The sequence below is a fragment of the Lissotriton helveticus genome, chromosome 12 (assembly GCF_964261635.1).
Source record: "Lissotriton helveticus chromosome 12, aLisHel1.1, whole genome shotgun sequence".
Taxonomy (NCBI): Eukaryota; Metazoa; Chordata; class Amphibia; order Caudata; family Salamandridae; genus Lissotriton; species Lissotriton helveticus.
Genome location: NC_136073.1, coordinates 32286989 through 32418561, shown reverse-complemented (window position 1 = coordinate 32418561; position 131573 = coordinate 32286989). Strand labels below are relative to the sequence as shown.

Below are 131573 nucleotides of genomic sequence, written 5' to 3'. Positions count from 1 at the left end.
AGAAGCATCGTTGATTTTCTGTTCTATTGTTGATCCTCATGTAAAGCGCTCTGATACCTCTGGGTCTAGCCAGTGCTATATAAAACTCTTAAAATAAATAAATAAATAATTCCAGAGAAGCATCACGTTGAGTGTCAGAAGGTTATCACGACACCATTCCAGAGAAGCGCCACGTTGAGTGTTGGAAGGTTATCCCAAAGTCATTCCAGAGAAGCATCACGTTGAGCATCAGAAGGTTATCCCGATATCATTCCAGAGAAGCATCATATTGAGTGTCAGAAGGCTATGCCGACATCATTCCAGAGAAGCGCCACGTTGAGCGTCAGAAGGTTATCACAACACCATTCCAGAGAAGCTCCACGTTGAGCGCTGGAAGGTTATTACGACACCATTCCAGAGAAGCATCATGTTGAGTGTTGGAAGGTTATCCCGACATCATTCCAGAGAAGCGCCACGGTGAGCATCTGAAGGTTATCAGGACATCATTCCAGAGATGCGCCACGTTGAGTGTTGGAAGGTTATCACGACATCATTCCAGAGAAGCGCCACGTTGAATGTTGGAAGGTTATCCCGACATCATTCCAGAGAAGCACCAGGTTGAGCGTCAGAAGCTGATTACGTCATCATTCCAGAGAAGCATCATGTTGAGCGTCAGAAGGTTATCACATCATCATTCGAGAGAAGCATCATGTTGAACATCAGAAGGTTATACCGACATCATTCCAGAGATGCGCCACGTTGAGTATTGGAAGGTTATCACGACACCATTCCAGAGAAGCGCCACGTTGAGTGTTGGAAGGTTATCCCAACACCATTCCAGAGAAGCGCCACGTTGAGTGCTGGAAGGTTATCACGACACCATTCCAGAGAAGCATCATGTTGAGTGTTGGAAGGTTATCCCGACTTCATTCCAGAGAGGCGCCACGTTGAGTGTCTGAAGGTTATCCCGACATCATTCAAGAGAAGCGCCACGTTGAGCATCAGAAGGTTATCACGTCATCATTCCAGAGAAGCATCATGTTGAGTGTCAGAAGGTTATCCCGACATCATTCCAGAGAAGCGCCACGTTGAACGTCAGAAGGTTATGACAACACCATTCCAGAGAAGCACCACGTTGAGTGTTGGAAGGTTATCTCGACACCATTCCAGAGAAGCGCCACGTGGAGTGTTGGAAGGTTATCCCGACACCATTCTAGAGAAGCGCCACGTTGAGTGTTGGAAGGTTATCCCGACACCATTCCAGAAAAGTGCCACGTTGAGCGCTGGAAGGTTATCCCAACACCATTCCAGAGAAGCTCCACGTTGAGCGCTGGAAGGTTATCATGACACCATTTCAGAGAAGCGCCAGATTGAGTGTTGGAAGGTTATAACAACACCATTCCAGAGAAGCGCCACATTGAGTGTTGGAAGGTTATCCCGACACCATTCCAGAGAAGTGCCACGTTGAGCGCTGGAAGGTTATCCTGACACCATTTCAGAGAAGCGCCATGTTGAGCGCTGGAAGGTTATCACGACACCATTCCAGATAAGCACCACGTTTAGTGTTGGAAGGTTATCTTGACACCATTCCAGAGAAGTGCCACGTTGAGTGTTGGAAGGTTTAACAACACCATTGCATGAGAAGCGCCACGTTGAGTGTTGGAAGGTTATCACTACACCATTCCAGAGAGGCGCCACGTTTTGCGGCAGAAGCTTATCGCGACACCATTCCAGAGAAGCGCCACGTTGAGCGCCAGAAGCTTATCGCGACACCATTCCAGAGAAGCACCACGTTGAGCGCTGGAAGGTTATCCCGACACCATTCCAGAGATGCGCCACGTTGAGCGTCAGAAGCTTATCGCGACACCATTCCAGAGAAGCGCTACGTTGAGCGCTGGAAGGTTATCCCGACACCATTCCAGAGAAGCGCCACGTTGAGCACTGGAAGGTTATCACGACACCATTCCAGATAAGCGCCACGTTGAGTGTTGGAAGGTTATCACGACACCATTCCAGATAAGCGCCATGTTGAGGGTTGGAAGGTTATCACGACACCATTCCAGAGAAGCGCCACGTTGAGTGTTGGAAGGTTTAACGACACCATTCCAGAGAAGCGCCACGTTGAGTGTTGGAAGGTTATCACTACACCATTCCAGAGAAGTGCCACGTTGAACATCTGAGAGCTATCATGACATCATCATTCCAGAGAAGCGCCACATTGAGCGTCAGAAGGTTATCACAACATCATTCCAGAGAAGCGCCGCGTTGAGCGTCCGAAGGTTATCACGACATCCTTCCAGAGAAGCGCCACATTGCGCGTTGGAAGGTTATCACGACATCATTCTGGAAAAGCGCCACATAGAGCGTCAGAAGGTTATCGCGACATTATTCCAGAGAAGCGCTGCGTTGAGCGTCCGAAGGTTATCGCAACATCATTCCAGAGAAGCGCCGCGTTGAGCGTCCGAAGGTTATCGCGACATCATTCCAGAGAAGCACCACATTGCGCGTTGGAAGGTTATCCCGACATCATTCCCGAGAAGCGCCACATTGAGTGTCAGAAGGTTATCGCGACATCATTCCAGAGAAGCGCCGCGTTGAGCTTCAGAAGGTTATCGCGACATCATTCTAGAGAAGCGCCTCGTTGAGCGTCCAAATGTTATTGCGACATCATCCCAGAGAAGCGCCACATTGCGCGTCCGAAGGTTATCACAACATCATTCCCGAAAAGCGCCACAATGAGATTCAGAAGTGTATCGCGACATCATTCCAGAGAAGCGCCACGCTGAGTGTTGGAAAGTTCTCGCAACATCATTCCAGAGAAGCGGCACATTGCGCGTTGGAAGGTTATCGCGACACCATTCCAGAGAAGCGCCACGTTGAGTGTTGGAAGGTTATCCCAAAGTCATTCCAGAGAAGCATCACGTTGAGCGTCAGAAGGTTATCCCGATATCATTCCAGAGAAGCATCATATTGAGCGTCAGAAGGTTATCACGTCATCATTCCAGAGAAGCATCATTTTGAACGTCAGAAGGTTATCCCGACATCATTCCAGAGAAGCGCCCTGTTGAGCGTCAGAAGGTTATCACAACACCATTCCAGAGAAGCACCACGTTGAGCGCTGGAAGGTTATCCCGACACCATTCCAGAGAAGCGCCACGTTGAACGCTGGAAGGTTATCACGACACCATTCCAGATAAGCGCCACGTTGAGTGTTGGAAGGTTATCACGACACCATTCCAGAGAAGTGCCACGTTGAACATCTGAGAGTTATCATGACATCATCATTCCAGAGAAGCGCCACATTGAGCGTCAGAAGGTTATCACGACATCATTCCAGAGAAGCGCCACGTTGAGCGTCAGAAGCTTATCGTGACACCATTCCAGAGAAACGCCACGTTGAGCGCTGGAAGGTTATCGCGACACCATTCCAGAGAAGCACCAGTTTGAGCGCTGGAAGGTTAGCGCGACACCATTCCAGAGAAGCGCCACGTTGAGCTTCAGAAGGTTATCGCAACATCGTTCCAGAGAAGCGCCACGTTGAGCTTCAGAAGGTTATGGCGACATCATTCTAGAGAAGCGCCGCGTTGAGCATCCGAAGGTTATCGCAACATCATTCCAGAGAAGCGCCACATTGCGCGTTGGAAGGTTATCACAACATCATTCCCGAGAAGCGCCACATTGAGCGTCAGAAGGTTGTCGCGACATCATTCCAGAGAAGTGCCACGTTGAGCGCTGGAAGGTTATCGCAACATCATTCCAGAGAAGCGCCACGTTGAGCTTCAGAAGGTTATCGCGACATCATTCCAGAGAAGCGCCGCATTGAGCGTCCGAAGGTTATCGCGACATCATTCCAGAGAAGCGCCACATTGCGCGTTGGAAGGTTATCGCGACATCATTCCAGAGAAGCGCCACATTGCGCGTTGGAAGGTTATCCCGACATCATTCCAGAGAAGCGCCACATTGAGCGTCCGAAGGTTATCGCGACATCATTCCAGAGAAGCGCCGCATTGAGCTTCAGAAGGTTATCGCGACATCATTCCAGAGAAGCGCCGCGTTGAGCGTCCGAAGGTTATCATGACATCCTTCCAGAGAAGCGCCACATTGAACGTTGGAAGGTTATCACAACATCGTTCCCGAAAAGCGCCACATTGAGCGTCAGAAGGTTATTGCGACATTATTACAGAGAAGCGCCGCGTTGAGCGTCCGAAGGTTATCGCAACATCATTCCAGAGAAGCGCCGCGTTGAGCGTCCAAAGGTTATCGCGACATCATTCCAGAGAAGCGCCACATTGCGCGTTGGAAGGTTATCCCGACATCATTCCCGAGAAGCGCCACATTGAGCGTCAGAAGGTTATCGCGACATCATTCTAGAGAAGCGCCGCATTGAGCTTCAGAAGGTTATCGCGACATCATTCCAGAGAAGCGCCACATTGAGGGTCAGAAGGTATTCGCGGCATCATTCCAGAGAAGCGCCACATTGCGCGTTGGAAGGTTATCCCAACATCATTTCCGAGAAGCGCCACATTGAGCGTCAGAAGGTTATCGCGACATCATTCTAGAGAAGCGCCGCATTGAGCTTCAGAAGGTTATCGCGACATCATTCCCGAGAAGCGCCACATTGAGCGTCAGAAGGTTATCGCGACATCATTCCAGAGAAGTGCCACGTTGAGCGCTGGAAGGTTATCGCAACACCATTCCAGAGAAGCGCCACGTTGAGCTTCAGAAGGTTATCGCTACATCATTCCAGAGAAGCGCCGCGTTGAGCGTCCGAAGGTTATCGCGACATCATTCCAGAGAAGCGCCACATTGCGCGTTGGAAGGTTATCATGACATCATTCCCGAGAAGCGCCACATTGAGCGTCCGAAGGTTATCGCGACATCATTCCAGAGAAGCGCCGCGTTGAGCTTCAGAAGGTTATCGCGACATCATTCCAGAGAAGCGCCGCGTTGAGCGTCCGAAGGTTATCATGACATCCTTCCAGAGAAGCGCCACATTGCACGTTGGAAGGTTATCACAACATCATTCCCGAAAAGCGCCACATTGAGCGTCAGAAGGTTATTGCGACATTATTACAGAGAAGCGCCGCGTTGAGCGTCCGAAGGTTATCGCAACATCATTCCAGAGAAGCGCCGCGTTGAGCGTCCGAAGGTTATCGCGACATCATTCCAGAGAAGCGCCACATTGCGCGTCAGAAGGTTATCGCGACATCATTCTAGAGAAGCGCCGCATTGAGCTTCAGAAGGTTATCGCGACATCATTCCAGAGAAGCGCTGCGTTAAGCGTCCGAAGGTTATGTAGACATCATTCCAGAGAAGCGACACATTGCGCGTCCGAAGGTTATCACAACATCATTCCCGAAAAGCGCCACATTGTGATTCAGAAGTGTATCGCGACATCATTACAGAGAAGCGCCACGTTGAGTGTTGGAAAGTTATCGCTACATCATTCCAGAGAAGCGGCACATTGCGCGTTGGAAGGTTATTGCGACGTCATTCCAGAGAAGCGCCACATTGAGCGTCCGAGGGTTATCACAACATCATTCCAGAGAAGCGCCACATTGAGCGTATGAGGGTTATCACGACATCATTCCAGAGAAGCACCACGTTGAGTGTTGGAAGGTTATCTCGACATCATTCCAGAGAAGCGCCACATTGAGCGTCCGAGGGTTATCACAACATCATTCCAGAGAAGCGCCATGTTGAGTGTTGGAAGGTTATCCTGACATCATTCCCGAGAAGCGCCACATGGAGCGTCCGAAGGTTATCGAGACATCATTCCAGAGAAGCGCCGCGTTGAGCTTCAGAAGGTTATCGCGACATCATTCCAGAGAAGCGCCGCGTTGAGCGTCCGAAGGTTATCGCGACATCATTCCAGAGAAGCGCCACATTGCGCGTTGGAAGGTTATCCCGACATCATTCCCGAGAAGCGCCACATTGAGCTTCAGAAGGTTATCGCGACATCATTCCAGAGAAGCGCCACGTTAAGCGTCCGAAGGTTATCGAGACATCATTCCAGAGAAGCGCCACATTGCTCGTCCGAAGGTTATCACGACATCATTCCCGAAAAGCGCCACATTGTGATTCAGAAGTGTATCGCGACATCATTACAGAGAAGCGCCACATTGAGCGTCCGAGGGTTATCACGACATCATTCCAGAGAAGCGCCATGTTGAGTGTTGGAAGGTTATCCTGACATCATTCCCGAGAAGCGCCACATTGAGCGTCCAAAGGTTATCGAGACATCATTCCAGAGAAGCGCCGCGTTGAGCTTCAGAAGGTTATCGCAACATTATTCCAGAGAAGCGCCGCGTTGAGCGTCCGAAGGTTATCGCGACATCATTCCAGAGAAGCGCCACATTGCGCGTTGGAAGGTTATCCCGACATCATTCCCGAGAAGCGCCACATTGAGCGTCAGAAGGTTATCGCGACATCATTCTAGAGAAGCGCCGCATTGAGCTTCAGAAGGTTATCGCGACATCATTCCAGAGAAGCGCCGCGTTAAGCGTCCGAAGGTTATCGAGACATCATTCCAGAGAAACGCCACATTGCGCGTCCGAAGGTTATCACGACATCATTCCCGAAAAGCGCCACATTGTGATTCAGAAGTGTATCGCGACATCATTACAGAGAAGCGCCACGTTGAGTGTTGGAAAGTTATCGCTACATCATTCCAGAGAAGCGGCACATTGCGCGTTGGAAGGTTATTGCGACGTCATTCCAGAGAAGCGCCGCGTTGAGCGTCCGAAGGTTATCGCGACATCCTTCCAGAGAAGTGCCATTGCGCGTTGGAAGGTTATCACGACATCATTCCCGAAAAGCACCACATTGAGCGTCAGAAGGTTATCGCGACATCATCCCAGAGAAGCGCAGCTGTGAACGCTCGAGAATGGCTGAGCCTGCTGTGTCTCATGTCGTTTAACACCACGTTGATCATTGAATGTTACCAGCGCCTGTTCCTCGGGCACCTAGTATTACTCTGGCTGTATCCGCGAGCGCATGCGTCACTCAGCCGTGTCCCTGGAGCGCCATGCCCTGCCTGCGAGGCGCTAGATTGCTTAACATCCCGGAGAGGCGCGTTGAGCAGCGCGGGAGGCCGCACTTTTGATTCCCCCTGGGCAGCGAGCAGAGCTGGTGGACAGGGGCGCAGCGGGCACAGTTTACTTAGAAAGTTTTATGGGCCCTTTAAATGTGAGCAGAGCCCTGGGAACAAGGGCTCTCACGGACCCTTCACAGACCCCTGAGCAAACCCGGCCGCCCTCCCTTTGTGAGGGCGGGTGATGGCCCCGCAGACAAAGCTGCGCTCATTAGCACCCGGGTGTCGCCGGGCCCAGGGGGTGCTGTCTGGAGGGGGGGGGGTGCCTGTGGGAGAGGTCTCATTCCTGCAGTGCGCTGGACAGGAACCGGCCCCTCCCTCCCCAGTAGGGCCTGTGTTGCGGGGGTGCGCTCTGCCCCCCCCCCCCCCCCCATCCCTTCTCGCTTCCACAACCTCTCGTCTCTGGTACCTTTATGGAAACGAACCTCTCGGGTGGGTGAGTGTACGGGCACCCCTCCCAGGCGTCACGTGCCAGTCCGCGCCTCCATTTCAAACAGGGAGCCACTGAACTCATGGCACTGGCCGACCACATTATGCGGCACGAATTCAGGGTTTATTTATTTATTTATAGGGTTGGATTGGGATTAAAAATCGGCCCGGGCACGCATAAAAAAATCGCCCCACATTTGCATAATGCCTTCCCTCAAATCACTGCTTCAGCGTAATTTTATATAAAGGGGGGGGGGGGGGGGAAGGTGCACGCATCAGTTTACACTAGTGACACACACCTGAAAACAAGTGAGGCCGCTTCCGCTCAGGCCCCCTGCCCCGCTCAGTATGCCTACATGAATGGGAGGCCCAGCGAGAGAAAAGGGGCGACACCTCTACCTGTTGCTGCTATACGGGAGGTACTGAGCGCCCATCTCCCTCCAGAAAGGCCACTCAGACACCCACTGGGCCGCTGGCGGGATCTGAAAAACACAGACACCGCCCAAACCGGCTCAAAAGCAGCCCTCAGTTGGAACTCGGCCCCCGGCCCCTCGGGCATTGCCCGAATGCCCCCGTTACCAATCCGACGCTGGGCTGGATTACACAATTATGCGGCATATTATACGATTAAAGGCCAAATATGCAAACCGGGCGTTGGTATTATGGTGCACTTGACGTGTATATGACTGTATTTGGCGCATCCGAGTTCTGTTCTTATGCTCGGTTTCTGTTTCACGTTGCGTCACTCTTCAGGGTCCATGGAAACACCTGCCTGGTGCCAGGAGCTGCTCTGGTTCTGACATCAGAAGATGACCTTGCAACCTACCAATGACGTCAGATGATGTGCTGGCCACTGAGGTGTGGCGTAATAGCAGGATATGGGCGCACTCTTATGATAAGAGAGAACTGCCTGGTCATTGGCTGGTGACATCAGAGGATGACTAGTTGCTCAATGATGATGTCATAGGCTGACCTTGAGTGTCATGAGCTCAGAAGATGACCTGTTTGTTGCAAGAGGCGTAAAGTAAGAAGTTGATGTCACAAGGTGCCCTGGTCACGCTCCTACGATGCCAGGAGATGACCTGGTCAGGAACTCGGGGCTTCAGTCCCAGCTCAACCCCTTGCAGTATGTGATCTTGGATTAAGCCACTTTAACTATTCCGCCTCCGGTATGTCTCAGTCCAGCTAAAAAGAACCGCAGGGCGCGCGGATCTCAGGCCTGGATTAGAGAGGGGGTTTCTAAATACGACAATTACTTCTGAAGAGTAGAAGTGCCGGCACTTTCTGTCGCGGCTGCACTCCCCACGGAGAAACATTAACACTGTTAACACTAGAGAAGTGCAGCGCTCCGACTTGAAACCCTCCCGCACGAGGCGCTACACTCGGTGCACGGAATACAGGCAGGCACTTTAAATGCACGCTGCTTTCAACCACAAGAACCTGGGGGTGCTTGGGGGGCGCCCTCGCACCGTCAAAGAGTTCCATGCGTGCTTTTTGTTAAAATCTGCCTCATGAATTTCAAGTCAGATTCGATTAAACACAAATGAATCATGCCGTTGCCAGTATAAACGCAAGATAATTTTATAGTAAGCTATGAAAATAATTCTACACGGTTATTAATATAATTCGGCCCACATGAACAGAATTTTGATCCGTGTTTTAACTAATGCTCCCGATCTAAAGAATTCTGTACTTTTTAAATACTAATGCAATAAAAAAAATTACCATGACATTTAAATACCTACGCGCTTCTAAAATAATTTTGCAGTTTTAAAGACTTGGGTATTTCTAAAAATATGACCGCGTCGTTTGTTAAAACGGTTCTTTTATTTGCAGACCTTCAATAAAATGCTTCCCGCTTCTTCTATAATTATGCTAACTCCTAAAACTAAATTACCTGCTTTTAAGTAGCAATGCACACTTTCAATCATTTGCACGAAATTAAGTAAAGCTTTGTGCTATTATTATTAGTTTATTTATTTTTTATTTTTACATTAGTGAAAATTTCATTTTGTTAAAGGTTCTGTACACGTTCTGCCTGCGTTTTTTTTTACCTCCCTCCTCTCCCGGGTAAAAATACTGCCGCTGGCCACTTTCGTACCACTCCCGCAAGATGCGGCAGAAAGCAACCGAACACCACACGGGGGTGACAACGCGCAACTTTTCCGCCGAAATAAACAGAATTTACAATATATTGTGGCGTTACTTTATCAAGTTGTTGTGAACAAGTTACGCGCTTAGTAATCACAAATAAAACATGGATGTGCAATATATATATATATATATATATATATATATATATATACACACACACACATATATATACATATATATACGCAAAGTATTATTTTTTTTAAACTCTCAAAGCTATTTCACCAGACCTAGAACCCGTGACCAGCAGATTTACACGGATCTCTGCAGCAGTTGGCTTGACCCGTTGAGTTGGCTTGACCCATTGAGTTGTCATAGTAGGGCTGGAATTTCTGACCCACAGGTTACATACCTTCCATTAAGCTTTTTTACAACCAACCAGTTACACACACATCTTTGTGGTAGGTGCATGAACCAGCTAGGCTATCCTGCGTGGAACCCGTAACACGCGGACCCCTGCAGCAGGTGAACGGACCTCTATAAACTGAGACCGCCACTTCTCCTACGAACAGGACTTATCAGCTGCAGGCCTCACCGCGACATCTGCAGCAGGTGTGTTAACCCCCTCAGCTGTTTAACAGAGGATGGACCCCGTGCCCTGTAGATTATAGGCGATGTAACAAGCCCCTGAACTTTCTATCTCATATTGCAGCTAGAGATAAACAGGCTTTTCGCAGATCTCAGCGGCAGACGCACTACCCACTCAACTATCTTACTGAGGTTGAGTCCTGTCTGAGCCCGGCCTGGAGGTCGTGGGAGGCGCGTGAAGCCTTAAAAGGACAGCATGGTAGCTGTAGGCTTCTCATACGTCCCTGTACGAACATAATGACCCCCTGAAATGTAACCCCCTCTGGAATGTAACATTTTGCCAGAGTGGACCCCGAGTTAGTCCACAGATCTTCACAGCAGGTGCACTGACCACCTGAGCTCTGTGTACGAGAATGCGAACTGTGAACTGCGAGTTCTCATAGTTCTATGCTGCAGAGTCCATGCACCCGGCCTTGAGGCCGCACACAAATACATCTCTGCAGCATGCGCATGAACCGTCTGAGCACCTTTACAGGAACCTACCAGCGTACGCCTCACATGGGTGGGTGTCTGTGTAGGGCCCCTCGACACCCAGAACTGTGTATCCGGGACTGGAACCTGCAGATCTAACAGGATCTCTTCGGCAGGTGCATTAACACCATGAGCTATGTACCTTGGACTGCAGCATGGAACCTGCAGGCCTCAGGGGGGTCTCTTCAGCCGCGAGACAGCCTGTCTATGTATCTGGGACTGCAGCATGGAACCTGCAGGCCTCAGGTGGGTCTCTTCAGCGAGACAGCCTGTAGCTGTGCATCTTGGAATGGAACATGTGACTTTCGGACCTCACAGCCATCTCCGAGAGGGGCCCTAACACTCTGAGCTATCTATCCATCAGGGACTGGAACATGTGCCCTGCACACCTCAGCGAAGTCTTTTCAGCAGGCGCCTTAACCTGTTGATCTGTCTAGGCGCCTGTGACCTTTAGACGTCACTGGCATCTCTCCACAGGCGCCTAGACAGCCTGAGCTATCAATCTGGGACTGACAACTGGGATCCCTTCAACAGACGTCTTCAACCCCTAAACTATCGGTCTATGAGTGTGGCTAATAACTTTAATCTGCAAACCCCACCTCAGAGAGCTCTGCAGCAGGCGCTTTAACACCCTGAGCTATCAGGAACGCGAACCTGTGATGTGCCAGTCTCACAGCGATCTCCTCCGGAGGCGCTTTAACACTCTGAGCTATCTGAGAGACAGTGGAACCTGTGCTGTGCCGGTCTCACAACCAGCTCTTCAGCAGGCGCTTAAACACTCCGAGCTATCTGGAACGCGAACCTGTGCTGTGCCAGCCAGCTCTTCAGCAGGCGCTTAAACACTCCGAGCTATCTGGAACGCGAACCTGTGCTGTGCCAGCCAGCTCTTCAGCATGCGCTTAAACATCCGAGCTATCTGGAACGCGAATCTGTGTTGTGCCAGTCTCACAGCCAGCTCTGCAGCAGGCGCTTTCACACTTAGAGCTATCTGAGAGTGAAACCTGCCAGTCTCACAGTCGTAGAGCACTCTTCAGCAGAAAACGTGCCTCGCACAGCCTCCTCGCTGGCTACAGAGGGGGCGGGGTGTTTTAGGCAGACCCACCCTCCCCTGTGGGCCCCGCCCCCCGCTCCCAGCACCTCCCCATCGGGCTGGGAAGCCTGCGCCCACTGTGCACTTTCTCTCCTTCGGACGAGGAACGTCCCCGGCTGCACCGAGACCCATAAAAAGTCTTTAGAAAGTTTCTGCAGCCGGATCGGTGGCTCCTCTCTCGCAGCCGGAACCGAACTTCACCCGGACCAGGTCCGCGAACCCGAGGGAGTCCGAAATTATCCCACCGTGGGGAAGCCTTCCACCCGGGACCAGGTCCGCGCAGCAGAGGGAGTCCAGACTTTCCTGACCCCGGGCACCCGCCGGCAGACGGGACCGGGTCCGCCAACAAGGGATCCGAACTTTCCCTGCGCCCGGAGCGCCGACCGGCAGGAGGACTCTTCGGTATCCGAATACCCGCCTCGAGTTACCGGCTCCGTGTCTTCATTTTTGGGTGGATTCCGGATCAGTTTCTGGTTGTTGGTGTTTTTTTGGGTCTGGAGTGTTTTCTGGGCTCGAACCCACATGTTGCCCGGTTTGTGGTATGGACCCGGCTCGGCGGCTGCGGACCAGCGCGGAGAGATCCTCTTAAGGCGCTGTGTGCAGCCCCCCGCCGTGCTCCGGTGCAGAGAGAGGGCGTCCTGCCCCGAAGCCCCGCACCCGATCCTGGGTCTACGTCGGTGACAGCGATATTTACAGTTTGTTATACTTTATCATTTCGGATATTCGGATTTCTGGCCGCGATGGAGCGCTTTCTTCAGCTGTTCGCTGTGTTCCTGCCCCTCTGCCTGGCTCTGGAAGGTACGTACCCCCTGTGTCTGCTGTTGTTTGTGCCTCTCTTCGCCAAATGTTTGCCAAACGTTTCAGAAAAACAAAAACTTGGGCCTTTTGGGGGTCCGATTTGGAATGGCTGGGCGCTTCCCTTTGTCAATAGGGTTCCAGTGTGAGTGAGGTACCCCCGAGGGCTTGTGTGCCTGACGCAGAGATCAGTCCAACTTGTTAATCAACGGCCTATTACAAGTGAGGTAGATATGTGGGTTAACGAACCTGCTCCTGACATCTGCGCGTCCCGCTGCAAACACAGACACGCCAGCCTCGCCCTCCACCCTCACCTCTCAATTCACAAATTTAAAATCTAGTTTGGATTTCGTACTTGGAAGTTCTGTGAAAAGCAGCGCCAAGAAATCTTAGTGTGTGGTGTGCGCTAGATTCTCAATCAGCGTCCGTGTGTTGCGCTGCCCCCACCCTACAGGAGCGAGCATAGAGCTTACAGTTTGAAAAAATAACTCTTTTGCAGTTACTTATCCATGATAGAGAAGGAGGCGCTTGGGAGTTTCGCAAGGCGCTATATAAATAGGACAGTGCACACAGCTCCAAGTGCAGCCTAAGCACACCGGACTTCCAGGCACTTTATAGCAGCTACTTTTCCAGATTTTGTTTTTTTCTCGTTAGGCACACGCCAGGTGGCCTCTAATTGTGTCCGTGGCAGCTCAGCGAGGCTGCAGTTGTGTAAATAAATATATGTTTTTGGCCCGCACCGCTGCTAATGGGGGACTGTTCACAGACCCGGCTTGAACCCTGGCGGCCGAGACTCGCGCCCGCAGTGCGTCCATCGTCACCCGGCTCGCTCAGCACGGCTGCCCCGGGGGCTTCCCTTCAGTTATACATTATTCCCCCGGCCTCTGTAGTGAAGTCACGTCTTCTAGCTCCCCAAATCCCCGCTTGACTGACTCATCAGGGGGGGGGGGGGTTCTGTTAATTCTGGAATGCGCAGCCCAGCCTGATCGAGAAATGTTTTTGAATTAATGTACTTTTTTCAAATCTTTTAGAACTGTGATTTATATAATTCTGTAGGGCTGTTTTGCATTGCTACTTTAAAAGTGGCTAAAGTTAATTTTAGAAGTGAGCGTAATTCTAAAGGTATTCTACATAACGCCTGTACATAAAAGAACCGCTCTGAACTGATGCTGCGGCCTTGGCCTGGGAGTGCGAGTTAAGAACCTGGCCCGGGTGAGACGCGGGCGCGCGGCACGAGCGCCCTCCCTGCCCACGTCCTCTCCTGCCCAGGCCGTGCCATGGTTCAGGGGTGACCTAACTGCCCTCTTTGAAGCTGCTCGGATTTGTATTCAATATGAACTGTGGATGCAGCCGAGAGGAGAGGGTCGTTTCTCCCCGGGCCCGCTCGCTCTCGGGATAAAAATATGATGTCCCGTCCAAAAGTCCCACCTCGACTATAGTTTATTCCATGCCACGTGCCCCCATGTCATGACACTTTCAGGCTAGTATTCTTTAAAACAAACAAGCAAATAAAAGGTGGGCACATTTCCCAGCTTTAAATGAGGCCTACGTGTCCGAAAAGACCCGAAGAGAAGCAGTCACAGGCCTGAGGGGCCACGGAAGGCATGGGCACCACTAGGTGTCCATGTATTTAATCCTCACTCTTGTTAATTTTTAGGTCTGGCGCCACGGCTGCTGTGTGTCACGTTTTGTTACACTTTCTTTACATACACATATACAAAGGGTGGGATTTTGCTCCACCCAGAAAAGTATAACTCTCCCACCTCTTGACACCTGGCTAATTGTTGTATCATTCCGCCTCTCAGAAAGTGGTCCCTTTACATTGCACGAGGGACTATTTTACACCTCAAACAAACTCAAATGTTCGCGCTCTTTGTCACATTCGATTTTTGTCTCCTATAAGCAGTCTATATTGTTGACAACTGTTTTCACTACTCCCCCCTGCATTGGTAACGCCAAAAGGACAAGCTTTAAAGCAATGAAGAATGTTAGTAAATGAAACTCGTGTAAACAGCATTTGTGCATGCCTCGGTTTTACATGAATTGTCCAACTAAAGTCAGATTTATTGGCTGTGCCAGTGCTTGTTTTTTGACATGAGGTTGTGCATCATTTAGTTTTATTACTAAGATGAAAATGTTTTATATTGCAATAAAATGAACATAACAAGAGATGCATCTGGGCTTGAGGGCGGGAGGTCTGTTGGGGCCTGTTCAGTCAACTGTGAGCAATACCGGCCGCAGCGTGTTCAGTGGGAATCGCTGGGTACGTGATGTGAAGCTCCCAGAGGCAGATCTCGGGGTTTTACAAGTCATTATACTCCCTGTGTAAGTCTATAGAGGCCAGAAACCTCAAGTCTTGTCATGCAAATGTATGGAGATCAGAAAACTCAACACTTGTCATGCTAGTCTATGGAGATCAGAAAACGCAACACTTGTCATGCAAGTCTATGGGGACGGGAAACCAGGATCCTTCCTCCGTAGGTCTATGGAGGTCAGGAACCACAACACTTGTCATCTAAGTGTAGGGGCACTGGGAAACGAACCAGGGCCCTCTCCGTGTAAGTCTATGGAGACCAGGAACCAGAACGCACTACATGCAAGTCTATGGACACAAGTATCCAGGATCCTCTCCATGTAAGTCTATGGGGACCAGGAACCAGAACACACTACATGCAAGTCTATGGACACAAGTATCAAGTATCCAGGATCCTCTCTGTGTAAGTCTATAAGAGTAGGAACCAGAGCACCCTGCTTGCACATCTATGGAGAATAGAAACCAGGGCCTTCTCCGTGTACGTCTATGGAAACCAGGACCTTCTGCATGGAAATCTATAGAGAATAGGAACCAGAATATACCCAGTGTAAGTATATAGAAGAGGAATCAGAACCCTCTCCGTGTAACTCTATGGACATCAGGAACCACGGCGTTCCCCATGTAACTCTATGGCGAGTAGGAGCCGAAACACTCCCCATGTAAGTTTATGGAGACTAGGACCCAGGATCATCTGTTGTAGGGAGACTTGGACCCAGGATCATCTGTTCTAGGGAGACTTGGAACCAGGATCATCTGTTCTAGGGAGACTTGGAACCAGGATCATCTGCGTGCAAGTCTATGGGGATATCTGTGAAGGAACAATAACCAGGGAGCGCTTGTTGTAAGTCAGGGGCAGATGGGCAGAAGCCACAGCGTGCCCCGTGTATGCCCATGAGGAGGACAGAAGCCGGGGGGCTTAAGGTGTACGTCTTGGGGTCAGGAGGGCTGAGGGGCAGAAGCTAGAGGACTCTTGGTGCAGGTATGGGAGTCAGGGGTAAGTCAGGAGGGCTGAGGAGCAGAAGCCAGGGCTTCTTAGTGTACGTCTGGTGGGGGGGGCAGGAGTAAGTCTGGGGGACTGAGGGACATCAGCCACAGGCCTCTTGGTGTAGGTATGGGGGCATGAGTAAGTCAGGAGGGCTGAGGAAAAGAAGCCAGGGTTTCTTAGTGTACGTCTGGTGGTGGGGGTGGGGGGCAGGAGTATGTCTGGAAGACAGAGGGATAAAAGCCACAGAGTGCCTCGTGTAAGCCTATGAGGAGGCCAGGGGGCTCTGGGTTTTCGTATGTGGGGGCGGGGGTAAGTCTGGAGGAAGGACTGAGGAGCAGAAGCAAGATAAGTGTTGGTTTGGGTGGGAAACAAAATCCAGAGGGCTCGTTGTGTAAGTCTGGTGGGTGGCTGTGTGTGGGTGGTGTGGGGGGGGGGTCCAGTGGCACAGAAGAGATGGCTCTTGATGTAAGTCTGGGAGGTTACAAGCCAGAGGGCTCCTGATGTAAGTCTTGGGGCAGAAGCAAGAGGGCTCTTGATTTAAGCCTGGGGGCAGGAGTAAGTCAAGGGAGGAGTAAATAGGGGGGCTGAAGGACAGAAGTCTGGGGGCTCTTGGCGTAACTCTGGTGAGTGGAGGGTGACAGGGGTAAGTCTGGGGGGCTGAGGGGCAGAATGTAAGTCTGTTGGGGGTGGAGGCAGGGGGGGGGGCAGAGCTCAGAGCGCGCCCCATATAAGTCTGCAAGGGAAGAAGCCAGATCTGTCTACAGCATGGGCCACACATGTTTACATTGTAAACAAACACCGTGCTTTGTAGAACCAATCAGCACGCAGTAAAACACACCATTAAAACAACTTGGAAAGAGCAGAATTTAAAACAACAAGTCGAAGGACAGACGGGCCCTTTTAAAGGCTTAGAGCTAATGGCCCCGTGTCTCCAACCCTGCCAGGGGGGGTGCCCGGGGTGGTCGTAAAGGGGGTCTTTCCTTGGCATTACCTGATGCCACTTTCTATCCCCATCTGTAATTGGGCACAGATGCGCGTGGCTTGGAACCCGGTGGGTCTGTGGGACTTGAGGGGTGCTTTGGAGGGGGGGGGGGATGACTCCTAGCTCGGGTGCCCCCCCTCGCAAGTAATACTCAAACACGGGTCTCCCCAACTCAGTCGCCAAAACTGTACCCTCCTCTACCCTTCTGCTATCATTCCAAGTCCAAATAACTGACTAACCTATCCACCACTTAAAATGTACTTGCATGTTTCACTATACTAATTCAACACTAATCCTCTATGGGTCCCGGAGTAGCGCGCTATTTGTCGAAAAAGCGCTTCGACGCCCCGTCAGGGGTAGTAAGCGCTATATAAATGCAATTACAATACAATTGCATTACAGTATAACACAGGTCCCATGACCTCAGTCGAAAGAACCGCCCTCTCCCGCCCCCAAGTCTGAGCCATCCATTTGGAACTTGGCCCCTCCCTCGTGCAGAACCCCTTGGGAGCCCTCTCGGTTGAGGGGGGTGGGCATACTGCAGCCCCTTAATGCCCCTCAAACTGAATGAAGCCGAAAGTAGCCCCCACTGCACCAAACTGGAACTAAAATAAAATAAATAAAGGGCAACTGTAGCACCCACAACAGCAGCGGCCTTCTATCCCCCATATTGGAAGGGTGTCCATCTGTACCCCCCCAATTGTAGGGTCAGCGTTCAACATTAGCCTCTCCATTTGGAAAGGAAGCCTCACTCTAGGGCCTACCCCTGGCCCCTCACCTGCACCCACAAATAGGTAAAGCCCTAGATGCCACCAACTAGAGCAAAGCCAACCTGCACCTCCGACACCCAAGGGAGGTACACGCAGAACCCTCACTTGGAACGAACCATGTGGAGGAATGATAGATCTACCCGCACCCGCCCTCCGTTGGAAAGGAACAGCACCCACTCCTGTTCGAAATGCACCCATCCGTAGCTCTCCCCATTGCAAGGGTACCCAGTCACAGGCCCCCAGTTTTGCCATCTAACGATTGCCTCCACATTCGAAAAGGTTGAACGATAATTCACCCGTGGGGGGGACGCAGATTTTACCCCTCACTGGAAAGACCCCAACTTTAGCCCAAATTGGGGCAATGATTAGTTGTATCCCCAAGTGGACCAAAGGAAAACCTCACCTGTAGCCTCAACTTGACCAAAATCCAACTGTAACCTCAACTGGAACAAAACCCAACTGTAACCTCAACTGGAACAAAGTAGAATTATAACCTCAACTGGAACAAAACCCAACTATAACCTCAACTGGAATAAAGTAGATTTATAACCTCAACTGGAACAAACCCAACAAAAACCTCAACTGGAACAAAATAGGATTATAACATCAACTGGAACAAAACCCAACTCTAACCTCAACTAGAACATACCCAACTACAAACTCAACTGGGACAAAGTAGAGCTATAACCTCAACTGGAGCAAACCTCAACTATATTGTTCAAGTGGAACAAACCCCAATTATAGCCTCAACTGGAACAACATCCGACTAAAACCCACCCTACTTGACGGAGCTGACGGCTGCACTTTTCATCATACCAGATTCATCGTATGCTGGCCCTTATCAAGGAGGCCCATACAGCCATACTGTACATGTTCATTCTTTTCTAGGACCAGACATCACGTTATGACCTGAAGAAGTTCATTGCGTATGAACGAAACGTGTTGGCTGGCAATTTTCTGTATTTGGATTCTCACGAAAATAAAAAAATCCATTAAGACACCCTAACCAAGACTATATGACTTATTGAAAAACTATTTTCACTTAAAGGGTGGTGCACCACTCCATATCTTGGGCTCATCCGACTATAACCACAACTGGAACAACATCTGACTGTATCCTCAACTGGAACAAAACCCAACTGGAACAAAACCCAACTATAACCTCAACTGGAACAAACCATCTATAATCTCAACTGGAGCAAAGCCCATCTATAACCTCAACTGGAACAAAGCCCAACTATAACCTCAACTGGAACAAAGCCCATCTATAATCTCAACTGGAGCTAACCCCAACTGTAGACTCACTTGATATCACTCAAGTGAAACAAAACTCACTGTGGTTTCAAGATAAACAGAACCTGACTATAGCCTCAAGTGGAACAAAATCTACCTTCAGCCTCAAGTAGAACAAAATACAATTAAAGTGTCAACTGGCATGAACTCCCAATTATTTTCTAAAGAAGCACAATGCCCTACTATAGCCCTCAACTGGAACAAAATACAATATTCCTGGAACAAAACTGGACTATGAACTGGACCATGGTCTTAAGTAGACCAAAACCCAACTATTCCCAGAGCTGGATCAAAACCCAACTTTAGCATAGCCTGAGCCCTAAACTGTAACAAAACCCACCAATAGCCTGGAACTGGAACAAAACAGAAGAAAACCAAACTATAGCCTGCAAGTGGAACAAAATCCTACTCTCAAGTGGAACAAATTCCAGTTATAACATAGCCTAAAGTGGAAAACACCCATCTATAGCCAGCAACTGGAACAAAAACCAAATATATCACTCAAGTAGAACAAAACCCAACTATAGCTTGCAACTGAAACAAATTCCAACCTTATCACTCAATTAGAATGAAACACAACTATAGTCCGCAAAAGACACAAAACCCAACTTTATCCTGCAATTGGAACAATAGGCAACTATATCGCTCACGTAGATTAAATCCCAACTATAAAACTCAAGAAGAACAAAACCCAACAATATCACTCAAGTACAACAACACCCAACTATATTGTTCAAGTAGAACAGAACCTAACTCTAGCCTGCAACTAGAACAATATCCAACTGTATCGCTCAAATGGAACAAAATCTAAATATAGCCCACAAAAGGAACAAAACCCAACTATGTTGACCAAGTAGAAGAAAAAAAACAATTGTGAACTACAAATAGCCCGGCCAGCAGAACAGGGGCCATCTGCTGTAACACACATCTGTCCTGTGTAAGGGGGTGAAGTGAGATACCGTGTGAGGGGTAAGGCGAGGCAGTGAGATGGGGTGGTTGGGGAGACAAGAGATATTCTGCCCTCTAATCTTATCTTTCTGTAAAATCAGCATATTCTGAAAAGTGATATCGGGGGCTCTGTTTAAAACGGGGTTTCTTTCTGACTGACTCACTCCCTCATTTCACTGTGTTTGGAAGGAAAACATTTTGAATTTCTGCCTCTAATGTACAGCTCTATTGCTGTCCGGCGGCGAACCCCAACCCACCGAGCTAACACCAGCAAACATTCTGTCTACCTCCCCTCCGGCACCGAACCCCAGGCTAGCACCGGCACAAATTGTGTCTAATTTGCTTCTTTTTAAAAGATGAAAAGGGTAGATACAGCCTGTGCCCGAGGACGCGCCCCCTCCCTTTCTATTATCTGTGCCCCCGCAATCAATCGACCCCTCCCTTAATCTGGGGGCTTTCTGCCTCCCTCGCCCACTGCTGTCAGACCCCCTGGCCGCCTTCTGTTCCCCTTTGCAGCTTTCGGGGGCTGATGAGAAAGACCCAGAGAAAGAAAAGGGAACACGAAAACTCATTGAAATGGGATTAAATAAAGACCCTGGCGGAGGGGGCAGCCTCCAGCCCCCCCGCCCACTTGGGGGCGCAAAGCCCATTTTTAGAAATCACAAACTGTGACATTTTTGTATTCCCGCCTTAAACCCCGTTGGAATCCGTTTTTTTTTTTTACGAAAGAGGAGGCCGGGCGTTGGGAAAGTACCTTCAGTGCGCAGGGAATGTCGAGAAATGTGCAGAATTTGGGGGGACAAAAAAAAAACGTGTTTAAATATTAATGCCCTGTGCAGGCGTCAGTGGATCTGGGGTGTCAGGGGGTACGGAGGGGGCCTGGGTGTCTCTGGCCAGGGGCTCTCTTTCACTCAGGAACGAGCTAGGGGTGACACGTCATTCTCCAGATACATGCCTGCATTAAATAAATACATAAACAGATAAATAACCATAAATAAAGCCTCGAAGGGCTTGGGTTGCAGCTTTTGTCGGTCCCGTAATAACATTTTGGCCTCTCACCCAACAAAGCCAGGGGCCTACATGCCAGAGTCCGTGGCAACAGAAGACATTTGGTCTGTATTTGTGGGAAAGGGCCGGGGAGCACCTGTTTGTTTGTCTCTATCGGTTGGTAAGGGCTCTCTTTCAAGTCCTATTGGTGGATAAGTCCCAGGAAGTGACGTTATGGGTTTTATAAATTGGTCTGGGTTAGGAGGGCGACTTTCTGGCCTACATTCCTTAAGAAGTGCAAAAGCGCCTCCATTTTAGTGTCTGTCGTCATTAAGAGCTAATAAGAGCCATTTCTTTGTGTTTTATTGATTCATATTTTGCAGGACTGTACCATTCTGCAGCGCGAGCGGGTACTACCTCTGTCGGTCAAGCAGACCAGGGGTGCACCCTTACCTTCTAAAAGTTGTAAAGTTCTCCATCGGTTGGAAACATTTGGGCTGTCTCTGTCCGATGTGACCCGGAGGCCTGAATGTCACCCTATTTAGTAACAAGTATTTCATTTACTGCTCAGGTGTACTGGACGGTACATCTCCAGGAGCGGAAATAGCGCCCTGAACGCTGCTTGGTGCACTAGGCACTAGAAAGACACACATTCAGCTACTTTCCAATACTATTCCTCACATGCACTCTTACCAGGGGTCTCAGACCCACAGATGGGCATACTGTAAACTGACCCACAGTAGGGGGTCGGCACTTCCACATCCAAGAGGCGCTGTTTTTCCCCCCTAAAACTTGAAAATGACTACCGAAAACTTCAGAAAATCCGTAAAAACACCTTTTCACCTCGGCTTTTGAAAGATCGCCCTCAGTTTGCACCCAGGCCAGGTGTCCCCTGCATCCCCCCCGGCAGGTGTCTGAGACCCGGATGCCCGCCTCACCCGGACTTTGGCCTTTCTCCTTCGGGGGTTCAGGTTTGTTGGCAGACTTCCTCCTACGCCTGCATCGCCACCGCCCTCGCTGTAGCACTGGGACCCAACTGACATTTCTAGTCCCCTGACCCCTCCTTCATAGCGCTCCGAGGCCGCGTCTTGGAGGATAGTGCTGCCTTAGTCCCTCAGTAAAAGAATCTGCAAAGATTTCTAACAGCAACTGGACCCCAAAAAAAGAAAGTAAAGCTGTACTGCTACCAGGGCACCAAGTGACGCAAGCAGTACGTAAGAGCGGTAAACATGCAGTGAGTTCAACGCTTGCCGCTGACGCGTGCGGTGCTGTCCCCGGGTCACGGGTTGGAATCGCAGCAAGCGTCCACCCTTCTGACGTCAGTACATCGTTTAACAGCAACATCCCTTATTTATAGTGCACTGAAACAACATAACTGCGCTGTAAGGCGCTACTTTAAAAACTGGTGGGTTTTACCATAATGAAAGCAGACAGAATTACAGCTAATATCCATAACATTATACGTATAAAATTTTGCGAATTACTTCGAGAGTTATTTTGAGAATATCCAGAAACAGTGGTAAATTCGGGAGAACGAGGCCCTTTATGAGCGGACACGAATTAAAATTGAGTTCACTCGGCTTTAAGTGTCAAGGAGATTCTTCATTTATTTTAAGGGGCTGTGCCATTTCTGGCGACCAATCAAATCGCGTTTTACATTCCTGAAGGTTTATAACATGGGTAACAATTTCCTAAAATCTCATCACGCCTTAATCCGATTTCCCTTAATCCGCTGGGAAAGTTACTTTTTTTTAATTCAAAAAAGAGGAGGAGACGCCCCCACCTCTACAAGCCGGGCTAAACAGCCTCTGGATAATTAGTCGCGGGTCAGGCCTTAACGGGGCATTGCGGCCCGCCGGAGGGTGTGATATTCGCTTTGAGTCTTCGGCCTGTATTTTGTTGCGGCCGGTTTTGTTTGGGGGGCTGGTTTGAGTTTCCACTAGGACAGGGGTGCACGGCCTGGGAGGGGGAGGGGCCGGGGTGTGTGTTGTTTCCCCCTCTTTCCTGCCTTTGTTTGGGGCGCATTCCTCGGCCCGCGTCTGCCCGGCCGCCTCGGAGCAGCTGTTCCAGCACATGGCGTCGGGGGCCCCCATGGGCCTGTGGCCGCTCCGGAGCCTTTGATGGGCCGGCCAGGCTTGTGTTGGGGTGCTGCGGGCGGAGGAGGGGGAGACGTGGGGGTGCAGATTGTGAGAGGGGCTGTATTTTGGAGGGTACACATGGAATCGAGCACAGGCCTGGTGCACTCAGTTCGGGACCACCACCTCCCCCCAGGCCTTCAAAACTGACCTCAAAGTTCTCCTCCTTCAAAGACACTTCCAAAGTTAATTCACGCCCTCTCTATTATCTGAAGGAAGGCCTTCCATTATAGAGAATCCTATTCTCCATGACTATGGAAGTGCCTTCCCAGTGTGTTCTGCCACCTATTGCAGTATTATCCTTCTACCTGTGTTTGGTGCTCTTTTGTAACATGCACACGTCACTTTTCTCTTGTAACACACTGTTTGCTCCTCTTACATTTTGTTTGCTTTCGATACTTGCACAAGTGCCACCATTGTCTACGTGACGTTTGTTCTTGTGTTTGAGTGTCCTCTATATATTGCAGTATTATACCTCTACTTGTACTTTGTTCGCTTGTGTAACTTACACACATATCACTTTTTCCTCCTATAATGTACGGCTTGCTACCTCTTGTATTTGTTTGCTCACGATTGTCACTTTTGCCTCATGTATCAACGTTTGCTTTTGTAATTTGTTCACTTGTAATTTTCTCCTGATGTATCAGTTCTGTTCCTATCGTGAAGCGCTCTGACACCTTTGGGTAAAGTCCGCGCTATATAAAAACACATAAAACAAATAAAAATAAATACATAAAACCCCCCGCACCTGCCTAGAACCTTGGGCATAGCACCTAGAGACAGTCAGGACTATGCCATCACTCCGAGATGGGCAACAGCAACCCCCCCCCTAAGACGCCCCACCACAAATTCACATCCAAAAATCAGGGAAGGCCTCACATTTAATCGACCCAAAAAAATGGCGCATTCGCTCAAGTTTTGTCCACTATCAGAGTCAAGTCTGGCCCCACACCCACAAATAAAGAGGACCCCGAACACCCCCACAGTGGCCCCTACAGAAGCACTCGGATGCCTCGTTGCTGCGGGATGGGCAGACATGTTGGCGTCAGGGGGGCCTCACAGAGAGGTCACTTGAGTCCAGGTCAGGAAGGGCTGCAAAGGGCCGGCGTCACTTACAAGGGGTCAGCAGTGACGAGAGGCGGTCTCTCCCCTCCCCCACCTCACAACCGCAAGAGACAGCTGCAGTGCTGTCATCGGGGTGTCCCTGCGCACGGTTATAGACTGACAGGAGCTGTGAGGGGTCTCTTCTGAGGTGTGAGGGATGCTGTCTGCATGTCACACTAGGGGCTGTCACTCGCATCTCATGGTACAAGGGATGATGCCTCGCATGGGTCATGTTGGGAGCTATGGGTGACGTCTCACAGATGCCACGTCACACTGGTTATATGCTGACAGGAGCTGTGAGGGGTGGCTGTCTGCTGTGGTGTTAGAAATACTGACACACTCGACTGTCACTGACGTCTCAAAGCCAGGGCCACGGGAATTGTGTAGCAGGCTGTTCAGCGTCATTGCCGAGACTCGAACCCAGTTCCCCAGATTCGAGGTCGACCGCCCTAGCCCTAAGGCCAAGTCCTCTCCTTAGCTCCTCTAGTACAAGAGACGCCTCACACTGGGTGTAGCTGGAGTTGTGAGACATGTCCCCGTCGTACAAGAGTTGCCATCTCACACTGGGTATAACCGGAGCTGTGGGGATCTCTCCCCTGTTATCTCACCCTGCGTTGCTGGCTGGACGCCCGTGCCTCCTGCACGCCCTCCGCAGGCTCGAACAATCGATCGATCACCAATCCGATCGCCTGTGCGTCGGCTGATCGATGGCTCTCCTCCTTTGATGTCTCTCTCTCTCTGTCTGTCTCCATCTGCCTGAAGTCGCTCCAAGGCCCCCTCTGCATCTCTCTGCATCCTGATGTCTGTCAGTACAAAGAACCCGGACCGCCTCCCCTCCCCTAAAACAACTTATTGAACTGTAATCACCCATGCAGAATTCTTTTCAGAGGGTGGTGAAATTGAATAAAAAATATGAATCAATTGCTTACACTTTATGTTTTGAAAAATATATGGTTTATATATTCCACAAAATCATAGCGAATTCCTATTGTTATCGGTATATTTTCTCTAGTTGTCCAGTCTAAGAAACACTTGTGGGCAAAGTGCAGCTTCTTGGTAGTAAATAAGCGATGGCGGGCTCCCCGCGCCTGCCCATTTCCTGACCCACTGCAGTCTCTATCTGGTGCCCTGGTTACCCCTCCACCTGGTAATATCCCCCATGTTGTGGTTAGTAGGCCACGCCCAACTCTGCACTTGTTTGCGTCATTTTGGAGCCCTGTGACCGGACCATGGCACGCGGGAGCATGTTCTTAACCCTCCTACCGTGTGCAAGTGTGGGAGGGGCTTGGGGCACCCCAAGTTGACATGGAAGCGGGCATGGGTGGGGTGTGAGCCTGCTCTCTTCCTGAAGCCTGAGAGTGGCGGCCATCTTTCTGTTTCCCAGTGCCACCGGACCACCAGTTGAAGCATGCAACCATTTTATTTTTGGGGACTGGTGCAGCTGTAGGACCACTGTGCACGTGCTAGAGTTTTATCATGCAACCAGGAGTGCCTTGCATGAGAAGAACGCCTTCAAGGCACTGAGCGCTTCTCATTACAGTGACGGACTGGTCTGTGGGGATATCTGGAGACTTCTAAAAAGAGATGTGCCTCTGAAAGGCTCCCACGCGGGCCGGACGACTGCCCGCCTCACTCTGACTTCTGAGGTATCCATTGCCCTTTGGAGCCGTGGTTATCCTGGGATTCTATTTTTAATTTCCTACAAAATACCGGACAGAGAGATGCTCTCTCCTGTTTTATTTTTCCCAGGGGGCTGCATCTCCCTTGCTCACCTACTATAGCCGGGTTCCCGCCCATGCCACACTTACTACGGATGTACGTTGTTACAACGCATGCTTTTACCACGCATGCTTTTACAACGCAGGTTTTTCAACGCAAGTCGTTACAACGACATGCGTTGGGGGGCGCTGGATAGTGAATAGTTTAATTTACTATTCCAACTCCATTCTCCGTGGATAGTAGGGAAGGTGTTGGATAGTAAATTAAACTATTACCTATCCTAGAGCGCCCCCCAGCGCAATTCGTTGTAATGACTTGCGTTGAAAAACCTGCGTTGTAACGGCACTGCGTGGTAAAAGTTGCGTCGTAAAGGATGTTTCCCCTTACTTCTGACTCGCCTACGCTGGATTACTGGTTTAGGCTGGACCCACAAGATAAATTCTCCTTATCCATTGTTAACGTACTACATATATCGATGCCAATTCGACTAATTCTCTGTAAATTAGCTGTCATTGACACTGCTTTCAAAATAACAGGAATTTCGGTTTCCCTGCGCTCGGAAATAATCCCTTCTTGTCCTGATGATGACCTGCTCATTTGCTTTGTGGCCGAAACACTGTTGAAAGCTAGGCGTCATTGAAGACATTCGTGATATGTATCACCAACAGCATTATATCTCTATGAACGTTACCATTTAAGTGCTCTTCCTATTGAATAATTTATAGATTATTCACTGTTTTCTCTAAAATTCATGAGTAATCACAGTTTCGGTCCACAATTTTTTCACTTTTAGCACCATGTATCCACATTGAACACATATTTTTTCAAATTCATTTACTTTGATGGTATATGCATGCAATAACTTATTTTAATATAAAGTCCTGTGTATATATTTGGTCATGTCCTTAAACTATTTTGGGTACTTCACAATACTCTGAAGGTGTTGTTAACATTTTTCATTCCTTGTTAACAATGATACCTACATGGCCTTTGTCGTTTTCAGTTATCTGAAGGTCTGGCAGGTGTGCGCGCTGCAGCATCCGTCACAGACCAGGCAGCACTGGCTGTCTTTACTGGTTCAAAATGAACAGGAGGCTCCTGGCTAGAGTTTCCTTTTTGAGTGCTTCGTGCTGCTCGTGATCAGCTCTCATACCCATTGCTGGAGTCGGATGAGGGCTTGTGGTGCTGACTGAAGAGGCCGGGTTGGTGGACGAGGGTCTGTGGTGGTGGTTGAAGGCCTCTGTTGGTTGGTGAGACTCCAAGGCGGTTAGTGAGGCTCTTTAGTGGTGGTTGGCGGGTCTGTGGTTGATGGCTGTGCTGTTGGCTGGCGCTTTAGGTTAAATATCTTGTGCAGATGCTAGAGGCCGGTGGCTAGAGATAAGGGTATATGGTTGTAGCTGGAGGCTTGTTGCAGGTGCATCAGGAGTGTGATGGTTGCTGTTAATCTATGGTTGTGGTTGAGGGCCAGTAGCAGACGCTGAAGGTCTGTGGTGGTGTCTACACATCTGGCGGTGCAGAGAGCCCGCAGTAGTGGCCGAGGCCTTGTGGCAGGCACTGAAGGTCTCTGGTGGTGGCTCTGGGCCTGTGGCATGGGCTGATAGTCCTTGGCTGGTGGGGAGAGTATAGTAGTGACTGATGGCCTGCCGTAGATGCTGTTGGCTGTGGTGGTGAGCGGAAACTTCGCCAGGCGCTGAAGGCTTGTCATGGTAGCTATGAGCAAGTAGTGTGGTTGAGGGACAGAGGTGAATGTCAAAGGCCTGAGGCTGTGGCTGACGGGAGACAGTTGCTAGTGGTGAATGGGGAAGGTGTCTGACAGGTGCTGAGCGCCTACAGTTGTGGCTGAGGGTCTCTGACAGGTGCTGAGCGCCTACAGTTGTGGCTGAGGGTCTCTGACAGGTGCTGAGCGCCTACAGTTGTGGCTGAGGGTCTCTGACAGGTGCTGAGCGCCTACAGTGGTGGCTGAGGGTCTCTGACAGGTGCTGAGCGCCTACAGTGGTGGCTGAGGGTCTCCGACAGGTGCTGAGCGCCTACAGTGGTGGCTGAGGGTCTCTGACAGGTGCTGAGCGCCTACAGTTGTGGCTGAGGGTCTCCGACAGGTGCTGAGCGCCTACAGTTGTGGCTGAGGGTCTCTGACAGGTGCTGAGCGCCTACAGTGGTGGCTGAGGGTCTCTGACAGGTGCTGAGCGCCTACAGTTGTGGCTGAGGGTCTCTGACAGGTGCTGAGCGCCTACAGTGGTGGCTGAGGGTCTCCGACAGGTGCTGAGCGCCTACAGTTGTGGCTGAGGGTCTCTGACAGGTGCTGAGCGCCTACAGTTGTGGCTGAGGGTCTCTGACAGGTGCTGAGCGCCTACAGTGGTGGCTGAGGGTCTCTGACAGGTGCTGAGCGCCTACAGTTGTGGCTGAGGGTCTCTGACAGGTGCTGAGCGCCTACAGTGGTGGCTGAGGGTCTCCGACAGGTGCTGAGAGCCTACAGTGGTGGCTGAGGGTCTCCGACAGGTGCTGAGAGCCTTTGTTGGTGGCTGATGAAGTACAGCAGAGGTGGACCTGTAGTAATGATGAGTGAGAGTGTGTAATGAGGGCTGAGGTCTGCGGTGCTGGTCGAGGCCCTGTGTGGGTGGCTGAGGTCTGTGGTACCGGCAGAGGGGCTGTTTCGGTGGTTCAGGGCCATCGCCACATGTCAAGAGCTTTTAGCGGTAGCTGAGGGCCTGGGTTACTAGCTGAGGTCTGTGGTGCTGGTCGAGGGCCTGGGTTGGTGGTTGAGGGCGTGTGTGAGTGGCTGAGGTCTGTGGTGCTGGTCGATGGCCTGGGTTGGTGGTTGAGGGCCTGTGTGAGTGGCTGAGGTCTGTGGTGCTGGTTGAAGGCCTGGGCTGGTGGTTGAGGGCCTGTGTGAGTGGCTGAGGTCTGTGGTGCTGGTCGAGGGCCTGTGTCGGTGGTTGATGGCCTGGGCTGGTGGTTGAGGGCCTGTGTGAGTGGCTGAGGTCTGTGGTGCTGGTCGAGGGCCTGTGTCGGTGGTTGATGGCCTGGGCTGGTGGTTGATGGCCTGTGTCGGTGGTTGGGGGTCTGTGTGAGTGGCTGAGGTCTGTGGTGCTGGTCGAGGGCCTGGGTTGGTGGTTGAGGGCCTGGGCTGGTGGTTGAGGGCGTGTGTGAGTGGCTGAGGTCTGTGGTGCTGGTCGAGGGCCTGGGTTGGTGGTTGAGGGCCTGGGCTGGTGGTTGAGGGCCTGTGTGAGTGGCTGAGGTCTGTGGTGCTGGTCGAGGGCCTGGGCTGGTGGTTGAGGGCCTGTGTGAGTGGCTGAGGTCTGTGGTGCTGGTTGAAGGCCTGGGCTGGTGGTTGAGGGCCTGTGTGAGTGGCTGAGGTCTGTGGTGCTGGTCGAGGGCCTGTGTCGGTGGTTGATGGCCTGGGCTGGTGGTTGATGGCCTGGGCTGGTGGTTGATGGCCTGTGTCGGTGGTTGGGGGTCTGTGTCGGTGGTTGAGGGCCTGGGTTGGTGGTTGAGGGCCTGTGTGAGTTGCTGAGGTCTGTGGTGCTGGTCGAGGGCATGTGTCGGTGGCTGAGGGCCTGTGTCGGTGGTTGAGGGCCTGGGTTGGTGGTTGAGGGCCTGTGTGAGTTGCTGAGGTCTGTGGTGCTGGTCGAGGGCCTGTGTCGGTGGCTGAGGGCCTGTGTCGGTGGTTGAGGGCCTGTGTGAGTTGCTGAGGTCTGTGGTGCTGGTCGAGGGCCTGTGTGGGTGGCTGAGGTCTGTGGTGCTGGTCGAGGGCCTGGGTTGGTGGTTGAAGGCCTGTGTCGGTGGTTGAGGGCCTGTGTGAGTTGCTGAGGTCTGTGGTGCTGGTCGGGGGCCTGGGTTGGTGGTTGAGGGCCTGGGCTGGTGGTTGAGGGCCTGTGTGAGTGGCTGAGGTCTGTGGTGCTGGTCGAGGGCCTGTGTCGGTGAGGGCCTGTGTGAGTGGCTGAGGTCTGTGGTGCTGGTCGAGGGCCTGTGTCGGTGAGGGCCTGTGTGAGTGGCTGAGGTCTGTGGTGCTGGTCGAGGGCCTGTGTCGGTGAGGGCCTGTGTGAGTGGCTGAGGTCTGTGGTGCTGGTCGAGGGCATGTGTCGGTGGTTGAGGGCCTGTGTGAGTGGCTGAGGTCTGTGGTGCTGGTCGAGGGCATGTGTCGGTGGTTGAGGGCCTGTGTGAGTGGCTGAGGTCTGTGGTGCTGGTCGAAGGCCTGGGTTGGTGGTCGAGGGCGTGTATGAGTGGCTGAGGTCTGTGGTGCTGGTCGAGGGCATGTGTCGGTGGTTGAGGGCCTGTGTGAGTGGCTGAGGTCTGTGGTGCTGGTCGAAGGCCTGGGTTGGTGGTTGAGGGCGTGTGTGAGTGGCTGAGGTCTGTGGTGCTGGTCGAGGGCATGTGTCGGTGGTTGAGGGCCTGTGTGAGTGGCTGAGGTCTGTGGTGCTGGTCGAGGGCCTGGGTTGGTGGTCGAGGGCGTGTGTGAGTGGCTGAGGTCTGTGGTGCTGGTCGAGGGTATGTGTCGGTGGTTGAGGGCGTGTGTGAGTGGCTGAGGTCTGTGGTGCTGGTCGAGGGCCTGTGTCGGTGGTTGATGGCCTGGGCTGGTGGTTGATGGCCTGGGCTGGTGGTTGATGGCCTGTGTCGGTGGTTGGGGGTCTGTGTGAGTGGCTGAGGTCTGTGGTGCTGGTCGAGGGCCTGTGTCGGTGGTTGAGGGCGTGTGTGAGTGGCTGAGGTCTGTGGTGCTGGTCGAGGGCCTGTGTCGGTGGTTGATGGCCTGGGCTGGTGGTTGATGGCCTGGGCTGGTGGTTGATGGCCTGGGCTGGTGGTTGATGGCCTGTGTCGGTGGTTGGGGGTCTGTGTGAGTGGCTGAGGTCTGTGGTGCTGGTCGAGGGCCAGGGTTGGTGGCTGAGGCCCTTCGACACAGGTAGGAGCTGTTGGCGGCGGCTGAGGGCCCGTGGCTGGTTTCTGACCCTTCACTAGCAGCGCGGGGCTATCTGTGGGAATCCGAGACATTGAGAGCCGTACACCGGGCCATTCTTTTTAATTTGCTGATTTCCAATGCTCTGCAGCCGGTCAGTCGCCCCCTCCCCTTAACCCCCTTCCTGCCCGCCTCTAATCCCAGGAGAAAGCGCCCTTTAGCGCCGCAGCCCCGCACAAATCACCCCTGCTATCTGTCTATCAGAGATCACTCGGCCGCTGATGCAGCCCCGGCTTTCGGGCTAATCCGACCCTCCCGCGCCCGCCTTTCATCTGCTCAAGACTTGGCAGCGTCTTCCTCCCACCCCCCCTACCACTTTTTCCACCCTGATCCATTCCCTCTCTCCCTACTCAATGTTCCCTTCTCTCCTCTCCCCCTTGCCTACAACCATTCTCCCTCCTATGTCCCCTCTTTCCTTCATCTCTTCCTTCCTTCCTCCTTTTTCAAGCCACTTTCTCTTCCTAACCCCTTTAGCCCATCTCTTGCTTTCATTCTCTTCCTTTCCTTGGGTCCTAATATTTTTCCTGCCTCTGGTTTACCCTTCCCTCTCCCTCCCGTCGACTCCCCCTCTCACTTCGCCTTTCTCTTCCTCCTCATTCTCTTCCTCCCTTCCCTCTGCTTTGCTGCCCCTTCTCTGCTCAGGCCAGAAGCCTCTGCTCCTGTTCATTCATGTTTTCTGAAGCTCAGCTGCACACTGCGCTATGTGCCCTCAGGTAGTCCCGCCCTGTGCTCCTCTGACACCTTCGCTCTTCCCTTATCTTGCTTTCTCCCTTCCTTTCACTCCACTTCCGCCTTTCTTTTCCCGCCTCCTGGGTGTCACCGCCGCGCCCTCTCTAAAGACTTCCTCTGGCATCTCTCGAGCTTTACAAAAACCACAAAATAGAAAGTAAACTCCATTTTCTCCGCCAAGCCCTCATCTGCTCCTCAGTAGCTGATTGCCCCACGTGTGACTCCTCCCCCTGCCTCCACTCTCCTTGTCTGTGCCCCCGGGGGCCGCAGGTTCACATCAATGGATTGTCTCAACCCAAAAAGTGACTGAGTGATTACAGCGCCAAATTCGGCAGTTTAAGGCCTAAAACTTCTTCGAACTCCCACGCAACCACTACTGCAACCTGCGGTACCCTGTCTAAGCAACTTCTACGATTTGAACCCCAAGACACTAAACAAAAATACAAAACAACATACATCAACAAATACACAAATTATGAAATACTTAATTTAATTCAAACAAAAAATATTCAAAAATCAAAACTTTAATGGGAAGGTTTGAGCTTTTCAAAATGTGGATTTATTTCTGAAAGATGAAAGGATAAACTGGGTTACAGCAGATCATTTTGGCTTTTTGCTGCTAGTGCATGCTCCCTTGGTCGGTGCACATCAGTGCTGCTTTGATTGAATCCACCGGATTCTGTTTCCTGTACTTGTGCTGTTCCCACAATTCAAGGTATGGATTCCAACTTAATATTTAGTTTCATTTCCAAAATCCTTCACGTTTATAGTTAAAAAAAAAAATATATATATATAGATAGATAGATAGATAGATAGATATATCGAACAGGAAACTCCTCAAGTTGGTTGAAGAAGTACGAGCCACACCAATCCAGGTTTCGGGAATATATCTTTATTCACGGGCAAAAAAAATAAAATATATATATATATATATATATATATATATATATACACACACACACACACGTCAGCTAATATTGTTTCATTTCTAAACATTTGCGGACCTCCAGGGGTAAACAGACCACAGGTTAAGAACCACTGCCTTTGAATATGCCCTTGCCTGGTGATATAAGGAACTCTTTCTGTCTGTGGGTACCACACTCCCAAGTCCCAGGCAGAAGCTGAAGGTCTGTGGAAATTGTCGGAGATGCTGCAAACCCACTCTCTGCCCCCTGTGTATGCCCAGTGGAAGATTTCTGGTTGTCCTGTGTGTTTGTGTGGGACTAGGGGGAAAGCCCTTTGTGTTCCATCACCCTGCCATCTTTCTCTACTTGGAGTCAGACCTGCTTTCCTAGCTCAGTAATCTCAGTTGTAACTCCTTTGAGTGCAAGAGAAAAGAGCAGGCACAATATGACGTAAGGCCACTCTCCGCCTGCCAGCAGAGGACACTAGTAGAGTCCAGTGGCATTTGTGGGTCTCAACCAAAAAGTTCTGCCACTTTTTAATGTCTTAGACCTGCTCCTGGTATCATAACACAGGAAGAGGCCAAAAGGAATTCCAGTTCATTTCAATTTGTTTTCAGACATCATGGTATATATTTGTATTATTTATTTATTTATATATATGTATGTACCCATAGCAGGAAAGAGTGTTTAGTTTATCATTCAAACTTTGAAAGAGAAATAACAGTGTAGAAAGCACCAACAGCTATAATTAGTGTGTTTCTAGAGTGCATACATTATAGCTTGTGAAACAGGTTAGTTGTGTACAGGTATTGAAAACAAAACAAGAAAAGTTGTATGAATTGCAATATTTAGCTAACAGACACCAGCAGAGAAAGACTGGCACTCCCCTGTAATCTCCCTGTGTTCTGCCTGTTGCAACCCTGACAGCTCCATTGCTTAGTCTCCAACGCTGTCTATCCTCTCGGAACATAAGCACCCTGAGTGTTGAAACCAGTCATTAGAGTCACAATGCCTCTTCCAAAACTAGCAGTTTACAGAACCATAATCTTAAAACAAATTCTTTCGAAACAGTGGATTGTGAATGCTGGATGAACATTATTTCCACGTGTGTGGTCATCTGAGGAATGGTTCTGCATAGGCGGTAACTCTTTCCTTATTGCCACATCTACGTGTTTCACGATTTTGCCCTCTTGATAGGCATGTACAGAGTACAATCTATATCCAGTTTTCAGCTTAGCTATGTAAATGACCTACATTTAAATAGTTTTATGTTGCTTGGATATTCTGGAACTCTGACTCAGAGCTGGTTCTCCTGGAGCTCGGTTAAACACTCTGCTCAAATCCTTCCCCTGCCCACTTGTAGGAATTCCTACAGTTTCTCTAAATGCAGCCGCTGATAGCTCTTCTAGCTGGGAATAACCAGAGTATTTGTGACACTTTACACTGTCCCAAAATGGTGTCGCTGAAGAACGTCAGTTGACTGAAACTCTTCCTGGACTCTCTTAGAGATTGGCTGACTTAGTTTCCCCTTAAGATAAATCTTCCTAAAGCTAAGTTCTCCTACTGTATTCTGGTTCCTGTCGGTCCTTGTTGAAGCAACTTTTTCCACTAGGCATTGCACGTGCCATTTCCTCAGCAGATCTCACAGCTTTAGGGCCAACTTCCATCTCCTGCTGCATGAACAATTCATCAATACACACTCAATCCTCTTTTTACCACCTCTGACAAAAAAATAAGGAACTAATAGTACTTCCGGAGGACTTCAGCCCATTGGTGCAAGCACATCTATAGGGAGGAAATGTGCCATCCATGGATCTTCTCCAATCAGCCATAAGAACTGTCCGTAACTCGACAGACTGACTTCTCATGGAAAGATAGAGGCTCGACGAAATCACTAGTTTACTAATTTATCTCCAATATGGCCTACTAAGGCCTGCACCGTCGGAAAAAAAAGCATACATCCAGCTCAAGGTTCATGAGAAGTTAATTCTTACTTATGAAACACAAACAAGAAGCAAGCCTCCACTGGATACACCCTTAAACGAGACCAAAATTCCACAATAAGCCGTTTCTTTGACGGTACCCAAATTCTGAAGCATTAATGCAGAAGACATTCAGCTTTTACTTACCCTATCTATATGCCTGCCTTAAGATGCCTGAAAAACAACTCTTCCGGGTACTCTGAACCTCTGCCTGAACACTGCTTCAGAAATTTTAAGTTCTACTCTTAATGTTGTGTAAAGCCCTCCACTGCTCCTCATGGCCAATGCCAACGCTATGAAACTGTCTATTTACGTGAAATAAATAATACTCCTCTTCATGCTCAACAGAGCAGAGCTTTTCATTGTAAACATAAAACCCACCTATTGGTATTGTCAGTGGTTATTTTGTGTTGCTCCTTAAATAAGTTTTGGTTTGGCTTAGTGACTATCTTGTTATATGTGATTGATTACCTGTGAATTGAGGGCATAAAAGATCTTGTTTTTCCCTGGATTGTAGGGAGATGTTTCGGAACACAGTGAGTGGGGCGGACCACATCTATTGATCTCCAAAGGGGAGATTTTCCTGGGGCTGATACCTCGGTCGTGTATACTATAGATAATCTGAATTTGTGGCTTGGTTTAGCTCTCACTTTCTCCACATCATTTATCTCTACATATTTTCTATACATTATTGGATGTCACTACGGGTGTAAATCTGACAACAGAAAGTGCAATTTGTGCCTGCATGCATTTTAGACTCATCATCACAATAGTTGTGGGCTTTTTCATATATATTATTCAGAAATTTTTTTCCGCACAGACCAGTACAATGTTAACTAAGTAAACCCGGGAACGTATTCGGAAAACCAGTTACATAAGCATCTGAAGGTCAGGCAGACCAGTATATTCCAGGCAAGTAGCTGGAAGGTCAGGCAGATGGTTGAAGGTCAGGCAACTCCCTGAAGGTCCGGTAGACAGTTGTATGCCAGGTAATTGTTTGGAAGTTAGGCAGATTGTTGTAGGTCGGTCAACGATTTGATGGTCAGAAAGACAGTTGTATGACAGGGATGTGGTTGAAGGTCAAGAAGAGAGTTGTAGGTGGTTGAAGGTCAAGAAGAGAGTTGTAGGCCAAACAAGAGGTCCAACTCTAGGTAGAATAAGCATTCACTGTCCCATTTTACTGACATTTTTATCCCAAGCTTTCATAGTTCATTAGTGTTTTTGTCACCTTGTCTGGAATCTTATGCACCATTGACAGCTCTTAATTTATCGGTTTTCCTGTTCCTTCATGCTCAGGTTCCACTTTCATTTTGTGCCCAGTCATCATTTAATGCATTGGATGGTGCAAAGGGATGTGTTTGCCAGGACTGTGCTGTTTTCTTGCTCCTCTAAACTCAGAAAGGAAGTCTCTCATTTCATGCCTAGTCCTTTCACTTAACGTTTGACTGAGAAGTGTCTTTATTAAAAATAAAAAAAGGTATTTAATCACGTTTTACAAATTAAATTAACACGAGGCTCACCTAATATTCTTCTTAGTTGCAAATTAAAAGTCTACTTAATAGGAGAGGCCTCAACCAAACCACACACATCAGTATCACATGGGCTAAGGCCACTCACTGCGATGTGGGGAGGGGGGCACTTCTCTTTATCGTCCTATACCCACTTTCCCCAGTAGGCCTGGTCCCTTTGCGGACTATCCATCTAGCTGCACTGGAAGCTGTTGATATCTGTGTGCATTGGGATTTGGGCTGCGCCTAAACGTTTTAAAATGAAACTTACTTGATGCTAGTTAATAATTCACCAGTTGTCAGCGACCAGAGGTTTTTATTTGGAGTAGGAGGTGATTCATGTTTGTTTACATCTGGCTCGCGTGGTGTCCCTGTTAATGCTGTGAGCCGGATCAGAGCACACACGTTGACAGCTTTTGATGGAGCACGTTGGTTTAGTGTTGCGTCTCGTGTGGTTAATTTCATTGAGAGTTTGCGGTAACTGGCACACTTAGGATGGCGAGTCTCTTTATACTAGCTGCAGCCAAAGTGCCAATGAAAAGTATGTCAAGGATTTGCAACGAAGTGCAACATTAAAAACGCACACGACGAGCTCGCAGCCTGTGTTTTTTGCAAAGTTGGGCCTTGGCCTCCATTACAAAACCCCCCAAAAAAGTTGCAGTTCGGTTTACCTCAGCTGAACCCAACTTTGAAATACGAGTTGGGTGGAAGCCCAGCCTAAACTGGAACACTTTAGATCAGTATAGTGTGTGTTCCATTACAGTGGGGATCCGAGTCTGTGGGTGGTGAGGATTGACTGAGACTGGGTGATTTGATCAGCATGTGTATACTGGGAGTTATGGGTTTGCATAGTAGACTGTAAACCCTTTGAGTGGGTGTCAGGGTATTCACCACTGACTGCAGGGTTGGAGTTGTCAAGGGTCTCAACTGGATATGATCAGGCCTTTTTGTGGCCCAGCCCCTCCCACATCCCACCAACCTGTTTGGGACTTGGGTAAACAGTTAGGGTTAGGTTAATTTGTGGGGTCAGAGAAGAGAGAACATTTGGCCCCAAGGAGTCTGTGCGAAAGTCAGTGTGGAAACTTCTCAGGTCGGGTCACAAAGGCCTGAACCTCAGGGATAAGCGTGGTAGATCTGTTTACATTGTTAATCGTGTCACAGAAAGCACTTACTTCCAGGGAATCTGAGTTGTGTTCACTTAGCAGAAATATGTGTCAGGCCCAAAATAAAGACGCACAGGTACCCGGTAACTGACATTACCTGTCCACTATAAAAAAAGACGACTTCTAAAAATAAGAGAAAATATCATCATCTACTATCACCGCACACCTACTACGAGCTTCTCGTTCGGCTCATGGCTAACTCTGCAAATATCCAACCACGGTACATTAACGCATACATGCCAATAGACCTGATTCAGGCAGGAGACTACCCATTTTCCAAGCTAAAAATGGCTTTATTTTAGCTGTCTCCAGCCTGAAATTGCATTCTCTTCAATAGAAGTCAGTGGGGAATTTTCATTTAAAAAAAATAATAATAATAATAATGTTTTTATTGGTATTTTTATACATACAACTTAGAACATAAAACATATAGTCAATCATCGCTTTCATTCTCCCGATTTTTTATTTTAAATCTCCCTGTCCTAAAATGTTGGCATGTAGGTTAACGTGAGCCGCCCTGTTTCTACCCGCTTCCCGAGGACAAAAAAACATTCTGGTTTGGAAGGAGTGACCTTGTTTTGTGCCCCAAAAACATAAACAAGCCTGCAGCACCTCTGGAAGGACTGGGCGCACAAGAGGCACGTCATACGCCGCGGCAAGGCAGAGGGTCGCCGCCTGATGACCTCGTCGTTCATGGCGGCGTGACGTCACTACGCTGACGCAGTAAACGCTGGGGCGACCCGGAAGCGAGTGTGCGGGCGCCGAGTTGGTCCATTCGCCGTTACAATGGTTGAATGCTGGTTATCTGCCGGGGGAAGTGGACATTATGTGGCCCACTGGCCTATTTTATACCTGTACGACCGCTATTTTATTATCTTGCAGGTATAAACATTAGGAAAATCACCTACGGCTGTTTAGTACATCAACGATGAAAACATTCGAAAAAGTGTTCTGAGTTTATGACCCCTGACTGGTGATTAAAATGCACAAATATGAAAAAGCTAGTTACTATGAATACAGTCGATTTCTTACAACCACCTATTTAACAATCACTGCCAGGCCTTCACATAATCTTACAACATGCACAGATGCCCTCTGTTTGTCTCTAGGAAAGGTGGCAACCATAGTGGCCTACATCCAACTCTTGTCAGTCCTGACCTATAGTACCCAGTGGTTGTAGTGGGCAGGCTGTGAAGGGGCGCGTCATGCCTACACTTTTTTAAATTTAAGAGAAACAGTTTGTAAAGCGGAGAAGGCAAATTGTTGATACATTTTTATTTATATAAATAGAATAAATGACCCACTGGTGCTCAAGCTAAGGCGTCTTGCCAGATCAGCTCCAACCGCTTCTCTGGCATTCGAACCTCCGCTCCACAGCAACTCCGTTCCACATTACATATTAACATTCTAAGTGATGTATAATAATTCTAACTAAAGTAAAATACACAGTGACCTAAATTATTGTGGAACTCCAATAAACAGAAAAGAAAGACAATTACCACATGTATCTTTTCACAACAAAACCCACACAGTTGCCCTTACTTTTTGTGAAAAAACAACCGCATGGGACTTTTGATTCCTACAGTTGAAATGCTTCAGCTAAAGTGTAAGCAGGGAGTCCCTTGTGCTGTGAAACCAAGGGTGGGGCAGATAGCTAAACAAGCCTTCTTGCCAGGGTAGCGTCTTGCCTGAAAGAAATGTAAATGTGTGCAACTGGTTAATCTGAAAATGTAAAGGGTGCTTGGATACTAGGGTTGCAGCCTTTCCAAAAGAAAAATACTGTCCACTTATTGCAGTTTTAAGAGTGTGCAAAGGCCTGGACATGATACTAAATTGGACTATCAATAAAATCGAATGTGTTCGTTTGACACATGGCTTTTCGGTCTGTAATTACTTTATTAGTCATAGATCGTTAATACAGGTCTAGAGCATATTAAAAGTGTTTTCTATTTACATTTGCTGTTTACGGTTGTGCAGATAAAGGTTAAGACAGGGAAAACTACATTTTTCCTTTCACTTACTTTGAAGCAGGTAATTTGTAGGTCTGGCTTCATATATTCTAAAAAGAAAAACCAGAATAAACATTTAAAAATATGTATGAATGCAGGGAATTTTTGTCAACTCTGTTCATTCATTGGTCTGTAACAGTAATTCACATTTCGCTTCTGCCCACCACGGCACGGAGCAGCGTGTCAGCTCACCTCACTGTGTATGATTGAAATTTCCTTTTGCACGTTTACACATCGACTTAATGTGTCCGCTTGAGTGCCAAGGACCAATCTTTCCTTACCATTTTTAAACATTTATTTTGCAACGGGTTATTATTTACTTTTTTGCACACACTTTCACACCACTTTTATACAACTGCACTTTTACAGTTTATTACTCTAAACTTTTTATGCCAACTGCATATTTCTTTTTTTTTCTTTTATATTTTTTTGTTTTTTTTGTTTTTTTTGTTTTTGTTTTTTTGTTTAAATGTTTTTATTATTTTTAACATATATATTCCCCCCCTCCACCCCCGGACAGGTAAACATTCTGCACATTAACATCACGAGCTTTACATTATGCTTGTCATACTTACATATCCATTATAGAAAATTTACAGAATATATTCAAGGCTTCACAGAAAACAAACCAAAACAATAACATAAATACATTACAGCATTAATAATAAATTAGTTTTGTAAATCTCGCCAGTGTGTGAGAGGAGTCCAGATTTTCATACCCCTTTTGCGTCGCCGTCTGCCTTTCCGCTTATATATAGCTATCTCGATATTATGCACTGCTAGAAGCCTGGCTAGCCACTGTTGGAAAGAGGGTGGTAGCGGGTCAAGCCAAGCTGAGGCGAGGCATAACCGCAAAACGGCCATAGCGAGAAAAATAAAATCGTGGCCGCTCTCAAGGTTATCTGGATCTTCCGCCCCAAGTACCATTGCCTCAGGTGACAAAGCAACCTCTCTTTAAAGAACAGAAGTTAAAAACCTCTCTATATCTTGTATCAAAGGTATTAACACCAGACAAGAGGCAAAGCTATGAATGGAATCTGCTTTAAATAGGTTGCATCTCGGGCAGCAAGTCCCCTTACCGGTTCCCCATTTTGCGATCTTATCGGGTGTATAGTAGAGAAAAAAACAGGTTTTGTAAAATTGTGCCTGGAGTTTGGTAGAAATTAGAATAGTTTGGGCTAGCTGATAGGAATATAAAAATCCTTCCTTTGAGATCTCGAGTTTACTTAGCCACTTCATTGCCGTTTTATCTAAATCATCCGGGAACATGTCCAACAATGACACATAAACCCCACCTATCGAATGTTTCTTAGAGTGTATAATTGTCTCTACTACAGTAGATTCTTCCCCAAGTGTCCTTGCCCCAGGTTTGTAAATTAAGAAATCCCTAATTTGGAGATATTTAAAAAAATCCCGCCAATCTAAGCCAAATTCTTCCTTCAGAGCATCAAAGGATTTAATCCCCTGAGTAGTATAAAAATCCCCTAGTTGTTATACCTAAATTATACCATTTGTTTACACAGTTATCCTTAAAGATTATTGGTGGAAGAATTGGATTGTTCAATACCGGTGTATAATGTGAGATTTGTCAACTGCATATTTCTGTAGAAATGTAAAAAAAAATATGTACAGGCTTGCCAAGACCAGACCTTTTAGCTTTGTTGATGTTTCTAAGGAGGGGCTATGCTAAAACCTATTTTTGGTTTTAAAACAAATCTAGATTTTCCACATGAAAGGCAGTGTTGGCATATATGCTCATTCGCCTGTGCTATTTTACATAGTACACCACTGCAACACCAATGGGAGAAGCGCTATACAATACCGTATACATTACCGATTTAGCTCTTCCGGACACCTCTGCAGAGTTCTCAACTTTTCCAGGGCTATATGCGAGTAACTCACCCCAGCCAGGCTTATGGTTTCTATTCTTGGAGTTGTAGTCCTTATGTTGGGATGAAACAAGTTCATAAGTCAGAATATGCAAATAAACACCTGAACTGGATGAGCTACTCCAGCACAAACCTGGGGCACTTGTGTGCTCTGTGTCACGTGTGACCAGGAGCCAGATTTTCGTCTTTTCACGGACAATTAAACAAGTACCATTGAGCTGAATAACAAGATAATTACAAAACTGGCTAGACATAATTCAGTTTGTTTTGTGTGCTATGTAAGTGAAAACTAGCAGTGTTAATATGATTCACACTTAAACAAAAGCCCTAGTGTGTTCTGGCCAAGGCAGTAACACAACAGGAGACGCGGCAGTCTAAGAGTGGCCTGATGACGACCAGGAACAATGCCAAAGGCAACAGCAAGTCCTTTTCACTCATCCGCCAGAGAATCACACCGCAACAGCTTCAGCCTTGTTATAAGTTTCCCACTGCTTCATGGGCCTCTGGACATTTTCAGTTCTCGCTGGCCTGTTGGTGACTACAAGCCGGTAAGCTGAGAAAGTTAATTCACTCCTACAGCGAGCTGTGTGCAACTTGTGGGTCACAAGTGTGGATCGAAGCAGGGCCTACTTTGCCTTTCAACTTCTTGGATTCAGGGATATAAGAACCACTTCAGTAGTCCCTATCATAAATAGGACTCCCAGTTTTATAGTATTTATTTTTTCAACATTTCTGTCTGTATGTATCCATATTTATTTTTTTCCCACTTTATTGGTAATTATCCATGTTTATTTTATGTTTTGAGAATAAATGGAGTTGTAAAATAGTATATTTCCACCTTTATTTATGGAGAAGTGTGGCTCAATGGTTAGAGCGGCAGACCCTGATGCAGAGGTCAGGCCCGGGACCAGGGTTCAATTCCCTGCCTCGGTGGGTCTTGGGCTCAAAATTCCACGGACCTGATAATTCTCGCCTCGGTGCCTATTCCAATCATGGAGTCCCACTCTGAAACTCTGGGCAATAGCTTGCTTAATCTCCACAACGGCCCCCACAACGCTAAGGATGCCTGGCCTCCACCTTGGGGGTGCCCGGAAGTGGACACTTCACAGGGAAAGCCAGGATGGGTTCCACAGTGGTATTCGTACAAGCGCCTTGAGACCCTTGCTGGTGAGTAGTGCGCTATACAAGTATCAATTTACATTTTATTTAGCAGAGAAACATGCACTAATACTTAGATGCCTGTTGCATTATAGCCTATTAAGCAGCCAAATATAACAAGACACTACACCAACAGGTAAATATTAGCGTTGTACACAAATATATGTTAACATATGCCTGTATTTAAGGGAATAGCATCCTGTTTAAAATCCACATGGTGTCTATCTGCTTAGCAAGGACACAAATGAGTGTCCCAAGAAGCACACTTTTCTGTACTTTTCCGCTTTTAAAAATAAATACAGACAGAAAACAGATTGTATTTTGTCTATTTATCTGTAAAAATCCATAAACACTGAAAACTGGAAGTCTTAATCATAAAGCCACGTGTTATTTTTCAATAAATATATTAAAACAGAGTAGGACCTCTGAGTTGGATAATAGTGGGATTAAATAGTTAAGTATATATGTTTGTATTATGTGCAATTTCAATGTTTAATTGATTCTACTAATTTTCCTCTTGTAGATGGTGAATGTTACAACCAGTATGGAATGTTGTTTGTACAAAGGGAATGTTCCCTGTTGGTGTAGTGTTATGGTGACATGGGGAATGTAACAGAGTACATGTTGCATTCGTGACACAGTGTTGGTGTGAGACAGTTGTGGCACAGAACGAATGTTTCCCTGTTAACGCAGTGTTAAGGAGAGACAGTGAGTGTTACTGAGTAAATGTTGCATTCTTGACAGTGTTGTGAGACAGTAGTGGCACAAAGGGAATGTTTCCCTGTTGGTGTAGTGCTAGGGCGAGACAGTGAGTGATACAGAGTGCATGTTACATTCGTGACACAGTGTTGGTGTGAGACAGTTGTGGCACAGAGGTAATGCTTCTCTGTTTATGCTGTGTTATGGTGACACAGAATGTTACATTCGTGACACAGTGTTGGTGTGAGACCGTTGTGGCACAGAGGTAATGTTTCCCTGTTGGTGCAGTATTAGGGCGAGGCAGTGGGTGTTACAGAGGGAGGGTTCTCATGGCAGTGCTTTGTTACAGTGAGGCATAAGTGGACAATGGGGAATGTTCTCTTGTTGTGTCAGTGTTAGAGTGAGATGGTGTACGTTACACATGTAATGTTTCTCTGTCGGCAAAGTGCCAGGAAGCTGCTGTGAAAGTTACATGTGAAATGGTACACGGTGTTGAGGAGGCTGGGATGGCACATGTATAATGTTTCACTTGGCACTTTCCACTGTTGGCGCATTGCTGGAGTGAGGTAATGGCAGCACCACATGGAATATCACACTGCAAGCGCATTGTTATAGGGAGTGAACGTTCCATTGTTTGTGCAATGTTGTACGGCGTGAACGTTCCATTGTTGTTGCAGTGTTGTAAGGCGTGAACGTTCCATTGTTGTTGCAGTGTTGTAAGGCGTGAACGTTCCATTGTTGTTCCATTGTTGTTGCAGTGTTGTAAGGCGTGAACGTTCCAATGTTGTTGCAGTGTTGTAAGGCGTGAACGTTCCAATGTTGTTGCAGTGTTGTAAGGCGTGAACGTTCCATTGTTGTTGCAGTGTTGTAAGGCGTGAACGTTCCATTGTTGGTGCAGTGTTGTAAGGCGTGAACGTTCCATTGTTGGTGCAGTGTTGTAGCAGTGAATGTTCCACTGTTGGTTCAGTGTTGCAAGCAGTTAATGTACCACTGGTAGTGCAGTGTTGTATGCAGTGAATGTTCCACCGTGGTTGCATTAGTATATGCACTGAGTGTTCCACTCGTGGTGCAATGTTAAGAGCAGTGAATGTTCCAAAGCTGGTGCAGTGTTACAGGCAGTGAATGTTCCACTGATGGTTGAGTGTTGCAGGCATTGAATGTTCCACTGGTGGTGCAGTTACAAGGAGTGAATGTTCCACTGGTGGTGCAGTCACAAGGAGTGAATGTTCCACTGGTGGTGCAGTTACAAGGAGTGAATGTTCCACTGGTGGTGCAGTCACAAGGAGGGAATGTTCCACTGGTGGTGCAGTCACAAGGAGTGAATGTTCCACTGGTGGTGCAGTCACAAGGAGTGAATGTTCCACTGGTGGTGCAGTCACATGGAGTGAATGTTCCACTTGAGGTGCAATGTTTCAGGCAGACAGTTGTCCACTCTTCGCGCAGTGTTGCAGGCAGTGAATGTTCTGGTGGTGCGGGATTGCTGGCAGTGCATGTTACACTGTTGGTGCAGTGAATTTTCCTCTCTTAGCGCAGTGCTGCAGACACTGAATGTTCCACTGTTGGTGCAGTGTTGCAGGCAGGGGAGTTCTGTTGGTGCAGTGTTGCATACAGTGAATGTTCTGGTGGTGCAGTTTTGCAGGCAGTACATTTAGCACTCCTGGTGCAGTGTTGCAGGCATTGTCGTTGGAGCAGTGCTGCAGGCAGGGGTGTTCTGTGGTGCAGGTTTGTAGGCAGGGGTGTTCTGGTGGTGCAGTGGGGGGTTCTGGTGGTGCAGTGGGGTGTTCTGGTGGTGCAGTGTTGCAGGCAGTGAATTTAGCACTCTTGGTGCAGTGTTGCAGTTAGTGTTGGTGGAGCAGTGCTGCAGGAAGGGGTTTTCTGGTGGTGCACTGTTGCAGACAGGGGTGTTCTGGTGGTGCAGTGTTGCAGGCCGGGGTGTTCTGGTGGTGCAGTGCTGCAGGCAGGGGTGTTCTGGTGCTGCAGTGTTGCAGGCAGGGGAGTTCTGGTGCTGCAGTGTTGCAGGCAGGGGAGTTCTGTTGGTGCAGTGTTGCAAGCAGGGGTGTTCTGCTGGTGCAGTGGGGGGTTCTGGTGGTGCAGTGGGGTGTTCTGGTGGTGCAGTGTTGCAGGCAGTAAATTTAGCACTCTTGGTGCAGTGTTGCAGTTAGTGTCGGTGGAGCAGTGCTGCAGGCAGGGGTGTTCTGGTGGTGCAGTGCTGCAGGCAGGGGTGTTCTGGTGGTGCAGTGTTGCAGGCAGGGGAGTTCTGGTGGTGCAGTGTTGCAGGCAGGGGAGTTCTGGTGGTGCAGTTTTGCAGGCAGGGGAGTTCTGGTGGTGCAGTGTTGCAGGCAGGGGAGTTCTGGTGGTGCAGTGTTGCAGACAGGGGAGTTCTGGTGGTGCAGTGTTGCAGGCAGGGGAGTTCTGTTGGTGCAGTGTTGCAAGCAGGGGAGTTCTGGTGGTGCATTGTTGCAGGCAGGGGAGTTCTGGTGGTGCAGTGTTGCAGGCAGGGGAGTTCTGTTGGTGCAGTGTTGCTGGCAGGGAAGTTCTGTTGGTGCAGTGTTGCAGGCAGGAGAGTTCTGGTGGTGCAGTGTTGCAGGCAGGGGAGTTCTGGTGTTGCAGTGTTGCTGGCAGGGAAGTTCTGGTGGTGCAGTGTTGCAGGCAGGGGAGTTCTGGTGGTGCAGTGCTGCAGGCAGGGGGTTCTGGTGGTGCAGTGTTGCAGGCAGGGGAGTTCTGGTGGTGCAGTGTTGCAGGCAGGGGAGTTCTGGTGGTGCAGTGTTGCAGGCAGGGGAGTTCTGTTGGTGCAGTGTTGCAGGCAGGGGAGTTCTGGTGGTGCAGTGTTGCAGGCAGGGGAGTTCTGTTGGTGAAGTGTTGCAAGCAGGGGAGTTATGGTGGTGCATTGTTGCAGGCAGGGGAGTTCTGGTGGTGCAGTGTTGCAGGCAGGGGAGTTCTGTTGGTGAAGTGTTGCAAGCAGGGGAGTTATGGTGGTGCATTGTTGCAGGCAGGGGAGTTCTGGTGGTGCAGTGTTGCAGGCAGGGGGGTTCTGTTGGTGCAGTGTTGCTGGCAGGGAAGTTCTGTTGGTGCAGTGTTGCAGGCAGGAGAGTTCTGGTGGTGCAGTGTTGTAGGCAGGGGAGTTCTGGTGTTGCAGTGTTGCTGGCAGGGAAGTTCTGGTGTTGCAGGCAGGGGAGTTCTGGTGGTGCAGTGTTGCAGGCAGAGATGTTCTGGTGGTCCCGTGTTGCAGGCAGAGATGTTCTGGTGGTCCCGTGTTGCAGGCAGGTGAGTTCTGGTGGTGCAGTGTTTCAGGCAGGGGTGTTCTGGTGGTGCAGTGTTGCAGGCAGGGGTGTTCTGGCGGTACAGTGTTTCAGGCAGGGGTGTTCTGGCGGTGCATTAATGCAGGCAGGGGTGTTCTGGTGGTGCAGTGTTTCAGGCAGGGGTGTTCTGGTGGTGCAGTGTTGTAGGCAGGGGTGTTCTGGTGGTGCAGTGTTTCAGGCAGGGGTGTTCTGGTGGTGCAGTGTTGTAGGCAGGGGTGTTCTGGTGGTGCAGTGTTTCAGGCAGGGGTGTTCTGGTGGTGCAGTGTTGCAGGCAGGGGTGTTCTGGCGGTGCAGTGTTTCAGGCAGGGGTGTTCTCGCGGTGCAGTAATGCAGGCAGGGGAGTTCTGGTGGTGCAGTGTTTCAGGCAGGGGTGTTCTGGTGGTGCAGTGTTGCAGGCAGGGGTGTTCTGGCGGTGCAGTGTTTCAGGCAGGGGTGTTCTGGCGGTGCAGTGTTTCAGGCAGGGGTGTTCTGGCGGTGCAGTGTTGCAGGCAGGGGAGTTCTGGTGGTGCAGTGTTTCAGGCAGGGGAGTTCTGGTGGTGCAGTGTTGTAGGCCGGGGTGTTCTGGTGGTGCAGTGTTTCAGGCAGGGGTGTTCTGGTGGTGCAGTGTTTCAGGCAGGGGTGTTCTGGTGGTGCAGTGTTTCAGGCAGGGGTGTTCTGGTGGTGCAGTGTTTCAGGCAGGGGTGTTCTGGCTGTGCAGTAATGCAGGCAGGGGAGTTCTGGTGGTGCAGTGTTGTAGGCAGGGGTGTTCTGGTGGTGCAGTGTTTCAGGCAGGGGTGTTCTGGCGGTGCAGTGTTTCAGGCAAGGGTGTTCTGGCGGTGCAGTAATGCAGGCAAGGGAGTTCTGGTGGTGCAGTGTTTCAGGCAGGGGTGTTCTGGTGGTGCAGTGTTGTAGGCAGGGGTGTTCTGGTGGTGCAGTGTTTCAGGCAGGGGTGTTCTGGTGGTGCAGTGTTGCAGGCAGAGATGTTCTGGTGGTCCCGTGTTGCAGGCAGAGATGTTCTGGTGGTCCCGTGTTGCAGGCAGGTGAGTTCTGGTGGTGCAGTGTTTCAGGCAGGGGTGTTCTGGTGGTGCAGTGTTGTAGGCAGGGGTGTTCTGGTGGTGCAGTGTTTCAGGCAGGGGTGTTCTGGTGGTGCAGTGTTGTAGGCAGGGGTGTTCTGGTGGTGCAGTGTTTCAGGCAGGGGTGTTCTGGTGGTGCAGTGTTGCAGGCAGGGGTGTTCTGGCGGTGCAGTGTTTCAGGCAGGGGTGTTCTCGCGGTGCAGTAATGCAGGCAGGGGTGTTCTGGTGGTGCAGTGTTGCAGGCAGGGGTGTTCTGGCGGTGCAGTGTTTCAGGCAGGGGTGTTCTGGCGGTGCAGTGTTTCAGGCAGGGGTGTTCTGGCGGTGCAGTGTTGCAGGCAGGGGAGTTCTGGTGGTGCAGTGTTTCAGGCAGAGGAGTTCTGGTGTTGTAGGCAGGGGTGTTCTGGTGGTGCAGTGTTTCAGGCAGGGGTGTTCTGGTGGTGCAGTGTTGCAGGCAGGGGTGTTCTGGCGGTGCAGTGTTTCAGGCAGGGGTGTTCTGGTGGTGCAGTGTTTCAGGCAGGGGTGTTCTGGCTGTGCAGTAATGCAGGCAGGGGAGTTCTGGTGGTGCAGTGTTGTAGGCAGGGGTGTTCTGGTGGTGCAGTGTTTCAGGCAGGGGTGTTCTGGTGGTGCAGTGTTGCAGGCAGGGGTGTTCTGGCGGTGCAGTGTTTCAGGCAGGGGTGTTCTGGCGGTGCAGTGTTGCAGGCAGGGGAGTTCTGGCGGTGCAGTGTTTCAGGCAGGGGAGTTCTGGTGGTGCAGTGTTTTAGGCAGGGGTGTTCTGGTGGTGCAGTGTTTCAGGCAGGGGTGGCAGGGGTGTTCTGGGGTTGCAGTGTTGCAGGCAGTGAATGTTCTGGTGGTGCAGTGTTGCAGGCAGTGAATTTAGCACTCTTGGTGCAGTGGTGCAGTGTTGCAGTTAGTGTCGGTGGTGCAGCGTTGTAGGCAGGGGTGTTCTGGTGGTGCAGTGTTGCAGGCAGGGGTGTTCTGGGGTTGCAGTGTTGCAGACGGGTGTTCTGGGGTCGCAGTGTTGCAGGCAGTGAATGTTCTGGTGGTGCAGTGCTGCAGGCAGGGGTGTTCTGGTGGTCCCGTGTTGCAGGCAGGTGAGTTCTGGTGGTGCAGTGTTTCAGGCAGGGGTGTTCTGGTGGTGCAGTGTTGCAGGCAGAGGTGTTCTGGGGTTGCAGTGTTCCAGGCAGTGAATGTTCTGGTGGTGCAGTGTTGCAGGCAGGGGTGTTCTGGGGTTGCAGTGTTGCAGACGGGTGTTCTGGGGTCGCAGTGTTGCAGGCAGTGAATGTTCTGGTGGTGCAGTGCTGCAGGCAGGGGTGTTCTGGTGGTCCCGTGTTGCAGGCAGGTGAGTTCTGGTGGTGCAGTGTTTCAGGCAGGGGTGTTCTGGTGGTGCAGTGTTGCAGGCAGAGGTGTTCTGGGGTTGCAGTGTTCCAGGCAGTGAATGTTCTGGTGGTGCAGTGTTGCAGGCAGTGAATGTTCTGGTGGTGCAGTGCTGCAGGCAGGGGTGTTCTGGTGGTCCCGTGTTGCAGGCAGGTGAGTTCTGGTGGTGCAGTGTTTCAGGCAGGGGTGTTCTGGTGGTGCAGTGTTGCAGGCAGAGGTGTTCTGGGGTTGCAGTGTTCCAGGCAGTGAATGTTCTGGTGGTGCAGTGTTGCAGGCAGTGAATGTTCCACTTTGCAGGCCGGGAATGTTCGCGGGAGGGACATTGGCTTTCCCTAATTCGGGCGCTCGATGCCTTTGTATTTTTAGAAGATGAAACGCGCCGGAGCTCGCTTTGAAGTCGCGCTGAGACCGGCTTATTGACGCGTCTCCTCACAAGATTCAATTAAGCCTGTTTTCGAGAGAGCGGGCTGCTTTCCATAGTCTGTGCCCCGCGGAGTGTACCCGTCAGCGGTCCCTTGGCACCGAGGTCAGTGCCCGCCTCTGCCAGTGGCAGGTGCGGGGTGAATGTGCCCTCGGACCCGGGGCCGTGACCGGGGGCCCAGGCCTGCCTGTCTGTCTGTCTGTCTGTCCGAAGGCCGAAATCAAGCTGGTTTCACTGCAAATATTGAACGACCTTATCAGGCGGCCCCGGGTCGGTGAAAGTTTGCATTGAGCTGAGGGGGGTAACTCCTGGGGGTGGGTGGGGAAATCTGACCCATGAAAGCACCTTGTTGGCAGGGTCACGGCTGTGGTGACTGGGAAAGTGTCCTAAACTTTGCTTTTACAAATTATATATTGCAACTTAGGCAAACGAGTTTCTAGGTCAGCCAGCCCCGCCCATCAAGTTTCGCTTGGCATGCTGGTACTTGTGGTCTGATAACTGGGTACATAGGATTGCATTTACCAGAATATACAGGAAAAAAGGATGCTTCAGCACACTCAGAAGAATTCCCCCTGAACCCTGAAATCCTTTACTTCCCACACTCGCTAGCTATTACCCTGCTTCCCCCTGCACATTTGTTTTTCATTGTTATGGTCACTGGAATAAAATTGAGTGATGTTATTTGCCCCTTTGTTGGTTATCTGAACCCCGTTACACCCCCCCCCCCTTTCTTAAAGATGGCGCAGAAACAAAAAGCTCTGATGTCATTGGTTTAGGCTGACATCTTTAGGCTAGGGATTAGGTAGGAACATTTGAAAAAAACGTATTTTTCGACAACACTAATAGGACGAAACGGGCGAAAAGTGCATCTTTCTCTGACCAACCTTTTTTGGGGTAGAAAAGCTTCCACTATCTGCTTCTGTTGGCCTCTCTTGATCAATACATGTTTGCAATTTGTGTTTGCTCCAGGTGGCTAGTGGTGCAGATGCATTTAGTGTTTTTTTGCTACCCCCCTGCAGCAAGGCTGACGCAAAGGGTCTTGGCACGTGTTGGCCCAGGCACAAAGTCTGAACGTGACCTATGTTCACAGAATAAGGGGGCTAGTACACAGAGATACATTTTTCGCTGGTCCACGGCTCCTTGTTTACTCAGGAGTAGTGCTAGTCCCAGCTAGCCTTCAGCCTTCAGACTTACCCTGTTAACCTCACTAGTCCGTTGTCTCTGTCGTTGATCCTCATGAATGAATTAGCTCTGTCTGCTGGAGGCTGTTCTGTGCATTCAGTGACCTTCCTGTGGAACTTTACCATCTAATGTTATCCTCGACCCTCTCTCCACTCGAACTCTAGTGATGCTCTGGGCGAAAGACAAAGTAGTGCCTCTTCTGAGCCCTTTGTAGACACCAAACTTTAAGAAACTGCGATTTCCGGATACGTCATTCTCATGCTCTCCTTAGATCTGGAACTTGCCCCCACCTTCCTTCCAGACCAATTATTTTTTCTTACTTTCCAGAAAAAAAGTGGTCCTTCTTCTCTGTCAGGTCCACCTTAAGTGCTACTAACTTTCTGACATGATCTGCCATGCCTTGTGCACCCTCCTGTTTCCCATCAGAACCCTAAAGGACCCCTTTGCCCACATTTAGCAGATTTCTTACAGGATGTTTTACCTCTATACCTGCTTGCCAGAATATGGTACACATAGGTATTTATATGTGCTACATGACATGTTTTCATGTCTGCAGTGCACTATAGAAACGTGGTGTATGCAGAACCACCTCCTAACTCCTCCAGAGATTCCAGACGATACAGAACGCAGCGGCCAGACTCATTCTCAACCTGCCCAAACTGACCCACATCACCCCCACCCACCTCAGGAACCTCCTCTGGCTCCCCATCCAGAAAAGATGTCAATTCAAGTTGCTGACACATTCCACGACCAAGTACCGACATACATAGGGTGACCAGATGGTGCCACCCAAAAACCGGGACATTTCGCAAAATTGGAGGAAGGATTACAAAAGTATATCCATAAAGTGGCAAAGAATGACAGCCTTCATCCTCACAGAAAGAAACACAGAAGAGGCTTGAAGAAAATAAATAAAATGTACGTTTTTAAACCAGCATTATACCTGTTAATTAAATTTCCTGCTCATAACAGCTGCTTACTAGCCCTGCTTTGGAACACCTAAAAAAGTGTCTCTCGCTGTTTTCAGTTTACCCTCTCAAAAAAACGGGACATGAGCCACTTTTACCGAAATCTGCCGGGACAACTGTTGAAAAACCGGGACGGTCCGGGCAAATCCGGGACAACTGGTCACCCTAGACATACATCAACCACCCCCTGAACTTCCACTAACCTGACAGAGGCTAGAACCCCAACTCTCTCGCGGAGACACCTCGCATCCACCTGAGGTACAGCGGAGGCTGTTCCTTCTCCTACCTCACCACCAAGCCCTGGAATGGGTTCACCTTCTAAGTCCGTACATTACCCTCCCTGGTGGAATTCAGGAAGAGAATCCGGACCTGGCTCAATGCCTGGATACCCTTGCGGGTTTGCTATACAAACACAATTTTAATGATTGATTGACGGACATTTTCACCTGTGCACGATCCCCTATACTCTGCGAAGAACTCCTGAGGCGGAAAGCCGGGAGCAGGCATCTTTTTAAACCATTGTGATTTTTTACTGTGTATTCTGTGTTTTTAACTCTGGTGCACTTAAAATAACGCTTAGATCTCCAGACTTGAGCTGAGCAACAGACTGCTTGTTGCTTCGCTCGGGGATCGCGTCTTGCCGCCATTATTTGGTCAAGGGACCCGCCAGACACGCCCACCGCGGCTGGCCACGCCCCCCCCCTCCCCAGTCTCTATAAATCGCGCTCCTAGCGCCAGCGCTTCACCTATACTCTGCGAAGAACTCCTGAGGCGGAAAGCCGGGAGCAGGCATCTTTTTAAACCATTGTGATTTTTTACTGTGTATTCTGTGTTTTTAACTCTGGTGCACTTAAAATAACGCTTAGATCTCCAGACTTGAGCTGAGCAACAGACTGCTTGTTGCTTCGCTCGGGGATCGCGTCTTGCCGCCATTATTTGGTCAAGGGACCCGCCAGACACGCCCACCGCGGCTGGCCACGCCCCCCCCCCTCCCCAGTCTCTATAAATCGCGCTCCTAGCGCCAGCGCTTCACCTATACTCTGCGAAGAACTCCTGAGGCGGAAAGCCGGGAGCAGGCATCTTTTTAAACCATTGTGATTTTTTACTGTGTATTCTGTGTTTTTAACTCTGGTGCACTTAAAATAACGCTTAGATCTCCAGACTTGAGCTGAGCAACAGACTGCTTGTTGCTTCGCTCGGGGATCGCGTCTTGCCGCCATTATTTGGTCAAGGGACCCGCCAGACACGCCCACCGCGGCTGGCCACGCCCCCCCCCCCTCCCCAGTCTCTATAAATCGCGCTCCTAGCGCCAGCGCTTCACCTATACTCTGCGAAGAACTCCTGAGGCGGAAAGCCGGGAGCAGGCATCTTTTTAAACCATTGTGATTTTTTACTGTGTATTCTGTGTTTTTAACTCTGGTGCACTTAAAATAACGCTTAGATCTCCAGACTTGAGCTGAGCAACAGACTGCTTGTTGCTTCGCTCGGGGATCGCGTCTTGCCGCCATTATTTGGTCAAGGGACCCGCCAGACACGCCCACCGCGGCTGGCCACGCCCCCCCGCCTACGCACGACCTCTACTATATAACATGAGCTCTAACAGGAAGCGCAGCGGACGAGCGCAGCGGGCGCGACGATTGCGCGCCGAAGGCGCGCATAAGGCAAGCTCGTCTGCGCTCGTCCGCGCCTCGGTAGCGACTGGTGCGGGTTACGAAGCATGGGCCTCTCAAAACGTCTCCGTCCATCCGCCACTAACTCGTGAGTCCTTACTTCGACTCAGAGACTTCGCGCACGAAGGCCATCTATCCTTCTCAGATACTGCCTACCCTTTGCATGACTTTGCCTGTAAAGGTCTGCTGCTAGGCGGCCTGTTGAATGTTAGATCGCTGCCTAAACACGTTAATGAAATCTCCCAAATGATTGATAATCATCACCTCGATGCACTATTTCTCACCGAGACATGGACCCACTCCGACTGTAATATTGATTTGGACTGGGCCTGTCCACAAGATTTTAAAATATTGCATCTCCCCAGACCCAAGGGTCGAGGTGGGGGAGTCGGTATTATCTACAGAGCGTCCTGGTCCATAAAAACTCTTGACATGGACCCAGTTGCAGGCACAGAAATACTTGGCCTTTCTATCAACTGTCATCACGGTATCACCTTCACGGCTATGATTTGTTACCGTCCCCCGGGAGCCTTCAACCCCATGCAGCAAAAGTCGCTTCTTACCGCCATTACCAACATGGCCACTACTCATAACAAGTTGATTATTCTGGGCGATTTTAATCTCTGGCCAAACGGTAGCCTGGACTCTGCCCTGAATAATATTTTACTTTCCTGTGAAGGCATGGGATTATCCCAGCTAGTTAACAAACCTACACACACTGCCGGCCACCAGCTTGACCTGATTTTTTCCTCACCCCGGCTAGTATTCCTCAGTGATATACTCCCCATGTGCTGGACTGACCATGCACTTATTAAATTTCACATAGCAGGTGGCAGAGCCAACAGGTCGCCACTTAGTTCCTCCCCCGACTTGATGTATAGAGATTGGAAAGCATTGGACAAGCTAAGATTGACTGGCCCTGTATTCAATGTGGAGAACAGTTTTTCCACCTTGCAGTCGGTCGAGGACAACTACTCGGCCCTCTGTACACTGATCTCCAACACCGCGGATTCTCTAGTCCCTCAGAAAAAGAGTAATCCCAAGAGAAGGCCACCAGCCCCCTGGTTCGATGACTCATTGAGAGCCCTCAAGCTAGCTTGCAGACAATCTGAGAGAAAATGGAGGCAAGGCTACACTGATATTAATAAATCTATCTGGAAAGATAACCTCCGGGCATATAAAAATGCCATAGTGCAAAGTAAGGCAAACTACTTTTGCTCTACCATCGCCAACGCCCCTAATAGCTCGAAAAGCATCTTTCAGATACTCAAAAATTTAACTCATCCAGATTGTGCCACAACGACTCAGCCTCCCACTCAAGCCCTCTGTGATAGTCTCGCTACTTTTTTCACTGAAAAAATTAACAATATTATTCACAACTTAAAGGCACCCCCTGTGCTGGGATGCTCCAACAGCCGGGGAGCCACCACCAGCTCGCAGGACCTGACCTCAGCAGGCCTCGACCCCATGGTCAGGTTACAGGATTTCCCCCCTATTCCTGAATCCGATTTTGATAGACTGGCACTCGGAATTACCTCAGGATCCCCTCTTGACCCCCTCCCTCCAAAGATTTGGAAAAACTTTGGATCAGAACTCTTCGGCACTCTGCGACGAATATGTAACTATTCTTTACACTGCGGATATGTACCAACTCCCTGGAAACAAGCGTTAGTTACCCCGCTTCTGAAAAAGCCCTCCTTGAGTCCTGACTGTCTATCTAACTATCGACCCATCTCCCTCCTGCCATTTCCTGCAAAAGTGGTCGAACGTTGGGTAAGCTCGTGTCTCTCCACGCACCTAGAACAAAACAACCTCTTGGATGAATTCCAATTCGGTTTCCGTCCTGCTCACGGTACCGAAACAGCAGTCTTGACGGCCATGGAGGATCTTCGCATGCGTGCAGACAGGGGCCAGTCAGTAGCATTGATACTGCTGGACCTGTCTGCCGCATTCGACACGGTCAACCACGGGACGCTGTTGGACAGACTCCGCGAGGCAGGTGTGGAGGGCACGGCCCTGTTGTGGTTTTATTCTTACCTTCAGGACAGAAGACAGGCTGTTTCCCTCCCTCCCTTCCAATCCGCTTTTGCCCCAGTACCTCAGGGAGTTCCCCAGGGCTCTTCCATCAGCCCCATTCTTTTTAACGTGTATCTTAAACCACTGATAACGTTAATTAAGTCATTCGGGATAACAACGATCAACTACGCCGATGACACCCAGCTTATTCTCTCATGGGAGGGAGAAGGCTTTACCCCCTTAACCTCCTTCCATGACTGCCTGCGTGAGACGGCTGGGTGGTTACACAGGAACTCCTTACAATTTAACTCCTCCAAAACAGAGGTTTTGTACTGTGCGGGAAATTATATTTCTCGTCAGTTCCCGAGTGATTTCTGGCCTCCGGAATTTAAGGAAAAACCACTGCCAGTTACCTCGGTCCGTAACCTGGGAGCTACGCTCAATAACAATCTGAATATGGACACCCAGGTCGCCAAAACGGTGGGGACATGCTCGGCTCTCTTACGCTCTCTGCGTAAAATTATGCCTCTCCTTCCCTCACACGCTCGGGCGATGATAGTCAGGTGTACTATACTTAGTCGCCTGGACTATTGCAACGCCCTGCTTCTTGAGTCCCCAATTACGCTGTTAGACCGGCTTCAAAGAATTCAGTCTGCCGCCGCTAAGCTAGCTCTTGGCTGGACGAGGAGATCATCGGCCTCGGCAGCACTAGCCGAGTTACACTGGCTACCTTTGAAGCAGCGGGTGGCGTTCAAGTCCCTCTGCATTGTCTTTAAAGCGCTGCATGGACTTGGACCCAGACCGATGCAAGACATGTTCTCATGGTATACTCCCACCAGAACGTTACGTTCTTCCTCAGCATATCTGGTAATAGTGCCCAGATGTTACAAAGCTAGAACGGGGGGAAGATCATTCAGGGTCGCAGCGGCCAAATTATGGAACAGTCTGCCTATTGACATACGCCAAACCTCTCAACTCCTCCCCTTTCGGAAACGGATCAAGACCTGGTTGTTTCCTTAATTCTCATTCCGCCTGTTACCCGTGACTAGTTATCCTCAGTTGAAGTATTCTACAGCGCCAGGAAGCCTGCAAGGTATCAGCCGCGCTATATAAATTCTAAAAATAAAAAAATAAAATAAATAATAATCTGCACATACATCTGTAAATCCGCCATTTTACTTGTCACCTGCAGCTGACTCCAGCTTCACCGTGGGTCATTTGACCTCCCAAAGTTATAGATCTTCTTCTGTGTCCATCAGCCCTTTCGCTGACCTCTGACTTCTACTGTCTTGGCCACTCTACCTTGTTTCTGCTGCTCCCCTCTCCCTCCACCACTGACCTCCGAACAATACCCATCCTCGTCGCCAATATGTTGTAAAATAACCAGGTCCTCAAAAGTATATTCGATTCCAGGGTCAAGGTTTATTTGTAGAATAGAGGAACAGCTTGACAACCACAAGGACTGGCAACAAGCACAGTCCAGACTCCAACTGACTCTTACAGAACCCCCAACCAGGAACAGTAATAGAACATTCTAAATTCTAAGCAGCTTGTATGCCAAGTAGCAAACAAGTAGCATACAAGTGGCATACAACAGTCAGGTTTTTTCTTTCTTTCCATGCTGTTCTTGGCTTTACACAAGCCCACTGGACAAAAGTGTAAAAACATGACATGTTCTCGTTTTAGCCCCCTTGTGCCAAGTTCCATCTTCCCCTCTCCCTGAATTTGTATTTTCCCCCATTTGCTTGTCTTTTTTGCATTTTTGTCCTTGTGATTATCTTTTGTGATGCATTTTCTACCGTACACTCATGGGCTCCAGGTTACAGATGCTCCTATTTCTTTATAAAGCGCTATGGGGCTTCCAGACTTTTTCATAGTATGCACCACCACATAAATTAATCAATAGGTACAGCAAGTAAACATGTTTATTTTGATGATTGGGGTGTGAATATCACAATTTCAGGGACAGTGGAAATAAATATGGACCTAAACAATATCAAAAACATATACATGCAACCTTTGTTCAGTAGTATCAAAAATATTTTTTATTATTTATAGGTAATTTTTATAAATAAATTAGACTAAATACACAAACAATTCTACAAACAATTAAAAACATATTGTTCTCTGTATGTATGTTTGCACTGGGTTCAGAAAGTAAAAATACAGAATTTCTTGCATTGACCAAATATCATATATAATACTCACAGTGTCAATCATTGATGTATGAGAGATTATTGGCAAATATCAACAAGATACAGGCGAAATAATAATTTGGATATATTCAGAGGACAGTCATTTCTGGCGTGGCTCTAGTAAATCTGTGTATTTTGATGATTGGACCTGCTGTCCCTGCTGGAAGGGGTTTTGGCCTCTTTTTCACCTTCTTTACCTCTGTTAATTTTCAATGCGTGCCACATTGTGTTTCTTAATTGGTGCTGCGTCCTAAAAATACAATATAGGATTGGTTTATACGAAGCAATTGTGACTGGTTTGGCTTTCTGTTTTTTCGCCCTTTCGATCAATGAGTCCTCTGTTCTTTGGATACCTGAGGTTGGCGCAGCGCCATTTTTTTGTTTCTTGCGTCGCTCGTGCTCTGAGGCGGATATCACTTTACGGAAGAGGACCGCCTTGGGACGGGTGAAGCGGCAGCCGAAACTGAAGCAGGGGGTAGAAGGCTAGACTGAGGTGGTGCCGGTGCTCTGGGCGGAATGGGGCGGGAGTGCTGCTGGGGGTGGATGCAAGCACAGCTGGGTTTGTGTTTGGAACAGAGAGCTGCACCAGCCTTCAGCACATCAGAAGGAGGAGGCAGATACTATACACCCTATGCAAGCACTTGAAAGCTGAAGGGTGCTCTACAGATCCTCAACAAATACTTAGGATGTTGGCACTTATCAGGTTCCTCATCGCCTGCCGCAAGCCTCAAAACCCACCACAAAACCACAGCAGACACCACAGGCCCCCAAGAACTACCACAAGGCCACAGCACACACCACAGCCCCCCAGAAACCACCACAAGACCACAACCCACACCACAGGACCCCAGAAACCACCACAACCCACACCACAGGACCCCAGCAACCACCACAAGACCACAGCTCCCACCACAGGCCCCCAACAACGACCACAAGACCACAGCACACACCACAGGCCCCCAACAACGACCACAAGACCACAGCACACACCACAGGCCCGCAGAAACCACCACAAGACCGCAGCACACACCACAGGCCCCCAAACAACCACCACAAGACCACAGCACACACCATAGGCCCCCAACAACGACCACAAGACCACAGCACACACCACAGGCCCGCAGAAACCACCACAAGACCACAGCACACACCACAGGCCCGCAGAAACCACCACAAGACCACAGCACACACCACAGGCCCCCGACAACCAACACAAGACCACAGCACACACCATAGGCCCCAAGAAACCACCACAAGATCACAGCACACACCATAGGCCTCCAGCACTCACCTCGAGACGACAGCACACAACACAGGACCCCATCAACCACCACAAGCCCACAGCAGACACCACAGGCCCCCAGCAACCATCACAAGCTCTCAGCACCCATCCCCCACCACAAGAACACAGCACACACCATAGGCCCCCAGCAGCTACCATAGACCCCCAGCACCCACCACAAGCCTTCAGTACACACCACAGACTCCCAGCAGCCATCACAAGCTCTCAGCACCCATCCCACCCCGAAACGACCACAAGGCCCCAGCACCCGCCACAATCCCTCAGAACCCACTACTAGCTCTTGGCACCTATCACAAGCCCCCAGGACCTACTAGAAGTTCCTGGCACCCACCACCACAATCCCACTGCCCCACCTTTGACCCTGTGAGTGCACCTTAGCCTCTCTATCTCTGGGCTCCTTCTGGATCCTGTGCATTCACTCCAGGCGCTCTACACCCTCTACATAGTCTAAGAATGGTCATGGTGAGGGGGCGGCCCCAGCGAGGCTTCCCCTACAGCACAGAGACCGTAGAATTAGCTGAATCGGGATCTTCTTGTCTTACATAAATATCTTCTGGGGGTCATGTGATTGCTCCCTGCTGGTGGTTCCATCTGCATGTGGGAATGCCGCCTGTAGATGGTTCTAAGTTCTCCTGTTCCCCCTTTGACCTTCTGAGTCCCTTCCCCGATGTCCAGGTGAAGCGCAGAAGGGTAATAGACCCCTTCCTGAAGTGACGTTCTTCTGAGGGCCTGGATGGTGCCTGGGGTCGAGTCCTTGTTCCAGTTTCTCCCTTGGCACCCTTGATGGACCTCAACCGTGCCCCTCCTCCAGCAAGATCTCTCCAGAATTTAGGCAACAAACCATCTTCTTCCAGACCCAGTATCTCCAATGCAATGGGTTTCTTCTCTGCCGCTCATGTGAGACCCACCAGAGCACATACCACGGCTGGTTGGGTGATGCCCAGTCCCATCGGTTCTTCTTTGCTGCTGCTGTGTGAACCACCAGAGCACATACCACGGCTGGTTCCATGATGCCTTTTTCCGTGGGTTCTTTTCTGCTGATCCTGCGTGACCCACCAGAGCACACATCAATATATCAGTCAATCATTTATAGAGCGCTGCTTATCACCTGTGAGGGTATCAAGGCGCTTGGGGGTGGTAGCTGCTGCTGAGAGCTATCTGTCGAACAACCAGGTCTTCAGACCCTTCCTGAACTCCTGCAGGTTCGAAGCTGTTCGGAACTGGAGTGGGAGGTTGCTCCAGCCCTTTGCGGCTCAGAGGGAGAAAGCGCGGCGGCCGCGTCTGCGTCTGTGGATGCGCAGTGTGTGAGCCAGGGAGAGAGAAGCAGAGCGCAGGTGTCTGACCGGCTGGTGGAAGTTAAGTCTGTGGTTGAGGTAGGCTGGGTGAGTAGTTTGAACGGGCACCGTTTGTTGATGGGGCGCCACTGTAGTTCTTTGAGGTGGTGGTGATGTGGGTTCACCGTGGGAGGTCGAAAATGAGCATTGCTGCCGCTTTCTGAATGGTCTGGAGTTTGTTTAGAAGTTCTGCGGTGATCCCCACCTAGAGGGCGTTGCCGAGTCCGGTGGCTGGAATGAGTGCCTGGGTGATGGTGCATCTGGTGTTGGTGGGGAACCATTTGAATATTTTCTTCAACATGCGGAGGATGAGGAAACATGATGACAAGAAAGTGTTTATCTGCTTCCTCATCGTGAGCTTGCTGTTGAGTATGATGCCTAAGCTCCTTGCGTGGGTGGGGGTCCAAGTTGTGTTTGCCGCAAGGATTTGTTCCAAGGGGAGGTGTTGTTCCCAAAGATGAGTACCTCAGTTTTGTCGGTGTTGAGTTTGAAGCACCTGTTCTGCATCCAGCTGCCGACGCTGGTCATGCACCTGGTTGCGTGATGCCCATTCCCGTGGGTTCCTCTCTGCCGCTCCTGCGTGACTCACCAGAACAAATACCGTGACTGGCTGCATAATGCCCATTTACATTGGTGGCCTCTTGGCTGCTGTATGTGTGTGGACTCCAGAGTTTATGTTATGGTCAGTGGCATGATGCCCATTCACATAGGTGGCCTCTCTGCAGCTGTGGTGTGTGGCCTCCAGTTTATGTTATGGTCAGTGGCATGATGCCCATTCACATAGGTGGCCTCTCTGCAGCTGTGGTGTGTGGCCTCCAGTTTATGTTATGGTCAGTGGCATGATGCCCATTCACATAGGTGGCCTCTCTGCAGCTGTGGTGTGTGGCCTTCAGAGTTTGTTATGGTCACTAGAAGCATGTACCACCAAGGGCAGCTTTCTTCAGCGCTGGGCTTTACCTAAACGTCATGCAAAGAGTGTTTTAAACTGTATATTGGGTGCATTCTGAAGATGGCAGGTATCTGTATGCATGCATGACCAGGTCTGTTCCCACATCAGCCCTTAAAGCTTGCATACATGCAGACACATGCCGGCAACAGCCCGGGTGGAGCGGTCTGTGCTACACAGTTACAGGTGTGCCAGCGCGCACTGTGCGTCACACAAGGCGCTGGGAATCACTGTATACCCCCTGGAAAGGGCACTGCCCCAAGAAGCTGGGCACGACCAGGACGTCCTCGGGGGAGAAGGGCTGGGGTGGGTGTCAGCAGGCGGGCCGCGCTCCCACCGGTGACACCCCGGGCAATCTGGCTTCCAAAGCGCACGAGCACAAAGGACCCCTCTGTGCCCCTCCAGCCACTTCCTGCCCCGACTGACTGATGCCTCCCTGACACGGCCTTGGCAATGGCTTTGGGGAGCTCGTGTCTCTTTGACGGATTCCCCGGCCCCCCCGAAAACGCAAGTGAGCGTGGGAACTGCGGAGTTAACCAGATCCATGAATAGCCAAGCCTGCGTAAACCAGCTGCACTGTGAATGGCTATCCCATAATACACACTTTGCCAGTTGCTAGGTTACCTCATTTCTGACCTATTCGGAGGCACACGGCAAAGGAGTGATGTGCCCAGGATCACGGTTTAGAAATAGCTGTGCCGGGATTGGAACTCGGCAGTTCTGGTTTCAGACTCGGTGGCCCAACCAGGAGTCAGCGGGCCACCTGCGGGGAGAGGGGGGGGGGGGTGGGCATAGACTAGGCGACCATTAGAGGGACCCAGGAGGCATAAAAACCCCGAGAACACCTGTCGGCGCCCTACCTGCCCGGGGAGCTTGGCCCGATAATTGCGATACAGTAATTATGATGCATAATCCGCAGTGGCTCGTCTCAGGCGCCCTTTTCTCCCTCACAAAGGATGCCCAGGTGAACCCACTTGGCGGTGACATTTGATGAAGCTGGCAGAGACCTTCTGTGGGCCTGTGGTTTGGGAGAAAATCTCACCTGCCATGGTTGGGTTACCCCCGTGCAGTCACCTGGTCTTGTTATGTTATGTTACATGGGTATTTGTATAGCGCACGTACGCCAACAGGTTTCTTGGTGCTGTGAAGTCTCAAGTGTGAAACGATAAGAAGAAAATCAGCTAGTTATATGCCAAGGTAAACAACCAGGTCTTAAGTTGACCCAAACGTGCATGGTGGATCTGTGCCACACACACCGCAAACAGCTAGTGCCCTGAAGCCCGGCCGTCTCAGGCACCAAGGCTGGCCAGCATCTTTCTGGCTACCTTGCCTAGAGCCCTCTCGGTGCGTCCTTGTTCACAGCGTGTCCCATGATCCATCTTGCCGCCATTTTGTGCTGGGGGACTCGCATTTGGGTGAGATGTCTGCCTCGTGGCAGAGTAGTGCTTGGCACAGAGTTTGTGTTACAGCAAACAAATGATGGACGGAATGCTAACAATGCAAACATTCTCCCCCAGTCAAAAGATCTGGGTTAAATCCATCTTTCTTTTGCCCAATACGCCACCCCAGTTTGGACTCAGCCATATGCAAATCAGTCTTGACCCTATGCCTCATGGGAACAGTCCAGACCGAATTGCCAAGCCAGGTCCTCCCTGGACCGGAAACAAGCATCCTAGGACCGGTTTCAGGGTATGTCACCCCTCTTCAGCCAGGCTAGCTTGAATCCAGTGGCACAATGAGCAAGGGACAGAGTTTGTAGCTTCTCTTTGGGGGTTGAGGGCTACCTCTGATGCCCTTTCTGAAGGCACTTATAGCCTGATCTCAACCATATGTTGTGGGGGTATTGCATGGCACAACTTGTCCACCGCTGAAATTAACATATTTCCCTACACTAACCCACCACTGATCCTCTTTGGATTCCGGAGTAGTGTGATACTCACCAAAAAGCGCTTCGACGCTTCGTCAGGGGTAGTAAGTACTAGATAATGTTTGCTATTTACGTGGTCCCTTAATGCTGCATTAAAGCGGATACAAACATTGCCCATGCCAGGTTTTGTGAGTAAAGAACACAGCAAGAGGTGTTTATTGTGCGAAACATCTCAGGCCTAAAAGGTTTTATGAGAGAATGTCTACTTGAAAAAAAATTTTTTCTTTTGTGCTGGAAGCTTTGCCGTTGAGAGCCCATCTTTCATAACTTTGTGAAGTGGGACATTTTTATTTGTCCACCTCTAGTTTCTATTTCTATTTCTCATTGTTTGGGTTATATGGGCCCAAGTCTATCAGCACAAGGGATTCTACAGTTAAAATTTTTAGAAATGTGATTTAATGATGGAATGGAATGTAATATACTTTACAATATGTAAGGGTCTGAGTGAAAATTCTATAGAGATCTTAGATATATGAGATATTCGAAGATGGTAATATTGTCTATCAAATACCCAAAACAGCTTTGAGAAAGGCAAGCAAGGCTTTAAGCCAATTTAGAACTATGAAAATGATTTATTTGCATATATATTACAACATTCGCTCGTTCAATCAGGAAGGCCACCATATTTCAATACATAGCTAAAACTTGCTGTAATAAATGAGAAAAGTTGGCTCTTGCCAACTTCAAGAAAGTTTTATTTATTTATATATTTGTTTTAAAATCAAATTGATTGGATTTACTGCGAAAGGTTTTGATTTTGTAGGGAAAAAAATAAGAGAAAAATCTTTTTACGCAAAAAATTCATCCGCAGATGACGATATCTTGCATGGATACCAAACCTTGCAATGGCACAGAGTTGCGTCCTTGGCAAAAAATTGTCTTTCAAAATCATATTTTTTCCTACCCCTAAAGTATTCTGTTCACAGAAAAGTTTTTAATGGAAATCTGATCCTGTGAATTATAGACATCAAAAGTGTGAAAGGTGGGTGGACAGCTGAGGATTATATGTGCAATTGTGTTGCGGGTGGAGTTGAGATGTTGGAACATATTCTGTGGGAGTGCAAGGTACTTAAAAAGTAATAAAAGGCTGCTAGTAACATCGGTGATTTATTGCAAGTCTATTCCCACTTTTATTGTGTAAGTCTTCGGCTGGAGAGCTTTCAGTGAAAATATGATTTTTCCCCACTTGTAACATGACTCATTCTGCTGCATAACATGTAGATTTTTTTTTTAAAGCAATTGTTCAAGCAGTTTTCACTGCTTTCCATACTTTTAAAATGGCTAGCTGGGCGGTGGCAGAGCTGATCGTGTTGCTTGCTCAACATCGGCAAATCAAGACAGGTTGGCTTTGGCAATGCTTGTTTCAGCGTCGGAGCAAATCATGTGTCCACCACAGACTTTGTTCTCTAAGCAGCAGGTTTTCATTTGGACACTTGGATTTCAGAGGGATCCCAAAAATGTTGCACTCTTTTCAAAGGCCCTAAGTTCCGTTCCTCGTGCCCGGTTCCAAGACCGGTCTTTAGAACCGGGCACGAGGAACTTAGGACCGGAGTTTCCCCACGGAACGGTCTCCCAACACAGAAGCATGGCAGAATCAAAGTATATTCAAGGATAGTTGGTGACCGAACTGTGTTAACCACCTTATTTTTCATGCTGTATTTTTTTTATCTCTGGTTTGCTTCCTTACTGCCTGCATACTATGTAATGCAATTTCCGTCTGTTTTTTACAGTGTGTATGTAAAGCGCTTTGATACCTACGGGTCAAGCTAGCGCTATATAAAACTTTAAAAAAAAAAAAAAATAGAGGACGCTATTCATTTATCTAACACCCAAGGTTTGACCAGAGCCTTGAGAAAGGCCCGGCCGCATCAGCAATGTAAGGGGTGAAACACATGTTGGCTGACCAAAAATACTGAGCACAAAGTCAAGCAGGACATCCTGCAAATAACCAAATAAAAGTATATAATTTAAAACAATCATAGGTGAAGGACTTTTTTTCTCTTTTATCATTGTATCTAATTTTGGTATGAAGACCAAGGCAACTTAATCCAGAAAACAGGACACTATAACAATATACATAACTGGCCACGTGACTCGCAAGGAGGTGCTGGGTGTTTCAGCCCCAGGTGGTGAAGGGCATGGGGCCAGTGCCCTTGGTGTGGTACTGGAAGGTGCCGGACCCTCCGCGGAACGCCCCACCGGCTCCGCGGAATGCCCCACCGGCTCCTCGGAACGCCCCACCGGCTCCGCGGAATGCCCCACCGGCTCCTCGGAACGCCCCACCGGCTCCTCGGAACGCCCCACCGGCTCCTCGGAACGCCCCACCGGCTCCTCGGAACGCCCCACCGGCTCCGCGGAACGCCCCACCGGCCCCGCGGAATGCCAGCCCCGGCTCCGCGGTTATTGTTTGACTAGTAAAGTCTCCCAGGCTGCGACGTTGTTCCCGCCTCTCCTCTCAAACGTGCTCATTACTGTAATGTGAAAAGGCTGTGCCCGCCGGCGCCTCCACTCGCACATTCTGCGGTGGGGACCAATTTGCCTTCCGTTCCTGAAACCTCCCAGCTGCCAGCCTGACCGCCCATCTGCAATCTGTTTTCTGCCGGTTTTGCTGAAAGTCGGAGTCCTGGCGCTGGGGTTCATTTATGACGCGCGGCACGGCAGGTCCTTGTGCCCAGGCCTCAGCACCCCTGCGCCCACAGGCAGAGGCCAGGCCGGGCACATGAACTATTTTGGACACCCAATGGGGAGGCATGTAATGGCCCATGCTGTTCCCTGACCCAGCGCCAAGTTGCCAACAGAGTTATTAGCCTCTCCGTGTGAAAATAACATCAAAAGTTACAAATCAGAATCTCTTTCATGGTTGGCTGTTTTCTTCAGAACATGAAGCAAGCTGGCACCAATCATTTTAAAATGTTTAGTACTAACTCATTCATATCGCTTCACACAGCGCCTTATTGGCTTTTCTAAGCGCTGTGAACAATAGGTGTTCCAGTTACTAACTGTAACTAATTGGCTCTGAGTACCGGGACTCAGAATTACTTTGCCTCAATGCCTTACTCCCAAACTTGCAGCTCTGGAACTGTGGCGCCCAGTTAGAAGCCCCCTGTTGCTACTGCGCCTTGATACAGGGTCCCTGACATGCTGGTTGTGGCGCTTGAAGCGCTTCACAGGTGTAGATAAATGTAAAATGGCTGCCAGGTGTTCACTGGTTGATCTCTCATTGGAGCCTTGGAATCCTGTTTTCCTGCCTCTTTCAAAATGGCTGCCAGGCGCCCTCCATTTTCCTACAATTGCTATGCTTGGTCCAGCAGGGGCGACACCTTTTTAAAAGTAGCTTTTTTACGTCATCACGGAAGATTCTCCCTTTGAACTGATGTACTGTCATTCTAAACCCCTGTGCCGCCCTCTGTGGCTTCTGTCTGCTGTTAAAGTCTCTTAAATCCGGCTCCTTGGTTCCCTGGGGCTCTTCAGATGTAAATATTCAGAAAATCGCTATTGGACACTCAGTGGAACATCTCGAACCCCAATAAAATCAACCACAGCTAATGAAGATCATGTTTTTTTCCCTCTGTAAAAGTGCCTGTGACTCTAGTGACATATCTTGTTTAACAAGCCTGGGACCCTATAAAAGGGATTTCAGTCCTTCTGTCTTTGCGGATCTTAGAACTTGCGCGTGAGGCGATGATGCAACCCACTGACTTCCATTTTGCATGGATCAGCCTCGTCGTTTCATCCAGACAGGGCCTTGTCAGATTTGTTGTGCTTGGGAGTGTGTTGTTGGGTTGTGCACATGTGTTCCAATGGCTGGTTTGCTTTCCCCATGGCTGCAAAGAAACAGTGTGTACAAAGTTTGTGGCGAACAGAGGAATCTTCTCTTCATGTCCTGCCTGTGAACCCCTCTGGGCAGGTGTGTGTGCACAGCTCTGCGTTCTAAGCAAAGAGAGCACATGCAAATGTTTATGCATGTAAAGTGCCTGGTGTTCAGGTAGATGCCGCTGTTGGTGGACTGGCACGGATGGAAATCAGTTACCTTGTAGGCTCTGGCTTCTGAATGCAGGTGGGACTGAGGTGCTGGGCCCAGGCAGGGTCAGCCCATACCATTGAAGCAGATAGACTTACCTATTTGTGGATAAGAACCTTCTTGAAGGGTTTCCCCGGCACTCAGGACAGTTGTCGATGGTGAGTGGTTCCCCTGTGCCCAGGACCAGTAAGGCTTTGGTTCTCCAGTCACTGACCCAGTGCCTCGTCCACTTACTGCTTTTGATGATTGATCACTCACTTATCTGTCAGTATCTCCCAGGTCAACTATTAAACAAATACACCAGTTCCATAGGCTAAAGCCAGTTTCTGGGGGCAAAGGGTTCCAACAAGTTCTCTGTTTCTAGGAAGACTAAGTGTATAGTGGCTATAATTTTTGAAGTTCTGGCATCTATCTTGGCTTGTGAGGAACTTGGCGGCCATCTTTACGTCTGATGCACTTGATGGCGGCCATCTTTACCGCAGATGCACTATGATGGTGGCCATCTTTACTACTGATCAGGGCCGGCCTTAGGCATGTGCAAGCTGTGCAGCTGCACAGGGCCGCCAAACCCCAGGGGCCGCCACGCCAATATATATCCTTAATATAATAATCCTCTGAAGATGGATACATAATTGTGTGGTGGCCCCAGTGGCCTGTCCCACTTCCAAACACCCTGACCCCCCCCCTCTTTACTGGCCTCCGCGCCTCTTCCGGGGCCTCCTCTTCCGGGGCCCCCTACCTACGCTCCCTGCCCAGGGCCGCCATGAGCCTAGAGCCGCCCCTGTACTGATGCACTATAATGGCGGCCAACTTTACTGCTGATGCAATTCATGGCGGCCATCTTAACTGCTGATGCACTCGATGGCGGCCATCTTTGCGCCTGATCGTTTTGATTGTGGCATCTTTACTGCTGATGCATTTGATGGTGGCCATCTTTGCCTCTGATCGTTTTGATTGTGGCATCTTTACTGCTGATGGTCTTGATGGCTACTTGCCTTTCTCATGTATTTTTCTGCCCATCACAATTGGCAAGAATCTTGTTGATGGTGTCATTGATTTTATCCAGGCATGTTGTTCACTGGTATAATGCTGACTATGTTAATTGCCACCTGTGTGGGCTTTTGTATTTTGTCGTTACTGTAGTTTGTGGTGCTCTTTTCAACCATATTAGTTTGAGGCGTTTAATGACCCCTTTTCTTGGCAAATATCTTGGCAGCCATTTTAGTAGAACACAACCTTGTCAGCCATCTTAGTTTGCAAGTTGCCAGCCGTATTGGGAAACTATCTGGCTGGCCAATTGGGTGATGCTTTTGACAGGCATTTTTGAACGAATCTGCAGTGATTTGTTGTTCAGATCTAGACATACATGGGAGGGGGAGGGGTTTAGAAGAAGTGTACTGTGCCTTTGTATTGCTGTATGCAGGAATGGAAACTGTATTGTACAAAGAGCAGTCTGTGACTACAGTGACATTGCTTGTAAACTTTGCCCTCTGACCTTTCCTCTTCTTTCCTTCCAGAGACTCTCATGGACACCAAACTGGCAACAGCCGACCTGAGGTGGGAGACGTACCCCAAAGCGGACGGGGTGAGTGTCGTTGGGCAGGAAGTGTTGAACTTTAGTAAGATGGTGGTTTGAGGGCTAGCACCTAGGGGCGTCCGTCTGGAGTCAGTACAGGCAAGCCCATTGTCTGAGGCCAATAGGAGAGATCTGACTTTTGTCTGGAGAAGAAAGAAAGCCACTGAAGTCTGAAGCATGGGGAAGCCACTTTCTGTGGTCCGGAATAAGAGTGTCTCGTACTGCACAGGTTAAAAGATCTCAGCGTCCTGTTCGAGGTAAGAGGCACTTTTTAAAAATGCCTCCAGTGGGGTAGCAGCCGACACCCATCTCCAGTTCAAAGTAATACGCCCAGAGTGTTTTGCAGCTCTGGCCTTGCACCACGATAACCTCCATATTGTTTTTGTTGTTGACCGGTGTGAGGTTCGTCCTATTGTCTTTAACAAGCTTTGGGTGGATACATAGGTTAGTCTACGTTGAATGACGCCAAGACACGGAGTACAAAGCATGAAGGTTGGGCATGTATAGAACATATCATACTTCATGCGTCACATGCACAAAGCGGGCTTAAACTGCATTCCCGCTCTGCCTCATGGACTCACAGGCCCCATAATTATGCCTCCCACAGTTGTTGGAAGCCTCCCTTGGGTTTCTGCCAGTTGCATGGGTTGAAGTTTCTTCTTGTGTGTTCATAATGTCAACTAGACCTAGAGGAGCTTAGTAAATATTTTCTCAGACAATACGCTCATCGTAGACTGGTCTTTAGGAAAACACGCTGCCATATTTTGCAAAGATTCAAGGGTAGAGTCAGTGAAGGTAGATCTGTCCAGAAAGTGTCCATTGTCCACCAGTGTTCATGATACACATGGGTTCTTAACCACCTTTCTCCTTCTTTGTCCGCAGTGGGAAGAGATGAGCGGTCGAGACGAGGAAGCGGCCAGTGTGCGGACCTATGAGATCTGCAACGTGCAGAAGCAGAACCAGAACAACTGGCTGCGGACCACCTATATACCCCGGAGCGGCGCAACGCAGCTCTATGTTGAGGTCAAATTCACCATGCTGGAGTGCTCGTCCATCCCTAAGGTGACACTCTCATGCAAGGAGACCTTCAACCTTTTCCACTATGAAGCCGACTCTGATTTGGCCACTCCCACTTACCCTGGTTGGATGGAGAATCCTTACGTCAAAGTGGACACGGTGGCTGCCGACTTCTTGACCCGCAAGCGTGCAGGCATGGAGGCCTCAGGCAAGGTGAACATCAAGACGCTGCGGGTGGGACCATTGTCGAAGGCAGGCCTCTACCTGGCCTTCCAGGACCAGGGGTCCTGCATGGCACTGCTGTCTGTCCGCGTCTTCTACAAGAAGTGTCCGTCCATCACAGTCAACTTCACCTTCTTCGAGGAAACCGTGCCGCGTGGGCTGGTGGAGCAGGTGGCTGGCCGCTGCATAGTCAACACCGTCAAGCTGTCCACCATGCCTGTTGGCATGTACTGCCGCGAGGATGGGCAGTGGGCCGAGCCGCCCATGACCGACTGCACCTGTGCACCTGGCTTCGAGGCTGCTGAGGAGAACACCAAGTGCAAAGGTAGGACAGAGAGAGGGCTTTTGGGTCTTGGGGGATGGATAAAGTTGGGGGGTTGAATGGAGCGGCAGTAAAAATCTGCCCTCAGATGAAACCGAAAGCTACTATTGTGCAAAGGCTCCCATCAAAAAGATTTGTGTAACCAGACAAACACCTCTTGTGACTTGGACTACAGACTACAACATCTGTATTAGAGCTCTGACGTCTAAGCCTGTAAAGTGTAACCTGAGGGATAGCTCTGCTGTCTGAGATCTGATGCTCTACGCTCTTGCAGAGGTGGTCCAAAATCGGTGTAACCTGAGTGATAGATCTGCTGTCCGAGATCTAATCCTATATGCTCTTGCAGTGGTGGTCCAAAGTCTTTGTAACTTGAGGGATAGCTATGCTGTCTTGGGTCTGATGCTGTAGCAGTCCAAAATATGTAGCTTGAGGGATAGTTATGCTGTTTGCAACTATATACTGCAAGGTCTTTCTACTACGAAGGGTGTGTGTGCTGTCGTACAATTGAGTAGCTTAAATCTGTCTAACCTGAGGGATGGGTCTGCTGTCTAATACCTAAGCTTGGCCTTGGGGAAAGGGTTCAGTGACGTGGCCCTTGCTTTACTTGTCCTGTTTGTATGAGGGAAGCTTTTCCTACCCATGCTGTTTTCTGTAAAGGAAGTCTGTCCTCCCTTGCCGGGTCTGATGGGTCAGTGGACTAATGCATCTACTGCAGGGGCCTGTGTTCGACCTCATTGTCACAGGTTCAAATCCCGGTGGGTCCACTCAGCCTTTCATCCATCTGAGATCGATAAAATGAGTACCGTTGGGTAACAACAAACATCTGTTATTCACTGCCAAGAGACCTCTGGGTGAACGCGCGCTTTACAAATATACACATGTCATGTGTTATGTTGTCTGGCTAAGGAATCTTAGCCGGCCATTATGTGACTTGCCTTGGCTGTCCTGGAAACTTGCCCTGGTCCTGCTGTTCTATGTGAGGGAAGCTCGCTCTGTCTGCTTCTAGATGGGTTTGAAGAGTTGCCCTAAAGGAGCAGCTCTGAGCATGCTATGCAGTTATGCTCTATGTATGAGGGAAGCTTGCATGGCTGACTTGTTTTATTTCCTTGACGCCTGCCCTGCCCGCTTTGTCTTGTGTTTTATTTCTTCAGCGTTGTAGCACTCTAGCTGTTAGGGCAACATTGCCCTGTCCAAGTCATTGTGCGAGAGGGAAAGATGCGTTAAGCTTACTGTGTTGTGTGCAGACGTTTGCCCTGTTTTTTGTTTCAAATGAGAGTTTTTGCTGCCCAAACCCATCTATGATGAAAGCATGCCCTTTCTTTGTTTTCTGTTGCCTACTATTGTATGAGTGCAGCTTGCTCTGTGCATGCTCTTTAATGTGAACATAGCTTGCTGTTTCCATATTTTTCTGTGTGAGGGAAGCTTGCTGTGGACAGATTAGTCGGTGTGAAGAAATCTTGCAGTGCTTGACTGTTCTGTGTGTGTTTGATTTGACTGAAGCTTCTTGGTTCCTGCCTGTTCGGTGTGAGGGCCGAGGCTGTTTTTGTGCCCCAGCTCCCGTGTGAGAGAAGCTTGCTGGCCCCAGGCTGTCATGTTTGTCTCGCCTCCTCTGTGTGAGGGAAGCTTGCTGTGTTCAGACTGTCCCGTGTGTCTCGGCTCCTCTGTGTGAGGGAAGCTTGCTGTGTTCAGACTGTCACGTGTGTCTCGGCTCCTGTGTGTGAGGGAAGCTTGCTGTGTTCAGAATGTCCCGTGTGTCTCGGCTCCTCTGTGTGAGAGAAGCTTGCTGTGTTCAGACTGTCCTGTGTGAGGGAAGCTTGCTGTGTTCAGACTGTCCTGTGTGAGGGAAGCTTGCTGTGTTCAGACTGTCCTGTGTGAGGGAAGCTTGCTGGGCACAGGCTGTCCTGTGTGAGCGAAGCTTGCTGGGCCCAGGCTCTTTACGAATCTTGCCAGTTCTTTGCAGTTCTGCTGAAACTTGCACTTTGCCTCCTGTTTCCTCTCTGTGTTTTTGGGAGGTGGCGGAGAAGGGAAGGGCCCCTTGGCGCTTTCTTGTCTTCCAGGGCGGTATTCCCTTAGCAGTGGGGGAGGGGGCACGTTGCAGGTGAGACAGAATTCAGAAACCGCCCATGAATCTGCAGGTTTTCCCAGCTCCAAGGAAACGGTTCCTCTTCCGGGCTGAGGGACACGAGGGGCGGGGCTGGGAGGGGAGCTAAAATTAAATCCCAGAAACGCCCTGGGAAGGGTGGGAAATGCGCGGCTTGAACAATGGGCGGAGAGGGAGAGGGGGAGGGGTGAGATGTATACAGAAGGGAGAGGAGGGAATGAGGGGACATGGCTGTGTAGAGAGTGAGGGAGACAGACGAGAGAGAGAGCTCTGAGCTTTGGATAGCGCCTCATCAAATCAAGTTCCTTTTATTTGATTTAGTTGTCCACTGAGAACCACAAATATTCAGTACATAACATACAATTTTTAAACAGTTTTGTTAAAAAAGAAAGGTTTCCATTCTAATACAAAGTTAAAATAGGTTTTAAAAATGTGTATAGATTGTGGCAGACAAACTCGTTTGGCGAGCCTTACAGAGTATGATCAATTCCTGTACAGAGGTAATTCTACATTTTGTATAAATTGGTTGTAAAAACCTTTTTCTTGCCTTTACCACTTTCGCATTTGGGCAAGTGAACAACAAATGTTCAGTACTGCTCCCACCATTACACAAATTACAGATAGTACTTTCTTTTGGTAACCACCTATATGTAAAAGATTTTAAAGGAAGTATCCCAAATCAAAGCAGCACAATCGATCGATCGCCTGAACCCGTGGATACCGCCACGTGGTACCAGGCTATTACTTCAAGGCGCTTATAAGGGGGGGGGGAGAACGAGACAGACGGAGTGTTGTACACACGGCAGGAGAGGGATAACACACTGAGACAGATGTGTGCTTGGGTAGATCCCACCTCCCTCTTCCGTGTATCTCTCTCCCCCCCCTTCCCCCGGTGAGCAGCATGGAGCCACGCCCTCTCCATCCTTCCATTTGAGCCGGGCGTCCCTGAAGTGCTGACATAGGTTCACACACCTGGGAAAGGTCCCGTTAATCGACACTAAATATGACACCAAACCTGCTCCTGCTGCAAGAACACAACGTCAAACTATCCTGCCGCCAGGAAATGACATCACATCTGGCGTGCGATAGAGAAGTGGCGTCCCAGATAACCTTTCCTAGAGGAGTGACGTCACAGCTAACCTCTCATTGAAGAGTGAAGTCACAGCTTTTCTGCCATGAGACATTGACGTCACAATTGTCCAGAGATAAACTGCATCACTTCTGTTCTCTAAGAGAAATGACATCACAGCTGTCCTGCCACCTGGAAATAACATCACATCTGGCGTGCGATAGAGAAGTGGCATCCCAGCTAACCTCTTTTAGAGGAGTGACGTCACAGCTGACCTGCCATGAGACATTGACGTCACAATTGTCCAGAGATAAACTGCATCACTTCTGTTCTAAGAGAAATGACATCACAGCTGCCCTGTCTTCGTGAAGTCATCACATCTGTTCATGAAATAGAAGAGTAGCATTACATCTGTCTTCCTAAAGAGAAATGACATCACAGCTATCCTGCCATGAGGCAGTGACGTGACATCTGTCCGGGGTTAGAGAAATGACATCAGATGTGCCATCTGATAGAAAAATGACATAGTTATCCCGCTAGCGTGAAAAGACGTCACATCTGTCATGAGACAGAAGGATTATTTACAACAAGGGGTGGTGAGGGACAGAGACTATTTGCATACAGCCAGGTTCTGAAACTGGGATGGTGCAATGAGCTAAAAAACGGTGTTGGATCTAGCCCTGATCTCTTGACTGGGTGAGAGTATTCTGCTTAATTCAGAGACTCTGTCCATCACCACCCCTTGTTGTAAATAATTTTGTCCACCCTAAGCGTGGAAGGGTATACTCAGATGTGAGTCCCTTGCTCATTGCACCATCAGGATTCAAGCAAGCCGGGCCGAAGACGGCTGAAATGCCAGAAACCGGTCCCCGGAAGCTTGTTTCCTTCCCAGTGTAAGAATTGGCTTTTGTAGTCTGGTCTGCCCTGTTCCCATGATGCACTGGGCCAGGGACAGACTAATTTGCATACAGCCAGGTTCTGAAACTGGGATGGTGCAATGAGCTAAAAAACGGTGTTGGATCTAGCCCTGATCTCTTGACTGGGTGAGAGTACTCTGCTTAATTCAGAGACTCTGTCCATCACCACCCCTTGTTGTAAATAATTTTGTCCACCCTAAGCGTGGAAGGGTATACTCAGATGTGAGTCCCTTGCTCATTGCACCATCAGGATTCAAGCAAGCCGGGCCGAAGACGCCTGAAATGGCAGAAACCGGTCCCCGGAAGCTTGTTTCCTTCCCAGTGTAAGAATTGGCTTTTGTAGTCTGGTCTGCCCTGTTCCCATGATGCACTGGGCCAGGGACAGACTAATTTGCATACAGCCAGGTTCTGAAACTGGGATGGTGCAATGAGCTAAAAAACGGTGTTGGATCTAGCCCTGATCTCTTGACTGGGTGAGAGTACTCTGCTTAATTCAGAGACTCTGTCCATCACCACCCCTTGTTGTAAATAATTTTGTCCACCCTAAGCGTGGAAGGGTATACTCAGATGTGAGTCCCTTGCTCATTGCACCATCAGGATTCAAGCAAGCCGGGCCGAAGACGCCTGAAATGGCAGAAACCGGTCCCCGGAAGCTTGTTTCCTTCCCAGTGTAAGAATTGGCTTTTGTAGTCTGGTCTGCCCTGTTCCCATGATGCACTGGGCCAGGGACAGACTAATTTGCATACAGCCAGGTTCTGAAACTGGGATGGTGCAATGAGCTAAAAAACGGTGTTGGATCTAGCGCTGATCTCTTGACTGGGTGAGAGTATTCTGCTTAATTCAGAGACTCTGTCCATCACCACCCCTTGTTGTAAATAATTTTGTCCACCCTAAGCGTGGAAGGGTATACTCAGATGTGAGTCATTTGCTCATTGCAACATCAGGATTCAAGCAAGCCGGGCCGAAGACGCCTGAAATGGCAGAAACCGGTCCCCGGTGAAATGGCAGAAACCGGTCCCCGGAAGCTTGTTTCCTTCCCAGTGTAAGAATTGGCTTTTGTAGTCTGGTCTGCCCTGTTCCCATGATGCACTGGGCCAGGGACAGACTAATTTGCATACAGCCAGGTTCTGAAACTGGGATGGTGCAATGAGCTAAAAAACGGTGTTGGATCTAGCCCTGATCTCTTGAATGGGTGAGAGTACTCTGCTTAATTCAGAGACTCTGTCCATCACCACCCCTTGTTGTAAATAATTTTGTCCACCCTAAGCGTGGAAGGGTATACTCAGATGTGAGTCCCTTGCTCATTGCACCATCAGGATTCAAGCAAGCCGGGCTGAAGACGCCTGAAATGGCAGAAACCGGTCCCCGGAAGCTTGTTTCCTTCCCAGTGTAAGAATTGGCTTTTGTAGTCTGGTCTGCGCTGTTCCCATGATGCACTGGGCCAGGGACAGACTAATTTGCATACAGCCAGGTTCTGAAACTGGGATGGTGCAATGAGCTAAAAAACGGTGTTGGATCTAGCCCTGATCTCTTGACTGGGTGAGAGTACTCTGCTTAATTCAGAGACTCTGTCCATCACCACCCCTTGTTGTAAATAATTTTGTCCACCCTAAGCGTGGAAGGGTATACTCAGATGTGAGTCCCTTGCTCATTGCACCATCAGGATTCAAGCAAGCCGGGCCGAAGACGCCTGAAATGGCAGAAACCGGTCCCCGGAAGCTTGTTTCCTTCCCAGTGTAAGAATTGGCTTTTGTAGTCTGGTCTGCCCTGTTCCCATGATGCACTGGGCCAGGGACAGACTAATTTGCATACAGCCAGGTTCTGAAACTGGGATGGTGCAATGAGCTAAAAAACGGTGTTGGATCTAGCCCTGATCTCTTGACTGGGTGAGAGTACTCTGCTTAATTCAGAGACTCTGTCCATCACCACCCCTTGTTGTAAATAATTTTGTCCACCCTAAGCGTGGAAGGGTATACTCAGATGTGAGTCCCTTGCTCATTGCACCATCAGGATTCAAGCAAGCCGGGCCGAAGACGCCTGAAATGGCAGAAACCGGTCCCCGGAAGCTTGTTTCCTTCCCAGTGTAAGAATTGGCTTTTGTAGTCTGGTCTGCCCTGTTCCCATGATGCACTGGGCCAGGGACAGACTAATTTGCATACAGCCAGGTTCTGAAACTGGGATGGTGCAATGAGCTAAAAAACGGTGTTGGATCTAGCCCTGATCTCTTGAATGGGTGAGAGTACTCTGCTTAATTCAGAGACTCTGTCCATCACCACCCCTTGTTGTAAATAATTTTGTCCACCCTAAGCGTGGAAGGGTATACTCAGATGTGAGTCCCTTGCTCATTGCACCATCAGGATTCAAGCAAGCCGGGCTGAAGACGCCTGAAATGGCAGAAACCGGTCCCCGGAAGCTTGTTTCCTTCCCAGTGTAAGAATTGGCTTTTGTAGTCTGGTCTGCGCTGTTCCCATGATGCACTGGGCCAGGGACAGACTAATTTGCATACAGCCAGGTTCTGAAACTGGGATGGTGCAATGAGCTAAAAAACGGTGTTGGATCTAGCCCTGATCTCTTGACTGGGTGAGAGTACTCTGCTTAATTCAGAGACTCTGTCCATCACCACCCCTTGTTGTAAATAATTTTGTCCACCCTAAGCGTGGAAGGGTATACTCAGATGTGAGTCCCTTGCTCATTGCACCATCAGGATTCAAGCAAGCCGGGCCGAAGACGCCTGAAATGGCAGAAACCGGTCCCCGGAAGCTTGTTTCCTTCCCAGTGTAAGAATTGGCTTTTGTAGTCTGGTCTGCCCTGTTCCCATGATGCACTGGGCCAGGGACAGACTAATTTGCATACAGCCAGGTTCTGAAACTGGGATGGTGCAATGAGCTAAAAAACGGTGTTGGATCTAGCCCTGATCTCTTGACTGGGTGAGAGTACTCTGCTTAATTCAGAGACTCTGTCCATCACCACCCCTTGTTGTAAATAATTTTGTCCACCCTAAGCGTGGAAGGGTATACTCAGATGTGAGTCCCTTGCTCATTGCACCATCAGGATTCAAGCAAGCCGGGCCGAAGACGCCTGAAATGTCAGAAACCGGTCCCCGGAAGCTTGTTTCCTTCCCAGTGTAAGAATTGGCTTTTGTAGTCTGGTCTGCCCTGTTCCCATGATGCACTGGGCCAGGGACAGACTAATTTGCATACAGCCAGGTTCTGAAACTGGGATGGTACAATGAGCTAAAAAACGGTGTTGGATCTAGCCCTGATCTCTTGACTGGGTGAGAGTACTCTGCTTAATTCAGAGACTCTGTCCATCACCACCCCTTGTTGTAAATAATGAGACAGAAGGATGGCATCACATCTATGGAAAGTGACGTCATAGCATTTATGCCAGATCACAAGGAATCTCCCTCGACAAGAGCCCCAATCTGATATCCCAAGTAAGCACCGTGGCCAAAAATGCAGGTTTTCAACCGTGTCTGCTCTGGGAAATGTGTCACTTCATTGGGTAGAAGATCTGACACGCGTGTGCAGTCACTGGTGCTTGATCTGACACGCGTGTGCAGTCACTGGTGCTTTGAGTGCTCTGCTGACTTTCCTTCCTAAAATACATCTCGCCCCTCTGAAGGCCGCTCTCTCTGTAGCCGGATCTCGCTTCGTCTCAGGGGCCACAAGGAATGAGTATATCTCCTGGTACCGGCAACACTCATCCAGGGCCGGACTGGCTAATGGGTGTTTTGGAATGCTGCTGAGCGGGGGGCTGATTTAGTTGATGGGGTCCTGCGTGTACTATACGAAATTTGTTTTGCTTTAATTATTTCGAAGCACACGCAGGTCTCCATGAACGAAATCAGCCCCCACCGCAGTGAAATCAGCCCCCAGCTCAGCAGCATTCCAAAATGCCCAGTAGTCAGTCCGGCCCTGGCTCTTGGCTTCTGAGCTGAAGAGATCTGGTGGATCCAGAGCTCCAGGGAATGAAGACGCTCAGCTACAACCTTTTTTTGTAGTTAATCCATCTTTATTGGGTGTTTTCCTGTCTGTTACAGCTGACATGACAAGCCTCACATGAGGACGATGCGGTTGCAACAGTGCGCTGCCTGAATCCACTGCTGGTGCCCTCTCGTTAGTTGCGATGGAGTATGAACACTGAACCATTGAAAACTAACAGAGCCGCGAGCCTGAAATCCCATCTTGCGGAGAGTCAGTGAGTGTCACAGACACACTCGCAGTCGTCCTGGGGTGGGAGAGCCAGACCGCCACAGTGTACACATGATCACAATGAATAGAGTGGTGGGGTACTGCTCATATCATGATCTTGTGATCCATGATACTGGAGAGCACCGGTGGCTTTCAATCGGGGGGAGGGAGTCAAGTGTGTGTGTGGGGAGGGGATTGTCACTGTTCACATGATGTCTGGTCTTTCTGTGGAGCTGTTGTCTCCTCACCCAATGTTTATACCTGGCAAGCTCTAAACTGGGGTGGCACGGTGAGCAAAAGAATGATGGATTTAACCCGGATCTCTTGACTGGGGGTGAATGTTTTGATTTATTCTGCATTCCGTCCATCATTTGTGTGTCTTTTGCTTTCTCGCCCTAAGTGCGCCAAGTATGCCCAGACGTGGGTCCTGGGCTCACTGCACCACTGTAATCAAGCAATCCTGGCTGATTAGGGGTGAAACCCTGAAACTGGTCCCAGGATGCTTGTTTCCGGTCCAAGGAGGACCTGGCTTGGCAGTTCTGGTTGGACTGTTCCCATGAGGCACAGGGTCAAGACTGATTTGCATATGGCCAGTTCTAAACTGGGGTGGTGTGGTGAGCAAAAGAATGATAGATTTAACCCAGATGTCTTGACTGGGGATGAATGTTTTAATTTGTTCTGCATTCCGTCCAACAATTGTGTGTCTTATACCTGGTACAAACCATAACCTAATGTGATGTTCTGGTCCTGTTATCACCTATACATTAACTGGAGGTTCTACCATGGTTTTCCACTGTAACATGTCCCCTGCACCCCAGCAGCCATGCCTGTTTGTGTACCAATATTGTCCTCTAAGACATGGGCGCTGGATGGCCGGGTGCAGGGAGGGGGAGCAGCAGCACCCCAAATTAACCATGCTGGAGTTCCAAAGGTAAAAGGCATTAAGTATGACTTTCACTTTGTATTGTGTCACATTTGCTGTGTGTTGAAAGGCAGAGGTCGGGTGTTAGGCTGTGTCTTCTGACAAATTGCTGCTTATTTTTCTTTTAAAAAAAAGTAAGATTGGTGTTTACTTGGTTTACTTTTCTTTCACTGCAAAGTGAGAGGATTTTGTAAAGTGAACTATGTGAAAATCTCGCCAGTGTAAAAGGAAAGGCTGTAGGTTATCCATTTTTCTAACACGCATACATTTAAATTAACTGAGCAAATATTTTAAAATAGATAAGCACTTAAAAAAGTTAAAATGAAACACTTTTTTTTGCAAATTTGAAGAGTGATGGAAACAAAGATTTTATTAGGATCGAAACAGATCAAGACACTGTACTTATTTGTTGAAACCCGATTTCCACAATTATTGCGCTATACAGGTTTATCAGTGAAACTGCACGGCTGTGTAAATGTAGTGAACATTCGTCTGAAAGTGTCCTGTCTGTAAATGACAGTGACTGCCACCTCAAGCTTTAGTACTTAATGCACGTGTGACTGTGTGCTCCTAAATGTAACACAAGCTACACACTACACCCCTACCACTCCCCTGCTGAGTGGGCGTGGCTCACTTGTGTCACTTGTTCCTTGTGTGATGTGAGATTTTTCAGAAGCACTGTGAGAGTTGAGTGAGGTAACACTGATAGCAACCCCCCCCCCCACACAAAAAAAAAACATTATTCCCGCAGCGCTGCCTCTGAGCTGACAATAGGGTTGTCCAGGCCAGAGCAGCCTCGTGCCCTTCAGATCCCCCACTGTTTCTAAAGAGAGGCAGCAGCTGCTGTCCGGCAGGGGAGAGGGGGGGTCCTATTTCCCCCCACCCCCACGTCTGCGGTACTGCCCTGCACAGGCCCCATCATTGGAAAGTGGAGGTTCTGAAGGCTAATACACACAAAAGCCCCTTTGCCCCCCCCACAACCCCATCCGCCCTAAAGATGAAGCCCCCCCCCCCAGCCTGGTGCAGGGCCTGCCCCCGGTGCACCGTCAGAAGGCCCCCAGGCTCAGTGACGAACAGCACAGCGGCATGCGGATCCTTAAAGGGGCTAGGAAAGAGAGGAAGGACTAGTAGAGGGTGGGGTGGCAGGGGAGAAACAAGGGGGTGAGGGGGGTATCGAAGGGAGTTACACAGAGGAGCAGTGGTGGGAACTAGAGGCGGAAGGGATGAGTGAAAGGCGGGTAGAAGAGGGAGTGGCAAAGGTGAGGGTGCAGGGGCACGAGGGAATAAAGGAAGACCTGGGCACGGGAGAAGAGCGCGCAGGAGCGGGAGTGGGTGGAGGAGAGGAAGGGAGAGAGAAGTGAAGGGAGGAAGACGGAAGTGAGAGGGTGGGAGGCGGAAGATGCCGACAGCAGGGGTGTATGGGGAGAAAGGAAGAGAAAGCAGGAGGCGTAGGGTGGCACGAAGAAAGATGGAGGACTGGAACAAAGGAGGCGGAGAGCAGAAGAAAGGGAGAGGAGAGGCAGGAAGGATCCGGAAAGAGGCACGAGGAGTGACAGCGAGTGGGAACCCCTCCCCCCTCCGGAGGCCTCGCTGCATGCTTGGGGGAGGGCGGATTATAACAGTGGTTAAAGGGGCAAAGGTTGTGCGTCTCAAAGTGACTCTAATTAGCGGGCGCTTAGAGGGGGCAGTTGGGGGAGCAGAGACAGGCGCTCGATAGCTCCGGAAGATTTCTGACAAATGTCAGGCCCAGGCCTGACCAACATATGTTGACACTTTTCCAATTACGTTCTTCCCTCCACTAAACCGTTCTTTCGAATTAACTTTTTCATGAATTTATGAAATGTGTTTTGCATTTAAATATATTTTTTTAAGGGGGGTACTATCCCCTTTTTAAGATCTCTTCAGAAATCTCTCTTTCTCCTCTTCCCGTTGCCTCTATTTTTCGTCTTTACTCCGGTTTCTTTTTATTTTTGTGGGTGAACTCCTTGCCCCTCAATTCACACGCTCACCTTCCCACGATATCCTTAAAGTTTCAAGTTTATAAAAAGTTTATTAAACTTTACAGTCCCCATGAATATACTGACCCTATTAAATGACATTATATATACAGAAATGCATAACACAAAACAATATATTCTATATATACAGTATTTTGTCGGCATGTATACACGGGCCACTATGAATACTTACATGATCTAAAACCGAAGAAAAATTAATTGCAACGTCAGCTGTTCGAATCATGCTCTTGGGAAGCAGAGGGCATACAAGCAATTTACTGGGAGCTATAGATTCAGCACACGGAATGGAAATGTGTTCTAACCTGAGAGGCCTTCTATCCTCACACTGTGTCATTTAATCCAGCAGGGGGACGTAGGGCAGCCCCCTCCACCCCTCCCCCCCGCCCCCTCGGAAAGGGGGCGGGGCATACAGTGAATATAAATCACCAAAACACGCATACAGCTAAACACTGCCACAAAAGCCGCAGGCTCAAGAGCCATCTCCATAAACACAGAAAACAGACTGTTCAGTGTTGGAATTTCTGTGACCAGGGCGAGAAGGGATCTGAACTCAGCCATCGCTGCAAGGTCATGTGAAAGTCAACACGGCGCTATGCACATCCCTGTAACAAACATCCGATTTATTTATTGACCATTTTCATGCTCATATGAACCCGTTCCCTCTGGGGTTCACCCATACCTGCGTCTCTCCTTACATGTTATGCTTCGCCCAGGAAGCATATATTTTATTATCTCCTGTTATGGAATATTTTGGGGGGAAGTTGAAAATTCTTCAAATATTTTAAAACAAAGCATGGGTCAAAGAAAGAAGAAAGGTCGGAACAAAGGAAGTTGAAAGTTATCCATGTCAGGGGCTTCAGCCCTGAAGGCAAACTCTTGGAATGCCATTGTCTGGCTGGCCAATTTCCTGTGAGTATTTTATCAGAAGGGTTGTAGTAGACAGAGAAGACAGACTCCCACACTACAGTTTTTTTTTTGATTTTGCCAAACTTATTTTTTATGAGTAAATTAAATATACTTTCATTACTAATATTTTAGGCGTTGTTTGAACATTTTTTTTGTTGCTATTTTGTCTTCAGATCCGAGATTTCTTACCGTTCTGTGTCAATGTTTTTGATTTTTAGGTTTGGCCTATATCCAGCTTTGGCTGTCTTGCCAGACTGCTGGGTTTTAAAAAATGTTCATAATGATATCCTCATGATGTATGATATAATGCATACATCCATCAGCCCTCTTCATCGGTCTTTTCAAGTGTCATTCACACTATGCGTCTGCCAACCACAGCTTACACCATGGACCGATGGGTCAGTCCACTTCATCCTTGACTTGCACTGTGAACAGCAGCATTTTGTGTGATCACTTGAAAGAAGTTCACTTCTGGACCAGGGCTGCTGGGCCTCTCCATTATTTTTTCATATTTCAAATGTCCCCCCCCCCCCCCCCCACAAAAAATACCTATTGCACACTTGCAAAGCCAGACTAATTTGTTTGCTTTGGCAAAGTTTGTAAAACCTGTTGGGCTGTCGTCAGTCCAGAGTCGTCATCCTCATGTTTTCACCAAGGTGGTGACCCACCTTGCACCGACGGATAATCATCAGTCCAGCACGCGGTTGGTTTGGACACCAACAGCGAAAGGGGAACATGTTATGGGGCATTTCCAGCTTGGCTTTGTAGCCTATGCCTTCTAGGGTGGCAAGGGGGTGTGTACAGCAATGCATTGTGCTCCAAGTGTATGCTGGGTAAATGTAAGTTATATAAGTCACAGACTCCAAATGAGTGACATTCCTGGCCACAATGAGTGAGATCCAAATGAGTGACATTCTTATGCCAAAAAGTCATATTTTTGTGAAATTTTTTCCACAAACTTTGCCGTTCTTCTACAGTGGAGTGACGCACCTGTGGGGCTTGTCGGTGCAGCTGTTTCAGGAGTATGTCTGGTTAGAGCGGTGATTGTCAGCATACGTTGTCTTTACACCTCCTTTTCTCTGTCTTTGCAGCCTGTCCACTGGGATTCTTCAAAGCCAACCAGGGCGAGGGCCTGTGCCAGGCCTGTCCCCTGAACAGCCAGTCTGTGAACCAGGGTGCCACGCTCTGCTCCTGCCGCACCGGCTACTACCGCGCCAGGAGTGATCCTCCGCACAGGCAGTGCACCAGTGAGTACACCCGGGAGGAACGGACAGGCAGGGGTGGGGAGGAAGGGGCGACCCTCGTGCACCCCTATATGGGCACCTGTCACCGTAGACCTATGCTGAACCCAGGGCTTGTAAGGAAGGGGCAGTCTCATGTGACAGAGAGCAGTCCCCCAGAAACCACGAGAGACCAGGCAGCAGTCACACACAAATAGATAGTAGTTACACACAGGCAGATAGTATAGTATTCATACATTCAGAGCAGTTTCATTCAGGTAGTAGTCAGAAAACAGTTGCATGCAGGAATTCAGAGCAGCTGCACACTGGCAGACAGGAAACAAATCACATACAGGCAGTCAGAGAGCAGTCTCTCTCTCTCTCTCTCTCTCTCTCTCTCTCTCTCTGTCTCTCTCTCTCTCTCTCTCTCTCTCTCCCTCATCCCTCTCTCTCCCTCTCTCTCTCTCTCTCTCTCTTTCTCTCTCCCTCTCTCTCTCTCTCCCTCATCCCCCACTCTCTCTCTCTCTCTCTCCCTCTCTCTCTCCCTCTCTCTCTCTCCCTCTCTCTCCCTCCCCCCTCCCCCCACCCCCACCCCCAGTGGCCCATAGACCATGAGAAAACAGTTATTCGTGGGCCAGATAGCAGTAAAAGGCAGGTCAATAGCAGTCACACATAGGCACTTAAAACAGATGCATTCAGGCAGTCAGGGACCAGTGACAGTCAGTCAGTCAGAGAGCAATCACACACAGGCAGAGAATAGTCACACACCTATGCAGGGTAGCCACATGGATTTTACAAACACAGTGGTTCCTCACAAAGGGAATAGGCGAGCATCAATAAATATAAAAATACAATGAAATTTATATTGCATTGTTCAGCCGGACGAGGATATTTTAATCTTAGGAGAATCTGACACAAAAATAAAGTGGGAACACAAACTCTGTGTAAATCAGAGTACGAACAAACAGAAAGACTCAGGCATATCTTAATGCTTGAAAAAGAAATTAACACATTGGCAAGCATAAATGAAGAAAAACACAATGGTACACTTAAAATGATACATAGGATTGTTAAGGTGTCAAAGAGTCAACAACGTTTCGATCCCATACGTAAGATAGTGGGATCATCATCAGGACATAAGGTTACATGCCTGAGTTTAGATGCCAACTGCGAGGTTATAGCGACCAGTAGTAGAAGGTAAAGGCTGGAAGGCAAGCGCTGGCTGTCCGATCGCCAGAAGATAGTATGCTGGTGGCATATGGTAATAAGCTTGGATAATCTATCAAAATAGGAATTGTGGGCGTAAGTAATCGCTCCTCGTCGTAGGTCGTTGTGACCGCAGCGTTTCTGATGTGGCAGCCTGGTAGGGGATGAGTGTCATACGAGGTGCATCGCAAGGTAGTAGGCTGGCGGCATGGGGTAATAAGCTCGGATGAGCGATCAAAAAGGAAATGTGGGCGTTAGCGATTGTGCCTCAACGTTGGTCACTGTAACTGAGGCGTGTCCGGTACGGTCACAGCGACCTACGTCAAGGCGTGATTACTCATGCCCGGAATTCCTTTTGATCGCTCATCCGAGCTCATTACTGTACGCTGCCAGCATACTATCTTGTGGCGATCGGACAGCCAGTGCTTGCCTTCCAGCCATTACCTTCTACTGCTGGTCGCTCTGACATCTCCTAGCTATGAAATGGGAGTTGTGTTGAATGCTGGAGGCATTGCATGCTCCATGTGGGTCTGAGTTTGCCGCAGTGCACTCTGGTACTTGTAGCCTTGGGATTGCTCTGATGTTGCAGCCAACTTGTCTTCTTGCTGCTCCCACAGGTACGCCTTCAGCACCACGGAGCATTGTGGCCAAAATTAATGGCACGTCGGCCATGTTGGAGTGGAGTGAGCCACTGGAGAACGGTGGGCGTAACGATGTCACCTACACCGTGCTTTGCCAGGAGTGCCCGGAGCGGCAGCTCTGCCGTGCCTGCAGTCAAGTCACCTATGGCGCTCGGCCTGAGGGGCTGACGGAGCGCCGGCTCCTCATCCATGGTTTGCTGCAGTATGTCACCTACACCTTCGAGATCCAGGCCCTGAACGGGGTATCAGGCGAGAGTACTACCATGCCGCACTCCGAGTCTGTCAACATCACCACTAACAAGGACGGTAAGCGAGCCTAGAGCCGGGAGGGCCCTTCTAGAGTTTGCAAAGTTACGGACCACTGGGACTGTGAGACTGAAAGGAACTGTGGGAATAAACATTGAGGTCCTGTGGGACCGAAGGCCCTATGGGAGCTGATGAAGTGAGGTCCCTCCGTGAGCTAAGAGAGCCAGGGTCCTCTGGGAGCTAATACAGCGAGGAACCGATAGAAGGTGTGGGAGTGAGGGACTGCTGGGAGCTGTACGACAGAGGGCCCCCTGAGATCTGTGGGATTAAGGGCCCTATGGGAGCTGAGGGAGTGAGTGCCCTCCGTAACCCTCAGGACCCTGCCCATGTTTAAAACCCCCAGGAACCAGTACCATATGTGACCTCAACCCAAGCCCCATAACCCAACACCATGCTTGACTTCCAGGCCCATGCACTGCGCCTGACCTCCAGGACCATTCAATGGCATGATAATGCATCATGACTGACCTACAGGTCCATGCCTACCTTCCACCACTCTGCACCATGCCTGACCGTGTACCATGCCAGACCTAAAACATTCTCCTCGGTGCCTGACTTCGAGCATCTTGTATCATGCCTGACCTTCAAGACCATGCGCCATGCCTGACCTCTGGTCCATGCCACCTTCCAGCAATCTGCACCATGCCTGACCATGCAGCACCTCCAGACTAATTCTTATCTTATAGCCATCTACAACATGCTTGACCTTCAGGACCATGCACCATGCCTGACCTCCAGGACCATTTGCTATGCCTGACCATGCATCATGCCTGACCTACAGGCCCATGCCTGACCATGCACCATGCCAGCCCTATGACATCCTGTTTGGTGCTAGACCTCCATCATCCTGCACCATGCCTGGCCCGCAAAACATGCACCATGTCTGACTTCCAGGTCCATGCCACCTTCCAGTAGTCTGCACCATGCCTGACCATGCACCATGCAGCAGCACCACACCCATGATTATCTTTCAGCCATCTGCACCATACCCGACCTACAGGCCCATGCCTGACCATGCACCATGCACCATGCCAGACCTATGACATCCTGTTGTGTGCCAGACCTCCAACATCTTGTACCATGCCTGACCTCCAAGACCATGCGCCATGCCTGACCTCCAGGTCCATGCCACATTCCAGCAATCTGCACCATGCCTAACCATGCACCATGCAGCAGCACCAGGCCAATGCCTATCTTTCAACCATCAGTACCATGCCTGACCTTCAGTACCGTGCACCATGCCTGACCTTCAGGACCATTCACTATGCCTAACCATGCATCATGACTGACCTACAGGCACATGCCTGACCATACACCATGCCAGACCTATGACATCCTGTTTGGTGCTAGACCTCCAGCATCCTGCACCATGCCTGATCTCCAAGACCATGCGCCATGCCTGACCTCCAGGTCCATGTCACCTTCCAGTAGTCTGCAACATGCCTGACCACGCACCATGCGGCAGCACCAGGCCAATGCCTATCTTTCAACCACCTGTACCATGCCTGACCTTCAGGACCATGCACCATGCCTGACATCTGGGAACATTCACTGTGTCCTACTTTCAGGACCATTCACCATGCCTGACCATGCAGCATACCTGACCTCAAGGCCCATGCCTATCCCCCAACATTTAGCAACATGCCTGACCTCCAGGACCATGCACTATGCCAGACCCCTAGGCCCATGCCTATCCTCCCGCATCCTGCACCATGCCTAACCTCCAGGACCATGCCTGACCTCCAGACCCGTGCCTACCTTCCTGCATTCTGCTCCTAGCCAGACATCTAGGACCATGCACCTTTCCTGCCCTCATGGACAGTTCCCTGTAACTTACTTCTAGGAACATTCACCGTGCTTGACTCACAGGACACTGCACCAAGTACCAACCCCATGCCCCCAAACCCTCACTGTGCCCAGTTCTCACGACTCACTACCACGTCCAAATCCCAAGACCCTGAAGATTGTCCAACCGTTAGCCAATATAAATCGCAAGAGAGGGGGACAGGGAGGTAATAAAAGGCCCAGTACCCTTGCTCCCATGACCAAATATTAAAACACTCAAGCGTAACTGTTCCTAAGAAAGTGTGCATCAGGAAGGATAATAGCACGGGGGCTGGATCTTCCTTATTAGAAAGTAGTGCCCTCACACACTTGTGAGGGTGTCATGCTTTATCATCAGGCTTAGCTCCTCGTGGGGTTGGCGCTGCAATACCCCACAGGCCCCACGAGAGGGCTTTTTGGTGGAGATCTTTTAACCCCTTGAGCGCTGGTGATGGAACCACTCCGCCACCAGCCACGGGTGGGCTGTGCTAATGACGGAGTGGTTCCGTCACGGCCCGGCCTCCGCGCCTGAGTGGCATCAATTTGGCGCCTGCGCGGCGCATTCTATTATGCGGGCGGGGCCGTGACGGAACCACTCCGGCACAAGCACAGCGCGCCCGTGGCTGGTGACGGAGTGGTTCCGTCACCAGCATGGCGGCGCCTCGCGGCCCCCCCCTCCCCCCCCAGCGCCGCGGCGGAATTACCGCCACGGCCAAGGGGTTAAGGAAGACCCCCTAGCTATTATCCATCCTGATGCACACTTTCTTAGGAGGGTTTTCATAACCTTTAGCCAGCACATCAGTACGATGGGACCGACTGATCACAGTATGTATGGTACTGCCCTCCTCACATCTCTTAACTCTCTCCCCCACCTTGCAGTGCCCCAGCCGGTGTCTGGGATCCAGAAGACCACGGCGACGGACAGCAGCATCGCTCTTACGTGGCCGGTCATCCAGCCACCGAGCGGCAACGTGCTGGACTACGAGGTCAAATATTACGAAAAGGTATGTACACGCGGCAGTGTTTATGCACACTTCAGATGGGGGGAGCTTCTCCGTCACGAACAAACTCCTGAGATAATGCCAGTGTGCACCCCTCGGAGGCAGGGGGCTTCTCTGTCACTAACAAACCCTCCCCAGCACCTGAGAGTAATGCAGTGTGTGCACCCCTCAGAGGCAGGGGGCTTCTCTGTTTTTTTTTTTTTTTGTTGAGTTTTATATAGCGCGAACTAGACCCGAACCTAATCAGGTATCAGAGCGCTTTACATAGCACCAGTTACGTTACATGAGGACACACTTTCATTTTAGGCACGGGGAGATTAAGTGGTTTGCCCAGAATCACAGGAGTTTTTGGCGTCGTTACCGAGACTCGAACCCAGATCCCCAGGTTCGAGGTCGAGCGCCCTAGCCGTTAGGCCAACTCCTCTCCCCTAACTAAACAAACCCTCCCCAGCACCTGAGAGTAATCAGTGTGTGCACACCTCAGAGGCAGGGGGCTTCTCTGTCACTAAAACCATTCCCAGCATCCAGTGTAATGGAGTGTGTGTGTGTGTGTGTGTGTGTAGGTCTCCAAGGAAAAGCCACCCCACAGCCTAATGCAGTATCTGTGAATCTCACTGGGGGCTGCAAGAGGGGGCCCAGCAGTCTCAGAATATGGAGAAGTGGCCAGGCCTGGCGCGGCGGAGCGAATGGCATGAGCCTTTAGAAATATAAGGGCAGGTCTGTGCTGCTGCCTGGCCCAGCCATGCCCATCCAGGCCCTGCTTGGCTCCTCGAGCTGTCCGTTCGCCATACCATGAAAGGCCTCTTTTGTGCCATGCCTGGAAACCCCCTCCCTCCTGCTCCCCCAGCCTCCCTGGCTGCATAGAAGTTTCCTTCATAAAAGCTGGCATCGGTGACCAAACCTCGCCGACATCACTTCCTGCTCCAGCAAGATCCTGCTTTTGTCAACACAGCCTTTGTTCTTTCCATTATTATTTCTATTTTATTTTAGGAGAGGTATGTTTTTTTAGTGCGTCTCTCTTGGAGGGTATGTCTCTTCCCAGGGTGTGTTTTTTGGCCAAACTGAAGGAAGGAAACATTGGAAACAGACAGGGTAAGGTTGCTAAATATCACACAAAGCAAAAAAAAGTAGAGTGCTGTCGAAAATAGGTCACAGGTGGGACAGGCAGTGCCTGTGAAAGTGTGGTGAGGCTGGGGCAGGAACAGTCGTACAGCAGGGGCTTTGAGGCGCTAAGGCGCTTGGTTTTACTTCTGCATCCAAAGAGTGGAGGGCTGTAATTAGTTTTGATGGCACTGCCCACCCATTTCCTGATGCAGTGAGGTGGCATAACGTTTTGGACCTTTAAAAAGAGTAGAACCACTTGCTTGACCATTTCAGTTCCAAATAAATGGTGCTGTCCAAGATGGCGTACATCGGAGATCCAGTTCTCGCCCTTTGCCTCCAGCCAAATCTGATTTGGAAAATCAAGTTGTACTTTCCTTCTTCAAACACAGGATGGTGAGCTTATGCCCAACAGAAAACTTATAATAGGTAAAAGACAAACACATCACTACTTTATTTCCTTTTTATCATCCTAGCAGCTAACATTATAGCTCAGCGAGCTGAATGTTTGCTGATGAAGCATGCTGAGAGCTGTAGGTTGCAAACTCTAATCCAACGAGGCTTACTCAGCCTTTCATGCTTCTGAGGTTGGTAAATTGAATACATTCAGAGGTTATAGGATTAGATTGATTTGAACACTATTCTCCTTTAATGTCACACCCCCATCTCGAACTGTGACCCCAAGCCTGAGTTGCTGAGGTCAAATGAGGCAGGTAAGCTGTCTGTCTTACCCAGCCTCACATGAATAGCTGCACCTCACAAGCTGGTTGAGCTATACCTTTCTGACTGCCCTATTAAAAACTGTTGGCTTCTCCAATGCCGCCTTGCGGGTTCCAGAACCATAAGTTGTAGGCTGCCAGATTGTTTCCCTAGAATCACACACTAGTGTTGCTTTTGTTTTCTCTTCACACACATGATACCAGCAGAGATATTTAAGAAAAAAAGAAAGTCAAATTCCTCCTCAAGCATAAAAAGCGAAACTCACAGACGTGTAAACAAAACAAAAATCTCGGTAATTATATTTTTTTCAACTGGGAACACCAAACGGAAATAAAATGCTGTATTATCACACACTGGCTCCACTTCAAGGCGTAAAGGTTGGCTTAGAACTATAGTGCATCACCAAAGGACCTAATGATTTTTAATTAATACTGATTCTTCTATACTTTTTGGTAGAACATGTTTGTCCTGATGAAGGCTCCGTTCTACTGTTCGCAAGCGTGCCGAAACAGCTAGTAATTGCCAACATGATTTTTGGAGTACTGCTCATAAGAATATAATATGATCGGATGTTGTAGCAACAGCACAATACTGCTGCTGGAATTAATGTAATGGCATTGTCTACAAATAAGTAGACGTATTCAGGATCGTGATGAGGACTTATGACTGAATGATCAAAACTCTAGTATGTTTGCTCTCAATAGGATCAGTTTTAATGAAATAACTTAAAAAAGATGTGTTAGATTTATACACACATAATAAGAGATTATTCTTTTTAAATGTACCCTAAAATATTTTTTAAAGTCCTCGTTTTTGTACAAAAGCAAATACCTTTACATATTTTCTTTAAAAATATGTTGTTTGCCCGGTCCTGATTTTGATATATCATAATCTTGAAATATCTCCTGATCAGGTGGCCATATCAATGGTTTACGAGCAAAACTGTAATGTGACATTCTTATTTCTGGTTCTTGCCCGTAGAGTAATTGTTTGTTGGTAATGAGAGGTTGATGCCTTGCTGGATACCAATCCTAGGTTTTGTGGGCTGCCACATATGTGCTGTGCAGGATACCAGACCTATGCCTTGTTTCGTGTTAGATGCACTGTATGCTGGCTGCCAGGCCTGGTCCTGCATAGTGCCATATCCATGATGGCAGACTATCTATGCATTGTAAACTACTAGAGCCACATTGTGTAAGTTGCTAGTGCCATGCAGTGCTGACCCGCAGCGTGCAGTAGCACCACCTCACAAGCTGCTTGCCCCGTGCCCTGCAGCATGCCAGAGTCATGGTTTTGCAGCGTGGATATTTCTGGATTCACTGTGCTGTGCATTATTCCGCGGTCTAGTGGTTGGGTCCGGAATCGTAGTATTTTTTTCTCTTTTCAGAGTCATGGTTTTTAATGTTCAGACTTACTTTTTGTGCATGTTTCCAGACTCCCTCCCTGCATGCTTCCGGCTCACATCTTGCATGCTGTCCCCTCATTCTCTGCACCCTACCAACCCAATGTGTTTCAGGCTTCTAGGCTTGCCCTGTGCCCAGTGCCAGAGCTGCTCACAAGTGCTCACAGCAGCCTCCCCTTCTCCCCCTGCAGGGTGCTGTCGGTGGTACCACAATGTTTCTGAAGACCCCCAGTAACCGGGTGCAGCTGGAGAACCTGAAGAAGGACACCATGTACGTGGTGCAGGTGCGGGCGCGGACCGAAGCCGGGTACGGGGATTTCAGCACCATCATGGACTTCCAGACCCAGGCCAATGGTGAGTGAAGGGGCGGGGCTCACAGGGGATTGGTGGTGAGTAAAGGGGCGGGGCTCGCAGGGGATTGGTGGTGAGTGAAGGGGTGGGGCTCACAGGGGATTGGTGGTGAGTGAAGAGGCGGGGCTCACAGGGGATTGGTGGTGAGTGAAGGGGTGGGGCTCACAGGGATTGGTGGTGAGTGAAGGGGCGGGGCTCACAGGTGGAGAGGTGGTGAGTGAAAGGGGGTGGTGAGTGAAGGGGCAGGGGTCCGGTGGAGAGTCAGGAAGGGGGAGGCGCAAGGACAGGAAGGCAGAGGGACAGTGAGGTTAGGGGACAGTGAGGTTAGGGGACAGTGAGGTTAGGGGACAGTGAGGTTAGGGGACAGGAAGGCGAGGGGACAGGAAGGCGAGGGGACAGGGAGGCGCGTGGACAGGGAGGCGCGTGGACAGGGAGGCGCGTGGACAGGGAGGCTCGTGGACAGGGAGGCGCGTGGACAGGGAGGCGCGTGGACAGGGAGGCGCGTGGACAGGGAGGCGCGTGGACAGGGAGGCGCGTGGACAGGGAGGCGCGTGGACAGGGAGGCGCGTGGACAGGGAGGCGCGTGGACAGGGAGGCGCGTGGACAGGGAGGCGCGTGGACAGGGAGGCGAGGGGACAGGGAGGCGAGGGGACAGGGAGGCGAGGGGACAGGGAGGCGAGGGGACAGGGAGGCGAGGGGACAGGGAGGCGAGGGGACAGGGAGGCGAGGGGACAGGGAGGCACGGGGAAAGGGAGGTGAGAGGAAAGGGAGGTGAGAGGAAAGGGAGGCAAAGGGACAGGGAGGCGAGAGGACAGGGAGGCGAGAGGACAGGGAGGCAAAAGGACAGGGAGGTGAGAGGAAAGGGAGGCAAGAGGACAGGGAGGCAAGAGGACAGGGAGGCGCAGGGACAGGGAGGCGAGAGGACAGGGAGGCGAGAGGACAGGGGACAGGGAGGCTTGGGGACAGGGAGTCACGGGACATGGAGGTGAGGGGACAGGGAGGCGTGAGGACAGGAAGACGGGGGACAGGGAGGCATGGGGACAGGGAGGCGAGGGGACAGGGAGGCGAGGGGACAGAGAGGCGCATGTACAGGGAGGTTCAAGGACATGGAGCGGGGGGGGGCAGGGACGTGAGGGGCACATGCAGGAGGGGCAGTTGTAGACTGGAGCAATAGATTGAACAGGCACCATGAATAAATTACAGCTCTCCCCCTGGAATAAACGGCGTCTCTATCAATAACGCGTTCATCTCTCAAAAGATGAAAAGATTCTGCACAAAGAAGGAATTAATCTCTCAAAAGAGGAAGCAGTCAGCGGGGTCAGGGGTCAGCCTGGTCTCTGGGCACCAGAGTGAGGCTCTCAATCCCTGTGCCCCTCCCCCTCCCCCCCACTTCCCTTGACCTTCTCTTCTGAAATGGCCAGACGGCTGTGATTGCCGGGAGAAGTGAATCTGATCTCGGGGTTAGGGGAGGGGGGGTTCGTATGCAGTGTTAACCTCTGACCTCTCCACTGCATTCCAAGTCCTGGTTATATGCAGCAGATCTTGAACTTCACCTTTGACATCCTGGTGACGCCACCCCACTTTGGGGAGGTGCTAGACCCAGAGTCTGTCCTATGAACCCCCAAAACTGGACCGCAAGATGGCGTCATGGATCCCGAGAGCAAGCCTCAGAGCCTGGCTTGTGGCCCCCTCTATAGCTGGGGCCCGGGGCCTCTTTGTGAACCCCCAGAGCAGGGGCTCCAGGCATGGTATTGTGAACCCCCAGAGCAGGGACTCCAGGCATGGTATTGTGAACCCCCAAAGCGGGGGCCCCGTGCATGGTATTGTGAACCCCCAGAGCAGGGGCTCTTAGGCACCGCCACCCAGGCCCACCCAGTGACCCCCCAGGCTGGGGCCCTCCACGCTCTTGAGACAAAGGGCCCTCGAAGGCTCCGGATCAGCCCTGTCCAGCCCGGCGCTCTCAGAGCGGTTCAATGGCAGGATTTCCTCTGCTCGTTTCCCGCCCAGAGTCTGCACGTCACGCACCACGTGACCAGGAAATGGGTCCCATTATTTATCTGGGGCTCTCTCTGCTTCAGCCCAGCAAAGGTCTTGCAAGAGTACTCGACGCCCCTAACAGACCTTATCGGCCCGGGGTAGGACTGTGAGCGAAGAATACCCCACCCCTCTCCACAGACCCTTCTAGCCGATGGTAGGACTCCGAGTGAAGAACCCTCGTCGCCTCTCCACAGACCCTACCAGCCCATGCCAGAACCCTCGCCCCCCTCCACCAACCACATTTGACCGTGGCAGGGCTGTGAGCAAAGAACACTCCACTCTCTCCACAGACCCTAACAGCCCATGCCAGAACAGCCCCACCTCCACCAACCCGATTTGACTGTGGCAGGGCTGTGAGCAAAGAACACTCCACTCTCTCCACAGACCCTATTTTATTTATTTATTATTACATTTATACGGCGCAGCAGCTACCCAGTGGTTTCCCGGCACCTACGGACCCGCGCTCGAAAGAGAAGGGCAAAACTCTAGTGGTTAAATAACCACGTTTTAAGGCCTTTATGGAATTTGTGGTAGATACTTTTGTGGCGTAGTTGAAGAGGGAGTGAATTCCATAGAGAGGGAGGTAAGTAAGCAAAGGGCCGTCCGCCCATACGTGCTCGTTTGATCCTGGGGACTTGAAATTTTAACTGATTAGAGGATTGCAGGTGACGCGTAGGGAGGTACGGGTGTACCAAGGCACTGAGATAGTGTGGTAATGCTCCCGCTTTGATCCTATGCATGTAGCAGAGGGCTTTAAATTTGGGGCGGTTTTCCATCCTGAGCCAGTGGAGGTCGCGGAGGGGACCTATGATAGAGGCCATTTTAGGTAGCTGGCACAGAAGTCTGGCCGCAGAATTTTTGACCACTTGCAGCTTCCGAATCACCTCCTTACTTGCGCCCAGATACAAGACATTGCCGTAACTCATACCAGAACACCCCCCCACCACCACCAACCCGATTTGACCGTGGCAGGGCTGTGAGCAAAGACCACTCCACTCTCTCCACAGACCCTACTGCGTCGCGGTCCCTAAAGTTCATAAGCCTGGCGATGATCGGGCGCGGTGGAAGGCCCGACTGTGGCCGCGGGCCCAATGAACGGTGAGCCCGCTCCACGACAAACCCTTGGGTAAAGAGGTCCCTCCCAAACAGGTCAATAAGGAGCTTCTCAACGAATACGTCCATCCGGCCAGTCTGGGTGGTCTCCGCAACACCCAAAATGCGTATGTTGTTGCGTCGTCCTCGCGCTTCTAAATCCTCATTTTTAATGGCCACCTCCTTCAAGATCTTCTCGACCCTCTCCAGACGTTTCAGCGTTTTAGCGCCTGAGTCCTCCAGGTCTGAAACGCGGGCTTCTGCTACGTCCAAGCGGCGATCATGGGCCTGTACCTTGGAGCCCATATCTGCGAGTTTTTGCTCCAGCGTGTCGAATCTAGTGTCCAACGCCTTGAACCCTGCTCTCATCTCAGTCATCATGGTCGCAACCAGTGTAGCAGCGTTGTCCAGTTGGGTGGGTGGGGTCGTTTCTGAAGTGGCACCCATAGCTGCATCTGTGCTGAGCAGGGGGGTTTTATCAAAACCAAGTTTGTGCTGGTTAGGGTCCCTCTTGCCCATTGTCGCCGGAGGTCAATCTGTTGTCAGGCACAGAGGTGGTAGAGTGGAGTCAAAGCCTGGAGGGACAAAGGAGAGAGAGGACTGGCAGCCAAGGCTCACGGCGGCAGGCGCGGCAGGGATATCCAGGCCGTGCTGGCAGGGTAAGATGGGATATCCAGGGCAGGTCGTGTCACACAGACAGTGTCAAGCAGGAGGCCGGTCAGCAAGTGTGGAGTAGTTGACCACGTGGCAGGGCCCCAGTCACCAAAATCGGAATGGGCAGTGTGGCAGCAGCTGGTCGTTAGCGCGGTCGGCGCTGCTGCAGCAGAATCACTGGGGAGGATGGTTGTAGAGGGCGGGAAGGCCGCAGTAAGTCCAAGGCCCACACCGCTCCGTGTGATCGTCAGGCACCAGCAGACACCACAGGATGGGACAGGCGGGGCCGCCCGGTCCCTCGGCAGTCCAGAATCCGAGGACGCCCACCCCCGCCCAAAGGCCCTACCCCAGGCGCCGGGGTCCGACCCACCCCCCGCTCCCCGCTCAGGCAGCCGCTACTCAAGCCCCCGGCTCCGGCCCGCGCACCAGGCCGCAAGGCTGCGCGCGGCCCAGAGCCGGCACCGGCTAGCCCCCAGGGGAGACGACCGGGGAGAACGGGAACAGCCACCCGACACCTAAAGCGGGTCCCGGACCGTAGGCGCAGCGCCCCCCAGCAACGGACTCACCCGTGGACCAGGCGCAAGGAGAGCGGTCGCGGGTGGGATGGCGACCTGCTCCTCCGCCGTAGTGTCTCCTCCCGGGCTCCCCCGAGCCCAGTTCCGGGACCGATCGGCAGCAATTCGCCTCCGCAGCAGGATGGAGGAGGGGAGCGGTGTCAGCGACTCCTCAGGCCCTCAGGATGTCGTGCGTAGTCCGCCTGGACAGCGGAGCTTCAGACAGAAGCGGCCATCTTGGTCACCTCCGTGGCCACGCCCCCGACCCTACTAACCCTTGGCAGGTCTGTGAGTGAAAAACACTTCACTGTTCCTTACATGAGACGAATGAGAGTATAAAACAATGCTACCCTTTCAACAGACCTTACTAGCCCATGATAGGACTGAGCATAAAGCCATGCTACCCTTTCAACAGACCTTACTAGCCCATGATAGGACTGAGAGCATAAAGCCATGCTACCCTCTCAACAGACCTTACTAGCCCATGATAGGACTGAGAGCATAAAGCCATGCTACCCTCTCAACAGACCTTACTAGCCCATGATAGGACTGAGAGCATAAAGCCATGCTACCCTCTCAACAGACCTTACTAGCCCTTGGCAGGACTGTAAATTAAGAACACACACTGCTCATCAACACAGGCTCCTATAATCCATGCAAGGAGGGCGCACTTGACCCCTTCTCACCCTCCCCAGACCCTATTAGCCGGTGAAAGGACTGAGCAAAGTACTCTCATCTCCTCTCCACAGGCCCTGCTAGCTCCCGGCAGGCCTGCACTCAGCCATGTCTCGGTACATCGTATTCTATAGTGGGGTTATGGTGGCAACACTCCACTCCACAGTTCAGTTCAGTAGATCTTTATTTCGATGATTAAAAACCATCATAAAAATACATTTTTACAATAAAACATGAATTAAATCACATATCTGAACTAGGTCTAAAAACAGAGTTTATACAATTATAAAAACACAATATTGTGTACATCATGCGTCATTACTTAGCCTCTTGTATTTCTCAGTCTTACTGCTACTTTTAAAAAGTTCATAATAGAGCATGAAGTTCGCATATTGTTTGCTCTTTGTAAAAAAAAGTAAAGCAGTTTTGGCATGACGGAACTTTGCCTCTTTTAAAATGGCCACCAAAAATTTCCTCGGGGATCTGATAAAATGAACCCAGAAGTACAAAATGAAGGGTGTCCTGCGGAGACCTATTGTCCACTCCACAGACAATCGCAGTCATAGGGGGGAGAATGTGGCTAAACGGCTAGAGCAGGGGACTTTGAAGCTGGGGAATCAGGTTGTGTCCGTCTGTAACGCAACTGGTGCTAATGTAAAGCGCTCTCTTACCTTCGAGTCGAGTTCACGCTATATAAATCTGCACAAAAATAAAAAATAGGGGGTGTGTGAAGTTGCCATTGAGCCCCCTGAGGCTTAGAAGCATTTAGGCCTTGATCATTCTTGGCGTGAGCCTCTCTGTTGGGTGGCGTTATGTGAGTGGGTGGTATGAGGGGCGCGTTGATATCCTGTCCCACTCACTCTCACCGTCCCTGTTTGTTATTCCTCACAGAACAAGTGCGTGGAGAGCAGCTGGCACTGATCGCTGGATCGGCGGCAGTGGGAGTCGTCCTGGTCATCGCTGTCATCATCATCGCTGTGGTCTGCATCCGGTGAGTGCGCGCCTGTCCGCCATGCCTCGTGGGACCCGTTGTGCCATGCCTTGTGTGACCTGTTGTGCACCACACCTTGTGTGACCTGTTGTGCACCACGCCTTGTGTGATCTATTGTATGCCACATCGTGTGATCTGTTGTGTGCCTAACTTTGTGTGACCCGTGGTGCACCATGCCTTGTGTGACCCGTGGTGCACCACGCCTTGTGTGACCCGTGGTGCACCACGCCTTGTGTGACCCATGGTGCACCACGCCTTGTGTAACCCGTGGTGCACCACGCCTTGTGTAACCCGTGGTGCACCACGCCTTGTGTGACCCATGGTGCACCACGCCTTGTGTGACCCATTGTGTGCTATGCCTTGTGTGATAAGTTGTGTGCTATGCTTCGTGTGACCACTTCTCGTGTAACCACGCCTTGTGTGTTCCACGCGTTATGTCACCTGCTAACCATACTTTCTACTCCCTGGATCAAGGGTGTGGGACCGTGCCCCCCAGTGTTGCCCCTACCATCCCACCTATCTTCACCCAACTCTTGCATTTACCACAGACCCTTCTCTCACACAATTGAACTCCGCTCCTTGCTTCAGGTGCCACAGATGTGCCATTTTTGGGACTCACAGTGCCTTCCCTGAACCACAGCCTCAGCTGTATAAAGCCCTTGCAGAGATGCTTGAAACCATGTTTAGAAGGAACAGGATGCAAACCTCAGTGAAAGCAACTTTGGGCACATCTTGAACTCGAGACGTGCCCCTTTCTTCCTTCTCGTCCCACCCTGAGGATATTTTATGAAGACCTTCCAGAACCGCATAGTGCAGCATCTATTTTTAGGATATTTCCACAGAATGCTCAGCAAGCCAGGGCACAGAACACCCAGGACGCGTTTGTTTTGCTTCGAGTTAAAAATCAAATGGGAGTGTGGTGGTTTTATATTTTGTGTAATACCTAGCAGTTATCCCTGGCATTTAAGTAGTTTTTAAGTATGGGGACATAAAGAGATTTTCCTAAAATCACACAATGTTCCTACGGGGAAGCTGAGATTGGAACTCACATTCCCTGGCTTTAGCACCAGAATTATACAGCTTCAATGAATCAAATTGTGCCACAACGTTCATTAAATGGTGTGACAAAAAAAGGGACATTTTGTGCTAAGGAGATTCAGGTTATACTTTTAAATTAAATCTATGCAACCCATTTTGTGGAATTCTAAAAAAATAATGATGTGCCTTGGGCTGAAGCACACGAACAACATGTCTCGCACTGGCCTTTCTAGCTCATGGATTAAAATCATGTGTGTTAAACAAAGACAGTGTTGCACTTAGCAGAAAACAAGATTACCATTACACTCTTCTTTCAAAAAAAATATTTTCTTACTGATCCCAGTTAGGTTTGAAAACTTTTTTAGTTTTTGGTTTACTTTGTTTTACACTTTCCATTGAGAAGCAGCAGCCCTGCGGAACAGTATTACACGTCACTGCTTGTGATGGACCTGTCTCACTAGAAGGCACTTAAGGGTATAAGGCAAAAGTAGGAACGTTTCACACGGTTTGGGGTTTCTGGAAACCTCACACAGTAGCTGCTGACTTTGTGACTCTGACGTAAAGACGAGTTTGCATGAACAGAGGAACAAACCATTCTCATGACCGAGCAGTCCTTCTTTCTGTCCCATTTGAATTGCTGTCAAACATGTGAGGGGTTTGTTTCCTGTTGCAAACAAAAGCCCTCCCCCCCCCCAAGCCCATCTGTATGGAATAATAACCCTATCTGCACTAAATTTAATGCTTGCAGACAAGAATTAATGGCTAAAAAGTAATCAGTTAACTTCTGACAAGAATCAAAGGCTGGGTTGAATTCTATATGCACAGTGTTAATAACTTTTGCTCTGTTTTAGCTTTAAACAAGTATGTGTTTAGTTGTTTTTTTTTTTGCAGAGTTTTATATAGCGCGAACTAGAACCAAACCGAATCAGTTATCAGAGCGCTTTACATAGCACCAGTTACATTACATGAGGACACACTTTCATTTTAGGCACGGGGAGATTAAGTGATTTGCCCAGAATCACAGGGGGTTTTTGGCGTCGTTACCGAGACTCGAACCAAGTTCCCCGAGGTCGAGCGCCCTAGCCGTTAGGCCAACCCCTCTCAAAAGCATATGGGGAATATACATTATTGTGTTTTACATGTTTGTCTCTGGAGAACATAGTTTAGTGTGCCCCTCAAGGCAAGTCTTTGCTGAATATAAATTGAGTATAAACTGTAAATATATTGGCAAAGCATCTTGTGTGTTTGTAAGTATGTTCGGACTATTAAATCGTGTGCGTTCCATGCAAACCTTTGGGGATTGTTCAGTAGTATGCGTGCTCTACGATGAACACAAACTGGTGTGTGCTTTACGAAAGTGTATGGCGAGAAGGGGTCAGGGCACACTCTTTTTTACATCTATGAAGAATGTAAAGCAAGACAATTCCAAAGTCTAGAAAGCCAAAGCTGCAATGCAGCCGTACCTCTTTTTGGGTCATGTAAACTGGTGTACTCGCTGTATAGGTTTATGAGCAATAAAAGTCACAGTGCTCATTATATGGGTCTATGTAGGATAGAAAATAAATACATTTTAAAATGCGCCCTTTAAAAAGAAACAGGAAAAAAGGGAAAAAACCCATGAAGTAATAGTTGATTTGAAAATGCTTACTTGTGCATAAAGCATTGTTAAAAAGTGTCTGTGTGAGAGAGACAGCGAGATTATTTTTAAACAGTGCTCAGGATGAATGTGTTGGGCGACATCCGGTACCGCTGGCCTCTCTCGGGGACATCTCCTCTGAAATGTTTCTCTCCTATTGTTCTCTACAGGAAACAGGGAAATGCCAAAGAACCCGAGACCTGCGATAAGCACAGCCAGTACCTCATCGGACACGGTGAGTGCAGTGGGGGGTGCCTTCCTCTCAAGTGGGGTCCTGCCACAGCTACCTCTAGGTCAGATGCACTCCCCTGGGGTGGTGGGATTCTCTAATGAGCTTGGCCAGTGTGAGGTTTTCTGCCCTTTGAGAATTCTAAACATGGAGATAACGCGTCCCACCGGTGCCACCAATTGTTGTGTTATCAGTTTGTCTCTGAGAACTAGAGTTCGGACTCTCACCCTACCACTGCCAATAGCTATGGTGTTATCAGCCTCTTTCTAAGGCCTAGAGACCCAACTCTCTGCTACCACTGCCATATGTTGTGGTGTTACTAGCCTCTCTCTGACTACTACAGTTTGGACTCTGACTTTACCGCTGCCATCCTCTGTGTTTTTTTCAGTTCTTTTCTGGATTCACACGCTGTGCATTATTCTGCCATGTAGTGGTCAGGTCCGGAATTCTTGTAAGAAACTTTTGTCCTTCCACTATTTTTGTTTTTTGTTGTTGGTGGGAGTCGAAGGACCTCCATTTCTCTCTAAGAACTCGAGTGCAGACTCTCACCGTACTTCTGCCACAGCTGTGAGGTATTCAGTCTCTCTTTAAGAACTCTTATCCACTGCTGATACTTTTCTGTGTTTTTTCCCCTGCTCTGAGACTACCAGGCCCGGGAGACTATATGGCCCATCCCATGAGGAGTAGGAAAGGGTACCGAGAAGCAACAAGTGCTATAGTGCTGTACTGGAAAGGGGGCTGGACTCATGGCTTCAGTCAGCAGTGTACTGGGCTTCAAGAGCCAGTATGGTTAACTTGTCCCTATAGCACTAGATTCCTGTACGTGGTAGGGGATCTAGGGACCCTTGGGCTGCTTTATCGTCAAATCTGTGCTGTCTGCCAGGAACCAGTTAGTTAGGCGGGACGTATGGAAACATGATCACCCTTGAGAACTGGGCAGCCACTAGACCATGAAACAGAAGACCCTGGGCTGGGATTAATATGACATAAAGTTAATGAGAAGGCGTTCTATCCACAGTTGTAGCCTTGAGCTTGGAAGAGACTTTCTTTGCGGCCCAGACACAGTTGCCCAAAGTTATTTGAGCCTTTGAGCTAAATGTGCTCTTGCCCTTTGCCCACTCCTCAGGCACCAAGGTCTACATTGATCCCTTCACGTATGAGGACCCAAATGAGGCAGTCCGTGAGTTCGCCAAGGAGATCGACGTCTCGTACGTGAAGATCGAAGAGGTGATTGGTGCAGGTGAGCACCTGGCATGGATGAGGGGGGAGGGAGTTTGGAACCCAATGAGGGTCAGTGTGAGGGCTCCCTATTGCTGTCAAGCCACAAACTTGCTTTTTTAGCCACCTGTTCCTCCACTAGTTTGTGCAGAGCCAACCTTCTCATCCCACACCACGCATACAGTGTGCTGCAAGTCACCCACCCCCCCATTAACCCCTGTGCCTCCCTCCCCACACAACCATGCTTCCTATCTCACCCTCTCCTTCCATCAGTCATCCCCCTTGTATAGTTCTGTGCCAGATTAAGGACGCACATGTAGAATACCTGTGTTCATGTTTTTTAAAGGGGGCAGTAGCAATAAACCACTTTATTAGAAGTGTTGCTGTTGATTATGGTCTGAATATTGAGTATCTATTGATGATTATCAGACAAGGTGAGGGATGTTTTGAAAGCGACATTGAATGCTATATCATGTGGTGTGTATTGCACACCTTGCAGACTGGGATTATAGGGGCAGCCATTTTGGAATGGTTCAGGTCAAAATGTGCACCTAACATCAGCGTTTTTCTCTTTGCCCCTTTATCTAGGTGAGTTTGGTGAGGTATGTCGGGGCCGCCTGAAGGTGCCAGGCAAGAAGGAGAACTATGTCGCCATCAAGACCCTGAAGGGGGGCTACACAGAGAAGCAGCGACGGGAGTTCCTAAGCGAAGCCAGCATCATGGGGCAGTTTGACCACCCGAACATCATCCGTCTGGAGGGCGTGATCACGAACAGCTGTCCTGTCATGATCATCACGGAGTACATGGAGAACGGGGCCCTCGACTCGTTCCTCCGGGTAAGCACCCACAGATGTAAATTATTCTGCTTTCTAACTCTGGGACAATTAGGTGGGAATCTGGTACGGTAAGAGATTCTCATTGAATCTCCATTCTATTCATCGAGTCATTAGATGACACGCTGCCTAGAAAGTGCGGCAGGTGAATTTTGGGAGTGGTTGCCTTGCGTCAGATCTGTTGTACTTTTCTTTCCCACATGGCACAGTTTTGCCCCCGCGTCCACGTTTGTTGTAGCACGCCCGCCCCGTAGAGGGACGGGAAGCTCCCCATGATGAAGCATGACACTATGGTATTTTTCAGTGTGTGAGGGGTATTTTACCAAACACAAAGTGTCCCCATCTCAATGTCTGGAGGGGCCTTACACCTCACTTTACCACTAAAAAAATCGTAGTCTTTTCAAACAGGAAAGCTAGAGCATTTTATCGAGGTAGAATCTTGTTGTTGATACATGGGTTCAAAGGACGACGGACGAGTCCATTCATTGAGCTGCTGATAAAGGACCACCCTGGACATAAGGGCGATTCATGAAAGCATTTATAAATGTGAGAATTAGTAATATAAGAGTTCTCTTTTACGTACTCAATTGTGCTTTTGTGAATTGAAACTTTCAACTCCCTACGAGTGAAAGTGGAAAAAGAGAACCATCCTTTCTATTTGTACTAATTGTAAATGAATAGGCCATGAATAGCCCCACTGAATTGACATTTTATATGCTTTGGGGCAAATTACAAAGGCATGTAAGAGTATGTAAAAGAGTACTACAGGAATACTCCTTTGTGTATATGGTGCTCCGTGTCTAGCCCATGATTGTAGCGCTCATTTCTTATCACGCCCTTTGTTCTGTTTCTCTCTTATTCAGTTGAACGATGGTCAGTTCACTCCCATCCAGCTGGTGGGCATGCTTCGGGGCATTGCATCGGGCATGAAGTACCTCTCAGACATGAGCTACGTCCACCGTGACCTGGCTGCCCGAAACATCCTGGTCAACAGCAACCTGGTGTGCAAGGTGTCCGACTTCGGCCTTTCGCGATTCTTGGAAGAAAACTCCTCTGATCCCACATACACTAGCTCTTTGGTAAGCTGGAGCCCCAAGGAATGGGATAGAGTGGGGGGTATACAGCCTTTACAACAAAACTTTTACAACGAACTACCATTACAACGCAACTTTTACAACGCAAACCATTACAACGCATAGCGCTGGGGGGCACTCTAGGATAGGGAATAGGTTTAATGTACTATCCAACACCTTCCCTACTATCCACGGGGACTGGAGTTGGAATAGTAAATTAAACTATTCACTATCCAGCGCCCAAAAGCATTATGCGTTGTAATGGTATGCGTTGTAAAACTTGCGATGTAAAGCTAGGCGTTGTAAAAGTATGCGTTGTAACGTCATACATCCAGAGTGGGGGTACAGTGGAGTGGCACTCTTTGGAAGGAAGGTTTATGAAATGCCTGTCAATAGGCTCTATTAGCCTCACCCCCTAAGAATAAATGATTTACTAGGGTGTAAATGAAATGCCTGTGAAACTTGTAGCCATCTGCAAGTATCTTTGGGGGAATTGACTTTGTGAGAAGCTTGATGTGATGTACTTAGTACACCTGACCCAAGAGTGATGAGCTTTGTATAATGTGGAACAAATGTTGGAGGAGTGTATGGTTTACAGGGTCATGTACATCCACAAATATACACTGTGGGTGTTCTTGGGGCACACAGACCCGGGGTGCCAATAGCTTGGGGTGCTGGGACTGACAACTTCAGGAGTCTGTGGTGCATGTAAAGAGCTTGGGGACATAAACAAATGAAGTGAGTGGCTTAGGTCCTGTGAACAAACAGCCTTAGAAGCTTGGGGTACTTGGCAGACATGGAGAAACCTTTGCACCTAGACTGTGTGAGTGCCTTGGGCATCATGGATGTAAGTCGATACCCCAACCACACCAGAATGGCAGACACTCAACCTAAAAACAAGGCATCCTGGCAGTACTTCGATACCTATTCGGAAGAAGCAATACACAAACTGCTCTGCACCTTGAAGCCCTCTAATCACCTCACAGACCCTCTACCTGCTAATGCTGTAAAAGACTTTATCCCCTTGCTCCTCCCTCTCTGGACCAAGATCATCAACAGCTCTTTGCAACAAGGCCACATTCCAGACTCCCTTAAGGTGGGGCAAGTCACGCCTATACTCAAGAAACCTACAGCTGATCCGTCTGACCTAAACAACTATCGGCCCATCACCAATATCCCCACCCTGGCCAAACTGCTGGAGAAATGTGTCCAACTCCAACTAACAAAACACATTGATCAATTTGACCTCCTCAACCCTCATCAATCAGGCTTCAGAGCGAAACATAGCACTGAAACAGCTATGACACACATAATTGATGACGCCCTCCAAATTCTGGATCGCAATGAGTCCTGCCTCCTCATCCTTCTTGACCTCTCGTCTGCATTTGACACGGTCAAACATGAGAACTTGCTGGAGCTGCTAAGTACTAGAATGGGGCTATCGGGAACTGTTCTCAAGTGGTTTTCGTCCTTCCTTCACAACCGGTCTCAGAGGTTCAAGATCGACAATGTGCTATCTACACCTGTACCTGCAGATCTAGGTGTTCCACAAGGATCCACCCTCTCCCCTACACTGTTCAACCTCGTTATGGAACCGCTCGCCACCTTGCTTCAAGCATCCAATGTTCAATTCCATATGTACGCCGATGACACACAACTCTATCGAAAGTTACAATCCCCGGAAGATATCAAACATCTGAATTCCACGCTTATTAACATCCAATCTTGGCTGGCCGATAATCACCTCAAACTAAATGCTCTGAAAACTGAGTTCCTACTCATCTCACCCCCGGCGAAAATCTCCACCACCCAAACCTGGCTCAACAACCTAACAGCACTCAATGTCCAACCTACCATCGTGGACTCGGCGAAATCCCTAGGCATCACACTCGACGCCAAGCTCAACATGCAGCAGCACGTCAGCAAAGCCACAAAAGCAGCTAATTTCCAAATTAACACGCTGAGGAAAATTAAACCCTTCCTCCCGGCCAAAGACTTCCAAACTGCTGTACAAGCTTTAGTCATCCCTCGAATAGACTACGGAATTGCGACCCTCAGCGGTCTCCCGCTATCCACAACAGCACCCTTAAGAGCCTCCCTGAACGCTGCCGCGAGACTCATTACTGGCTCTAGAAAGCATTCGCACATATCCCCAGACTTAAAGTCTCTAAAATGGCTGCCTTTTGAAGCCAGAATACAGCTAAAAATTGCAGTTATGACACACGCGGCCGTGCACCACAAGGCACCCAACTACCTCGCTCAAAAGCTGTCTATATCAGGAGGTTCGAGATCCAATAGGAGCACAAAAAATCTACTCCTGAAACCTCGTAGATTCCGGAAAGTGAAAACTTACAAGCGCTCCTTCTCAGGAATGGCACCCAGGATCTGGAATGCGCTCCCTCCTGAAACCAGGATGATCTCCTCCACTGCACTCTTCAAGAAAGAGGTGAAAACCATCCTTCTGGCCAAGATCTCCTGATCGTTATAGATGTTGGTTCAGAGACTCTGCATGGCTTTGTATCACTGCTCACCCTATCCCCTGGCACTATACTCTACTTGTTGGGGGCACTACTACGCTACGCTCTTACTACCGACCAAGATATGATACATGTTGGTTTACTGATCCACCTGTACACCTCTGTAGTGGGATCAATGATTTGTGCTGTCCTATATTACTTCCTTACCTGATTGTATATGGATTGGTTTTATGTATGTTTTTATTATCCATGTTATTACCATGTTATTGACTATTATACTGATCCCATTATCTCTGTTGACTCCTACTGCCCCTTCCCTGTCTGTGTGAAGCGCTCTGATATCTGTAAGGATCCTGCTCGCGCTATATAAAACTTTGAATAAATAAATAAAATAAATTGGCAGGAATTTAGGACACCGAGGCAGGCTTTGTGAGGAGCTTGGAACATGGACACTGAGTAGCCTGGGGCATGGAGAATGTGAGGAGCCAGTGGCCCATGGACAGGTTTGATAGATTGTGCAGCCATTGAAAAATCTAACCATCAGTGCCTTCAAATTGTCATTTTGTTTCTTTGTGCAGGGTGGAAAAATTCCCATCCGGTGGACGGCGCCCGAAGCCATTGCATTCCGGAAGTTCACATCGGCTAGTGATGTCTGGAGCTACGGCATCGTCATGTGGGAGGTGATGTCGTTCGGCGAGAGGCCTTACTGGGATATGTCGAACCAAGACGTAGGTGTCCACTGTGTTGTCTTCATACTCTTGATCATAGTGTCCATCCACCAGGTCTTGTTTGTTGATAAGTCTGTTTTGGTCTTTTCCCCTGGTGCAGGTGATAAATGCCATCGAACAGGACTACCGACTGCCTCCGCCCACCGACTGCCCCACCTCGCTGCACCAGCTCATGCTGGACTGCTGGCAGAAGGACCGCAACGCCCGGCCGCGCTTTGCCCAGATTGTCAATGCTCTGGACAAGCTAATCCGCAACCCAGCCAGCCTGAAAGTGGTGGGACGCGACAATGGCGGGTAAGCTGCTTTCACACTGCCACAAAGCTTGTTATGTCAGAATTACACTGCCAGTACACATCTCTGCCTCTGTGTTTGAGACTGTGTGTGACTGTCACATGCACCTTCAAAGCTGCACGTGTCAGTACCAACCTCTGAGTACCAGTACCTGTAGGTGCCGCCCTGGTTGTGTACTCGTGAAAATGTAGGTATGCAAGGGGAGCCATGTTTTGGTTGTTAAGTATAATGTAGGCAGGTTGTGGTTTAGTGCTATTGTGTAGAAAGAAGTGTTGCCTAGTGGCATATGTTGAATATTGGAAGGGCGTGGTATTCTGCTGAACCTTTAATGAGAGTTTTGCAGAGTTTTCTGCACTCCACGGAGCTCGCGGAGTGCAGCATCGTTTTTTCCCCACTGGCGCTCGCAAATGGTAAGTTCGCAATCATGAGCTGCCGCTCGTGTAGAATTTCTACCCGAGCGGCATGAAGACCTGCGCGAACCGCAGTTCGCACTGCACTCTTCCACCTGCGGAATTCCGCAGAGTTTTTGGGTAACTTCACGGAGTTCCGCGTAGCAAAACTCCGCTAACTACTCCCGGTGCTGCTCTTTATAGGGCAGACTGTGTGTACCAAAGACATACCCTGGTTGCCCTACAACCTGAGACCAAGAGGAATAAAGACATCTACAGAGGACCTGGCAGCTTCATTGAACCTATAGTATGGGAGTGATTCGATGAAATTTAGGAATAAAATAGAAGAGCATTACTGAAATAAGAGGTATCTTCTGGGGAACACATTCGCTGGATTAAAGAGGAAATTTAGGTTAACAGATTAAATTCCTGTGAATCCAGCCCTATATGAGCATTGGGTTAAGTTTGAGAAAACTTGGTGATGGTGGATTTAAATTTTTTTAAAGTATTTTTGAGTTTATTCTCCATTACCGTGGCCTCTTGTACAACAGATTCGCATGTACGAGATAAGCATGTTGAAAGTCGCTGGCTGGATCCAGATTGAACTGAAAGGCCCTAGTTCAATAAAGGGCCACCGGCCTTCCTTTCCCAGTAACATGTCAAACGAATATGGGATAATGCACCCACTCACCCCATGCTGAATGAGCGAGTAGTTTGGGATAACGAATGAAGGCGTTTGTTGCCCAGACCCAAGATTCTAATATGTAGTAGAAGATGCAAGGTGTGTGAACTCCATACCGAATAGGAGTTTTAATATTGGGCAATAAGATCGACTCTACCGAGTTATAGATTTTATTTTATTTTTGTTAAAAAAAATTGGTACTGACATAAAATGTAAGATTTCGAAAAATTGATGAAAGGTTCACTTTATGTTGCTTTTTTACGTACATAAAATCAAATCGAAATGATTTCTTTTCTTATTGCTTTTTAAAAATTATATACAGACTTAAGACTTATCGGGAGATTTACCACCCACTCAAAAACAGTAGCCCCACCCATTCTTTATCAAGTCCTGCTTACAATGACAACCCCAGTGCATTCTGGGGTTTGAAATAATCGTCTCTCTGTACCATATTTCGCCTTACCACAGTCTCTCTTACTCATAGACATGCGACTCAAAATGGACGCCTCTTGAGTCCCTCGGAGACGTACTTCCAGCCCTCCTGTTGTGTTGCTCCCATGTGCCCTTACACTCATTGCGGAGACTGAGAACAGGGCGTCTGGTGCCTTGGAGAATGAATATTGTACCTCAGGGGGGAAATACTCACTCCCTAATTGTGATGGGGGGGGGGGGTCTTATGCATTTCAGCACCGGGCCAGCTCTGAGAGCAAACTGGCTGAGCTGGAAAGTGTCTTGGTCTATGTTGGACATCGTCCGTCCCAGATGTGGAACGTTGCCTCCCTGGCACCCCTGCATTCACAGACACTGCCCTGGGCGAGAAGGGGGCTTCGTGCCATTCAGGCACACCATAGACACCCTTTAGCTGAGGCACCGTGAACCCTCTACTGGCAAGCAACATACTTCTCACAAAGTCTCTGATGGCCCCTCTTCAAGGTCAGCACTGCCCGGGAAAGAATCACCACACTGCTCCCCAACTCTTTTAGTCTGGGGGTCTCACGGGGCTCGCCAAACGGCTCCCCAATTCTTTCAGCCTAGGGGCCCCACAAGGCTCAGCACACTGCGCCCCATTTCTTTCAGTCTAGGGGTCCCATGGGGCTTGGCACACTGCTCCCTTCTCTTTCAGTCTGGGGGTCCCCCAGGGCTCAGCACACTGCTTCCATCTCTTTCAGTCTAGGGGCCCCACAGGGCTAAGCACACTGCTCCCTTCTCTTTCAGTCTGGGGGTCCCCCAGGGCTCGGCACGCTGCTCCCCTTCTTTTTCAGTCTGGGGGTCCCCCAGGGCTCGGCACACTGCTCCCCATCTCTTTCAGTCTGGGGGTCCCTCCTGTCTCGCACACTGCTCTGCTCCCAGACTCTCGGGGGCGCCCTCTTCCAGGCCAGCGCCCCCCAGCACGGGGCTCCAGTCTGGCGGGCTCCTTGCCTGGAGGTCGCAGTTCACGAAGATGGCGGACAGGAAGGGAGGCTGCAGCCCGGAGGGGAAGCGCCTGTCAGAGCCGCGGCCTCGAGTGTCTGGAGCCGGATCAGTGGACGTGCGAGCGGGGCTGGCACCGTGCCCACTGCCCGCTGAGAGGGACGAGGGTGGCACATGAGCCCGGCCAGGCAGATCCGTGTCCAAGGGACGGTGACGGCGTGTCCAATCCCTTTAGTGTGGCAGGAAATACGCGGGAATGTAAATATCCCACTTTCATCCCTTCATGAGAGCTTTCCTTTCAGTGAGGCGAGGGAACTCAGGCACCAGGAGGTGGCGAAGGGGCCCGCTCTCACTCACGCGGCTCCGTTGAGGTTGGACCCCGTGCCTGTTGGCTCACAAGACTCGTTACCAGTCTAACCCCTCCTGGAGCTTCTGGTCAGAGCCTGAAATCCTTGGAATCCATCGGCGTCCAATGCATGCTTTTCTCAGCCAGTGAGGAAACACGCGCCTTGAAGCCAAGGCACTTCTAAAGAGGAGTAGCCCATGCCAAGGCCGGCCACAGAGCCCTCGTCAGTAGTGGCTGGTGTTCCCGGTCATTGTCCTGGGATGCTCTGGCAATGGTCGCATTATCACCATTCATCTGCACTGCACACAGCGCCACACGCTACTTGTGTTCATTCGAGGCGCTCTTACTTCTGCTCGGGCTTCAGGTCCTGTATTTGCTGCCGGCATCATGTCGCATGATGTCTGATAATCTACCCACCTCTTGCAGGGGTTGCCTAGGTGTTTTTATGCTGCACTTGTGCACTTATTTCCGGCTGGAGTAGTGCCCCGTGCTCAGGAATGGAGTTGCGATTTTTGCAGAGAGCTGAAGTTGGGCCTTAGGGGCAGGGAGGAATTGTTCTAAATGTTCAGGAGTGGAGTGAGGCCTCGTAGTCACAGCTGGAGCTGGGCCTTGTGCTTGGGGTTGGAATCGAGCACCGTGCTTGGCGGCTGGATTCAATTCTCATGCTCTGGGATGGATTGGACCTCATGCTCGAGCTGGAGTCGAGCCTTAGGTTCGGAGCTGAGTTGGGCCTCGTATGTGGGTTGGAGTTGGGCCTTGTGCTTGGGGTTGGAGTCGAGCATCGTGCTAGAGGCTGGAGTCGATCCTTGCGCTCCAGGCGGGAGTCAAGTCTCATGCTCTGGGGTGGAGTCGGACCTCATGCTCAAAGCTGGAGTCGATCATCATGCTAGAGGCCGGAGTTGAGCCTTGAGCCCAGGGCCGGAGTTGAGCCTTGAGCTCAGGGCTGGAGTTGAGCCTTCTACTTGGAGCTGGAATTGATCCTTGTACTCATGGATGGAATTGATCCTTGTGCTCAAGGATGGAGTCGATCCTTGTACTCATGGCTGGAGTCAATCCTTGTACTCAGGGCTGGTGTCGAGCCTCATGCTCGGGGCTAGAGTTGGGCCTCGAGCTCATGGCTGGAGTCAAGCTTCATGCTCAGGGATGGAGTTAAGCCTCGTACTCAGGGCTGAGTCAATCCTTGTACTCAAGGCTGGAGTCGATCCTTGTACTCGAGGCTGCAGTCGAGCCTCGTACTCGAGGCTGAGCCTATCCAGGTACTCGAGGCTGGAATCGATCCTTGTACTCGAGGCTGGAGTTGAGCCTCCTACTCAAGGCTGGAATCGATCCTTGTACTGGAGGCTGGAATCGAGCCTCGTACTCAAGGCTGAGTCTATCCCGGTACACGAGGCTGGAGTTGATCCTTGTACTCAAGGCTGGAGTCGATCCTTGTACTTGAGGCTGGATTCAATCCTTGTACTCCAGTCTGGATTTGATCCTTGTACTCCAGGCTGGATTTGATCCTTGTACTCCTGGCTGGATTCGATCCTTGTACTCGAGGCTGGATCCGATCTTTGTACTCGAGGCTGGATCCGATCTTTGTACTCCAGGCTGGATTCGATCCTTGTACTCCAGTCGATCCTTGTACTCCAGGCTGGATTTGATCCTTGTACTCCAGGCTGGATTTGATCCTTGTACTCCAGGCTGGATTCGATCCTTGTACTCCAGGCTGGATTCGATCCTTGTAATCGAGGCTAATTCGATCCTTGTACTCCAGGCTGGATTCGATCCTTGTACTCCAGGCTGGATTCGATCCTTGTACTCCAGGCTGGATTCGATCCTTGTACTCCAGGCTGGACTCAGACCTCGTGCTTGAGGCTGGAGATGATCCTTGTACTTGAGGCTGGATTCGATCCTTGTACTCGAGGCTGGATTCGATCCTTGTAGTCGCGGCTGGATTCGATCCTTGTACTCGAGGCTGGATTCGATCCTTGTACTCCAGGCTGGATTTGATCCTTGTACTCCAGGCTGGATTTGATCCTTGTACTCCAGGCTGGATTTGATCCTTGTACTCATGGCTGGATTCGATACTTGTACTCCAGGCTGGATTCGATCCTTGTAATCGAGGCTGGATTCTATCCTTGTACTCCAGGCTGGATTTGATCCTTGTACTCCAGGCTGGATTTGATCCTTGTACTCCAGGCTGGACTCAGACCTCATGCTTGAGGCTGGAGATGATCCTTGTACTCGAGGCTGGATTCGATCCTTGTACTCGAGGCTGGATTCGATCCTTGTACTCAAGGCTGGATTCGATCCTTGTAGTCGAGGCTGGATTTGATCCTTGTACTCCAGGCTGGATTCGATCCTTGTACTCGAGGCTGGAGTCGAGTCTCGTTCTCAAGGCTGGAGTCAGCCCTCATGCTTGAGGCTGGAGTTGGACCCCAGGCGTGGTTCTGTAGCCAGGTTCTAGTTTGGGTAATGGTATCAGTGCTGCATTTGGCTACTGTAAATCTCAGGGTGTAGTTGTGATGGCAGACACTTGGGTGGTGAGAGTAAGGAGCATGTCAGTGTGTGGCACGATGGAGCAGGGCTCCATAGGTTTATATCCAAGGTCAGGTTAGGACAGCCAGGGCAGGTTAGGACAGCCAGGCCTTCCCAGTGCCTCCTGCCGCCCTCGCCGCACGGCACATCCACAGAAGTGAGCAGAGCCTGCAAAGAAGAGATTAGTTGCAGGCCTGAGGTCCAGGACACCGTGTCATGTCTGCCCTCACTGCCCCCTTACCACCGCCTGCCCTCCCATGGGATTCGCACATTCCTCGCCATGGCTGTTTGTGAGCAGCCTTTGATAGGATGCAGCTGTCTGTGAGCTCAGCCTGCATCATGGGCTTATTAAAACTCTGCTCGCCTTCTGTCACCACCCCTCCCGATGCGAGGGTCTCCCCTTACACACTACCCTTTATCACCGTCTCTCCAAATCTGAGGGTCTCCCCATACACACTACCCTTCTATCACCGTCTCTCCCACTCCGAGGGTCTCCCCTTACACCCTACCCTTCTATCACCGTCTCTCCCACTCCGAGGGTCTCCCCGTACACCCTACCCTTCTATCACCGTCTCTCCCACTCCGAGGGTCTCCCCGTACACCCTACCCTTCTATCACCGTCTCCCCCACTCTGAGGGTCTCCCCATACACACTACCCTCTATCACCGTCTCCCCCACTCTGAGGGTCTCCCCATACACACTACCCTCTATCACCGTCTCCCCCACTCCAAGGGTCTCCTTTACACCCTACCCTTCTATTACTGTCTCTCTCACTGCAATGGTCTCCCCGTGCACCCTACCTTCTTTCAAAGAGAGAACCTAGGCTTTCCATGCACACATACACACACATACCCTCATGCATGCGTGCATACATAAACATACATACCTACATGAATTGTTTTCCTATTGGCTGCAAGGTGTGTCCTCCCACCTCTCATGGAGTGCATGAGATCCTTCTCTACAGATAGCAAGTGTCACTCTAGCAAGCCGTGTTTTTTCCCCGTTTCATTGTAGGCAAGTAGGTCCCGGGTCTCTCCTCAGCCTATTTCCTCTCTGTGATACCACTGTCTCAATCCACTTTGTGTTTGGTCTTTTTTCCTCTTACCTGCCATTTTATAAAAAGATTCAATACTACAGGTATTCTTCTGCTGTTTTTAAAATTTCAACAAAGTGTACACTTTTGTGATTTTTCAAATCTCCAGCTAGGGTGTAGTTATAGATTCCTCTCGAAGGCTCCAGAACCTTCTCATAGAGCCGGGTGGGGGTGGGGGGTTCTAGCACCCAGCCCTTGTATGCCTTACATAGTGACTTTTCGTGGAACCTTGGGCACACCCTTTAACCTCCTTGTGCTTCAGGTCTCCAACCAAAAGTGGCCTCAAAGTTTGTGAAACACCACGGAGAGCCATATTTGATCAAATTTTCAAGTGGAATAGTGTAAAACTGGTTGCATCAGAAACAAGACTCGACTTGGGCCATTGGCGTATCATGGTGAAACCAAGGGTGATCCGAGCAGTTAATAATTGTGCTATCATTTTGTTTTGCAACCAAAAGGCTGTGTGACGCCACTTCAGTTAAATCTATGTTTGATTATTCTCTCTTTTCCTCAGATCTCTCTTGGTGTCTTCTACTTCTGCTGTTCTAGAGTTGTCCTCACTGATCCCACTTCTGACACCATTGTGTAGCTTCCACCTCCTCTGTCTGTGTGTGTGTGTAACTCTTGGCTCCCTCTCTCCTTCCCTGCAGACCTTCCCACCCCCTCCTGGACCAACGCCTCCCTCACTATTCCACCTTCGGCTCAGTGGGCGAGTGGTTGCGGGCCATCAAGATGGGGCGGTACGAGGAAAACTTTGCCAACGCGGGTTTCAGCTCCTTCGAGTTGGTCAGCCAAATATCCACTGAGTGAGTAACTTTGGCAGCCGTATTGCCCCTGCACCTCATTCCATCTCTTGATTTGCTGCCACAACCCAGTCCATAACTCTAAGTCTTCCCATGTCACAAACACCAGAAATACAGGGAGGCATCCGACACATAGCTGGCACTGCCCCGCGTAGAACTTCCGGAAGAGTCCGGAGGACTTTGACTTAAAATCTTGTCTACCTGTTGTATCTGTTGTTGCTCTTTCCTTGAATTGCCTGTCACTGTTTCCAGTCTCTCTCTTGCCCTTCTTCTCGTAGCCCAAGTTTCCTTCTGTCTGTCTACCCTCTTTTTTTTAAAACCTCAGTTATTCCTCTTTTCTGGTTCCTCCAAGTTGGTTTTATCTTTCACTCTGTCTCCATCTCACTGGTTCTTCAGATTTCACCTTGCTCTGTCTTCTCTTCTTGTTCCTTTCCTCTCTTTAGCGCTGTTTTTTTTGCTTGTTGTGTCTCTATCTCTTGCTTTCCTATGTTTCTCTCACTTGGCCTGTGATTTTCTCTCTACAGCTGCTGAGGGAAACAATATTTGTGTTTTTTAAACGATGCACTAGTAGTTGAATTTTAGAACATTTAAATGCTTGATGAAAGCAACAAAGTGTGAAGCGGGGACGGTGACCACCTGTTTGCATTTTCATTGGTTGGAGGGCAAACTAGAATTTAATGTTCTAGCATTCCCAGAGAGTGTGGAGTGTGTCCATTTCAGTCCTTTGTTTCTCTTTCTTTTCTCTTTCTTACTTGCCCTCTCATACTCTGTCTTAGCTGTTCCTCTCGTTTGTGCTTTCTCTCGCTTTCTCTGTTTCTCTTAATTTACACTCAGTCTCCTGTCCTCTCATCTCTTTTCCCTCTCTCCTTCTCCCTCTTCCTCTCCTCTCCTCCAGTCTGTCCTCAGTCCTTTAGGCCCAGAGGCATGAAAGGAAAATCTGGTCGCAAAGGGGCAGACTCTCAGAATCTGCCCCTTTGCGACCGGTATTTTTGCATTTGGGATGCATCATCCCAAATGCAAAAATCACAATTTAAGGAATCTCAAAATTGAGATTGAGATGTGTGTGCACAACATATGTGCACAGATTAATTTCAGAGGTGCAACAGGGTGTCCTTTGGACACCCCTGCACCCTTGAAATTGCATTCTCAATTTGCGATTCGCTAATTGCTAATCGCAAATTGAGAATGTCTTCAAAGGCCCATAGGAATGGATGGGGAGGTATTCCTTAATTGCTAGTCGCAATTTGCTAGTCGCAATTAAGGAATATTAAGAAATTGCAATTTTTTTAGCGATTTCTTCATGCATCGCATTTTGCTATTCCTTATTAGCGAATCCTTATTTTTCGCTAATAAGGAATCGCAAAATGGATGCTTGATGCATCTGGGGGTTAGTCTCTTGACCTGCTACCTCCTTAACTCCCTCCTTTCCCTACTGGCTTTCCTGTTCCCTTCTTCCCAGTCTTTTCATGTCCTTTCATATTCTGCCTTCACTCTCTCCTCAGCAGCTCTCCCCTCACCACACCCCACCATCCATTTTGTGCCCTTGTACCTCCTGCCCAGGTCATTGCAGTCCCTGCACTCTCTTCTCTGGCGTCTTTGCACTCTCTTGACCCCTTCACCCTTCTGTCTGTGCATCACACTCTCTCCCCCTCCCTCTTTTGCCAGCTTCTCTCTCCTCGCTCTTTTTCTTCTGGTTTCTTTCCCGTTGTCCTTTCTAAATCCTCTCTTCAAACCATGTGCAGCTGTCACAACTCGGCACCGGATGCTAGAGGGTTTGCTGAAGGTCACACAGAGGGCGTAGCAGAGCTGGGATTAAACCGATGCACAGGGTCTTTGTTACTAAGGTCAGAGAGAGTCATGGGCACAGATGTGGGCACTGTCAGGTTCCGGGGCCACTTAGACATATTGCAGGTCACATTGAGGGTTAGAGCCAGAGCAGGGGGAGAGATTATTAGACCCTAGGTCTAATGTTGTGTTACTTTGCTCCATATAAACAGTCTCATCTTGCGGGCGCTAGTGAATGGGGTTGTGTAGGGAGGGTAGAGGCACAGATGCACCAGGGGTACCCAGTGTCCAGGTACAGTATGGCACCTGGAGCAGGAAACCTGGGGCAGCAGTGACACCTACTGGCCACTTGAAGTATGCAAGCAGCAGAGGTACAGAGTAGCCCTGCAGTCTGCTTCCCTACCAGAGAGTTCACTGTTGCACCATCTTACGTTTTATGGTCGCCGGTGGAGAAAATGGTGCCATGACACAGGGTGGCTCAAGACCTCTGCAGACAAGCAGATACCGGCTGGAGTGTACAAGGAAAGGTTTTGCGGCAGGTTGACCCTAGGCAGGCCATTCTGAGAACTGTATTGTGTGTTGCTGAAGGCCAAGTAGCCGAAACATTATCTAACTCATTATCTCTCTCTCTCTCTCCTGTGCAGGGACTTGCTCCGAGTTGGGGTGACGTTGGCCGGCCACCAGAAGAAGATTATTTCAAGTGTGCAGAACATGAGGGCACAAACCAAACCCACCTCTGTGCGATACTGACTCGCCGACCCTGGGCAAGCAGAAACCTGTTTTGAAGTCACATGACTTTGCCTTAGACCAGACCATGCTCTGAAAAGCAGAAAATCCACAGTCCTGGCTGCTGGGGCGAAGTGGGTTTCGAGGGCTGAACAGGATAGAGGATGGATACCAGGTCACACACCCGACTGGGCAACTAAAGACGCCATGGAAGCAGCTACGAGGCATCTTGGGAAAGTAAGGGCCTTTGGAAGTTCCTTGGCAATGGAAGGAAGTTGCATGACTTTATGGCCCTACCTCTTCCTCAGAATCTTCGTTCGCAACTGTAACGTCGCCCAGGAATGGAACGCCCACCTCAGGCACTCGTTAACCTCTGGGGAGTTTCTGGGCACACCACCATCACCAGGACCTCCTGTTTGGAGCATCTAGTCGTCCCATGCTGAACTCGAAGCTTACCCTCACCTCAACCTGCAGCCATGCCTGGCGGGGCCCGGTACTCCAGTGAAATCCAACGAAGAGTGCACAACTGGATTTGAAGGGATGGACAGCACCTCCTGCAGGCAAACAGGAAAAAAAGCACCTCCTGTTTGAGTGCTTCACTTAGGAAAGCCTTGTAACCCGATGATGGGGCAGTCTCATCAGAAGGTTCTGCCTCTGGCGAGGAGGGAACTGCTAAGCCCTCGCCTTCATCCCTAATGCCAAAGAAACAAAGAAAGTTGGCTTCTTGTGCCATCGCGGTCTAAGGAAGCAGCTGTGATGTCACAACAGTGCCGCCAAGGTTACGTCATAACAGTGGGAGGAGCACCTTCATATTGAAGGCTCTCTGCCTTTCCATGAACCAAATTATGCGTAAACCTAAAGTCTTTTTAGAGGGGAGGCTCTGAGATGGTGACGCTGTTTTTTTTTGCTTCGACCACACTGACAATGCTGCTGTTGTTTCATCATTCGGAACAGACGGCGGAAGGAGCAAGTAGAGTGAGGACATATTTCTCATGATTTCTCCACATAAGACGGACAATGTATTTTGAAGCTCTTGGCAACGCATTTTCTTGTCTGCATCTGGTAGTGGCCAGCGTTCATGACAGGGTGGAGGCCATGTTGGCGACCTAAACCTATGCTGAGGCTGCTGTTTGTTACCAAAAAAAATGTGCATTTTACTGGGACAAAATTGTGAAAATGCTGGCCAGAGTTGTATCCAGTACACATTCAGCCCCATGATGCACACTGATATCGAAAATCTCCATGACGCAAAACTTTACCTGCATGCCCATACACACATGGAATCCATTAACGCCTAGATCCCACCTTATTGTCTTTTTTCCCCTTTGAGGAAGTGCTTCCAAAGTCTCTGGTGCTATTTTCTGAGCGTCTGTCATTTTAAGTTTCAAGTTACTTACATTTAATGAATGGCTGCCATTTTGTCAGTGGTTGCCATTTTATGAGCGGCGGCCATTTTGTGCATCGTTGCCCAGCCTTTAATGTTTATTAATTGCACACAGCCTTGCAGGAACGCGAACAATTCAGGAGGCAATCTTCAATTGAAGAGAAAGCTCAAAAATCCTCTTGGATGTTCAGTATCGTTCTTAAACTGAGGTTGGGCATGTACAGGGGCGTGGGGGGTGGGTATAAAAACAGTACAGCAAATGTGAGACATTTTCCTGCTTGCTAGTGATTGGTGGATGTGAGCTTAACACCTGCTTATTTTAATTGGCTGGTAAAGTTATACTACCTCAAAATAACCTGTTTGGCCAACTGGGTTCTTGTCCTCTGCTTGTCTGACTAGTGAATTCCGTGCTTTGTTGCCCATCATTGGCAACTCCAAACTCTCCTGCCTTTTACCAACCAAAACGTTGTCATTGCTAACCTTCCTATTTCAGCGATGTCTAATTGGTGAATATCACACTTATGTGCAGGTTACCGGTTATGTGTGATTTACGAGCAATTTGATTTGCCAGTTCCATGCCTACCTGCCTATGTCCAGCCATTTGATTGGTCATTTCTGTTTACTTACTTGTTGCCACTGGAATTTTATTGGTAAATTCCAACTGCACCTTGTCATTTTATTGGCACTTACAGAAATGTAGCATCCTTTTCGATTGGTTGTTTCCTTGTGTCTGGCTGCACCTCATTTGAGTGGTGAACTCCTCGCCATTGCTATGTGCATTCCTTTTATGGTGCAGACGCTTTTTGCAGACATATTGCTAGGCTTATAACGCATTTAGTGGGCGAGGAAAGATATCTTTTAGAAAAGGTCTTTTTCTCCTACAAAAATTAGGGAATCTTCCCTCCCTCTGCCTACTCGGACATACACACACATACTAACCATGCAAACTTTATCCGCACACACACACGTGCTCGGCCATGCATCATTTCCAGCATACATGTATGTGACGATCTCAAACATACACCCGCTCATACGTGTGCTGTCATTTACACATGTATACTTTAACAACGCATGTATACTTTAACACATACAATTTCTGTTAGATACTCACTCTGTCATAGCCTGTCACCCATACATACACTTGTGAACAAGTGCATACACTGAACCCACATTCGCACAAGCATCGCACACAGACACACACGCGGTTTCTCAAACACACACAACTCCTGTCCACTCACACATACACATAAAGAGCTGTTGAATGTGCGCTTTGTCCTGTTTGAGACATTTCTTGCTCTCAGGAGGGCCCCCTCCCTTCCTTCCCGGTCTCCCCCACGCCCAGGTGGGTCAGTTTAATGGGGCGGGGAGGAGGAGGTTGGCAGGAAATAACAGGAAAAGGACCGGAAGTCCAGACCCTAGTAACAGCACTGAACAAACAAAGCCTAATTGTCAGGACACAATCCATTTGGGAGACGAGGAGAGTAATTTTGGGGGGCATCCAGAAATGTGCTGAGGTGAAAGGTCAAGGGTGGAGTGGCAGTACAGTCGCATAGGGCGTCCTTCCTGTCACCTTACCCTTCAATGTGTAGACAACGACTAATCAGGCACCTTTTAGACAATGACCAATCAGACACCTCCATTTCCTGGCTCGTGCCTGGATACGTGACTTGGCGTCGGACGCTCGCGTCCTGCACTGGCGGAATTTTACCACTGGGTATAAGGGGGAGGAGCAAGGATCCTCACCCTGACCCCAAAAATAAAATAATAACATAGGCATAGGAAGGAATCTCAGGTAGATTTTAATAGAAACTCATTATGTCTCGCCAGAAGCCCCCATCGGCCAATCCACTCTCCCTTTGCACATGGCGGCCGTGCCTTACAAAGGACTTATGCACCCTTTGGCGCCAAAGCTTCTACCTTGACAAACTTCCTGCGGCCAATGAAATGCTGCGGCTGCTACCAGAATAGCTAACCTGTAAAAGGTTCTGTATATACATTGTTCATAACGTTAGTAATATTTTTAAATGTCTTTTTTAATTAAATTATTTGTTAATAAAATAAAGATTGTGTCTTTGGATTTTTCGTTCACTCATTTCATGGTCAGACACTAATAAGGGTTGAATTGATTTTGGAAAAAAAACTGTTTCTTGGAAATAGGCATGCCATTTACAGGAGACCGGCGCCCAAAGGTGGGAGCTTCCGGGGGAAGCGTGCCAACGTCACAGGAAGGACACCAAATGGTGGGTCGTCGACGCCCACCTGGGCTACGGAAAAAAAACCAGAAAAAATACTACGATTCTGGACCCAACCACTAGACCGCGGAATAATGCACAGCATAGTGAATCCAGAAAGATTCACACTGCAAAACGTTCCCTTTTTCCTATCGCGTGGTGAACCGGCTGTATGGCTCTGCAATGTGATCCGCTGGCGATTGCTTGAATTCCCGAGGTTGATAAAAACGAGTACCATTGTCTTGTGCAGTAGTAACATTCGCTATTACAGCGCTGCGTTCATTGTTCGTTATTTTACAATTCAAGAAGTAGGTTTTTCAGCTTCACTCTTTTCTGGATTCACATGCTATGCACTATTCCACCATCTAGTAGTTGGACCTAAAATTGATCTTTGTAATGTCTCCTCTCGCTTTTTTTTGGGGGGGGGGGCGAGGTTTGGGTGTCGTCAATTCTTTATTTTGTGCTGTGTCCCTCCTTGTGTGATGTCAAACATATGCCCCGAAAACACTTCTACGTACATCCTCAGATTCTTTTTTCTGCTGTTGGGTTACACAACAAAACAATGTCTTACTCAAAGTGTTTCACCCTGAGCAGAGTTAGACACTAAATCATTATTGTTTTGCTGCGTGAATCTTTTTGGGATTCACATGCTATGCATTATTCTGCCATTTAGTGGTAGGGCCTGGAATTGTCTATTTTTGTTTCACTTCCTGTCGCGTATCCTCTGAAGATGGCCGACCGTCCAGTCTCTTCTGTCTTGTGAAGTATAGCTTGAGTATTTTGTCCATCATATCCCCCTTCTGCCACCTATCTCGACAGACTAGCCCTGACTGCAGCGCTTCAAAGCCTAGCTAAATCTTTAACTTACTTGCCCCTAGTTTGCCACAGGTTACCTTTCAGCTCCTCCTTCATACAAGTTGATTTCTGATTTGTTGCTGGGAGCCGTGCATGTGTCACTCTCCATCATTGGTTACCATCTCCAAATCCACCTGTGGTTTTCAAAAGTAACCTTCAAACTTACTGAACCACCCATCCACCATTTGTTACCACATTGGGGGTGACTTGCACACCAGGTAGCTGTGTAAACTTAATAAGTACAGAGTTTGTCACTCAAACTCTACACCAAAGAGAGAAGAATCCGAGTAAAGACAGGTGGCTGAAGCCTTGGAGTCTAAGCCGATGACTGCCTTCGTGGTAATAGTTCCCAGGATGTCGCTGTCCTTTCCTCTGGTTTGTGAACACTGCCTGTCAGTAACAGACCAAGAGGCTGAGGTCCCTTCACTGGTCTCCGATCAGAACTATGAGCCTCCCCTCACTACACTGGATGCTCGTCACTGACCGGCATCAACAATCCTTACACCACATGCATTGGAAGGCTTAAAGTTTGAGATCCTTACACAGAGCCTGCATGCCAAAGACCCAGAACCTGGAGTGCATATATGACCGAGAGTCATGGGTTGAGCACCTGACATCCCTTCAGTGCCTGCCGGCAAGCACCCAGAAACTGAAGAACTAAAAGCCTACAATCCTTCACACAAATTCTGAGTCAAGGAGATCCAGAATTGTTTTAAGAGGGAACAAATTCCTGCTCTTCCTCTGGCGTCTCTACAGAGAGAGCAGACAAGTTTAAGATGTAATCATGGCTACCCTGAAATCTCAATGTCAAACCAAAGATTTTTAGGGAAAGAACCAGGAAGATAGTTCGTCACCAGTTTGATCATTGCCTGAGGAGTCAGCGTAACAGCGACAAACAAAGGATTTGCAGCGTGAATCTTTCTGGATTCACTATGCTGTGCATTACTCCGCCATCTCGTGGTTGGGTCTGGAATTGATAATAGGGCATGTAGGAGGTTTAAAGGCCAAATCCTTATGTCTGATGTTGGCTATGGCAGCAGTGAAGAGATCAAGCACGTGGTCAGTGTTTCTGGCACACAGTAGAAGGAACCAGAAGTGCTCTTGACGCGTAACAAGATCTGTTGTGAAGTGGATGCCCAAAGGGTTTGTCGAAAACATACAAGATCTTTGTAGCGAGGGCCGCCAGGCCGGCCATCAATCCCGCAAATCCAAAAACCAGATTGTGGAGCAAGCAGAATGAGTTTAGTTTCCTCTTCCTCTGATGCTGTTATCTGTCAAAAACTGTAAAATCTCCAAAAAAAGATCTGAAACTCTCATAATAGTTATCTGTTGAAGTCTTTGAGCCTGGATTCTTGCACAAGCTGCAGGCCAATGACCACAGACTTCAGAACAGCTGTTTAACCCGTTCGCTGCTGCCGTCGGCCGTTGGACGTCGCGCGAGCTACCTCTCTGGTGCTGCGCACGTCCAACGGCCGACGCGGCCGCACCCGTTTCTTCGAACGTTCAGCACTGGCGCTGAACGTTTGAAGCAGCAAACGGGTTAATTCCTCGTACTCACAAATCTGGTTGGTGGTATTGCCCCGCTCCATGACCTCCCGTACTCTACAGGGCAGGCTGCAGCATGTCTAATCCAGGGCTCAAAGAAATAGGATCACAGCACCCCCATCCTAATGGAAGTCCATGCTGGCTCGAACCATCTTTAAAACCAGTTGCATCTCTTACAAAGCCATCTCGACCATCACCCCTGCGTACCTTGCAGAAAAGCTCACCATCTCTGGTGGATCTCAGCACACCTGCAGCCAGGTCACCATCAGACTGCAGACTAAAGTGTGAAAGGAAAAAAAAGAGACGGCAGACATTTTCCGTTTATGGACCAAAGATCTGGGAACAACATCCCTGTATACATCAGGAGGGCCCCAATACTGTTCTCATTTAGGGACGAGTTGACGACACACCTCTTTAAAGATCACTAGATTACAATGCACTAACCATCCACATATCCGCTTCCCCTTACTCGTTGACTTTATGCTTGTCTTTGACCATGTGCAGTCCTCCACTGCCTTTCGGCTAAATGTAAATGTCCAGTATTTGAAAAGCGCGAACAATTACCCGAAGGTGTCAAGGCACTAGGGGCCATCGGGAAGATTAAGCGAGCTATTGCCCAGAGTCACATGGTGCTGGGGTAACCTACCCCCGGAGCCGGGGATCGAACTGTGATTCCCTGCGTCCAGCGTCAGTCGCCCTGGCCGCTGCGCCACACTTCTTTGCACTATAGAAATGCCTTATCCATACGCACGTACACAAGCCTAAAATACTTACCATGGCTGTCAGTCGAAGACCATGAGCCTGAAATACACCGGCTGTCAGTCAAAGACGACAAACCTGAAACACTTACACTGGCTGTCACTGAAAGACCACCAGCCGGAAACACTTACAGTGGCTGTTAGGAGGTGAACACGAGCCTGAAATACATAATTTAAGCTGTTGTTGAAAGTTTTGAGCTTGAAACACTCACACCAATTGGCAGTCAAAATCTGAAACCTTGCGCGCCGGAAGCCGCCACCCGTGCACGAGAGCTGAGAGACCGACTACAAGAAAAGATTGGCACTGCGAGGGTTTATTTATTTATTTATTTATTTATGCATTTTTATATAGCGCGGACTTTACCCGAAGGCGTCAGAGCGCTTCACATTAGGAACAGAGATGAAACATAATGAGAAATATTACAAAAGAACAGATTGCAAAAACATACGTTGCTTACATAAGGTAATAGTGACAATTGTGAGCAAACAAAATACATGAGGTAGTAAGAACTGTGAGCAATCAAAAATACATGAGGTAGTAAAGGTAATAGTGACAATCGTGAGCAAACAAAATACTTGAGAAAAAATTGTGAGCAACCAAAAATACATGAGGTAGTCAAAAGTGCACAAGAGGAAATGAAAGTGACAAGTGTGCAGTTATAAGAGAAAACAGAGTATAATTTGAGGTATAGTACTGCAATAAGTGCTAGACACTCAGGCACAGGAACAAGCGTTACATGGGCAAGGTGGCACTTGTGCAAGTATCAAAGGCAAAGACATGTGAGAGGTAGCAGCCGTGTGTTGCAAGGGCAGAGTGGTGTGTGCATGTTAGAAAAGGGCACCGAACACCAGTACATGGAAAATACTGCATGAGAGCAAGAGTTGCTTTAAAGTGAGTCCTCTGATCTGCAGGTTGGTGCAAGTGAGAGGCGAGAGGATCACTAGATTCACTCTGCCATCCTGCAGGAGGCACCTTAAGGTCATAAAAACACCTGCATCCCCTGCTCTAGCGGGCCCATGTCATGGTTGAAGGTGACAGATGACATGGGTACCAGCATTATCACTGGTGTCCTGTGTGTCCCTGTTCCCTGTATGTCTGAGCTGGGGTCTGGAATGCAGAGAGTGAATGAATGATGTAATCAGTGGCAATATTAGCGGGGTGAGCTCCAGGGGGTCCCCTCCGGCACTGGGCATGGGTGGCAGCCCCTGGCCTGAGAACTCTTGACTGGGTCTGGGGGGAGGGGTGGCTGTACTTTGCAGGGGGGGGGGCTGAAGTTTTGTTACGCCACTGGATGTAACAAAATGTTTTGCAGCGTGAATCTTTCTGGATTCACTATGCTGTGCATATTCCGCAATCTGGTGGTTGGGTCCGGAATCGTAGTCTTTTTTCTCTCTTTTTTTTTTTAATGTTGGTGTGTGGTTTGCAGGCCACACACCAATGAGGAGTCGAGAAGACAGGGATGGGTGGAGGGAGGGTGGGCCCGCACAAACTTCCTGTAGTATACTTGTGATCCTCACAAGATGGCCACCTGTGGTCATTAGTCCTTCCTTCATGTTCCCATCTCCCCAGCCTCCCTGAATACTTGTGTGCATTCTCCCTTGTACTGTTTTGAGAGTTCCACTCTTGTCAGTTGATGGTCTGGTCAGCTGGCGAGGTGTGCGCTCAGCTGTGTCCTACAATAAATCTACATGTAACTAACTAGAAGTGTCCTGAGATCTAGCCACAACACTTCCCCTGCACCTCAGGGTCGCCTCGTCGCTCTGGGACTTCAGGAAAGGACTCGAGACCTGGCTGTTCGAATGAACAGAGTACCGCGAAGCTGGCGGCAACCCCAGGACATTGAGACCCTCAAAAACACCCTCTGAGAACCATTCTGGGCCCATCTTGGAAGGCATGAGGTCTCTGCACCGTTTCACCTTTAAGACTGACCCCCGTCTCTGTCCATCCCCTGACTGCGTCATGGCCGGGACCAACTCCGACATCCTGCGTCAGTCCTTCAAAGCCTCCGTAGCGGGTACATCTCGACCCCAGGGTGTGGACCTGCAGCCAGAGGTGCTCACCTGGAGGACACAGTCAGGTCCAGCTGCTGCCTGTGCCAGTTTGAACACCTGCAGTTGCCTGCTCAAGGCACACCTGTTCAAGTGGTGCTCACCTGGAGAACACAGTCAGAATCACCTGCTGCTTGTGCCAGTCTGAACACCTGCAGTTGCCAGCTCAAGGCACACCTGTTCAAGCGGTGCTCACCTGGAGGACACAGTCAGGTTCAGCTGCTGCCTGTGTCGGTCTGAACACCCGCAGTTGCCTGCTCAAGCCACGCCTGTTCTGAGGAGGTTTACGCCACTAATGCCCAAAGAACTCCATCTAGCATGTTTAGTCCATCAGCCACTGCCCTCTGCATTCTGGGACTTATAGTTTTGCTTTTGACCTCGTGGGTACAGGAGCCAAAATCCCAGAATGCAAAGTTCTGTTGGGTAAAGTCAGGGCCGGCTGGAGGTATCAAACATGGTCACATGGCAGCTCAGTGGGTTTCCTCTTCAGTGCTGGGTTCCTACAGCCCCGCGGTTTGATGGACGGTGTGTACAGCACAGAGTGCTGTGTGGAAGACCGCACGTACCCCCCACTCTGTGCCAACCAGGGAGCGGGAGACCGCACATGTTCCTTTCCCAGCTCCGTGCTGAACGTGGCGCCGAGAAGCCATAGTAATGGCAGAATGTGCTATAAATACGTGTAACATAACTATACCCCTCGAGCTGGGAGCATCAAAGGGCGGGGGAGGGGAGGATAGACTGATCCCTTGGTCTTGTGAAGAAGGGAAGCTTCTCGTACCTGTCGGGGTACCTTTGGGGGCGCCCAAGGAGGTGTTTCATGTTGAAAGAGCGGCGCGTACTACAAACGGGGGGACGGCGAAGGCTCTGCGAGGGGGATTAGGGATAAATCCTGGAAGGCCGGGGCTGCGAGGGTCCCTCTGCCCCCAAGGTGGGGGTGTGAGGAGATGAAAGCAGTGCTGACAGGCAAGCCTCTCGGAGACCGCGGGGGGCAGCCAGCTTTAGGGGCAACAAGGAAGTGAGGAGGAGGAGGGAGAAAGGAGAGAACAGGAGAGGATCAGAGCCGGGCAAACCTGCCCGCTCGGAGGGAGGGAGCAAGCCATGGGGCAGCAAGAAAGGACAAGGGGCAGAGGCAGGGGCGGCTGGTGGCATTTGAAAGTGGAGAGGCGTAAACTAATTTGCATATTGCACCGCAGCGATCGAGCGCAGCGAGCGAGCCCGAACCACCTTGCATCCATCCATACATCATTCATGCATCCACCCATCTATCCACCCACCCACCCTGCATCCATACATCATTCATTCATGCATCCACCCATCCATCCATCATGCATCCCTTCATCATGCATGCATGCATGCATCCATACATCATTCATACATTGTGAGAAGTTGGCCTGATAGGTGATGTTTCCAATTCTGGAACCACCTATTATCAGACCAAACAATCCCTTATGGTGTCTGGTTGTAAGTCAACCTTGTTAGACAAGCTATCCTAGGGGTAGCATGGACTAAGCAGCCTAAAGGCTTAACTTAAGAGGTCGTGTTAAGCGAGCTGTTTTACCACATACAATCCTGTAATATCAAATGAAAGGACACCACACAAGTATATATTATAAAAATATATGTGTTTATTACTAAAAACAATCCCCAGTATTCTTTATGAATAAAGGGGCACAAGTGTTAAATCAAAAGCCCAGTTTAAACATACAAGTTGCACAATTATGGATGAGGGCGGGTGGCCACTCAAACCATATACTAAACAAGTGGTATAAGAGATGCCACTCGAGCAGTGGTTAGGCCTAGGGCCTAGGGAATCGCTGGGAGCAGTCAGGACAAGCAGTGCTGAAGTCGGGAGAGGCCCACGGGATTCGGGAGCAGTGCGGAAAGCGCACGCATGCACCAATGTTAACCAATGGTGCGTAAAAATGACAAAGTTAAAGTTTAAGGACACTTCCGCTGAACCTAGAGGAACAAAACTTAAGACACAGACCCTAGAGATGTCTACCAGTGTGGGAACACCGGCGGAGCAAAGTTACCTCACCCACAGGAAGCGGGTGCACAGGGTCGAAGTTGAGTCGGGTTTCGTCACGCAGGCTCTTGGTGCTTGAAGCTGAAAGGGCTGCAGGCGGGGTGAAAGAGAAGTGTCCGGTGGAGTCCAAGGGTGGACTCGAGTCGAAAAGTACCTGAAAGCAGAGGGGACAGAGTCTGGGTCACTCAGCAGTGACCAGGGTGGAACCAGGACGGAACCAGGCAATGTCGGGCGCAATCAGGTCGCTGTCGAGGTGCTTCTCTCCGCTGTCACGTGGGCTCTGGGGCATCTACGACGTCCAGGAGCAGGTCACGATCTGTCCCACGCAGGTTCTCGCCGTCGGCGCTGTCGGCTTCAAGATTGGAGCAAACAACACTTGGCAAAAGCAATCCACGCGGAACCGGGAGATTGCTTCTCACTCGAACCAGGAGGGTCAGAGTGGGGGCTCCTTTTCAGGGGAGCTGGTGCAGATCTGGAGCAACCAGGTTCACAAGTCGGTTTCAAGTTTTCGTCGGTACAGGGGCCACTAGCCGGCTGGCAAGTGACCGGGCCAACGCGTTGAGCCAAAAGTAGCAGAAGGGCCCCACGCAGCACTCGATGAGTGTAGAGGGGTGAGGTTCGGTGCAAGAGTGGCTCAGGGTGGGGGCTTCTCAAACCCCGGTGTACAGCTTCGAGGGTCACTCGTGGGCTGCACGGTCAGCGTCTCGTGGTCAATTCAAGATGGCGTGCCCCACGCTTCCGGTCGCCTCCACGGGTCTCAGCTCTGCAGGGACTGTGGATCGGGCTGTTGGAAGGCAGGCAAGCTTGATCTCGTTGATCTCTGTTGCTCGAGTTCCGGCGGGAACTGCAACAAAGTAGACGTCGAGGGCTGGATGGTGCCTGTTTGCACAGGGTGGTCACTCCTTGACCACAAGGGAGATTCTTCGGGCTTCCACGTTGAGTAGGAGGTCCAAGGGTCCAGAGTTTCGTTTCTTATGTTTCGTTCAGGAAATCTGAAGTGCATTGGCACTGCTCCCACTCTTATTCGAATCTGGGGGGCGTGATTACCTGCTAGGTCCCCCCCTATGGGTGGGACCCAGGAAGGGGGTGGATACACCCCTTTCCTTTGATCCAGGCCGCCCTGGCACGAGGGCTGGAGTGCCCCAGAACCGGTTTGGCCGGATTATGCAAGGGGCAGCCTTGTGCGCCCCAGGCAGTGTCTGGTTTCTTTCAGACCTCCCTGCTACAATCCACTATCTCCTGTCTGGAGGGTGGTGACACCCTCCTGTGGCAGGAAACCCTTTGTCCAGGCCCCATTTGGCTGAGTTTCGGTCAGCTGCAGGGGTCCAGACTCTTGTCTGTGGCAGAGGCATCCATTTTGTGGATCTAAGGCCCTTTTAGAAATTAACCGCATTAAAGTAAAGGAACATGTCTTACCCCTCTAGAGGGGTGGAATGCTATCCCCGTCGCCAGAACTGGCGAGGGGATAGTATTCCAAATCGTATGACACCTTACACGACATGTTTTGATAAAGCCAAACCAGAGTTGCTATATAACCGCGAGGATTATAAGGCACTTAAGAGTATATGGTGTGGCATTATCCTGAAACAGCTTAGGGAGTTGTTCCCGACAGCTGCAGACAGGCTCAGCTCATGCTAGAGCTCCCTCTCACATTAAACCACGCACTCTGCCTCCAGGATTGATGAAGCCTTCCATAGGAGTGGCTCACAGGTTTATATGTGTCCAGATATAGGTTTAGATATAGGTATACTATATCTAAGTAAGGGGTGATTACACCACCTTACCCCAGCTGAGTGATCAGCCAGTTGTGTCAATTTAAGAACCAGCCAGGGGTGGCAAAAGATATGCTGCAGCCCCTGGTAGGCCTTGGTGGCCCCTATGCCCTGGGCACCTATAGTGCATTATACAGGGGCTGACAAGGAGTCCATTTCCAATTGTGGTATGTGCTATAGCACATGTATCATTAATTTAGTGAGAGAACAGCAGGCTGGGGGTCTGATCAGCAGGCCCACAGCCTCAGTAGTCGAAAACCAGTGAAGCAAAAAGCAAAAATTTGGGGTGACCATAGGATAGCAGACCCTACTCTCCTACACAACCCCCCCCCAAACGCAGGGACATTAAACTAACCTTGACCAGATAAGTCTTCATGTTCTAAGTGGAAGTACCTGGAGAGACCATCTGCATTACCATGGTCAGTCCCTGGGCGGTGCTCCACTGTAAAGTCCATCCCCTGTAGGGAAATGGACCACCTGAGCAGTTTGGGATTTTCACCCTTCATCTGATTGAGCCACAAGAGGGGCTTATGGTCTGTCTGAACTAGGAAGTGAGTTCCAAACAAGTAGGGCCTCAACTTCTTCAGGGCCCAAACCACAGCAAAGGCCTCCCTCTCAATGGATGACCAACGTTTCTCTCTAGGGGTCAGCCTTCTGCTAATGAAAGCAATGGGCTGGTCTTGACCATCTTGATTAAGTTGTGAGAGCACAGCTCTCACCCCCAACTCAGAAGCATCTGTCTGTACAATGAACTGTTTGGAGTAGTCAGGACTCTTCAGGATAGGTGCAGAGCACATGGCCTTCTTCAGGTCATCAAATGCCTTTTGACAGCTAACTGTCCACTGAACCTTTTTTGGCATCTTCTTGGATGTCAAGTCATTTAATGGTGTCACTATAGACCCATAGTTTTTCACAAACTTTCTGTAATACCCAGTCAGGCCCAAGAAGGCTCTGACTTGTGTCTGGGTAACTGGAGGAGCCCAGTCCTGTATGGCCTGGATTTTGCTCTCCAGTGGCTGAACCTGACCTCCACCTACTAGGTGGCCCAGGTATACAACCTTACTCTGCCCTATCTGGCACTTGGTGGCCTTGATAGTCAGGCCTGCCTTTTGCAGGGCCTCCAGAACTTTCTTCAGGTGGATCAGGTGATCCTCCCAGGTGGAGCTAAAGACAGCAATATCATCTAGATATGCTGCACAAAAGTCATCCAACCCAGTAAGGACTTGGTTCACCAACCTTTGGAAAGTGGCAGGTGCATTCTTCAAACCAAAGGGCATTACCACAAACTGATAATGTCCACTAGGGGTAGAGAATGCTGTTTTGGCTTTTGACTCCTCAGCTAGTCTGATTTGCCAATAGCCAGCTGTCAGATAAAATGTGCTCAGAAACTTGGCAGAAGCCAATCTGTCAATGAGCTCATCTGCTCTTGGAATGGGGTGAGCATCTGTCCTAGTGACAGCATTGAGACCCCTGTAGTCCACGCAAAATCTCATTTCTCTCTTTCCATCTTGGGTATGAGGTTTTGGCACAAGGACTACTGGGCTGGCCCATGGGCTCTCTGATTGCTCAATCACTCCAAGCTCTAACATCTTTTGCACCTCAGCCTTGATGCAATCCCTGACATGGTCAGGTTGCCTGTAGATCTTATTCTTCACAGGCAGACTGTCACCAGTGTCCACTACATGGGTACACCAGTCAGTCTAGCTGGGTGTGAGTGAAAACAAATGCCTGTGGGCCTGCAAAACTTGTCTGCAGTCCACCTGTTGCTGGTCAGTGAGGCTGCCTGCCAAGGCTACTCCATCAACTGAACCATCATCAGGGTTCTGAGAAAGCAGGTCTGGGAGAGGGTCACTCTCTTCCTCCTGATCCCCATCTGTGGCCATGAGCAAGCTCATGTCCTCCCTGTCCACAAATGCTTTCAAACGATTCACATGGATTACCCTGTGAGGGCTCCTGGGTGTTCCAAAGTCAACCAAATAGGTGACTTCCCCCTTCTTCTCAATGATAGGATAGGGTCCACTCCATTTGTCCTGGAGTGCTGCTGGGGCCACTGGCTCCAGTACCCACACCTTCTGTCCTGGTTGGAACTCTACCAGTACAGCTTTTT

The 131573-nt window shown here is 49.6% G+C and overlaps 1 protein-coding gene across 3 annotated transcripts; it reads left to right on the top strand.

Moving 5' to 3' along the window:
* Nucleotides 1–11877: 11877 nt before the first annotated feature.
* Nucleotides 11878–120307, top strand: EPHB4 (EPH receptor B4). Of its 3 annotated transcripts, XM_078669995.1 has the most exons (17): nucleotides 11878–12011; nucleotides 12075–12599; nucleotides 68049–68116; nucleotides 68990–69671; nucleotides 82886–83041; nucleotides 84838–85167; nucleotides 87871–87995; nucleotides 91407–91569; nucleotides 97470–97569; nucleotides 100414–100478; nucleotides 101599–101712; nucleotides 102279–102526; nucleotides 103387–103602; nucleotides 106652–106801; nucleotides 106902–107095; nucleotides 114183–114338; nucleotides 116765–118150. In XM_078669995.1, the coding sequence occupies exons 2-17, from the start codon at nucleotides 12542–12544 to the stop codon at nucleotides 116868–116870; spliced, it is 2931 nt and encodes a 976-aa protein (XP_078526121.1). In that variant the 5' UTR covers nucleotides 11878–12011; nucleotides 12075–12541; the 3' UTR covers nucleotides 116871–118150. The 3 variants fall into 3 exon arrangements, with proteins under 3 accessions (XP_078526121.1, XP_078526120.1, XP_078526122.1); XM_078669994.1 differs by having other exon boundaries at nucleotides 11883–12599; nucleotides 116765–119992; XM_078669996.1 differs by lacking the exon at nucleotides 114183–114338 and having other exon boundaries at nucleotides 11883–12599; nucleotides 116765–120307.
* The last annotated feature ends 11266 nt before the right edge of the window (nucleotides 120308–131573 follow it).

What these genes read in the sequence shown, in the direction of transcription:
- EPHB4 (XM_078669994.1), top strand. Translation starts at nt 12,542, where the DNA reads ATGGAGCGCTTTCTTCAGCTGTTCGCTGTGTTCCTGCCCCTCTGCCTG. An exon ending in CGAAGAGGTGATTGGTGCAG is followed by an intron (nt 101,713 to 102,278) that starts GTGAGCACCTGG and finishes CCCTTTATCTAG; the next exon opens with GTGAGTTTGGTGAGGTATGT. An exon ending in GGGATATGTCGAACCAAGAC is followed by an intron (nt 106,802 to 106,901) that starts GTAGGTGTCCAC and finishes CCCCTGGTGCAG; the next exon opens with GTGATAAATGCCATCGAACA.